The 136,875-nt window shown below is 44.4% G+C and overlaps 1 protein-coding gene across 1 annotated transcript; it reads right to left on the reverse strand.

Moving 5' to 3' along the window:
* Positions 1-9,589: 9,589 nt before the first annotated feature.
* On the reverse strand, positions 9,590-110,337 carry lad1 (ladinin). The gene is made up of 12 exons (XM_082962321.1): positions 110,045-110,337; positions 105,562-105,738; positions 105,145-105,439; positions 96,307-96,365; positions 95,942-96,074; positions 95,658-95,744; positions 56,781-56,824; positions 43,904-43,949; positions 28,193-28,236; positions 25,143-25,209; positions 10,860-11,084; positions 9,590-10,059 (listed from the first exon to the last, which is right to left on the reverse strand). The coding sequence occupies exons 1-12, from the start codon at positions 110,080-110,082 to the stop codon at positions 9,958-9,960; spliced, it is 1,317 nt and encodes a 438-aa protein (XP_082818447.1). The 5' UTR covers positions 110,083-110,337; the 3' UTR covers positions 9,590-9,957.
* Between the last annotated feature and the right edge of the window lie 26,538 nt (positions 110,338-136,875).

Below are 136,875 nucleotides of genomic sequence, written 5' to 3' on the forward strand. Positions count from 1 at the left end.
GCTGTGTGTAATGTTTTGTCAATTCAAAGACAGGCATCACCAAAAGCAGAAAACCAGCTAAAATTATGCACTAACCTTTGACAATCTCCATCAGATGACACTCCTAGGACATTATGTTAGACAACACATGCATTTTTTGTTCTATCAAGTTCATATTTATATCCAAAAACAACGTTTTACTATGGCGTTGATGTTGAGGAAATCGTTTCCCTCCAATAACCGCCAGTCAATCAGCACGACAAATTAAATAATTACTATTCGAAAACATTGGTAAAATATTATATTGTCATTCAAAGAATTATAGATTTACATCTCTTGAACGCAACCGGATTGCCAGATTTAAAAATAACCTTACTGGGAAATCACACTTTGCAATAATCTGAGCACTGCGCCCAGAAAAATACGCTTTGCGATACAGACTAACCGCCATGTTGGAGAGATCTAAAATCGAAAATACTATGTAAATAATCCATTACCTTTGATTCTCTTCATCAGATGTCACTTCCAGGAATCCCAGGTCCATAACAAATGTAGTTTTGTTCGAAAAAGCTCATAATTTATGTCCAAAAAGCTCCGTGTTGTTAGCACATGATCTATGCCCGCCGGACTTCTCGTCATGAAGAGGGGAAAAAAAATATTTACGTTCGTTCAAACATGTCAAACGTTGTATAGCATAAATCATTAGTGCCTTTTTTAACCAGAACATGAATAATATTCAAGGCGGACGATTGCATTCTATTTTAAAACGTATTGGAACGAGAGTACCCAACATGAACTCGCGCGCCAGAGTCTAATCGGCCACCACCGTTCCAAGGCTCTTGTTCGGTCAGATCTCACAGTATAAGACTCAAAACACTTTGTAAAGGCTGGTGACATCTAGTGGAAGCCATAGGAAGTGCTCAACAATTAATAAGCCCCTGTGTGTTTCAATGGCATAGGCGTAAAGGTAATTCAACACATCAGGTATCCACTTCCTGTCAGAATTTGTCTCAGGGTTTTGACTGCCATATGAGTTCTGTTATACTTACAGACACCATTCAAACAGTTTTAGAAAATTCAGAGTGTTTTCTATCCAAACCTGAACAATAATATGCATATTCTAGCTTCTGAGTTGGTGTAGGAGGCAGTTAAAAATGGGCACATATCTTTTTCAAAATTCTCAATACTGCCCCCTAGCCCCAACAGGTTTTAATTCGAACCAGCTAGGTTCCAGTCCTCCAGTAGAACCATCTTGGTTCCAGTTCTTCAGGACAACAATGTTGGTTCCAGTCATCCAAAAGAACCAGATAGGTTCCAGTCCTCCAAGAGAGCCAGCTAGGTTCCAGTCATCAAGGAGAACCAGCTAGGTTCTAGACATTCACTATAACCAGTTAGGTTCCAGTCCTCCAGGAGAATCAGCTAGCTTCCAGTCCTTAATTAGAACCAGCTAGGTTCCAGTCCTCCATTAGAACCAGCTGGGTTCTAGTTCTTCAGGAGAACCAGCTAGGCTACAGACATCCAAAATAACCAGCTAGGGCCCAGTCCTCCAGCTGAACCAGAAAGGTTCCAGTCCTCCAGTAGAAACTGCTAGGTTCCAGATCTTCAGGAGAACCAGCTAGGCTCCAGTCATCAAAAAGAACCATTTAGGTTCCAGTCCTCCAAGAGAACCAGCTAGGTTCCAGTAATCAAGGAGAAGCAGCGAGGTTCCAGGCCTTCAGGAGAACCAGCTAGGTTGCAGTCCATAATCTGAACCAGCTAGGTTCCATTCCTCCAGTGGAACCAGCTAGGTTCTAGTTCTTTAGGAAAACCAGCTAGGTTCCAGTCCTCCAGTAGAACCAGCTAGGTTCCAGTCCTCCAGGAGAACCAGCTAGGTTCCAGTCCTCCAGAAGAACCAGCTAGGTTCCAGTCCTCCAGTAGAACCAGCTACGTTCCAGTCCTTCAGCAGAACCATCTTGGCTCTTGTACTTCAGGAGAACCAGCTAGGCTCCAGTCCTCCAGGAGAACCAGCTAGGCTCCAGTCCTCCAGGAGAACCAGCTAGGTTCCAGTCCTTCAGTAGAACCAGCTAGGTTCCAGTACTTCTTTAGAACCAGCTAGGTTCCAGTCCTACAGCAGAACTATCTTGGCTCTTGTCCTTCAGTATAACCAGCTAGGCTCCAGTCCTCCAGGAGAACCAGCTAGGCTCCAGTCCTCCAGGAGAAGCATTTAGGTTCTAGTACTCCAGCAGAACCAGCTAGGTTCCAGTCCTTCAGCAGAACCATCTTCGTTCCAGTCCTTCAGCAGAACCAGCTAGGTTACAGTCCTTCATGAGAACCAGCTACGTTTCAGATGTTGGATAGAACACACTAGGTTCCTGGTGTTGGGTAAAACCAGATAGGTTCTAGGTGTTGGGTAGAAACAACTATTTTATTGCTGTTGTGTAGAGTCGGCTAGGTTTTAGGTGTTGGGTAGAACCAGCTAGGTTCCAGTCCTACAGTAGAACCAGATGGGTTCCATTCTTTCAGGAGAACCAGCTTGGTTCCAGACCTTCACGAGAACCAGTTAGGTTCCAGTACTTCTTTAGAACCAGCTAGGTTCCAGTCCTTCAGCAGAACCATCTTGGCTCCTGTCCATCAGTAGAACCATCTTTGTTCCAGTCCTTCAGTAGGACCAGCTAGGTTACAGTCCTTCAGTAGTACCTGCTAGGTTACAGTCCTTCAGGAGAACCAGCTAGGTTTCAGATGTTGGATAGAACACACTAGGTTCCTGGTGTTGGGTAGAACCAGAAATGTTCTAGGTGTTGGGTAGAAACAACTATTTTATTGCTGTTGTATAGACTCGGCTATGTTCTAGGTCTTGGTTAGAACCAGCTAGGTTCTAGGTTTTCGGTAGAACCAACTATTTTCTAGATGTTGCATAAAATCAGCTAGGTTCCAGGTGTTAGGTGGAACCAGCTAGGTTCCAGGTGTTGGGTGGAACCAGCTAGGTTCCAGGTGTTGGGTAGATCCAGCTAGGTTCCAGGTGTTGGGTAGAACCAGCTAGGTTCCAGGTGTTGGGTAGAACCAGCTAGGTTCCAGGTGTTGGGTAGATCCGGCTAGGTTTTAGGTGTTGGGTAGAACCAGCTAGGTTTCAGTCCTTCAGGAGAAACAGCTAGGTTCCAGGTCCTTCAGGAGAACCAGCTAGCTTCCAGTCCTTAATTTGAACCAGATAGATTCAAGTACTCGAGTAGAACCAGCTTGGTTCCAGTCATCCAAAAGAACCAGCTAGGTTCTAGACATTCACTATAACCAGCTAGGTTCCAGCCCTCTAGGATAACCAGCTAGCTTCCAGTCCTTAAATAGAACCAGCTAGGTTCCAGTCCTCCAGAAGAACCAGCTGGGTTCTAGTTCTTCAGAAGAACCAGCTAGGTTCCAGTCATCAAGGAGAAGCAGATAGGTTCCAGGCCTTCAGGAGATCCTGCTAGGTTCCAGTCCTTAATCTGAATCAGCTAGGTTCCATTCCTCCAGTGGAACCAGCTAGGTTCTAGTTCTTCAGGAGAACCAGTTAGATTCCAGTCATCTAAAAGAACAAGCTAGGTTCTAGTCCTCCAAAAGAACCAACTAGGTTCCAGTCATAGAGGAGAAGCAGATAGGTTCCAGTCCTTCAGTAGAACCAGCTAGGTTCCAGTCCTTCAGTAGAACCAGCTAGGTTCCAGTCCTCCAGAAGAACCAGCTAGGCTCAAGTCCTCCAGGAGAAAAAGCTAGTTTCCAGAAGTTGGGTAGAACCAGCTAGGTTCCAGTCCTTCAGTAGAACCAGCTAGGTTCCAAATGTTGGATAGAACCAGCTAGGTTCCAGGTGTTGGGTAGAACCAGCTAGGTTCCAGGTGTTGGGTAGAACCAGCTAGGTTCCAGGTGTTGGGTAGAATCAGCTAGTTTCTAGATGTTGGATAGAACCGGCTAGGTTCGAGATGTTGGATAGAACCAGCTGGTATCCAGGTGTTGGGTAAAAACAGATAGCATCCAGTCCTTCATTGGAACCAGCTAGGTTCCAGTCCTCCAGTAGAACCAGCTAGGTTCCAGTCCTTCTGGAGAACCAGCTAGGTTCCAGTGCTTCACGAGAACCAGCAAGGTTCCAGTCCTCCAGTAGAACCAGCTAGGTTCCAGTCCTCCAGTAGAATCAGCTAGGTTCCAGTCCTCCAGTAGAACCAGCTAGGTTCCAGTCCTTCAGTAGAACCAGCTAGGTTCCAGTCCTTCAGTATAACCATCTTGCTTCCAGTCCTTCGGCTGAACCAGCTACGTTCCAGTACTTCAAAAGAACCAGCTAGGTTCCAGTCCTTCAGTAGAACTAGCTAGGTTCCAGTCCTTCAGTAGAACCAGCTAGGTTACAGTGCTTCAGGAGAACCAGCTAGGTTTCAGATGTCGGATAGAACCAACTAGGTTCCAGGTGCTGGGTAGAAACAACTATTTTGGTGTTGTGTAGTGTCAGCTAGGTTCCAGCTGTTGGGTAGAACCGGCTAGGTTTTAGGTCTTGGGTAGAACCTCCTAGGTTCCAGATGTTGGGTAGAATCAGATAGGTTCCAGTCCTTCAGTAGAACCAGCTAGGTTCCAGTCCTTCAGTAGAACCAGCTAGATTACAATCCTTCAGGAGAAACAACTAGGTTCCACGTGTTGGGTAGAACCAGCTAGTTTCCAAATGTTGGATAGAACCAGTTAGGTTCCGTTCTTCCCCTGAACAAGGCTGTTAGCCTACTAGGGAACAGTGGGTTCTCATTGAAATAAGAATTTGTTCTTAACTGACCTGCCTAGTTAAATAAAGGTAAAATACAATTTTAAAAAATATGTTGGGTGGAACCAGCTAGGTTGTAGGTGTTTTGTAGAACCAGCTAGTTCCAGGTGTTAGGTAGAACCGTCTAGGTTTGAGATGTTGGGTAGAACCAGCTAGTATCCAGCAAGTATCCAGGTGTTGGGTAAAAACAGATAGCTTCCAGTCCTTCATTGGAACCAGCTGGTTTCCAGTCCTTCAGTACAACCTGCTAGGTTCCAGTCTTTGAGTAGAACCAGCTATGTTTCAATCGTTCAGTAGAACCAGCTAGGTTCCAATCCTTCAGTAGAACCAGCTAGGTTCAAGATGTTGGATAGAACCAGATAGTTTCCAGGTGTTGGGTAGAACCAGCTAGGTTTGTGATGTTGGGTAGAACCTGCTAGCTTCCAGGTGTTGGGTAGAACCAGCTAGTTTCCAGGTGTTGGGTAGAACCTGTTAGGTTCCAGGTGTTGGGTAGAACCTGCTAGCTTCCAGGTGTTGGGTAGAACCTGCTAGCTTCCAGGTGTTGGGTAGAACCAGCTAGTTTCCAGGTGTTGGGTAGAACCTGCTAGTTTCCAGGTGTTGGGTAGAACCAGCTAGGTTCCAGGTGTTAGGTAGAACCTGCTAGGTTCCAGGTGTTGGGTAGAACCAGCTAGGTTCCAGGTGTTGGGTAGAACCTGCTAGCTTCCAGGTGTTGGGTAGAACCTGCTAGTTTCCAGGTGTTGGGTAGAACCTGCTAGTTTCCAGGTGTTGGGTAGAACCAGCTAGGTTCCAGGTGTTGGGTAGAACCAGCTAGTTTCCAGGTGTTGGGTAGAACCAGCTAGGTTTGTGGTGTTGGGTAGAACCTGCTAGCTTCCAGGTGTTGGGTAGAACCTGCTAGTTTCCAGGTGTTGGCTAGGTTTTAGGGTTCTCTTATCAACCATGCATACCTTTCTAACTAAATTCTGGCTTGCATGGAGATTCTAGAATTTGCGGCGCAACTTTTTTGGGGGATTTTTTGAACTTTTGCATGCAACATATATGCATGTTTTCATTGATAAATCAGAGACATACTATATTTGAGTTTATAAAAGAAAGCACAATGGCAAATTTGATCGCATGTCTCTAGAGGTGTGGGCAGAATGTTTTACATTTTTCAGTGACTTTAAAAAAGAAAATGCATGCCGCCTATAGCAAGTTCTAAACACGGGCATTTTCCAATATTGATTGTCTATTGAACAATTTAAAAGTAAACGCTGCCTACAGCCCAAACTTCTATGCAAAATACAAATTGTTTTTTAAATATTTGCTTGCAATACAATTGATAAACCGCTAGATGGTGTGCATGCACATGGTTTGTCTTTTCACAGTCCCCAAATCCAGAACATATTCAAGAAAGCATACAGTATTATATAGAGCCATTATTGCAAGGAACTCCGTTCCATCTCATATTGCTCAAATGAAAAGCAAACCTGGTTTGGACCCAGATAGTTTGTGTGTATTGAAGTAGGCTATGTGTGCCGTTTCTATATGTTTGTAGTTCTGTCTTTGAGCTGTTCTTGTCTGTATTATGTCATGTTTCATGTTTTGTGTGGACCCCAGGAAGTGTAGCTGCTTTCGCAACAACTAATGGGGATCTAATGGGATATGTAATGTAAATCATCTCTGTAGTTATCTCTAGTCATAGAATTACATATGTAATGTATACCATCTCTATTGTTTTCAGTTCAGGGGTTTAGGTTTGCACTCTGTTGTATTTATTTAGGAGTTTCAGTTTGGTTTCTGTTGTGTTTAGTTAGTGGTTTAGATTTGGTTTCTGTTGGGTTTAGTTAGTGGTTTAGATTTGGTTCTGTTGAGTTTAGTTAGTGGTTTAGATTTGGTTTCTGTTGGGTTTAATTAGTGGTTTAGATTTGGTTTCTGTTGGGTTTAGTTAGGGGTTTAGATTTGGTTCTGTTGGGTTTAGTTAGTGGTTTAGATTTGGTTTCTGTTGGGTTTAGTTAGTGGTTTAGATTTGGTTTCTGTTGGGTTTAATTAGTGGTTTAGATTTGGTTTCTGTTGGGTTTAGTTAGTGGTTTAGATTTGGTTTCTGTTGGGTTTAGTTAGTGGTTTAGATTTGGTTTCTGTTGGGTTTAGTTAGGGGTTTAGATTTGGTATCTGTTGGGTTTAGTTAGTGGTTTAGGTTTGGTTCTGTTGGGTTTAGTTAGTGGTTTAGATTTGGTTTCTGTTGGGTTTAGTTAGTGGTTTAGATTTGGTTCTGTTGGGTTTAGTTAGTGGTTTAGATTTGGTTTCTGTTGGGTTTAATTATACGTATTGGTTTTGTTCAGTAAATGTCATGACTTCCGCCGAAGTCGGTTCCTCTCCTTGTTCGGGCGGAGCTCGGTGGTCGACGTCACCGGTCTTCTAGCCATCGCCGCTCCACCTTTCATTTTCCATTTGATTTGTCTTGTTTTCCCGCACACCTGGTTTACATTCCCTCATCATCTACGTGTATATTATCCTCTGTTCCCCCCCATGGCTGTGTGTGTAATTGTTCGTTACATGTATTGTATGACACGTCAGGCTGGGTTTTTCTGGGTATTGTTTCAACCCATGGTATTGTATTGTTGATCTGTATTTATTGTGATCAGTGCGCTATTTCACTTTTGCCTTTGGCTGGAGTATTGTGACGCTGTTGCGTCGGACTTTTGCTTCTGCCAATTAAAGTGTGCCTGTTCACTCATCTCTGCTCTCCTGCACCTGACTCTAGTTGCACGTTCTGACAGTAAAGTAGACTCTTAATGTTGATGATGTGGTTGTTACTGACAAGAAGCACATGGCTGAGCTCTTTAATCACCACTTCATTAAGTCAGGATTCCTATTTGACTCAGCCATGCCTTCTTGCCCGTCCAACATTTCTTCATCTCCCACCTCTTCTAATGCTACTAGCCCGAATGCTCCTCCCTCTTTTCCCCCTGCCCAGCTACAAAGTTTCTCCCTGCAGAAGGTCACTGAGTCCGAGGTGCTAAAGGAGCTCCTTAAACTTGACCCCAAAAAAACAACATCTCGGTCAGATGGTTTATACCCTTTCTTCTTTAAGGTTGCTGCCCCTATCATCGCCAAGCCTATCTCTGACCTGTTTAACCTGTCTCTCCTTTCTGGGGAGGTTCCCATTGCTTGGAAGGCAGCCACGTTAGTCCTTTATTTAAAGGGGGAGATCAAGCTGATCCTAACTGTTATAGGCCTATTTCTATTTTGCCCTGTTTATCAAATGTGTTGGAAAAACTTGTCAATAATCAACTGACTGGCTTTCTTGATGTCTATAGTATTCTCTCTGGTCTGCAATCTGGTTTCCGCTCAGGTTATGGATGTGTCACTGCAACCTTAAAAGGTCCTCAATGATGTCACCATCGCCCTTGATTCTAAGCAGTGTTGTGCTGCTATTGACTTGGCCAAAGCTTTTGATACGGTAGACCATTCCATTCTTCTGGGCTGGCTAAGGAGTATTGGTGTCTCTGAAGGGTCTTTGGCCTGGTTTGCGAACTACCTCTCTCAAAGAGTGCAATGAATAAAGTCAGAACATCTCCTGTTTCAGCCACTGCCTGTCACCAAGGGAGTACCCCAAGGCTCAATCCTAGGCCCCACACTCTTCTCAATTTACATCAACACAGCTTAGGCAGTAGGAAGCTCTCTCATCCATTTATATGCGGATGATAGTCTTATACTCAGCTAGCCCCTCTCCGGATTTTGTGTTAAGCACTCTACCACAAAGCTTTCTTAGTGTCCAACAAGCTTTCTCTGCCCTTAACCTTGTTCTGAACACCTCCGAAACAAAGGTCATGTGGTTTGGTAAGAAGAATGCCCCTCTCCCCACAGGTGTGATTACTACCTCTGAGGGTTTAGAGCTGGAGGTAGTCACCTCATACAAGTACTTGGGAGTACGGCTAGACGGTACACTGTCCTTCTCTCATCACATATCAAAGCTGCAGGCTAAAGTTAACTATAGACTTGGTTTCCTCTATCGTAATCGCTCCTCTTTCACCCCAGCTGCCAAACTAACCCTGATTCAGATGACCATCCTACCCATGCTAGATTACGGAGACATAATTTATAGATCGGCAGGTAAGGGTGCTCTCGAGCGGCTAGATGTTCTTTACCATTCGGCCATCAGATTTGCCACCAATGCTCCTTATAGGACACATCACTGCACTCTATACTCCTCTGTACACTGGTCATCTCTGTATACCCGTCGCAAGACCCACTGGTTGATGCTTATTTATAAAACCCTCTTAGGCCTCACTCCCCCCTATCTGAGAGATCTACTGCAGCCCTCCTCCACATACAACATCTGTTCTGCCAGTCACATTCTGTTAAAGGTCCCCAAAGCACACACATCCCTGGGTCGCTTCTCTTTTCAGTTTGCTGCAGCTAACGACTGGAACGAGCTGCAACAAACACTCAAACTGGACAGTTTAATCTCCATCTCTTCATTCAAAGACTCAATCATGGACACTCTTACTGACAGTTGTGGATGCTTTGCGTGATGCATTGTTGTCTCTACCTTCTTGCCCTTTGTGCTGTTGTCTGTGCACAATAATGTTTGGACCCTGTTTTGTGCTGCTACCATGTTGTTGTTATGTGGTGTTGCTACCATGCTGTGTTGTCATGTGTTGCTGCCATGCTACGTTGTCTTAGGTCTCTCTTTATGTAGTGTTGTGTTGTCTCTCTAATTGTGATGTGTGTTTTGTCCTATATTTTTATTAAATGTATTTTAATCCCCCGCCCACGCAGGAGGCCTTTAGCCTTTTTGGTAGGCCATCATTGTAAATACAAATGTTTTCTTTACTGACTTGCCTAGTTAAATAAAGGTTAAATAAATAAATATAAAGACCAGGAAGATAAAGTGTTGATATAAAATGTTTTATTTAGGGTTAAAGGTTAGACACATTCTTAGGAGTTATGTTTAGGGGTTAGGGGTCAGGGGTTATGGGATTTAATATGGTAGGATTAGGGTTAGGTTTGAGACAGATTAAGGTTAAGAGAGCATTGGCATAGCTAGTAGAGTCATTTTATGGCAGTACAGAAAGATTCACCCTATTACAATTACAATCCCAAAATTCCCTGAATCAGGTTGGGGTCAGTCACCTTTAAAAGTGTTGAAATAATCACCTCCCTTTCCTCTCTTCCTCCCCACATCTTTCTTTCTCCCTACCTCAGTCTTTATGCACTTTTGAACTGTAAAATTACAGTTTACATTGAGTCCTTCTTCACTTATCGACCTTGGTGTGGGGGTTTGGGTTAGGAGAGCTGTCCTCCCCTGCACTCTCAAACGCACTCCGCTTACTGGGGATATCAACATGATGCAGATCCTAGAGAGAGAGGAGAGAGGAGAGAGGAGAGAGGAGAGAGGAGAGAGAGAGAGGGAGAGAGAGAGAGAGAGAGAGAGAGAAGAGAACGATCAGCACACATTCATCATAGTGGATGGAGCTGTGTTGGGCCAAGTGCAGACACCATAGTGGATGGAGCTGTGTTGGGCCAAGTGCAGACACCATAGTGGATGGAGCTGTGTTGGGCCAAGTACAGACACCATAGTGGATGGAGCTGTGTTGGGCCAAGTGCAGACACCATAGTGGATGGAGCTGTGTTGGGCCAAGTGCAGACACCATAGAGGATGGAGCTGTGTTGAGCCAAGTGCAGACACCAGTTTATACGCTTAATGTGTCAGTCAGTCAGTCAGTCAGTGTGTGTGTCTGTCTGCGTGTGTGTGTCTGTCTGTACCCACTCCACAGTCAGAGCAGAGACAGGGCTCCCTAGTGCTGCACTGATGAAGCTGTGATCTAGCGGTTAGACCTGGTAATAACCTTTATCATTAAACCACTGTTGGCTTAGTGCCATCATCCATCACATCCATGAATGCAGATTATATTCTATGACAACTTTAATTAACTTCCTGAATTGACTGAATTGACCTACTTCCTGGAACGTGGTACGATGGTTGCCTGAGTGTTCTGCCACACTGTGGGGTTGTAAGAGGAGCTAGTGGTGTTATGGGAGGGGCCATTAGTGTTGTGGGTGGAGCCAGTTGGGTTGTAAGTAACACTAGTGAATAAGTGGGAGGGGCTATTTTGATTGTGGGTGGAGTTAGTTGTGGGAGGGGCTATGCACTCACCATGGGTTTGTGGGCAGAGCCGCCAGGTCTGTTGGTCTTGCTGACCCAGCGGTTGATGCGGTCGGAGATTCCAGACGCGAATCTGCGAGGTTCCTGTCTGAGGACCCCAGGGCTGCACGGAGCTGCTGCCTGATCCTTTTCAAACAGGCATCTCTTCTTCGAAACCTCATCCAGCAGGAACAGGGTCCTATGGGCAATGTCTGGAGAACGCAGAGACTCAGACTTCTACAGGATTAGAGACAGAGAGGGTTAGGTTAAGACAGAGAGGGTTAGGGTAAGACAGAGGGTTAGGGTTAGAGACAGAGAGGGTTAGGGTTAGAGACAGAGAGGGTTAGGGTAAGACAGAGGGTTAGGGTAAGACAGAGAGGGTTAGGGTTAGAGACAGAGAGGGTTAGGGTAAGACAGAGAGGGTTAGGGTAAGACAGAGGGTTAGGGTTAGAGACAGAGAGGGTTAGGGTTAGAGACAGAGAGGGTTAGGGTAAGACAGAGGGTTAGGGTAAGACAGAGAGGGTTAGGGTTAGAGACAGAGAGGGTTAGGGTAAGACAGAGAGGGTTAGAGACAGAGAGGGTTAGAGACAGAGAGGGTTAGAGACAGAGAGGGTTAGAGACAGAGAGGGTTAGGGTAAGACAGAGAGGGTTAGAGACAGAGAGGGTTAGGGTTAGAGACAGAGAGGGTTAGAGACAGAGAGGGTTAGGGTTAGAGACAGAGAGGGTTAGAGACAGAGAGGGTTAGGGTTAGAGACAGAGAGGGTTAGAGACAGAGAGGGTTAGAGACAGAGAGGGTTAGGGTAAGACAGAGAGGGTTAGGGTTAGGGTTAGAGACAGAGAGGGTAAGAGAGAGAGGGTTAGAGAGGGTTAGGGTTAGGGTTAGAGACAGAGAGGGTTAGGGTTAGAGACAGAGAGGGTTAGGGTTAGAGACAGAGAGGGTTAGGGTTAGAGACAGAGAGGGTTAGGGTTAGGGTTAGAGACAGAGAGGGTTAGGGTTAGGGTTAGAGACAGAGAGGGTTAGGGTTAGGGTTAGAGACAGAGAGGGTTCGGGTTAGGGTTAGAGACAGAGAGGGTTAGGGTTAGGGTTAGGGTTAGAGACAGAGAGGGTTAGGGTAAGACAGAGAGGGTTAGGGTAAGACAGAGGGTTAGGGTAAGACAGAGAGGGTTAGGGTTAGAGACAGAGAGGGTTAGGGTAAGACAGAGAGGGTTAGAGACAGAGAGGGTTAGGGTTAGAGACAGAGAGGGTTAGAGACAGAGAGGGTTAGAGACAGAGAGGGTTAGGGTAAGACAGAGAGGGTTAGAGACAGAGAGGGTTAGGGTTAGAGACAGAGAGGGTTAGGGTTAGAGACAGAGAGGGTTAGAGACAGAGAGGGTTAGGGTTAGGGTTAGAGACAGAGAGGGTTAGGGTAAGACAGAGAGGGTTAGGGTAAGACAGAGGGTTAGGGTAAGACAGAGAGGGTTAGGGTTAGAGACAGAGAGGGTTAGGGTAAGACAGAGAGGGTTAGAGACAGAGAGGGTTAGGGTTAGAGACAGAGAGGGTTAGAGACAGAGAGGGTTAGGGTTAGAGACAGAGAGGGTTAGGGTTAGAGACAGAGAGGGTTAGGGTTAGAGACAGAGAGGGTTAGAGACAGAGAGGGTTAGGGTTAGGGTTAGAGACAGAGAGGGTTAGGGTAAGACAGAGAGGGTTAGGGTAAGACAGAGGGTTAGGGTAAGACAGAGAGGGTTAGGGTTAGAGACAGAGAGGGTTAGGGTAAGACAGAGAGGGTTAGAGACAGAGAGGGTTAGGGTTAGAGACAGAGAGGGTTAGAGACAGAGAGGGTTAGAGACAGAGAGGGTTAGGGTTAGAGACAGAGAGGGTTAGGGTTAGAGACAGAGAGGGTTAGAGACAGAGAGGGTTAGGGTTAGGGTTAGGGACAGAGAGGGTTAGGGTTAGAGACAGAGAGGGTTAGGGTTAGAGACAGAGAGGGTTAGGGTTAGAGACAGAGATGGTTAGGGTTAGAGACAGAGAGGGTAAGAGACAGAGAGGGTTAGGGTAAGACAGAGAGGGTTAGGGTTAGGGTTAGAGACAGAGAGGGTAAGAGAGAGAGGGTTAGAGAGGGTTAGGGTTAGGGTTAGAGACAGAGAGGGTTAGGGTTAGAGACAGAGAGGGTTAGGGTTAGAGACAGAGAGGGTTAGGGTTAGGGTTAGAGACAGAGAGGGTTAGGGTTAGGGTTAGAGACGAGAGGAGGGTTAGGGTTAGGGTTAGAGACAGAGAGGGTTAGGGTTAGAGACAGAGGGTTAGAGACCGTTTTTATTTTAATTTACATTTTTATTCTTTATTTATCCAGGTTAGTGTTATTGAGATAAAATCTATTTTTCAAGAGAGACCTGGTCCAACCAAGACAGCATCAGGAGTAACAACATTTGAGACAAATATCAGACATAGGGCTCTATTTTCGGCTGGCATAGGGCTCTATTTTCAGCAATATACCGGTCTTATATCAGCTTGACTTGTGCTCAGATGGGCATGGTGGAAATATTTGAGACGTGTCCTTAAAAACATGATCCAAAGTGCTAATTTCAGCCAGCGCTGATTGGGATATTTAAGACCAACCAAAAGCTGGTTCTAGTGGCAACAGTTGGTCATGTCCCACATTTTGACAGCGGAAACGAATCCAGGCTGAATCACATCCGGCCGTGATTGGGAGTCCCACAGGGCGCACAATTGGCCCAGCATCGTCCCGGTTTGGCCGGGGTAGGCGGTCATTGTAAATGAGAATTTGTTCTTAACTGACTTGCCTAGTTAAATAAAGGTTAAATTAAAACAATTAGAAAATAAATTAAAACAGCCTATCCAGCTGTGATGCACACTGCCCATATGAACATGGAACAAGACTAGCCTAATGTGCTTTTGGTGCATATATACTTCGTATTTAGAAACATAAAAAAAAAAAATATCAATTTTTTTACCATTTTGATTAAAAACCAAGCATAGACTCCCGTCTTCTCAATGAAGGCCCAAAGCAATTGGGAAGTAGTCAAGACTGTTGATAAAGGGTTTGTCCCCTGAGACCGCTTAGAAATAAATATGAATCACCATTCAAATATAAAACAGTGAGTTGATATTCCTTTTATCTATGCATTGTAGGCAGGCCCACATTATTATTATAGCCATGCAGGTCCTGTTTTGGCCAAGGATAACCCCTCTCTATGTCCAGCTATGGGGACAAGTTTGGATGTGGCCCACATTATTATAGCCATGCAGGTCCTGTTTTGGCCAAGGATAAACCCTCTCTATGTCCAGCTATGGGGACAAGTTTGGATGTGGCCCACATTATTATAGCCATGCAGGTCCTGTTTTGGACAAGGATAAACCCTCTCTATGTCCAGCTATGGGGACAAGTTTGGATGTGGCCCACATTATTATAGCCATGCAGGTCCTGTTTTGGCCAAGGATAAACCCTCTCTATGTCCAGCTATGGGGACAAGTTTGGATGTGGCCCACATTATTATAGCCATGCAGGTCCTGTTTTGGACAAGGATAAACCCTCTCTATGTCCAGCTATGGGGACAAGTTTGGATGTGGCCCACATTATTATAGCCATGCAGGTCCTGTTTTGGACAAGGATAAAGTTTGGATGTGCGTAAAACCCTCCATAGAGTGCATTGTTTTAATATTATATTTATTTTATTTATTTTATTTCACCTTTATTTAACGAGGTAGGCAAGTTGAGAACAAGTCCTTTATTTAACGAGGTAGGCAAGTTGAGAACAAGTTCACATTTACAACTGCGACCTGACCAAGATAAAGCAAAGCAGTGCGACACAAACAACAGAGTTACACATGGAATAAACATACAGTCAATAATACAGTAGAAAAAGTCTATATACAGTGTGTGCAAATTAGTTAGGATACTGCCCCAATACAGTATGGTCTACAGTCTCTGCATCCAATACAGTCTACTGTCTCTGCACCAATACAGTATGGTCTACAGTCTCTGCCCCAATACAGTATGGTCTACAGTCTCTGCCCCAATACAGTATGGTCTACAGTCTCTGCACCAATACAGTCTACTGTCTCTGCACCAATACAGTATGGTCTACAGTCTCTGCACCAATACAGTATGGTCTACAGTCTCTGCCCCAATACAGTATGGTCTACAGTCTCTGCACCAATACAGTCTACTGTCTCTGCACCAATACAGTATGGTCTACAGTCTCTGCACCAATACAGTATGGTCTACAGTCTCTGCATCCAATACAGTATGGTCTACTGTCTCTGAATCCAATACAGTATGGTCTACAGTCTCTGCCCCAATACAGTATGGTCTACAGTCTCTGCCCCAATACAGTATGGTCTACAGTCTCTGCCCCAATACAGTATGGTCTACAGTCTCTGCCCCAATACAGTATGGTCTACAGTCTCTGCCCCAATACAGTATGGTCTACAGTCTCTGCCCCAATACAGTATGGTCTACAGTCTCTGCACCAATACAGTCTACTGTCTCTGCACCAATACAGTATGGTCTACAGTCTCTGCACCAATACAGTATGGTCTACAGTCTCTGCACCAATACAGTATGGTCTACAGTCTCTGCATCCAATACAGTATGGTCTACTGTCTCTGAATCCAATACAGTATGGTCTACAGTCTCTGCCCCAATACAGTATGGTCTACAGTCTCTGCCCCAATACAGTATGGTCTACAGTCTCTGCCCCAATACAGTATGGTCTACAGTCTCTGCCCCAATACAGTCTACTGTCTCTGCACCAATACAGTATGGTCTACAGTCTCTGCCCCAATACAGTATGGTCTACAGTCTCTGCCCCAATACAGTATGGTCTACAGTCTCTGCATCCAATACAGTATGGTCTACAGTGTCAAACACCTTTGACAAATCTATAAACACAGATACACAATGCAACTTCTTATCCAGAGCACAGTGAATATTATCCAGAACCTTCAATGTTGCTGTAACAGTGCTGTGGCTTGACCTGAAACCTGATTGGATACCACGTAAAATATTGTTGTTTTCCTGGAGGTGGGCTTTAAACTGCTTATTGAAAAGGGACTCCAACGCTTTTGCCAAACAGAATTTAGATATGAGCCGATAGTTATTCAGCAGCGTTGGATCAACTCCTGTCAAAAGAGAAAGGACAAATGCTGATTTCCACAACTTGGGGATTTCATTATATTTTAGGGTGAGGTTAAAAATACATGTTAAAGTGGGACCAATGATGTCTGCAGCTAATTGTAGTAGGCGGGGGTCTAGATTATCAGGGCCAGGGGATTTTTTTTTTAATATCAATTGCTTCCAAGGCTCTACACATCCTGAAGTGGACGGAGGTATCACGTAATTTCACAGGGGGGGGGGGGGGGGGGCAACATGTGGAAGGGTTATTCATATTATCAGCAGTAGATTAGAGGTAGTGGTCTGCATTCAGGTCATAGCCACACCTGATTCAAAAGGCAGTAGAGAGAGTGGTCTGATTTCAGGTCATAGCCACACCTGATTCAAAAGGTGTTTAAAAGCCATCCAGTCATCAGCTGAATCATACCTTCTTGCTTTAGTAATGATGATTTCAACTAGTTCATCTGAGAACCAAGGGTTGTGTCTTCCCTTTGTTCTGTATTGGTTGAAATTGTAATGGTTGTTGTATACATCCTGGAAAGCTTTGTGGAAGTAAGAAAATACTAATTCAACATCAGGGATGAATTCAACTGTTTTCCAGACAATGTTAAAAACCAAATGTAAAAAAAAAAATGAATATCAAACTGCTTTCAGTTTCTCTTCTTGATGATAAATGGAGGTAAATCAGGAATTTTACCATCCCTTACACAAGTAAAGAAGGTAACAGAAGACGGAATGGGTTGGGTTTGGTAACAGAAGTCGCAAGGTTGGGTTTGGTAAAATACGTCAGAATGGTCGCAGAGAACTTGTCTTTTATGTATATAGCAACACCACCACACTTAGATTTGTGATCTGTCCAAAAAAACATTGTAACCATCAATGATAAATGTCTTTGTCAGTAACAGATTTTTTTTAAGCCAGAAAGAATAGCATAAATAAAATCTGGGACAGCAGTTCTTATCCCAAACTTCACAAAATCAAGTTTCAGAAGAAGACTTCTTACATTTATGTGCAGAAACTTCTGACCATTGACTTTTTTCAATTCAGATGTGGTAAAAATGTCAGCAAAATAATGGCAAGTCTAGAATGGATTTGACAGCATTTGGATTCACAGACTGTACTAGAACCATAGTCCAAAGGAAGCAGCATCTTTAACACAACATATTTCAAAAAGGTGCCTATAGTCCAGAGACTGAGCGGTTTCTTTCATGGGAAAAATGCGCAGAGTTCTCCTGTGCAATAGTTGGGCAAGGGTATGGTTTCTCCCAGGATGCAACATTGGAAAAACAATCAAAGTTAGAGGCATCGGGCCCTAAATGCATCATAGTCAGTGTAAGATTCAAGGATAGACAATAGCAACAGCAACATGTTTGTTTGTAGCCGATCAATCAACGTGAGAAATAACCATAAAAAGTTTTTTAAGACTCCAATCTAAAATAATAGGCCTATCAGGTTGCACACTAATCTCAAATAAACCTTAGCTATGAGCTACAATAAAATAACAATAAAGGGCAAGTAATACAAATCGAAATTCCAGAGTAAAAGTCCACACAATTCCACAGGCTAAAGAGACAATTTGGATCAGAGACTGCCGTGTGTGTGTGTGTGCAAATGTGGGCTGGAGGTGAGTGACGCTCGGGGAAAGTGGCAATAGGTGCGGGCACCTGTACCAGACCTGGGTAGTCAATAGCAGAGTCAGCAGAATGAAAGGTGGGGGCCAAGCAGTACGCCACGGAATTAGCCTAGGTATTGTTGTGGAAAATTACTAAATTAGACATACTATGCTGTTTTTACTTAAAGAATTGTCCATTGTTGTAGTGTTATTTTTCCCTGATACAGACTTTTTTCAACTGTCCCCACTCCTGGACAGTTGAAGTCGGAAGTTTACATACACCTTCGCCAAATACATTTAAACTCAGTCTTTCACAATTCCTGACATTTAATCCTTGTAACAAATTCCTGTTTTAGGTCAGTTAGGATCACCACTTTATTTTAAGAATGTGAAATGTCAGAATAATGTGGTGGGTAATTTCCGCATTACCAAATGAGGATTTACAAACACACCAGTCCGAGTTAAAACTACATCTTTAATACTTAAGATACTTTTGCAAAAGTTCTTGACCCCACGAATGCATTCTCTCGAATGAATCATTTAATGAGGTGATTACACAATGGCTACAGGGATATTTTATAGCAACGATACAGCCCCTTCAACGTACATTGACAAACCACAGATACTTAGTAACAGTTCACAAAGGTTACGTTTTGTATGACAGATATCCATAAAACACATCAGACAGTAACTGCTATGTCAACCTGGTTCATTATATAGCCCAGTATCTGGTCCCCCTAGAACCGTCCCTCCCTGGTACGGTATTGAACAAAACTATTTCATCCAATGGCATATATCAATTGTCAACTCTAGATACTCCCATCTCAAGCAAACCCCCTCTTGACCCCACTCCTGGACAGGCTCACTGGAGGGAGTGAGCCTCTAGGCCATATATTATCACAGGATAAGTGTGAGATCTAAGAGACCATGGTCCCAGACACTGCCATAAACCTCCCCACAATAAGGAAAAGGAGGGTGTGACTTGCTCACAGACATTGTGGAGACAAGTCATTGGTTCCCCAGTAATCACGCCATCCCTTCACATGGTTTAAGCATAGGTAAAGACACATTCCCATGACGACAAGTCTGACCTCTCCTCTCTCTGGGCCCCAAGTGTCTGAGCCCCAGCTAAGGTAGACATGCAACTGAAAAGACACCAGAGTCCAATGGACACTTTCTAATGACAAGTACCTCAAATAAGCATATTATACTAATAAAACATCTTAATTATCTATGTTACCCAACTAATTCTGATTCGTCCACGACATTAATAGTAGAAAGAATTATTTAATTCAGCTTTTATTTCTTTCATCACATTCCCAGTGGGTCAGAAGTTTACATTCACTCAATTAGTATTTGGTAGCATTAACTTTAAATTGTTTAACTTGGGTCAAACATTTCGAGTAGCCTTCCACAAGCTTCCCACGATCAGTTGGGTGAATTTTGGCCCATTCCTCCTGACAGAGCTGGTGTAACCGAGTCAGGTTTGTAGGCCTCCTTCCACACACACACACACACACACACACACACACACTTTTTCAGTTCTGACCGCAAAATTTCTATAGAATTTAGGTCAGGGCTTTGTGATGGCCACTCCAATACCTTGACTTTGTTGTCCTGAAGCCATTTTGCCACAACTTTGGAAGTATGCTTCGGGTCATTGTCCATTTGGAAGACCCATTTGCGACCATGCTTTAACTTCCTGACTGACGTCTTGAGATGTTGCTTCAATATAGCCACATCATTTTCCTCCCTCATGATCCCATCTATTTTGTGAAGTGCAACAGTCCCTCCTGCAGCAAAGCACCCCCACAACATGATGCTGCCACCCCTGTGCGTCACGGTTGCGATGGTGTTCTTCGGCTTGCAAGCCTCCCCCTTTTTCATCCAAACATAACGATGGTCATTATGGCCAAACAGTTCTATTTTTGTTTCATCAGACCAGAGGACTTTTCTCCAAAATGTACGATCTTTGTCCCCATGTGCAGTTGCAAACCGTAGTCTGGCTTTTTTTAATGGTGGTTTTGGAGCAGTGGCTTCTTCCTTGCTGAGCGGCCTTTCAGGTTATGTCAATATAGGACTCCTTTTACTGTGGATATAGATACTTTTGTACCTGTTCCTCCAGCATCTTCACAAGGTCCTTTGCTGTTGTTCTGGGATTGATTTGCACTTTTCGCACCAAAGTATGTTCATCTCTAGCAGACAGAACGCGTCTCCTTCCTGAGCGGTATGACGGCTGCGTAGTCCCATTAGTGTTTATACTTGCGTACTATTGTTTGTACAGATAAACGTGGTACCTTCAGGTGTTTGTAAATTACTCCCAAGGATGAACCAGATTTGTGGAGGTCTACAATTATTTATCTGAGGTCTTGGCTGATTTCTTTTGATTTTCCCATGATGTCAAGCAAAGAGGCACTGAGTTTGAAGGTAGGCCTTGAAATACATCCACAGGTACACCTCCAATTGACTCAAATTATGTCAATTAGCCTATCAAAAGCTTCTAAAGCCATGACATCAATTTCTGGAATTTTCCAAGCTGTTTAACCTCTCTGGGGTATATGGGATGCTAGCGGGACACACTATTCAACAGCGAAATAGCAGGGCGGCAAATTCAAAACAACAAAAATCTCATAATTCAAATGTTTCAAACATACAACTATTATATCCCATTTTAAAGATACACTTCTCGTTAATCCAACCACATTGTCCAATTTCAAAAAGGCTTTACGGCGAAAGCATAACATTAGATGTTAGGACAGCGCCGAGACAAGAAAAACCACACAGCCATTTTCCAAGCAAGGAGAGGCATCACAGAAACCAGAAATACAGTTAAAATGAATCACTAACCTTTGATGATCGTCATCAGATGGCACTCATACGACTTCATGTTACACAATACATGTATGTTTTGCTCGATAAAGTTCATATTTATATTAAAGAAAAAACATTTTACATTGGCGTGTAATGTTCAGAAATGTGTTGCCTCCCAAAACTTCCTGTGAATGAGCACATCAATTTACAGAAATACTCATCATAAACGTTCATAAAATATTCAACAGTTATTCAAAGAATTATAGATACACTTCTCCTTAATGCAACCGCTGTGTCAGATTTCAAAAAAGCTTTACAGCGAAAGCAAATTTTGCAATAATCTGAGTACAGCGCTCAGATATCAAAACAAGCCATACAGATACCCGCCATTTTGGAGTCAACAGAAATGACAAAAATTACATTATAAATATTCACTTAGCTTTGATGATCTTCATCGGAATGCACTCCCAGGAATCCCAGTTCCACAATAAATGTTTGTTTTGTTCGATAAAGTCCATCATTTATGTCCAAATACCTCCTTTTTGTTCGCGCGTTTAGTCCACTACTCCAAATGCAGGAAGCACGCACAAAATGTCATGACAAAAAGTCAAAAAAAGTTATATTTACATTCGTAGAAATATGTCAAACGATGTATAGCATCAATCTTAGGATTTTTTTAATCATAAATCTTCAGTAATATTCCAACCGAACAATTCCAATGTCTTCAAAAATGAAAAAGAACACAGCTAACTTGCACGTGAGGGCGCGCCACTGAGCTCATGTCATTTTCTCACTCATCTACTTCCAGGAGCTCTTATTCTCGCTCCATTCACAGTAGAAGCATGAAACAACATTCTAAAGACTGTTGACATCTAGTGGAAGCCTTAGGAAGTGCAAAATGAACCCTAAGTCACTGTATAGGCAATCACTTGAAAAACTACAAATCTCAGATTTCCACACTTCCTGGTTGGATTTTTTCAGGTTTTTGCCTGCCATATGAGTTCTGTTATACTCACAGTTTTAGAAACTTCAGAGTGTTTTCTATCCAAATCTACTAATAATATGCATATCCTACCTTCTGAGCCTGAGTAGCAGGCAGTTTACTACGGGCACGCCTTTCATCCGGATGTCAAAATACTGCCCCCTACCCTAGAGAAGTTAAAGGCACAGTCAACTTAGTGTATGTAAACTTCTGACCAACTGGAATTGTGATACAGGCAATTATAAGTGAAATAATCTGTCTGTAAACAATTGTTGGAAAAATGACTTGTGTCATGCACAAAGTAGATGTCCTAACCGACTTGCCAAAACTATAGTTTGTTAACAAGAAATTTGTGGAGCGGTTGAAAAATGAGTGTATGTAAACTTCCGACTTCAACTGTAAGTCTGGGCGTACAGATAAGAGCCCGGTGCGATCGCAGTATGTGACATCCCATTTGTACTCTCTGTAAGAACTCTGTAGGAGACTTGCAGGAAGGAACAGACAATGGTGGCTATCTTAATCTACACAGACAAATTAAACGCCTTTTATACACAATGTTCCCAAATGTTCCCCTGTTTGCACACATCCACTAATTGCCACATAGACAAAGACGTTTGACTTTTCTATAAAAGCTGAGCGCCAACACTGTTCATTGATTTTTCAACTCTGACTATTCTTAGTGATGGTTGATTGCTTCATTTTTGCTAATCTTATAATAATTTATGTGACAATTTGGCGACGAGGAAGGATGCTAACTCTGCTTACTGATTGCTCCCGGGGAGCCCGAGGTTGCGTTAGACGTGGCAGGGAGCCCCACACTCCGAATAAGCGGAGCAGGAGGGACCCGCCTTGAACCTGCCAGGAGTGTTAGTGAGTGGATACGCCATTCCGAACAGACAAAATAAATTAAGATTGAGACTGACTTTCTTTTAAACATCATAGAAAATCCTGTTTCGGGACGGATTGTGCACATTATGTCTTTGTTGTAGCAAAGACACCCATAGTTAGAAACTTTGTTGTAACAGAGTTATTTCTGAATAGTGGAAGAAGTAATTCTAGGGGAAACACCATGTTGAAGGGTGACCTTGTTGGAACTGGGACATCTCCAATTGGGATATTTTTGTTGAAGCAGAAGTATCCTGGTTAGAGAATAAATAATAAAATAATAAATAACTAGTCCAATAATTGGACTAGTAAAACAGTTGGTTATGATTGGGAAAGGAGCTATGAATTTAAAATCTACATGGAAATTTGCATAGCAGAAACTACCATGTGGGTGCAAAATTTAGAGTAATGAAAAAATATTTTGATGGAGAAGAAATTACTCCTTTAAATTATAATTAAGGTAGACGTTCCTAACCAAATACTGTTGTTTTGTGTGTTTGTGTCTGACTGTGTGTGTGTAGTGGAGTTTCAAAATGGGAGTCAAAAGCAGTAAGGGAGAACCTTGCCTGCCCGATCTGTTGATTGGACAGATGGCAGATGAATGGGGCAGTGACCTTCTGGTACAGGTACCGCTCTGGTAGCAGTAGCAGATTTTTTTCCATTAAAAGGCACAGTGAGTGAAATTGTATTAGCAGAATGTAGAAATAAGTTGGAGAAGTTTGAGGAAACCAGGAAAGGCAAGAAATGTCGAATAGATTGGGGTAAGTTTAGAAAGTGGGAGGGAAGCCGAAAGACAGTCCAACAGGAAAGTTAAAGGACTAATGGTGAAAGAAAGTAGAAACAGATGAAGATAAGAAAAGAAGGAGAAACAGGGATGATGATCATAATGACTTTCCACCGCCCAATAATTTTCCACCCCCCTTCTACACAGACAACACCATTCTGTATACATCTGGCCCTTCTTTGGACACTGTGCTAACAAACCTCCAAACGAGCTTCAACGCCATACAACACTACTTCTGTGGCCTCCAACTGCTCTTAAACGCTAGTAAAACTAAATGCATGCTTTTCAACCGATCGCTGCCCGCCCGTCCAGCATCACTACTCTGGACGGTTCTGACCTAGAATATGTGGACAACTACAAATACCTAGGTGTTTGGCTAGACTGTAAACTCTCCTTCCAGACTCATAATAAACATCTCCAATCCAAAATTAAATCTAGAATCGGCTTCCTATTTCACAACAAAGCCTCCTTCACTCACGCTGCCAAACATACCCTCGTAAAACTGCCTATCCTACCGATCCTCAACTTCGGCTATGTCATTTCCAAAATAGCCTCCAACACTCTACTCAGCAAACTGGATGCAGTCTATCACAGTGCCATCCGTTTTGTCACCAAAGCCCCATATACTACCCACCACTGCGACCTGTATGCTCTCATTGGCTGGCCCTCGTTACATATTCGTCGCCAGACCCACTGGCTCCAGGTCATCTATAAGTCTATGCTAGGTAAAGCCCCGCCTTATTTCAGCTCACTGGTTACCATAACAACACCCACCCGTAGCACACGATCCAGCAGGTATATCTCACTGGTCACCACCAAAGCCAATTCCTCCTTTGGTCGCCTTTCCTTCCAGTTCTCTGCTGCCAATGACTGGAATGTATTGCAAAAATCACTGAAGCTGGAGACTCATATCTCCCTCACAAACTTTAAGCATCAGCTGTCAGAGCAGCTCACAGATCACTGCACCTGTACATAGCCCATCTTGTAAATAGCCCATCCAACTCCCTCATCCCCATACTGTTATTTTTATTTTGCTCCTTTGCACCCCAGTATCTCTACTTGCACATTCATCTTCTGCACATCTATCACTCCAGTGTTTAATTGCTAAATTGGAATTACTTCGCCACTACAGCCTATTTATTGCCTTACCTCCCTAATCTTACCTCATTTGCACACACTATATATAGATTTTTTCTACTATATTATTGACTGTACATTTGTTTACTCCATGTGTAACTCTGTGTTGTTGTTTGTGTCGAACTGCTTTGCTTTATCTTGGCCAGGTCGCAGTTGTAAATGAGAACTTGTTCTCAACTGGCCCACCTGGTTAAATAAAGGAGACATTTTAAAAAAAAAGGTCAGCTCGGATTAGCTCTTAAAGAGATGGGTGGGGCTAAAGCTTAAGAGGGTGTGAACAATGCTGAATGGGTGGAGACAAAGAAGAGCTCTCCAATAGTTGTACCAAAACATTGAAAGGCCATTTTCTCTAAAGTGAGTTTACAAGTTCATCAACTTTCAAAGGAAAATGACTTACCCATTGTTCCTCAACTGTAGTGTATGATATACCATTTTGTAGCTCTGAGTCTCTTCTTTTATCCAATGTAAAAAACACAATTTCAAATGTTTCTACATATGACCGAATTGAGCCGGTCGGTCACATATGTGATGTTATGTGATGTTGTGATGGTGTGTGATGTTGTGTGTAATGTTATGTGTGATGTTGTGTGTAATGTTATGTAATGTTGTGTGTAATGTTATGTAATGTTATGTGTAATGTTATGTGATGTTGTGTGTGATGTTGTGTGTGATGTTATGTGTGATGTTGTGTGTGATGTTGTGTGTGATGTTGTGTGTGATGTTGTGTGATGTTATGTGTGATGTTGTGTGTGATGTTATGTGTGATGTTATGTGTGATGTTGTGTGTGATGTTATGTGTAATGTTATGTGTGATGTTATGTGTGATGTTGTGTGTGATGTTATGTGTAATGTTATGTGTGATGTTATGTGTGATGTTGTGTGTGATGTTGTGTGTGATGTTATGTGTGATGTTGTGTGTGATGTTGTGTGTGATGTTGTGTGTGATGTTATGTGATGTTATGTAATGTTCTACCTGAGCTGCATGGGCCAGTCTCTCCATCTTCTCCTGGATGGAACGGGATGACACCCTCTGTTTGGAACTACATGGGGACAGGGTTATGGTTATGGGTTAGGGGTTAGAGATTAGGGTTACATTTAGGGTTAGGGGTTATGGTTATGGGTTAGGGGTTAGAGATTAGGGTTACATTTAGGGTTAGGGGTTAGGGTTAGGGGTTAGGGGTTAGAGATTAGGGTTACATTTAGGGTTAGGGGTTAGGGTTAGGGGTTAGGGGTTAGAGATTAGGGTTACATTTAGGGTTAGGGGTTATGGTTATGGGTTAGGGGTTAGAGATTAGGGTTACATTTAGGGTTAGGGGTTAGGGTTATGGGTTAGGGGTTAGAGATTAGGGTTACATTTAGGGTTAGGGGTTATGGTTATGGGTTAGGGGTTAGAGATTAGGGTTACATTTAGGGTTAGGGGTTAGGGTTAGGGGTTAGGGGTTAGAGATTAGGGTTACATTTAGGGTTAGGGGTTAGGGTTAGGGGTTAGGGGTTAGAGATTAGGGTTACATTTAGGGTTAGGGGTTATGGTTATGGGTTAGGGGTTAGAGATTAGGGTTACATTTAGGGTTAGGGGTTAGGGTTAGGGGTTAGGGGTTAGAGATTAGGGTTACATTTAGGGTTAGGGTTTAGGGTTATGGGTTAGGGGTTAGAGATTAGGGTTACATTTAGGGTTAGGGGTTAGGGTTAGGGGTTATGGTTAGGGGTTAGAGATTAGGGGTTAGAGTTATGGGTTAGAGATTAGGGGTTAGAGATAAAGGTTACATTTAGGGTTAGGGGTTAGGGTTAGAGATAAAGGTTACATTTAGGGTTAGGGTTAGGGGTTATGGGTTAGGGGTTAGAGATTAGGGGTTATGGGTTAGGGGTTATGGTTATGGGTTAGGGGTTAGAGATTAGGGGACAGGGTTATGGTTATGGGTTAGGGGACAGGGTTAGGGTTAGGGGACAGGGTTAGGGTTAGGGGTTAGAGATTAGGAGTTAGGAGTTAGGGGTTAGAGATTAGGGGTTAGGGGACAGGGTTATGGTTATGGGTTAGGGGTTAGAGATTAGGGGACAGGGGTTAGGGTTAGGGGTACATTTTAGGGTTATGGGTTAGGGGTTAGGGGACACGGTTAGGGTTAGGGGACAGGGTTAGGGTTAGGGGTTAGAGATTAGGAGTTAGGGGTTAGAGATTAGGGGTTAGGGTTAGGGGACAGGGTTATGGTTATGGGTTAGGGGTTAGAGATTAGGGGACAGGGGTTAGGGTTAGGGGTTAGGGGTACATTTTAGGGTTATGGGTTAGGGGTTAGGGGTTGGGGTTAGGGGTTAGGGGTTTCAGACAGGCATTATTATTATATTCTTATAGTGTCAGTAGAAATGTATGTTGTTCTGTTCTTGTCTAATGATGTTCTGTATTATGCTTCATGTTTTGTGTGGACCCCAGGAAGGGTATCTACTGCTTTTGCAACAGCTAATGGGGATCCTAATAAAATACCAACTAAAACAAGTTAGGGTTAGGGGTTAGGGGTTAGGGTTATAGATAAAGGTTACATTTAGGGTTAGGGGTTAGGGTTAGAGATAAAGGTTACATTTAGGGTTAGGGGTTAGGGGTTAGGGTTAGAGATAAAGGTTACATTTAGGGTTAGGGGTTAGGGTTAGAGATAAAGGTTACATTTAGGGTTAGGGGTTAGGGGTTAGGGTTAGGGTTAGAGATAAAGGTTACATTTAGGGTTAGGGGTTAGGGGTTAGGGTTAGAGATAAAGGTTACATTTAGGGTTAGGGGTTAGGGTTAGGGATAAAGGTTACATTTAGGGTTAGGGGTTAGGGGTTAGGGTTAGAGATAAAGGTTACATTTAGGGTTAGAGATAAAGGTTACATTTAGGGTTAGGGGGTAGGGTTAGGGGTTAGGGGTTAGGGTTAGGGTTAGAGATAAAGGTTACATTTAGGGTTAGGGGTTAGGGGTTAGGGTTAGAGATAAAGGTTACATTTAGGGTTAGGGGTTAGGGTTAGAGATAAAGGTTACATTTAGGGTTAGGGGTTAGGGTTAGGGGTTAGGGGTTAGAGATAAAGGTTACATTTAGGGTTAGGGGTTAGGGTTAGGGGTTAGGGGTTAGAGATAAAGGTTACATTTAGGGTTAGGTGTTAGGGTTAGAGATAAAGGTTACATTTAGGGTTAGGGGTTAGGGTTAGGGGTTAGAGATAAAGGTTACATTTAGGGTTAGGGGTTAGGGTTAGGGTTAGAGATAAAGGTTACATTTAGGGTTAGGGGTTAGGGTTAGGGGTTAGAGATAAAGGTTACATTTAGGGTTAGGGGTTGGGGTTAGGGTTAGAGATAAAGGTTACATTTAGGGTTAGGGGTAGGGGTTAGGGTTAGGGTTAGGGGTTAGGGGTTAAGGTTAGAGATAAAGGTTACATTTAGGGTTAGGGGTTAGGGGTTAAGGTTAGAGATAAAGGTTACATTTAGGGTTAGGGGTTAGGGGTTAAGGTTAGAGATAAAGGTTACATTTAGGGTTAGGGGTTAGGGGTTAAGGTTAGAGATAAAGGTTACATTTAGGGTTAGGGGTAGGGGTTAGGGTTAGGGTTAGGGGTTAGGGTTAGGGTTAGAGATAAAGGTTACATTTTAGGGTTAGGGGTTAGGGGTTAGGGTTATGGGTTAGGGGTTAGGGATAAAGGTTACATTTAGGGTTAGGGTTCGGGGTTAGGGTTAGGGGTTAGGGGTTAAGGTTAGAGATAAAGGTTACATTTAGGGTTAGGGGTTAGGGGTTAAGGTTAGAGATAAAGGTTACATTTAGGGTTAGGGGTAGGGGTTAGGGTTAGGGTTAGGGGTTAGGGTTAGGGTTAGAGATAAAGGTTACATTTTAGGGTTAGGGGTTAGGGGTTAGGGTTATGGGTTAGGGGTTAGGGATAAAGGTTACATTTAGGGTTAGGGTTAGGGGTTAGGGGTTAGGGTTAGAGATAAAGGTTACATTTTAGTGTAAGGGGTTATGGACAGGCATTATTCTTATAGTGTCAGTATAAAACATGTTAAATGTTCACCAGACTCACTTCCTTTGGAAAGGTGATGCTTTGTCCTGCTCCTCAGTTTGGTCCTGGAAAACACAGATCCGGATATATAACTAGAATGTACAGTTTGGGGATAAAGCATGTGATACATTATCACAAAACTCAAAACAGATCATCAAAAAGGCAATCGTTTCAAAACTCAAGCACATTTTCAATTGACTACGGACAACACAAATTCATAGTCACTTTTTCACTAAACTTCTTTCACTAAACTTAATCAGTGTTTCATCTAGAAATAAGTTTCACATTGCAATACATGTTTATATAAAGTAATTCCCTTTCACAATACAATGCTCACATTACTTTTGGTATGATTCTCTTCTCATTTGTTAAAATATATTTTACTATTACTTAACAAACGACATAATGAAAATGTCTGAAGAAGAAACATATAAAATATGATTTAAACTGTAATGTACTATTATGATTAGGTCCCATATGGCTCAGTTGGTAGAGCATGGTGTTTGCAACGCCAGGGTTGTGGGTTCGATTCCCACGGGGGACCAGTACCGAGAAAAAATGTTTGAAATGTATGCATTCACTACTGTAAGTCGCTCTGGATAAGAGCGTCTGCTAAATGACTAAAATGTTTAAAATGTTTAAATGCCTATTCAGATTTTCCTTCACAGTAAGTAAAACAAAAAGCTGATTGATCAGAGATGTACTGTACGTAACAAATGCATCCTCTATACAGTAAACATGTGTCCAAAACAAAGTTGTTGGGATCTTTTTGATGGTGTACATAAAGTTAAAAGGTATTCCATTTTGAGTTTACATCACAATATAACACTTTATGTACATCACAGATGACTGAAATATAACAAAACCGTTTGACATAGAAACACCGGCTTTTGTGAGTTAAATTTTTTTTTAAATCATCTTTATTAATTATGAAAAATATTAACATTCCACCCATGAGGCAAAGTAGAGCGCTTTGATCATTGACTGCAGGAAAGGGCTATTTAGCAGACATTTTCAAAGCAGAGGTTGAAGCCTAAATTATTTTCCAATCATTTTGTTCTGAACAGAATTTCTTTCATTCCGTTCCAATGTTCCGACCAGCAAAATAAAAGTTCTGAATCGGATTGATCCCCGATAAAGTACCGGTTTATATTGTTCCTTTCTGATCCTTTTTAATCCTCTGAATATTATGTTTTTTTTACATTTAGCTCGACATTAAATTCCTTCACCAATCAGTGTGGATAAAGCAGCTTGCTATGGAGCGGGCAAGTCATATCCTCATTTTTCACATGCGCGATGAACCGAGAAGTGAATGCGCGAACAAATACAATTTTATTTGTCACATGCGCCGAATAAAACAGGTGTAGACCTTACAGTGAAATGCTGAATACAACAGGTGTAGACCTCACAGTGAAATGCTGAATACAACAGGTGTAGACCTTACAGTGAAATGCTTACTTACAAGCCCTTAACCAACAATGCAGTTTTAAGAAAATAGAGTTAAGAAAATATTTACTAAATAAATTAAAGTAAAAAGAATTAACACACTAAAAGAACAATATCGAGGCTATATACAGGGGGTACGGTACCGAGTCAATGTACAGATTAGTCGAGGTAATTTGTACTTGTAGGTAGGGTTAAAGTGACTATGCATAGATAATAAACAGCGAGTAGCAGCAGTGTAAAAACAAAGGGGTGGAGGGGTAATGCAAATAGTCCGAGTGGCCATTTGTTCAGCAGTCTTAAGGCTTGGAGGTAGAAGCTGTTAAGGAGCCTTTTGGACCTAGACTTGGCACTGGGTACTGTAGAAAGAACAGTTTATGACTTGGGAGTCTTTGACAATTTTTGGGGCCTTCCTATAGAGGTAGAGTATAGAGTTCCTGGATGGCAGGAAGCTTGGCCCCATGATGTACTGGGCCGTACGCACTACCCTCTGTAGCAACTTACAATCGGATGCCGAGCAGTTGCAATGCCAGGCGGTGATGCAACAGGTCAGGATGCTCTTGATGGTGCAGCTGTAGAACCTTTTGAGGATCTGGGGACTCTTACAAAATCTTTTCAGTTTTCTGAGACTGATATTTTTTATTTGTTACTTTACCCCTACCTACATTTGTTACATGTAGGTAGGGGTAAAGTGACTATAGATAACTGTCTTGATATGTTTGCTCCATGATAGTTTGTTGGTGATGTGGACACCAAGGAACTTTGAACTTTCGATCTGCTCCACTACAGCCCCGTTGATGTTAATGGGGGCCTGTTCGACCCTCCTTTTCCTGTAGTCCATGGTCAGTTCCTTAGTCTTGCTCACATTGAGGGAGAGGTTGTTGTCTCTGACCTCCTCCCTATAGGCTGTCTCATTGTTGTTGGTGATCAAACCTACCACTGTTGTGTCGTCCGCAAACTTAATGAGAGTGTTGGAGTCGTGCTTGGCCACGCAGTCGTGGGTTAATGATGTAGTTGGATGGGCTATTTACAGATGGGCTATGTACAGTGATCTGCTCTGATAGCTGGTGCTTAAAGTTAGTGAGGGAGATATGAGTCTTCAGCTTCAGTGATTTTTGCAGTTCGTTCCAGTCATTGGCAGCAGAGAAGGAAGGGATGTGTAATGTTAGCTAGCTAGCTACATAGTTGTCTTTGCATCAAGGATAAAGGTGTAGCTAAAGGTGTAGGTGTAGCTTTGAGAAACTAACTTTGATAAACTAACAAGGTTAGCTGGCCAGCTGTATTCGTTCATTCATTCGCGCCGTTTTCCAAACGGCGTCAACACCACAACACCACAGCCACTGCTAGCTAGCCAACTTTACCAACTAGCAGTACTGTAGAAACTAAATACATTACAATGGAACATTTTGATTAGAGTAATGTTAGCTAGCTGTAATGTTAGCTAGCTACATAGCTACATAGTTGTCTGTGTATCAAAGATAAAAGATAAAGGTAAACGCAGCCACTGCTAGCTAGCCAACTCTACCAACTCTACCAGCTAGCAGTAATGTATCATTTTTAGTCAATAAGATTTTTGCAACGTAAGCTTAACTTTATGAACTTTCGAGTTGTGTAGTCCACTTGTGTAGCTAGCAGGACTGACTTTGTGTTAGCTAGCCAACGTTTAATTACTTCTGCGTTATGAAAGGTACTAGACACGGACACGAATGATCCATTGGTAGTTTGTTGTAACCAAGTATTGGTGCTAACCGTGTGTTATTGGATGCTAGCATGCTAGTTAGCTACGGCGTCATAGGACACGGTGCACTGGGTGGGTTTCACGGAAGAATACTGTACCAAGTTACCTAGCTGAATAAACTAAGTTTGAGCCTATTCATGGAAACATTGAACCACTGTAGTTTACATATTTATCATTTCTAAAGCGGAAGTTGGAAAAGTTATATTTGAGTGTTTCAGTGAATGGTTAGTGAGGGAGGCCCTGCTCTCTCGCTTGTTTAGTTAATTTTCATTCCAATCTCCTTTGCATTAGCGTAGCCTCTCCTGTAGCCTGTCAACTATGTGTCTGACTATCCCTGTTCTCTCCTCTCTGCACAGGCCACACAAACGCATCACACCGCATGGCCGCTGCCACTCTAACCTGGTGGTCCCAGCGCGCACGACCCACGTGGAATTCCAGGTCTCCGGCAGCCTCTGGAACTGCCGGTCTGCGGCCAACAAGGCAGAGTTCATCTCAGCCTATGCTACCCTCCAGTCCCTCGACTTCTTGGCGCTGACGGAAACATAGATTACCACAGAAAACACTGCTACTCCTACTGCTCTCTCCTCGTCTGACCACGTGTTTTTGCATACCCCGAGAGCATCTGGTCAGCGGGGTGGTGGCACTGGAATCCTCATCTCTCCCAAGTGGACATTCTCTCTTTCTTCCCTGACCCATCTGTCTATCTCCTCCTTTGAATTCCATGCTGTCACAGTCACTAGCCCATTCAAGCTTAACATCCTTATCATTTATCGCCCTCCAGGTTCCCTTGGAGAGTTCATCAATGAGCTTGACGCCTTGATAAGTTCCTTTCCTGAGGATGGCTCACCCCTCACAATTCTGGGTGACTTTAAACTCCCTACGTCTACCTTTGACTCATTTCTCTCTGCCTCCTTCTTTCCACTCCTCTCCTCTTTTGACCTCACCCTCTCACCGTCCCCCCCTACTCACAAGGAAGGCAATACGCTTGACCTCATCTTTACTAGATGCTGTTCTTCTACTAATCTCACTGCAACTCCCCTCCAAGTCTCCGACCACTACCTTGTATCCTTTCCCCTCTCGCTCTACTCCAACACTACTCACTCTGCTCCTACTCAGATGGTATTGCGCCGTCGCAACCTTCGCTCTCTCTCTCCTGCTACTCTCTCCTCTTCCATCCTATCATCTCTTCCCTCTGCTCCATCCTTCTCCAACCAATCTCCTGATTCTGCCTCCTCAACCCTCCTCTCCTCCCTTTCTGCATCCTTTGACTCTCTATGTCCCCTATCCTCCCGGCCGGCTCGGTCCTCCCCCCCTGCTCCGTGGCTTGACGACTCATTGCGAGCTCACAGAACAGGGCTCCGGGCAGCCGAGCGGAAATGGAAGAAAACTAGCCTCCCTGCGGACCTGGCATCTTTTCACTCCCTCCTCTCCACATTTTCTTCCTCTGTTTCTGCTGCTAAAGCCACTTTCTACCACTCTAAATTCCAAGCATCTGCCTCTAACCCTAGGAAGCTCTTTGCCACCTTCTCCTCCCTCCTGAATCCTCCTCCCCCCCTCCCTCTCTGCAGATGACTTCGTCAACCATTTTGAAAAGAAGGTTGACGACATCCGATCCTCGTTTGTTAAGTCAAATGACATCGCTGGTCCTGCTCACATTGCCCTACCCTATGCTTTGACCTCTTTCTCCCCTCTCTCTCCAGATGAAATCTTGCGACTTGTGACGGCCGGCCGCCCAACAACCTGCCCGTTTGACCCTATCCCCTCCTCTCTTCTCCAGACCATTTCCGGAGACCTTCTCCCTTACCTCACCTCACTCATCAACTCATCCTTGACCGCTGGCTACGTCCCTTCCGTCTTCAAGAGAGCGAGAGTTGCATCCCTTCTCAAAAAACCTACACTCGATCCCTCCGATGTCAACAACTACAGACCAGTATCCCTTCTTTCTTTTTCTCCAAAACTCTTGAGCGTGCCGTCCTTGGCCAGCTCTCTTGCTATCTCTCTCAGAATGACCTTCTTAATCCAAATCAGTCAGGTTTCAAGACTGGTCATTCAACTGAGACTGCTCTTCTCTGTGTCACGGAGGTTCTCCGCACTGCTAAAGCTAACTCTCTCTCCTCTGCACTCATCCTTCTAAACCCATCTGCTGCCTTTGATACTGTGAACCATCAGATCCTCCTCTCCACCCTCTCCGAGTTGGGCATCTCCGGCACGGCTCACTCTTGGATTGCGTCCTACCTGACAGGTCGCTCCTACCAGGAGGCGTGGCGAGAATCCGTCTCCGCACCACGTGCTCTCACCACTGGTGTCCCCCAGGGCTCAGTTCTAGGCCCTCTCCTATTCTCGCTATAGACCAAGTCACTTGGCTCTGTCATATCCTCACATGGTCTCTCCTATCACTGCTACGCAGACGACACACAATTCATCTTCTCCTTTCCCCCTTCTGATAACCAGGTGGCGAATCGCATCTCTGCATGTCTGGCAGACATATCAGTGTGGATGACGGATCACCACCTCAAGCTGAACCTCGGCAAGACGGAGCTGCTCTTCCTCCCGGGGAAGGACTGCTGGTTCCATGACCTCGCCATCACGGTTGACAACTCCATTGTATCCTCCTCCCAGAGTGCTAAGAGCCTTGGCGTGACCCTGGACAACACCCTGTCGTTCTCCACTAACATCAAGGCGGTGACCCGATCCTGTAGGTTCATGCTCTACAACATTCGCAGAGTACGACCCTGCCTCACACAGGAAGCTGCGCAGGTCCTAATCCAGGCACTTGTCATCTCCCGTCTGGATTACTGCAACTCGATGTTGGCGGGGCTCCCTGCCTGTGCCATTAAACCCCTACAACTCATCCAGAACGCCGCAGCCCGTCTGGTGTTCAACCTTCCCAAGTTCTCGCACGTCACCCCGCTCCTCCGCACACTCCACTGGCTTCCTGTTGAAGCTCGCATCTGCTACAAGACCATGGTGCTTGCCTACGGAGCAGTGAGGGGAACGGCACCTCCGTACCTTCAGGCTCTGATCCGTCCCTACACCCAAAGAAGGGCACTGCGTTCATCCACCTCTGGCCTGCTCGCCTCCCTACCTCTGCGGAAGCACAGTTCCCGCTCAGCCCAGTCAAAACTGTTGCTCTGGCACCCCAATGGTGGAACAAGCTCCCTCACGACGCAAGGACAGCGGAGTCAATCACCACCTTCCGGAGACACCTGAAACCCCACCTCTTTAAGGAATACCTGGGATAGGATTAAGTAATCCTTCTAACCCTCCCCCCAAAAAAGATATAGATGTACTATAGTAAAGTGGTTGTTCCACTGGATATCATAAAGTGAATGCACCAATTTGTAAGTCGCTCTGGATAAGAGCGTCTGCTAAATGACGTAAATGTAATGTAAATGTAAGGAAAGGTGGCCAAAGGGGGAATTGGCTGTGGGGGTGACCAGTGAAATATATCTGCTGGAGCACGTGCTACGGGTGGGTGCTGCTATGGTGACCAGTGAAATGAGACAAGGCGGGGCTTTACCTAGCAAAGACTTGTAGATGACCTGGAGCTAGTGGGTTTGGCGACGAGTATGAAGCAAGGGCCAGCCAATGAGAGCGTACAGGTCGCAGTGGTGGGAGGTATATGGGGCTTTGGTGACAAAACGGATGGCACTGTGATAGACTGCATCCAGTTTATTGAGTAGAGTGTTGGAGACTATTTTGTAAATGACATCGCCGAAATCGAGGATCAGTAGGATGGTCAGTTTTATGAGGGTATGTTTGGCAGCATGAGTGAAGGATGCTTCGTTGCAAAATAGGAAGCCGATTATAGATTTAATTTTGGATTGGGGATGCTTAATGTGAGTCTGGAAGGAGAGTTTACAGTCTAGCCAGACCCCTAGGTATTTGTAGTTGTCCACATATTCTAAGTCAGAACTGTCCAGAGTAGTGATTCTGGATGAGCGGGCAAGTTTGGGCAGTGATCGGTTTTACTTGCATTTAAGAGCAGTTGGAGGCCACGGAAGGAGTTGTATGGCATTGAAGTTCGTTTGGAGGTTAGTTAACACAGTGTCCAAAGAAGGGCCAGAAGTATACAGAATGATGTCGTCTGCGTAGAGGTGGATCAGAGAATCACCAGCAGCAAGAGTGACATCATTGATGTATACAGAGAAGACAGTCGGCCCGAGAATTGAACCCTGTGGCACCCCCATAGAGACTGCCAGAGGTACAGACAACAGGCCCTCTGATTTCATACACCGAACTCTATCAGAGAAGTAGTTAGTGAACCAGGCGAGGCAGTCAATTGAGAAACCAAGGCTGTTGAGTCTGCCGATAAGAATGTGGTGATTTACAGAGTCAAAAGCCTTGGCCAGGTCGATGAATACGGCTGCACAGTATTGTTTCTTATCGATGGCGGTTATGATATCGTTTAGGACCTTGAGCGTGGTTGAGGTGCACCCATGACCAGCTCTGAAACGAGATTGCATAGCGGAGAAGGTACGGTGGGATTCGAAATGGTCGGTAAGGTGTTTGTTAACTTGGCTTTCGAAGACCTTAGAAAGGCAGGTTAGGATAGATATAGGTCTGTAGCAGTTTGGGTCTAAAGTGTCTCCCCCTTTGAGGAGGGGGATGACCGCGGCAGCTTTCCAATCTTTGGGAATCTCAGATGATAAGAAAGAGAGGTTGAACAGGCAGGTAATAGGGGTTGCAACAATTTCGGGAGATAATTTTAGAAAGAGAGGGTCCAGATTGTCTAGCCCGGCTGATTTATAGGGGTCCAGATTTTGCAGCTCTTTCAGAACATCAGCTATCTGGATTTGGGTGAAGGAGAAATGGGGGAGGCTTGGGCGAGTTGCTGTGCGGGGTGCAGGGCTGTTGACCGGGGTTTGCGGTAGCCAGGTGGAAAGCATGGCCAGCCGTAGAAAAATGTTTATTGAAACATAGCTAGCCGTAGAAAAATGCTTATTGAAATTCTCAATTATTGTGGATTTATCGGTAGTGACAGTGTTTCCTAGCCTCAGTACAGTGGACAGCTGGGAGGAGGTGCTCTTATTCTCCATGGACTTTACAGTGTCCCAGAACTTTTTTTGAGTTTGTACTATAGGATGCAAATTTCTGTTTGAAAAAGCTAGCCTTAGCATTCCTAACTGCCTGTATATATTGGTTCCTAACTTCCCTGAAAAGTTGCATATCACGGGGGCTATTCGATGCTAATGCAGTACGCCACAGGATGTTTTTGTGCTGGTCAAGAGCAGTCAGGTCTGGAGTAAACCACAGGCTATATCTGTTCATGGTTCAATTTTTTTTGAATGGGGCATTCTTATTTAAGATGGTGAGGAAGGCACTTTTAAAGAATAACCAGGCATCCTCTACTGACGGGATGAGGTCAATATCCTTCCAGGATACCCAGGGCAGGTTGATTAGAAAGGCCTGCTCGCTGAAGTGTTTTAGGGAGCGTTTGACAGTGATGAGGGGTGTTTTTTTGACCGCAGACCCATTACGGATGCAGGCAATGAGGCAGTGATCGCTGAGATCTTGGTTGAAGACAGCAGAGGTGTATTTGGAGGGAAAGTTGATTAGGATGATATCTATGAGGGTGCCCGTGTTTACGGATTTGGGGTTGTACCTGGTAGATTCATTGATAATTTGTGTGAGACTGAGGGCATCAAGCTTAGATTGTAAGATGGCCGGGGTGTTAAGCCTGTCCCAGTTTAGGTCACCTAACAGCACAAGGTCTGAAGATAGATGGGGGGCAATCAATTCACATATGGTGTCCAGGGCACAGCTGGGGGCAGAGGGTGGTCTATAGCAGGCGGCAACGGTGAGAAAATTGTTTCTGGAAAGGTGGATTTTTAAAAGTAGAAGCTCGAATTGTTTGGGTACAGACCTGGATAGTAAGACAGAACTCTGCAGGCTATCTCTGCAGTAGATCGCAACTCCACCCCCTTTGGCAGTTCTATCTTGTCGGAAAATGTTATAGTTAGGGATGGAAATTTCAGGGTTTTTGGTAGTCTTCCTAAGCCAGGATTCAGACACGGCTAGGACATCCGGATTGACAGAGTGTGCTAAAGCAGTGAATAAAACAAACTTAGGGAGGAGGCTTCTAATGTTAACATGCATGAAACTAAGGCTATTACGGTTACAGAAGTCAACAAATGAGAGCACCTGTGAAATAGGAGTGGAGCTAGGCACTGCAGGGCCTCGGTTAACCTCTACATCACCAGAGGAACAGAGGAAGAGTAGGATAAGGGTACGGCTAAAGGCTATAAGAACTGGTCGTCTAGTACGTTCGGAAACAGAGAGTAAAAGGAGCAGATTTCTGGGCGTGATAGAATAGATTCAAGGTATAATGTACAGACAAAGGTATGGTAGGATGTGAGTACAGTGGAGGTAAACCTAGGCATTGAGTGATGATGAGAGCAATATTGTCTCTAGAAACATCATTTAAACCAGGTGATGTCACCGCATGTGTGGGAAGTGGAACTAAAGGGTTAGCTATGGCATATTGAGCAGGGCTAGAGGCTCTACAGTGAAATAAGACAATAATCACTAACCAGAACAGCAATGGACAAGGCATATTGACATTAGGGAGAGGCATGAGTAGCTGAATGATCATAGGGGTCGGGTCCAGTGAGTAGGCTGGCTAGAGACACAGTGATTCAGACAGCTAGCGGGCCGGGGCTAGCAAGCTAGCAGAAGGGCCTTAGAGGGACGTCACAACGGAAGAAGTCTGTTTTTGCCTCCTCGTGCGGAGCCTCCTCGTGCGGAGCCTCCTTGTGCAGTTATGTCGGCAGACCAGGTAGACCAGTCGTGATGGATTAGTAGTGTTCCATGTAGAAACGGGTCCAGTCCAATTGGCAAAATAGGTATAATGGCCCAAGAAATTGGCCGATGGATCTCTTCAGCTAACAGCCCAATATGCTCTAGACAGCTAGCGGGCTGCTGCTAGCAGGCGGGCATTCAGGGGACGTCGCGACGGAGGGGCCTGTTGAAAAAAAAAAACCCTCGGGCAGATTACGTCGGTAGTCCAGTCGTGGTGGATAAGCAGGGCTCTGTGTAGTAAAAGGGGTCCAAGCCAATTGGCAAAATAGGTATAGTGGCCCAAGAAATTGGCCGATGGACCTATTCAGCTACAGTTCGATATGCTCTAGACAGCTAGCGGGCCAGCTAGCAGGCTAGCAGATGGGCATTCAGGGGACGTCGCGACATTGTAGCCAGTTGAAGAACCCCCTCGGGCAGATTACATTGGAAGTCCAGTCATGAAGTATCGGTGGGGCTCCGAACCGGCAGTAAAAGGAGTCCAGGTCAATTGGCAAAATAGGTATTGTAGCCCAGGAGTGGCTGATGGACCTCTTCAGCTAACCGGGAGATGGGCCTAGCATGGGATAGCTCCAGGCTAATTGGTGCTTGCTTCGGGACAGAGACGGTAGCCAGGAGTAGCCATTCGGATTGCAGCTAGCTAGTTGCGATGATCTAGGTGAAAAGGTTCAGAGCTTGCGGTAGGAATCCGGGGATATGGACAGAAAATAAGTCCGCTATACTCTGGTTTGAATCGCGTTGTGCAAACTGGCAAGAGTTTTCCGAGCTAAAGGTTAGCTGATGACCGCTAGCAGTGGTTAGCTGACTACTAGCTAGTAGCTAGTTAGCTGGCTAGCTTCTGTTGGGGTTCCGGTTCAAAAGTAAAGAAAAATACTTTAGAAAAAAGCAGATCCACACCACATTGGGTGAGGCGGGTTGCAGGAGAGTATTCTGAAGTTGAGGTTTAGAAAAATATTAAAAAGATATGCGAAGAAAAAATATATAAAAAGATATATACATGGACAACATTGTATATTTGCATATTCCTCTTCTGCACATCTATCATTCCAGTGTTTAATTGCTATATTGTAATTACTTCGCCACCATGGTCTATTTATTGCCTTACCTCCCTTAACTTACCTCATTTGCACACACTGTATATAGACTTTTTTTTACTGTATTATTGACTGTATTTTTGTTTATTCCATGTGTAACTCTGTTTTGTTGTATGTGTCGAACTGCTTTGCTTTATCTTGGCCAGGTCGCAGTTGTAAATGAGAACTTGTTCTCAACTAGCCTACCTGGTTAAATAAAGGTGGAATAAATAAAATATATAAAAAAAAACAGGGAATACAGGAGGGGACTAAGCATTACCCCTGAGGGGCCCCAGTGTATTTAAAAAAAATGTAAACCTTTATTTAACTAGGCAAGTCAGTTAAGAACTAATTCTTATTTACAATGACGGCCTACCCCAGCTAAACCCTAACCCGGATGATGCTTGGCCAATTGTGCGCCGCCCTATGGGACTCCCAATCACGTCCGGTTGTGATACAGCCTGGAATTGAACCAGGGTCTGTAGACGCCTCTAGCACGGAGATGCAGTGCCTTAGACCGCTGTGCCACTCGGGAGGATCAGCGTGGCAGATATTGTTTTTCTACCCTTACTACCTGGGGGCGGCCCGTCAGGAAGTGCAGGATCCAGTTGCAGAGGGAGGTGTTTAGTTCCAGGGTCCTTAGCTTGGTGATGTGCTTTGAGGGCACAATGGTGTTGAACGCTGAGCTGTAGTCAATGAACAGCATTCTCACATAGGTGTTCCTTTTGTCCAGGTGGGAAAGGGCAGTGTGGAGTGCAATTGGGATTGCGTCATCTGTTGGGGCGGTATGCAAATTGGATGGGTCTAGGCTTTCCAGGATGATGGTATTGATGCGAGCCATGACCAGCCTTTCAAAACACTTCATGGCTACCGACATAAGTGCTAGTCATTTAAGAAGGTTACCTTCGCTTTCTTGGGCACATGGACTATTGTGGTCTGCTTGAAACATGTTGGTATTACAGACTCGGGTCAGGGAGAGGTTGAAATATCAGTGAAGACACTTGCCAGTTGGTCAAATCATGCTCTGAGTACACGTCCCGGTAATCCATCGGGCCCCGCTCAGTTTTCTCACGCAATTGCATAGCATATTTGCACATTCATTTTCTGCACATCTAACATTCCAGTGTTTAATTGCTATATTGTAATTACTTTGCCACCATGGCCTATTTATTGCCTTACCTCTCTTATCCTACCTCATTTGCACATGCTGTGTATAGACTTTTTGTACTGTATTATTGATTGTATGTTTGTTTATTCCATGTGTAACTCTGCGTTGTTTTATGTGTGGAACTGCTTTGCTTTATCTTGGCCAGGTCGCAGTTGCAAATGAGAACTTGTTCTCAACTTGCCTACCTGGTTAAATAAAGGTGAAATATATATATTTTTAAATATATAGAAATGTTGCGCATCATGAGCACATGAGCTCTCATTCATTGTTTGATTAGATTTTCCATGAAGTTTGCATTGATGTCAGAGTGATTAGAGGGACAACAGAGTGCTGAGTACCAGGCAGTTAACAAGTTTGGTAGGCTACTAATGATCATCAGCAGCACCAGAGCTGGGAGAAGACTAATTACAGTGACTAAACAGTCACATGGGATTTGACTGCCATCATGACTGGCAGTAATACGGTCACTGTAACAGCCCTAGTCCTCCCCATTGGGTATCTCACCGCACGGATTAAAAGTACATTTACCGTAATTTCCGGACTATAAGCCGCAACTTTTTCCCCACGCTTTGAACCTCGCGGCTTAAACAATAACGCGGCTAATATATGGATTTTTCCCGCTTTCACATTTTTTTTCTAAAAAAAAACACATTCTGTGACGTGCTCAGTTTTTTGGCGGCATGAAGCTTTCATTAGACCAATGAAATTGCCTAACGGGTTAAGGTCAAACAACTTTTTTTGTTTACTGTTTAGATTAAATTGAGCGCTCTCAAACTTCCCATCATTCTGATTACGGTAGTCATTTTGTCACTCTCATCATGGCAAAGACACGGAGAAATGCATATGATGCAGCTTTCAAGTTGAAGGCGATTGATCTGGCTGTTGGAAAAGGAAATAGAGCTGCTGCACGGGAGGTTGGTCTTAATGAGTCGATGATAAGACATTGGAAACAGCAGCGTGAGGAATTGACTCAGTGCAAAAAGACAACTAAAGCTTTCAGAGGGAAGAAAAGCAGATGGCCCGAACTAGAAAATGAGCTCGAAGACTGGGTCAACACACAGAGAGCAGACGGCCGAGGTGTTTCAACTGTGCAGATCCGACTGAAAGACAAAACAATCGCCACCGCATTGAAGTTTGAGGATTTTAGAGGTGGACCATCGTGGTGTCTCAGATTTCTGAGACATAAAGGCCTGTCCATCAGGGTACAGACGAGTCTGTGTCAGCAGCTCCCTCCCGACTACGAGGAAAAAGTTTCAAACTTCCGCAAATTCACTGATGCAAAGATAGCGGAGCATTCCATTTGCCCGCACGACATCATAAATATGGATGAGGTTCCTCTGACGTTTGACCTGCCTCTCACTCGGACTGTCAACAGGAAAGGCGAATCATCCGTCATGCTGAAAACAACTGGGCATGAAAAAATGCACTTCACCTGTGTTCTGAGCTGCACGGCATCGGGAGAAAAGCTTCCACCGATGGTGATTTTTAAATGCACGACGATGCCAAAAGAAAAATTCCCGAGAGGAATTGTTGTGAAAGTCAACAAGAAAGGATGGATGACGGAAAGCCTAATGCATGAATGGCAGACGGAGTGTTACGGCAAGCGACCGGGAGGATTCTTTCACAGGAACAAGGCATTGCTCGTTTTGGACAGCATGAGGGCCCACAACAAATTCGGTGAAAGAAACCATCAAGAGGACAAACTCAATTCCAGCTGTGATTCCTGGGGGCACAACAAAGTATTTGCAGCCACTCGACATCAGTGTAAATCGTGCATTTAAGGTGGCCCTCCGTGTTCAGCGGGAGGCTTGGATGACAAGTGGGGAGAAATCCTTCACTAAAATGGGCCGCATGCGAAGAGCAACTTATGGTCAAGTCTGCCAGTGGGTCCTGACAGCGTGGAGCATTGTCAAAAAATCCACTATCATTAGCGGGTTTCGAAAGGCTGGACTGCTGCGTGTTGAAGAGGGCTCAGCGGGGGATTTGCCTCCGGATGAAAGAGACGAGAGCGACAATGAAAACGATCCAATATCGGATGAAGCAATTCTGAGGCTATTCAACTCCGACACCGAAGGAGATGACTTCAGTGGTTTCAGTGCACAGGAGGAGGAAGATAGTGACCAATGACTTTCTTGGTAGGCTACTGTTTACTGCAAATCTTTTATTTTTTGTTACAAGCCGTGTTTCGTTAAAGCCTATTTATTTTTGTTACAAGCCGTGTTTCGTTAAAGCCTGTGTAAAGTTCATTTGTTTCAATGTACCGGTAGGCACCTGCGGCTTATAGACCTGTGCGGCTAATTTATGTTCAATAATAATATAATAATAATATATAATATATTTTTAAATTCAGTGGGTGCGGCTTATATTCAGGTGCGCTCAATAGTCCGGAAATTACGGTACATTGTAAAACTTCTGACAGAAAATGTCATACTTTTGGACTTTATAGCACTCCCAGAAGGCATGAACTATTGAGGCCTTTTTTACACTTAAGACATGACTCTTCTGTTGTGCTGTCGAATTTTGTCTCTTGTATAATTAGTTTATACTGGATTAAGCTTACAGTTTTGTTAACTGTAATTTCATTAGTTATTTTCCAAAACTCCATCTTGTGCCTATATCAGTTATTTTTAAGTCTTGCTTCCAGTACTTCATATTTTTTTCTAAGAGATTGTTGGTTGGATAGGCTTTCTGCAAGGTTTTGTATGTCTTACCAATCATATGAGTGTATTTTTCTTCGTCAAATAGGATTCTTTCAACATCGCTCTGACGTCCAAAAGCTTTCTGGATGAAAATGTATGATATAAAATATATAAGTTGCATATATTTGAAAATGTCTACATTGGCCAGTCCAAAATGTATTTTTAATTCTGTCATTGAAATAATTGTATTTCCTGTTATCAAGTCCTTTCCCGTTTCTATGCCTTTAATTTTCCATGTAGACCAATGGATTGTTCTATAGGGATGTGTTTTTAAGGAGTGATATTGGTTATTGTAGAATCCATTTCATGAAGTTAATGTTCTTAGCTCCATCCTTTGAAAACAAACACGTGAAAAGATTCTGGGGATGAGCATGCTTCAATATTTACCCATTCTTACTCTTTAGTGCATTTAGCATTATGTTGTAAGTAAAAGCCTGAGAGAGCCGTTTTATGTCTCTATTTAGGTTTGGTCAGGGTGTGATTTGGGTGGGCATTCTATGTCTGTGGTTCTATGTTTGGGATTGCTTTGTTTCAGCCGGGTATGGCTCCCAATCAGGAACAGCTGTACATCGTTGTTGCTGATTGGGAGTCATATATGTTTAAGGCCAAAACAAAACGGCCTACTTAAAAGGTTAAATATATATTTTTTTTAATTCAAACAAAATTAATGCACAATATGAAACGTTTCAGGTGTTACCAGGTAGGCGTTTTGTACGAATAGTTAAAACAAAATCACCACATACACCAAAGCGATAGAAAAATCTTATTTTTTATATCATAAACCCTTGACCTTTAACCGAAACTTTAACTCACCAAGCTACTGGGTTCAAATGTCTTGGAGGCCATCCGGACGCTGGCACTGAGAGAGACACAGAGAGAGATTGAGAGGAGAGAGAGAGAGAGAGATTGATAGGATAGAGAGGAGAGAGAGAGAGCAATTGAGAGGAGAGAGCGATTGAGAGGAGAGAGAGAGAGAGAGAGAGATTGATAGGATAGAGAGGAGAGAGAGAGAGCAATTGAGAGGAGAGAGCGATTGAGAGGAGAGAGAGAGAGATAGAGACAAAGTTGGAGAAAACAAAATATAATTTATCATCAAACATAACAGCCATGATGTAGCAAGGATCACAGTCAGAGGTGTGTATGTTAGAGCTCTGCTACCCGACCAGAACCCGACATTATACATCGGCTTAGGTCAGGGCCTGTTTTTTCATCAATATCTGGTTTGGTTTATTAATTCAACCATTTTAAAAACAAGCACACATAGAACTTGAAAAAGACATGCATGCACATGAGTACAATCATTGAGGATAACACACCAAGTCTGGGACTTATTTCCATTGTGGTCCTCTTGAGACAAATTGGCTAGGCAAGATCCAACACAGAGACATAATAAAACATAAAAACAATGAAGAACATCTATCTCATCATTGCAGTTGCATCGTAAGAAAGTACCTTTTCCAGCATTACTCCTGCACATATTATCAAGTCCTGATCTGGTCATCCCTAACATGGAACATGAGATAATATGGAACACTAATAGACAAGAACAGCTCAAGGACAGAACTACATCAATGTAAAAACGGCACACATAGCCTACATATCAATACACACAAACTACAGTATCTGGGTCAAATAGGGGAGATGCATTTTGCCGTGTGGTGTTGCTTAATCTGTTTTTTAAAACCAGGTTCTGTTCATTTGAGCAATATGAGATGGAAGAGAGTTTCATGCAATAATGGCTCTATATAATACTGTACGCTTTTTGGAATATGTTCTGGATTTGGGGACTGTGAAAAGACCCCTGGTGGCATGTCTGGTGGGTTAAGTGTGTATGTGTGTCAGAGCTGTGTGTAAGTTGACTATGCAAACAATTTGGGATTTTCAACACATGGATGTTTCTTATAAAAAGAAGTGACGCAGTCAGTCTTCCCTCAACTCTTTGCCAAGAGAGACTGGCATGCATAGTATTTATATTAGCCCTCTGATAACAACGAAGAGTAAGACGTGCTGCTCTGTTTTGGGCCAGCTGCAGTTTAACTAAATCAAATCAAATTTTATTTGTCACATGCGCCGAATACAACAGGTGAAGACCTTACAGTGAAATGCTTACTTAAAAGCCCTTAACACTTTCTCAAAACTTCTAAAAACTTTGTTGGTTAAGTAAACATTGAAAATAAAAGTTACAAATAATTAAACAGCAGCAGTAAAATAACAATAGCGAGGCTACAGTTGAAGTCGGAAGTTTACATGCACTTAGGTTGGAGTCATTAAAACTTGTTTTTCAACCACTCCACAAATTTCTTGTTAACAAACTATAGTTTTGGCAAGTCGGTTAGGACATCTACTTCGTGCATGACACAAGTCATTTTTCCAACAATTGTTTACAGAGAGATTATTTCACTTATAATTCACCGTATCACAATTCCAGTTGGTCAGAAGTTTACATACACTAAGTTGACTGTGCCTTTAAACAGCTTGGAAAATTCCAGAAAATGATGTCATGGCTTTAGAAGCTTCTGATAGGTTAATTGACATTATTTGAGTAAATTGGAGGTGTACCTGTGGATGTATTTCAAGGCCTACCTTCAAAATCAGTGCCTCTTTGCTTGACATCATGGGAAAATCAAAAGAAATCAGCCAAGACCTCAGAAAAACAATTGTAGACCTCCACAAGTCTGGTTCATCCTTGGAGCAATTTCCAAATGCCTGAAGGTACCACGTTCATCTGTACAAACAATAGTACGCAAGTATAAACACCATGGGTCCACGCAGCCGTCATACCGCTCAGGAAGGAGACGCGTTCTGTCTCCTAGAGATGAACGTACTTTGGTGTGAAAAGTGAAAATCAATCCCAGAACAACAGCAAAGGACCTTTTTCTTTTTCATTTTATTTCCCCTTTATTTAACCAGGTAGGCCAGTTGAGAACAAGTCCTTTATTTAACCAGGTGGGCTAGTTGAGAACAAGTCCTTTATTTAACCAGGTAGGCCAGTTGAGAACAAGTCCTTTATTTAACCAGATAGGCCAGTTGAGAACAAGTTCTCATTTACAACTGCGACCTGGCCAAGATAAAGCAAAGCAGTGCGACACAAACAACACAGAGTTACACATGTGATAAACAAACGTACAATCATTAACAAAATAGAAAAAGTCTATATACTGTACAGTGTGTGCAAATGGAGTAAGGAGGTAAGGCAATAAACAGGCCAAAGTAGCGAAGTAATTACAATTGAGCAAATGAACACTGGAGTGATAGATGTGCAGATGATGATGTGCAAGAAGAAATACTGGTGTGCAAAAGAGCAAAAAAGTAAATAAAAACAATATGGGGATGAAGTAGGTAGTTGGATGGGCTATTTACAGATGGGCTGTGTACAGGTGCAGCGAACAGGTGCAGCGATCGGTAAGCTGCTCAGATACCTGATGCTTAAAGTTAGCGAGGGAGATAAGTCTCCAACTTCAGCAATTTTTTTTTCAATTTGTTCCAGTCATTGGCAGCAGAGAACTGGAAGGAAAGGCAGCCAAAGAGGTATTGGCTTTGGGGATGACCAGTGAGATATACCTGCTGGAGCGTGTGCAACGGGTGGGTGTTGTTATGGTGACCAGTGAGCTGAGATAAGGCGGAGTTTTACCAAGCAAAGACTTATAGATGACCTGGAGCCAGTGGGTCTGGCGACGAATATGAAGCGAGGGCCAGCCAATGAGAGCATTCATGTCGCAGTGGTGGGTAGTATATGGGGCTTTCATGACAAAACGGATGGCACTGTGATAGACTGCATCCAGTTTGCTGAGTAGAGTGTTGGAGGATATTTTATAAAATGACATCGCCGAAGTCAAGGATTGGTAGGATAGTCAGTTTTACGAGGGTATGTTTGGCAGCATGAGTGAAGGATGCTTTGTTTTGCGAAATAGGAAGCCGACTCTAGATTTGATTTTGGATTGGAGATGCTTAGTGTGAGTCTGGAAGGAGAGTTTACAGTCTAACCAGACACCTAGGTATTTGTAGTTGTCCACATATTCTAAGTCAGAACCGTCCAGAGTAGTGATGCTGGACGGGCGGGCAGCGATCGGTTACCAGCTCGGAAACTGGATTGCATGGTGTTGAACGCTGAGCTGTAGTCAATGAATAGCATTCTCACATAGGTGTTCCTTTTGTCCTGGTGGGAAAGGGCTGTATTGAGTGCAATAGAGATTGCATCATTTGTGGATCTATTAGGGCGGTATACAAATAGAAGTGGGTCTAGCGTTTCTGGGATAATGGTATTGATGTGAACCATGACCAGCCTTTCAAAGCACTTCATGGCTACAGACGTGAGAGCTACGAGTCGGTAGTCATTTAGGCAGATTACCTTGGTGTTTTTGGGCACAGGGACTATAGTGGCCTGCTTGAACCATCTTGGTATTACAGACTCAGACAGGGAGAGGTTGAAAATATCAGTGAAGACACTTGCCAGTTGGTCAGCGCATGCTCGGAGTACACGTCCTGGTACTCCAACTGGCCCTGCAGCCTTGTGAATGTTGACCTATTTAAAGGTCTTACTCCCACTGGCTATGGAGAGCGTGATCACACAGTCGTCCGGAACAGCTGATGCTCTCATGCATGCTTCAGTGCTACTTGCCTCGATGCGAGCATAGAAGTAATTCAGCTCGTCTGGTAGGCTCGTGTCACTGGGCAGCTCACGGCTGTGCTTCCCTTTGTAGTCTGTAATAGTTTGCAAGCCCTGCCACATAAGACGAGCATAGGAACCGGTGTAGTACATTTCAATCTTAGTCCTGTATTGATGCTTTGTATTTTTGATGGTTCGTTGAAGGGCATAGCGAGATTTCTTGTAAGCTTCCGGGTTGAAAGCAGCAGCTCTACCCTTTAGCTCAGTGCAGATGTTGCCTGTAATCCATGGCTTCTGGTATGTACATGTGGTCACTGTGGGGACGATGTCATCGATGCACTTATTGATGAAGCCAGTGACTAATGTGTTGTACTCCTCAATGCCATCGGAAGAATCCTGGAACATATTCTAGTCTGTGCTAGCAAAACAGTTCTGTAGATTAGTATCTGCTTCATCTGACCACTTTCTGGTCGACCGAGTCACTGGTGCTTCCGGCTTTAGTTTTTGTTCGTAAGCAGGAATCAGAAGAAAAAAATTATGGTCAGATTTGTACGCATCTCTGTATGTGGAATAAAAGTGGTCTAGAGTTTTTTTCTCTCTGGTTGCACATTTAACATGCTGGTAGAAATGAGGTAAAACGGATGAGTTTCCCTACATTAAAGTCCCCGGCCACTACATTTACATTTACGTCATTTAGCAGATGCTCTTATCCAGAGCGACTTACAAATTGGTGCATTCACCTTATGATATCCAGTGGAACAACCACTTTACAATAGTACATGTCTCTTTTTTGGGGGGTGGGGTAGAAGGATTACTTTATCCTATCCCAGGTATTCCTTAAAGAGGTGGGGTTTCAGGTGTCTCCGGAAGGTGGTGATTGACTCCGCTGTCCTGGCGTCGTGAGGGAGCTTGTTCCACCATTGGGGTGCCACTTGGAGCACCGCCTCTGGGTGAGCGTTTTCCTGTTTGCTTATGGCCGTATACAGCTCATTGAGTGCAGTCTTAGTGCTAGCATCTGTTTGTGGTGGTATATAGACAGCTACGAAAAATACAGATGAAAACTCTTGGTAAATAGTGTGGTCTACAGATTATCATGAGATACTCAACCTCAGGCGAGCAAAACCTTGAGACTTCCTAAGATTTCGTGCTCCAGCTGTTGTTTACAAATATACATAGACTTGTCTTACCAGAGGCCACTGCTCTATTCTGCCGAAAAAGCTTAACACCCGCCAGCTGTATGTTATTCATGTCATCGTTCAGCCACGACTCGGTGAAACAGATATTACAGTTTTTAATGTCCTGTTGGTAGGATATACGTGATCGTAGTTTGTCTATTTTATTATCGACTGATTGTACGTTGGCTAATACGACCGATGGTAAAGGTAAATTATCAGCGTCGGATCCTTACAAGGCACCAGGACCTTCGTCCCCGTCTCTTTCTGCTGCGAATGATGGGGATGAAGGCCTTGTCGAGTGTCTGAAGTAAATCCTTCCCTTCCTTCTACGACTCGTTAAAGAAAAAGTATTCCTCCGGTACGGGGTGAGTAATCGCTGCCCTGATATTTAGAAGCTCTTTTCGGTCATAAGACATGGTGGCAGAAATATTATGTACAAAATAAGTTACAAATAACACGAAAAAACATACACAATAGCACAATTGGTTACAGGATCGTAAAACGGCAGCCTTCGGCGCCATTAGGTCTACTAGGTCTTTCTTTGCAGCACTTCACTGGACAATAATAAAGAAAAAATACCAGTCTCAATGTCAACAGTGAAGAGGCGACTCCAGAATGCTGGCCTTCTAGACAGCACAGAACAACGCAAACTGGCTCTGCAAAGAAAAGCCATATCTCAGACTGGCCAATAAAATAAAATATTAAGATGGGCAAAATAACACAGACACTGGACAGAGGAACTCTGCCTAGAATGCCAGCATCCCGGAGTCGCCTCTTCACTGTTGACGTTGAGACGGGTGTTTTGCGGGTTCTATTTCATGAAGCTGCCAGTTGAGGACTTGTGAGGTGTCTGTTTCTCAAACTAGACTGCCCTCTTGCTCAGTTGTGCACCGGGGCCTCCCACTTCTCTTTCTATTCTGGTTAGAGCCAGTTTGCGCTGTTCTGTGAAGGGAGTAGTACACAGCATTGTACGAGATCTTCAGTTTCTTGGCAATTTCTTGCATGGAATAGCCTTCATTTCTCAGAACAAGAATAGATTGATGAGTTTCAGAAGAAAGTGCTTTGTTTCTGGCCATTTTGAGCCTGTAATCAAACCCACAAATGCTGATGCTCCAGATACTCAACTAGTTTAACTTCTATGGGCTACGTGGGACACTAGCGTGACCACCTGCGGGACACAGCCAGTGAAATATCAGGGCGGCAAATTCAAAAACAACAAAATGTCATAATTCAACTTTCTCAAACATACACTTCACCTTGATGTAACCACATTGTCCGATTTCAAAAAGGCTTTACAGCGAAAACAAAACATTAGATTATGTTAGGAGAGTACATAGACAAAAATAATCACACAGCCATTTTCAAAGCAAGGACGTTGTCACAGGCTGGCTCATAGCCTGTGGCAAAAATGAGAGGACATCAACAACCGGTATAGGCCAATTCAAAAAGTTATTTATTATAAAACGAAACTATTAATTCTAAACAAAGAAAAAGGAATGAGGTGTGGAAATGTCATAATGTAGGGTGAATGTAGGGTGCGTGAATATGTGTGTAAACATGACTGAGTGGAAACTAAATAAACCAACAAAGGAACAAACAAAGGAACAAACAAAACAGGATCATACCTGGAGGAGCAGGGAGAGAGAGAGCAAGCCAAGCGAGAGAGAGGTTAATGAAGCAGTTTGTTAAATACCCTGAGCCCAGGTGGCTCCAATCACACCAGCTCCAATCACTAACGACCCTCCTCTGCCTGCAGGAGGAACCGCCCCTGCACTGCAGAGGAGGAGCCGTGACAACGTGTCAATAAAACCCAAAACACAGCTAAATGAAGCACTAACCTTTGACGGTCTTCATCAGATGACACTCCCAGGACATTATGTTACACAATACATGTATGTTTTGTTCGATAAAGTTCATATTTATATCCAAAAACAGCATTTTACATTGGCGCATGGTGTTCAGAAAATGTATTCCCACCAAAACTTCCAGTGAATGTGCACATCAATTTACAAAAATACTCATCATAACCCTAACCCTAACCCTAACCCAAAATATATAACAATTATTTCAAGAATTATAGATAGACTACTCCTGGATGCAACCGCTGTGTCAGATTTTAAAATAGCTTTACGGAGAAAGCACATTTTTCAATATTCTGAGTACATAGCTCAGCCATCACAGCAAGCTATACAGACACCCGCCAGGTTCGGAGCCACCTAAACTCAGAATTAGTATTAGAAATATTCTCTTACCTTTGCTGATCCTAGTCAGAATGCACTCCCAGGACTGCTACTTCCACAAGAAATGTTGTTTTAGTTCGAAATAATCCATATTTATGTCCAAATACCTCTGTTTTGTTCGTGCGTTCAGAGCACTATCCAAAGGCATAACGCGCGAGCGCGGGAACCAGAGACGAAAAGTCAAAATGTTCCATTACCGTACTTAGAAGCATGTCAAACGCCGTTTAACCTGTTATGGCTAGGGGGCAGTATTTTCACGGACGGATAAAAAACGTACCCGATTTAATCTGATTAGTACTCCTGCCCAGAAACTAGAATATGCATATAATTATTAGCTTTGGATAGAAAACACTCCAAAGTTTCTAAAACTGTTTGAATGGTGTCTGAGTATAACAGAACTCATTTGGCAGGCCAAAACCTGAGAAGATTCTGTACAGGAAGTACCCTGTCTGACCATTTCTTGGCCTTGTTGATTATCTCTATCAATTACAGGGGATCTCTGCTCTTACGTGACACTTTCTACGGCTCACATGGACTCTCAGAAGGCGGCAAAATGCTGAATCGTGGCTTTGCAGGCTCTGGCTGAAACAAAGTAGCGCGTTTGGGTAGTGGCTGGTTATAGTACTGTGAGACTCAGGCTCGTGCCCGCGTCGACCGAAAGCTTTGTTTTCTTTCCTCTGTTTAGCTAAATGGAGATTCCCGGTCGGAATATTATCGCTTTTTTACGAGAAAAATGGCATAAAAATTTATTTTAAACAGCGGTTGACATGCTTCGAAGTACGGTAATGGAATATTTAGAAATCTTTTGTCATGAATTGCGCCATGCTCGCGACCCTGATTTACCATTCGGATAGTGTCTGGAACGCACGAACAAAACGCCGCTATTTGGATATAACGATGGATTATTTTGGACCAAACCAACATTTCTTATTGAAGTAGCAGTCCTGGGAGTGCATTCTGACGAAGACAACAAAGGTAATCAAACTTTTGTAATAGTAAATCGGAGTTTGATCAGGGCTAAACTTGGTCGGTGTCTAAATGGCTAGCCGTGATGGCTGGGCTATCTACTGAGAATATTGCAAAATGTGCTTTCACCGAAAAGCTATTTTAAAATCGGACATATCGAGTGCATAGAGGAGTTCTGTATCTATAATTCTTAAAATAATTGTTGTGTTTTTTGTGAACGTTTATCGTGAGTAATTTAGTAAATTCACCGGATGTTTGCGGGGGGTATGCTAGTTCTGAACGTCACATGCTAATGTAAAAAAGCTGGTTTTTGATATAAATATGAACTTGATTGAACAAAAGATGCATGCATTGTATAACATAATGTCCTAGGGTTGTCATCTGATGAAGATCAGCAAAGGTTAGTGCTGCATTTAGCTGTGGTTTTGTTTTTTGTGACATTATATGCTAGCTTGAAAAATGGGTGTCTGATTATTTCTGGCTGGGTACTCTGCTGACATAATCTAATGTTTTGCTTTCGCTGTAAAGCCTTTTTGAAATCGGACAGTGTGGTTAGATTAACGAGAGTCTTGTCTTTAAAATGCTGTAAAATAGTCATATGTTTGAAAAATTGAAGTTTTCGGATTTTAGAGGAATTTGTATTTCGCGCCACGCCCATCATTGGATATTGGAGCAGGTGTTCCGCTAGCGGAACGTCTATATGTAAGAGGTTAAAATCAATCTTTATGGTATTTTTAACGTAAAATTGCGATAATATTCCAACCGGACAATAGCGTATTCATTCAAGGAGAAAAAGAAGGAACAGCACGCTCGCGGGATCGAGCATATCCAATCCCTTTGTTGCCAGGCAGTCCACTCGGTAACGGAGCTCCTATTATCTGCCCAGTGACAGGAGAATGCTGAAACAACTTTCTGAAGGCTTTTGACAGCCAATGGAAGCCTTAGGAAGTGCAACGTAACCCCACAGATACTGTAGTTTCGAAAGGAACTAGAAAGAAGAACTACAATTCTCAGATCCTCCACTTCCTGGTTGACTTTTTCTCAGGTTTTTGCCTGCCATATGAGTTCTGTTATACTCACAGACAGCATTCAAACAGTTTTAGAAACTTCAGAGTGTTTGCTATCCAAATCTACTAATAATATGCAAATTCTAGTTTCTGGGCCAGAGTAGTAACCTGTTTAAATTGGGTACGTTTTTCATCCGGCCGTGAAAATACTGCCCCCTAGCCCAGACAGGTTAAAGAAGTTTTTATTGCTTTATTGCCAGTTTTATTGCTTCTTTAATTAGCACAACTGTTTTCAGCTGTAAATTTGCCCACCTTGCCAATTAAGTAATAATTAAAATAATTGGCAAAATCAAATGGTTTTGTGATGAATAAACCATCTGATTCGATGAAGGATGTTGAATTTGTCTTTCTGCCTAGAATTGTATTTAATGTACCCCAAAGTGTGTATTTTTTTATAATTATTTTTGTCATTGATCTAGGCTTCATAATATAGTTTTGTCTTCTTTTTGTTAAGTTTAATCACATAATTTCTCAATTTACAGTAAGTCAGCCAGTCAGATGTGCAGCCAGAATTATTAGCCACTCCTTTTGCCTCATCTCTTTTTTCCATTCCTCATCAATCCATGGAGCCTTAACAGCTCTAACGGTCAGTTCCTCATCAATCCATGGAGCCTTAACTGTTCTAACGGTCAGTTCCTCATCAATCCGTGGAGCCTTAACAGTTCTAACAGTCAGTTCCTCATCAATCCATGGAGCCTTAACAGTTCTAACGGTCAGTTCCTCATCAATCCATGGAGCCTTAACAGCTCTAACGGTCAGTTCCTCATCAATCCGTGGAGCCTTAACAGTTCTAACGGTCAGTTCCTCATCAATCCATGGAGCCTTAACAGCTCTAACGGTCAGTTCCTCATCAATCCATGGAGCCTTAGCAGCTCTAACGGTCAGTTCCTCATCAATCCATGGAGCCTTAACAGCTCTAACGGTCAGTTCCTCATCAATCCATGGAGCCTTAACAGTTCTAACGGTCAGTTTCTTAACGTAGATGTTTAGCAATAATTAGAAGAAGCAATTTAATAAATTCATCAAGTGCAGCGTCTGGATGCTCCTCATTAATCACATCAGACCAACAAATATTTGTAACATCATCCACATAAGAGTCACAGCAAAATATGTTGTATGATCTTTATACACTATTTTAAACCTTTTGGAACATTGGCTTTCCTGGATATAGCCACTATATTGTGATCACTGCATCCAATGGTTACAGATACAGATTTAGAACAAAGTTCTACAGTATTAGTAAAATGTGATCAATACATGTGGATGATCTTGTTCCTGTAGTGTTTCTAAACACCCTGGTAGGTTGATTAATAACCTGAACCAGATTACAGGCACTGGTTACAGTGAGAAGCTTCCTGTTGAGCGGACAGATCATAAAAACCTGTCAATATTCAGGTCCCCAGAGAAAGTAGACCTCTCTGTTTACATCACATACACTATCAAGAATTTGACACATATTATTTTGATACTGACTGTCAGCACTTGGTGGACTATCGCAACACCCCAATAGAAAAGGCTTTAGATGAGGCATGTGAACCTGCAACCACAGAACTTCAATAACACTTGACATGAGACCTTCTCTAAGCATTACAGGGATATATATATATATATATATATATATATATATATATATATATATATATATATATGTGTGATATGTATGTAGTGGTATCCCAGGAGGTCTACCCCGGGGGATGGTAATAGAGGGGAGGTACGTGAGGCGACGTTGGCTCCCTCTGCTGGGAATATGGGAGCTGGGCACCCCGACACAGACAGCTCTAAGTGGAGGTGATTAGAGGAAAGTGCCAACCAGCCGTGGAGGCCACATAAAAGGAGCATGGTGGCACACCGCGGGAGGAAACGGGGAGAGAGACACCAAGCGAGAGGAGAGAAGAAGGTCCGAGCCAAACCTCAGTGATTTTCTTTGTTGTGTTTATTTTATGGCCTAGTAAAGTTGTGTTTGCAGACTAAAACCGCCCTGTCTCTGTGTTAATCTCTGCACGCTCAACCCAACACCCCATGGTTTACCACAATATATATATATAAATATAGCAACACCCATAAGCACTCCAGTCTATCCTATAGATGTTGTATCCTTGTATTGCTACTGCTGTATAGTCTCAGAAAGGGCTACTATATGAATGTTATCTGATGTAAGCTAATTATTGATTTCATGAACCTTATTTCTAAGGCTACATGTATTAATATGGACTATTTTCAGCCTCTTCCTGGGTAGCTTATCAGAAATAGACATAATATGGAAAAGAGCAAACAAAGCAAGATAAAAAAAAAATATACATTCAGCAGTCCATTAATCAGTTGGTGTGTGTGTGTGCTGTGGGGGTTGAAGCTAGGAACCTATAGGCTTGGCTTGCTCATCCCTTCCAGGCTTCTGGGAGGGTGGACAGACAATGAGCCTGTCATAGTGGATGTAAGCATTGTCCCCACACGCTCTGGCAGCTTTCATGGCTGGGATAAGTTCTTTCCTCTTCTGGTGAACAGTTTCAGGATAGTCCTCGTTGAGGAAGATTTATGTTCCTCTCAAGTTCTTGGCTCTTTCCAGAACAGCTACCTTATCCTTGAACCTCAGGAACTTGACCACTATTGGCCTGTGCCTGTCACCTGGGCCAGTGATGGGTTTTCCAGTCCTGTGGGTGTGTTCCACCTCAATCTTCCTGTGGTCCATCTTCAGTTTCTCAGAGATCATTTCCCTCACTCTGACCTCAGACTCCATCCAGGTCTCATGTGGAGATTCTGCAATTCTGCTGTTCCACCTTGATTGTCCCTTGAGATAATCTGATTTCTCCGTCATTCTTATCATATACTCACTGAACTGACGTCCTATATCACTGACTTACAGATTGCTGTCATCTTGCCGTTTTCCTGTTTAAACTCATTGAGTTGACCCTGGGAGAACTGCAAACAGTTCTTCAGGTCCTGGACCTCTCTGGTCAGGACGTCCATCATTTTATTAGTTGGACAAAACACTTGAAGCTATTTTCTTGTTGTTGTAACAACTTCTTGTTCAACTCTTTTTGTTCACCTGTGATAGAGAGAAACTCCTGTTCCCACTGGCGTTGGTATTTTTCATGGTAGCAACGTAGGCTATGCTGTTATTCCTTGCACTTCCAGACAGGGAAGGTCACAGGGAAAATGGAAACGGCAACAAACAGCAGGAATCCGATCAGCCACAAGCCCGGGCTGCATTCAAGCCCTCAAGGAAACCCCTCTAGCTTGATAAACAGCTAACAGTGGCAGCTAGGCTAGCTACTACGCCAAGCAGCTCCTCAAACCCAGCTTTGGTCGGCAGGACAGATAGTAGCGGTCCCAGCAACTGATGCCAATCGCGTTGCGGGATCCAAACTCAAAAGGTAGCTAGCTAGTAACCAAACTTTTTCAATAGAACACTTCTTTAGAACACACAGAGACTTTCAAAACAACAAAGCTCTCTCTCTCTCTCGTTCCGCGTTCAACAGGAAGTGATGACATGCACTTGATGGCCAGTCATTCAGAGTCTTTCAGAATATCTCAAACATGGCCTTACATTTGGCAGAAGCAATCGGCAATGGTGAATGTCATGGGCATGGGTAGGGCTTGGGCTAATCTAATGTGTGTGTGTGTGTGTGTGTCTGTTACCTCCTCTGTAAAGGCATGCTTTCCTCCTCTTTCTTCCTCAGCATCTGTGGACAGAGAGAGCATGTGTGTGTCAGTGAGGACAGAGGGGTGTGTGTGTGTGTGTGTGTGTGTGTGTGTGTGTGTGTGTGTGTGTGTGTGTGTGTGTGTGAGGACAGAGTGTGTGTGTGTGTGTGTGTGTGTGTGTGTGTGTGTGTGTGTGAGGACAGAGGTGTGTGTGTGGTGTGTGTGTGTGTGTGTGTGTCAGTGAGGACAGAGTGTGTGTGTGTGTGTCAGTAAGGACAGAGAGTGTATGTATGTATGTATGCATGTATGTATGTATGTATGTATGCATGTATGTGAGTAAGGAAAGAGAGTGTGTGTTTGTGATGGTAAAGATAGTAGTACTGTATGTAATGTATAACTTCCACTGATAAGAGTTGACATTAGAACAACACCATCTTTACCAATGATTAGGTTAACCACATCCAGTGCTAACTCTAACTCTAACCCCTAACCCCTAACCCTAACTCTAACCCTAACCCTAACCACATCCAGTGTTAACTCTAACCCTAACCCTAACCACATCCAGTGTTAACCCTAACCCCTAACCCCTACCATACAGGATGTATAACCTAGTGTTAACACTAACCCTAACCCTAACCCCTACCATACAGGATGTGTACCTAGTGTTAACACTAACCCCTACCATACAGGGTGTGTACCTAGTGTTAACTCTAACTCTAACCCTAACCCTAACCCTAACCACATCCAGTGTTAACTCTAACTCTAACCCTAACCCTAACCCTAACCACATCCAGTGCTAACTATAACTCTAACCCTAACCCTAACCCTAACCACATCCAGTGCTAACTATAACTCTAACCCTAACCCTAACCCTAACCACATCCAGTGTTAACTCTAACTCTAACCCTAACCCTAACCCTAACCCTAACCACATCCAGTGCTAACTATAACTCTAACCCTAACCCTAACCCTAACCACATCCAGTGCTAACTATAACTCTAACCCTAACCCTAACCCTAACCACATCCAGTGTTAACTCTAACTCTAACCCCTAACCCTAACTATAACCCTAACCCTAACCACATCCAGTGTTAACTATAACCCTAACCCTAACCCTAACCACATCCAGTGTTAACTCTAACCCCTAACCCCTACCATACAGGATGTGTACCTAGTGTTAACTCTAACCCTAACCCTAACCACATCCAGTGCTAACTATAACTCTAACCCCTAACCCTAACCATACAGGATGTGTACCTAGTGTTAACTATAACCCCTACCATACAGGATGTGTACCTAGTGTTAACTATAACCCCTACCATACAGGGTGTGTACCTAGTGTTTACTCTAACCCCTACCATACAGGATGTGTACCTAGTGTTAACTCTAACCCTAACCCCTACCATACAGGATGTGTACCTAGTGTTAACTCTAACCCTAACCCCTACCATACAGGATGTGTACCTAGTGTTAACTATAACCCCTACCATACAGGATGTGTACCTAGTGTTAACTATAACCCTAACCCTACCATACAGGATGTGTACCTAGTGTTAACTCTAACCCTAACCCCTACCATACAGGATGTGTACCTAGTGTTAACTCTAACCCCTACCATACAGGATGTGTACCTAGTGTTAACTCTAACCCTAACCCTACCATACAGGATGTGTACCTAGTGTTAACTCTAACCCTAACCCCTACCATACAGGATGTGTACCTAGTGTTAACTATAACCCCTACCATACAGGATGTGTACCTAGTGTTAACTATAACCCCTACCATACAGGATGTGTACCTAGTGTTAACTATAACCCCTACCATACAGGGTGTGTACCTAGTGTTAACTATAACCCCTACCATACAGGGTGTGTACCTAGTGTTAACTATAACCCCTACCATACAGGATGTGTACCTAGTGTTAACTCTAACCCTAACCCCTACCATACAGGATGTGTACCTAGTGTTAACCCTAACCCCTACCATACAGGATGTGTACCTAGTGTTAACTCTAACCCCTACCATACAGGATGTGTACCTAGTGTTAACTATAACCCCTACCATACAGGATGTGTACCTAGTGTTAACTCTAACCCTAACCCCTACCATACAGGATGTGTACCTAGTGTTAACTATAACCCCTACCATACAGGATGTGTACCTAGTGTTAACTATAACCCCTACCATACAGGGTGTGTACCTAGTGTTAACTCTAACCCCTACCATACAGGGTGTGTACCTAGTGTTAACTATAACCCTAACCCCTACCATACAGGATGTGTACCTAGTGTTAACTATAACCCCTACCATACAGGATGTGTACCTAGTGTTAACTATAACCCCTACCATACAGGATGTGTACCTAGTGTTAACTATAACCCTAACCCCTACCATACAGGGTGTGTACCTAGTGTTAACTCTAACCCCTACCATACAGGGTGTGTACCTAGTGTTAACTATAACCCCTACCATACAGGATGTGTACCTAGTGTTAACTATAACCCTAACCCCTACCATACAGGGTGTGTACCTAGTGTTAACTCTAACCCCTACCATACAGGGTGTGTACCTAGTGTTAACTATAACCCTAACCCCTACCATACAGGGTGTGTACCTAGTGTTAACCCTAACCCCTACCATACAGGGTGTGTACCTAGTGTTAACTCTAACCCCTACCATACAGGATGTGTACCTAGTGTTAACTCTAACCCCTACCATACAGGGTGTGTACCTAGTGTTAACCCTAACCCCTACCATACAGGGTGTGTACCTAGTGTTAACTATAACCCCTACCATACAGGGTGTGTACCTAGTGTTAACTCTAACCCTAACCCCCCCTACCATACAGGATGTGTACCTAGTGTTAACTCTAACCCTAACCCCTACCATACAGGGTGTGTACCTAGTGTTAACTATAACCCCTACCATACAGGATGTGTACCTAGTGTTAACTATAACCCCTACCATACAGGATGTGTACCTAGTGTTAACTATAACCCCTACCATACAGGGTGTGTACCTAGTGTTAACTCTAACCCCTACCATACAGGGTGTGTACCTAGTGTTAACTATAACCCTAACCCCTACCATACAGGATGTGTACCTAGTGTTAACTCTAACCCCTACCATACAGGGTGTGTACCTAGTGTTAACTATAACCCCTACCATACAGGGTGTGTACCTAGTGTTAACTCTAACCCTAACCCCTAACCCTAATCCCTACCATACAGGATGTGTACCTAGTGTTAACTATAACCCCTACCATACAGGATGTGTACCTAGTGTTAACTATAACCCCTACCATACAGGATGTGTACCTAGTGTTAACTATAACCCCTACCATACAGGGTGTGTACCTAGTGTTAACTCTAACCCCTACCATACAGGGTGTGTACCTAGTGTTAACTATAACCCTAACCCCTACCATACAGGATGTGTACCTAGTGTTAACTCTAACCCCTACCATACAGGGTGTGTACCTAGTGTTAACTATAACCCCTACCATACAGGGTGTGTACCTAGTGTTAACTATAACCCCTACCATACAGGGTGTGTACCTAGTGTTAACTCTAACCCCTACCATACAGGGTGTGTACCTAGTGTTAACTATAACCCTAACCCCTACCATACAGGATGTGTACCTAGTGTTAACTCTAACCCCTACCATACAGGGTGTGTACCTAGTGTTAACTATAACCCCTACCATACAGGGTGTGTACCTAGTGTTAACTCTAACCCTAACCCCTAACCCTAATCCCTACCATACAGGATGTGTACCTAGTGTTAACTATAACCCCTACCATACAGGATGTGTACCTAGTGTTAACTATAACCCCTACCATACAGGATGTGTACCTAGTGTTAACTATAACCCCTACCATACAGGGTGTGTACCTAGTGTTAACTCTAACCCCTACCATACAGGGTGTGTACCTAGTGTTAACTATAACCCTAACCCCTACCATACAGGATGTGTACCTAGTGTTAACCCTAACCCCTACCATACAGGGTGTGTACCTAGTGTTAACTCTAACCCTAACCCCTACCATACAGGATGTGTACCTAGTGTTAACTCTAACCCTAACCCCTACCATACAGGGTGTGTACCTAGTGTTAACTATAACCCCTACCATACAGGGTGTGTACCTAGTGTTAACTATAACCCCTACCATACAGGATGTGTACCTAGTGTTAACTCTAACCCCTACCATACAGGGTGTGTACCTAGTGTTAACCCTAACCCCTACCATACAGGATGTGTACCTAGTGTTAACTCTAACCCCTACCATACAGGATGTGTACCTAGTGTTAACCCTAACCCCTACCATACAGGGTGTGTACCTAGTGTTAACTCTAACCCCTACCATACAGGATGTGTACCTAGTGTTAACTCTAACCCCTACCATACAGGATGTGTACCTAGTGTTAACCCTACCCCCTACCATACAGGATGTGTACCTAGTGTTAACTCTAACCCCTACCATACAGGATGTGTACCTAGTGTTAACTATAACCCTAACCCTACCATACAGGGTGTGTACCTAGTGTTAACTCTAACCCTAACCCCTACCATACAGGATGTGTACCTAGTGTTAACCCTAACCCCTACCATACAGGGTGTATAACCTAGTGTTAACCCTACCCCCTACCATACAGGATGTGTACCTAGTGTTAACTCTAACCCCTACCATACAGGATGTGTACCTAGTGTTAACTATAACCCTAACCCTACCATACAGGGTGTGTACCTAGTGTTAACTCTAACCCTAACCCCTACCATACAGGATGTGTACCTAGTGTTAACCCTAACCCCTACCATACAGGATGTATAACCTAGTGTTAACCCTAACCCCTACCATACAGGGTGTGTACCTAGTGTTAACTCTAACCCTAACCCCTACCATACAGGGTGTGTACCTAGTGTTAACTATAACTCTAACCCCTAACCCCTAACCCTACCATACAGGGTGTGTACCTAGTGTTAACCCTAACCCCTACCATACAGGATGTGTACCTAGTGTTAACTATAACCCTAACCCCTACCATACAGGATGTGTACCTAGTGTTAACTATAACCCCTACCATACAGGATGTGTACCTAGTGTTAACTATAACCCTAACCCCTAACCCCTACCATACAGGATGTGTACCTAGTGTTAACTATAACCCCTACCATACAGGATGTGTACCTAGTGTTAACACTAACCCTAACCCCTACCATACAGGGTGTGTACCTAGTGTTAACTCTAACCCCTACCATACAGGGTGTGTACCTAGTGTTAACTATAACCCTAACCCCTACCATACAGGGTGTGTACCTAGTGTTAACCCTAACCCCTACCATACAGGGTGTGTACCTAGTGTTAACTCTAACCCCTACCATACAGGGTGTGTACCTAGTGTTAACTATAACCCTAACCCCTACCATACAGGGTGTGTACCTAGTGTTAACTCTAACCCCTACCATACAGGATGTGGACCCAGTGTTAACTATAACCCTAACCCCTACCATACAGGATGTGTACCTAGTGTTAACCCTAACCCCTACCATACAGGGTGTGTACCTAGTGTTAACCCTAACCCCTACCATACAGGGTGTGTACCTAGTGTTAACTCTAACCCCTACCATACAGGGTGTGTACCTAGTGTTAACTATAACCCCTACCATACAGGATGTGTACCTAGTGTTAACTCTAACCCCTACCATACAGGGTGTGTACCTAGTGTTAACTCTAACCCCTACCATACAGGGTGTGTACCTAGTGTTAACCCTAACCCCTACCATACAGGATGTGTACCTAGTGTTAACTCTAACCCCTACCATACAGGGTGTGTACCTAGTGTTAACTCTAACCCCTACCATACAGGATGTGTACCTAGTGTTAACTATAACCCTAACCCCTACCATACAGGATGTGTACCTAGTGTTAACCCTAACCCCTACCATACAGGGTGTGTACCTAGTGTTAACTCTACCCCTAACCCCTACCATACAGGATGTGTACCTAGTGTTAACTCTAACCCTAACCCCTACCATACAGGGTGTGTACCTAGTGTTAACTATAACCCCTACCATACAGGATGTGTACCTAGTGTTAACCCTAACCCCTACCATACAGGGTGTATAACCTAGTGTTAACCCTACCCCCTACCATACAGGATGTGTACCTAGTGTTAACTCTAACCCCTACCATACAGGATGTGTACCTAGTGTTAACTATAACCCTAACCCTACCATACAGGGTGTGTACCTAGTGTTAACTCTAACCCTAACCCCTACCATACAGGATGTGTACCTAGTGTTAACCCTAACCCCTACCATACAGGATGTATAACCTAGTGTTAACCCTAACCCCTACCATACAGGGTGTGTACCTAGTGTTAACTCTAACCCTAACCCCTACCATACAGGGTGTGTACCTAGTGTTAACTATAACTCTAACCCCTAACCCCTAACCCTACCATACAGGGTGTGTACCTAGTGTTAACCCTAACCCCTACCATACAGGATGTGTACCTAGTGTTAACTATAACCCTAACCCCTACCATACAGGATGTGTACCTAGTGTTAACTATAACCCCTACCATACAGGGTGTGTACCTAGTGTTAACTCTAACCCCTACCATACAGGATGTGTACCTAGTGTTAACTATAACCCTAACCCCTAACCCCTACCATACAGGATGTGTACCTAGTGTTAACTATAACCCCTACCATACAGGATGTGTACCTAGTGTTAACACTAACCCTAACCCCTACCATACAGGGTGTGTACCTAGTGTTAACTCTAACCCCTACCATACAGGGTGTGTACCTAGTGTTAACTCTAACCCCTACCATACAGGGTGTGTACCTAGTGTTAACTATAACCCTAACCCCTACCATACAGGGTGTGTACCTAGTGTTAACCCTAACCCCTACCATACAGGGTGTGTACCTAGTGTTAACTCTAACCCCTACCATACAGGGTGTGTACCTAGTGTTAACTATAACCCTAACCCCTACCATACAGGGTGTGTACCTAGTGTTAACTCTAACCCCTACCATACAGGATGTGGACCCAGTGTTAACTATAACCCTAACCCCTACCATACAGGATGTGTACCTAGTGTTAACCCTAACCCCTACCATACAGGGTGTGTACCTAGTGTTAACCCTAACCCCTACCATACAGGGTGTGTACCTAGTGTTAACTCTAACCCCTACCATACAGGGTGTGTACCTAGTGTTAACTATAACCCCTACCATACAGGATGTGTACCTAGTGTTAACTCTAACCCCTACCATACAGGGTGTGTACCTAGTGTTAACTCTAACCCCTACCATACAGGGTGTGTACCTAGTGTTAACCCTAACCCCTACCATACAGGATGTGTACCTAGTGTTAACTCTAACCCCTACCATACAGGGTGTGTACCTAGTGTTAACTCTAACCCCTACCATACAGGATGTGTACCTAGTGTTAACTATAACCCTAACCCCTACCATACAGGATGTGTACCTAGTGTTAACCCTAACCCCTACCATACAGGGTGTGTACCTAGTGTTAACTCTACCCCTAACCCCTACCATACAGGATGTGTACCTAGTGTTAACTCTAACCCTAACCCCTACCATACAGGGTGTGTACCTAGTGTTAACTATAACCCCTACCATACAGGATGTGTACCTAGTGTTAACTCTAACCCCTACCATACAGGATGTGTACCTAGTGTTAACTCTAACCCCTACCATACAGGGTGTGTACCTAGTGTTAACTATAACCCCTACCATACAGGATGTGTACCTAGTGTTAACTCTAACCCCTACCATACAGGGTGTGTACCTAGTGTTAACTATAACCCCTACCATACAGGGTGTGTACCTAGTGTTAACTATAACTCTAACCCCTACCATACAGGGTGTGTACCTAGTGTTAACTCTAACCCTAACCCCTACCATACAGGGTGTGTACCTAGTGTTAACTCTAACTCTAACCCCTACCATACAGGATGTGTACCTAGTGTTAACTCTAACCCCTACCATACAGGGTGTGTACCTAGTGTTAACTCTAACCCCTACCATACAGGATGTGTACCTAGTGTTAACTCTAACCCCTACCATACAGGATGTGTACCTAGTGTTAACCCTAACCCCTACCATACAGGGTGTGTACCTAGTGTTAACTCTAACCCCTACCATACAGGATGTGTACCTAGTGTTAACCTCCCTAACCCCTACCATACAGGGTGTGTACCTAGTGTTAACTCTAACCCTAACCCCTACCATACAGGGTGTGTACCTAGTGTTAACTCTAACCCTAACCCCTACCATACAGGGTGTGTACCTAGTGTTAACTCTAACCCTAACCCTACCATACAGGATGTGTACCTAGTGTTAACCCTAACCCCTACCATACAGGGTGTGTACCTAGTGTTAACCCTAACCCCTACCATACAGGATGTGTACCTAGTGTTAACTCTAACCCCTACCATACAGGGTGTGTACCTAGTGTTAACTCTAACCCCTACCATACAGGATGTGTACCTAGTGTTAACTCTAACCCCTAACCCCTACCATACAGGGTGTGTACCTAGTGTTAACTCTAACCCCTAACCCCTACCATACAGGGTGTGTACCTAGTGTTAACTCTAACCCCTACCATACAGGGTGTGTACCTAGTGTTAACTCTAACCCCTACCATACAGGGTGTGTACCTAGTGTTAACACTAACCCTAACCCCTACCATACAGGATGTGTACCTAGTGTTAACTCTAACCCCTAACCCCTACCATACAGGGTGTGTACCTAGTGTTAACTATAACCCTAACCCCTACCATACAGGGTGTGTAGCTAGTGTTAACTCTAACCCCTAACCCCTACCATACAGGATGTGTACCTAGTGTTAACTCTAACCCCTACCATACAGGATGTGTACCTAGTGTTAACTCTAACCCCTAACCCCTACCATACAGGATGTGTACCTAGTGTTAACTCTAACCCCTAACCCCTACCATACAGGATGTGTACCTAGTGTTAACTCTAACCCCTACCATACAGGATGTGTACCTAGTGTTAACTCTAACCCTACCCCCTACCATACAGGATGTGTACCTAGTGTTAACCCTAACCCCTACCATACAGGGTGTGTAGCTAGTGTTAACTCTAACCCCTACCATACAGGGTGTGTACCTAGTGTTAACTCTAACCCCTACCATACAGGATGTGTACCTAGTGTTAACCCTAACCCCTACCATACAGGATGTGTACCTAGTGTTAACCCTAACCCCTACCATACAGGGTGTGTACCTAGTGTTAACTCTAACCCCTACCATACAGGATGTGTACCTAGTGTTAACTATAACCCCTACCATACAGGATGTGTACCTAGTGTTAACTCTAACCCCTACCATACAGGGTGTGTACCTAGTGTTAACTATAACCCTAACCCCTACCATACAGGGTGTGTACCTAGTGTTAACCCTAACCCCTACCATACAGGATGTGTACCTAGTGTTAACTCTAACCCCTACCATACAGGGTGTGTACCTAGTGTTAACTCTAACCCCTACCATACAGGGTGTGTACCTAGTGTTAACCCTAACCCCTACCATACAGGATGTGTACCTAGTGTTAACTCTACCCCTAACCCCTACCATACAGGGTGTGTACCTAGTGTTAACCCTACCCCCTACCATACAGGGTGTGTACCTAGTGTTAACTCTAACCCTACCCCCTACCATACAGGATGTGTACCTAGTGTTAACCCTAACCCCTACCATACAGGGTGTGTACCTAGTGTTAACTATAACCCCTACCATACAGGGTGTGTACCTAGTGTTAACTATAACCCCTACCATACAGGATGTGTACCTAGTGTTAACTCTAACCCCTACCATACAGGGTGTGTACCTAGTGTTAACCCTAACCCCTACCATACAGGATGTGTACCTAGTGTTAACCCTAACCCCTACCATACAGGGTGTGTACCTAGTGTTAACTATAACCCCTACCATACAGGGTGTGTACCTAGTGTTAACTCTAACCCCTACCATACAAGGTGTGTACCTAGTGTTAACCCTAACCCCTACCATACAGGGTGTGTACCTAGTGTTAACCCTAACCCCTACCATACAGGGTGTGTACCTAGTGTTAACTATAACCCCTACCATACAGGATGTGTACCTAGTGTTAACTCTAACCCCTACCATACAGGGTGTGTACCTAGTGTTAACCCTAACCCCTACCATACAGGGTGTGTACCTAGTGGTAACTCTAACCCCAACCATACAGGGTGTGTACCTAGTGTTAACTCTAATCCTAACCCCTACCATACAGGGTGTGTACCTAGTGTTAACCCTAACCCCTACCATACAGGGTGTGTACCTAGTGTTAACTCTAACCCCTACCATACAGGGTGTGTACCTAGTGTTAACTATAACCCCTACCATACAGGGTGTGTACCTAGTGTTAACCCTAACCCCTACCATACAGGATGTGTACCTAGTGTTAACTCTAACCCCTACCATACAGGGTGTGTAGCTAGTGTTAACTCTAACCCCTACCATACAGGATGTGTACCTAGTGTTAACCCTAACCCCTACCATACAGGGTGTGTAGCTAGTGTTAACCCTAACCCCTACCATACAGGATGTGTACCTAGTGTTAACCCTAACCCCTACCATACAGGATGTGTACCTAGTGTTAACTCTAACCCCTACCATACAGGGTGTGGACCCAGTGTTAACCCTAACCCCTACCATACAGGGTGTGTACCTAGTGTTAACTCTAACCCCTACCATACAGGGTGTGTACCTAGTGTTAACCCTAACCCCTACCATACAGGGTGTGTACCTAGTGTTAACCCTAACCCCTACCATACAGGGTGTGTACCTAGTGTTAACTCTAACCCCTACCATACAGGGTGTGTACCTAGTGTTAACTATAACCCCTACCATACAGGGTGTGTACCTAGTGTTAACCCTAACCCCTACCATACAGGATGTGTACCTAGTGTTAACTCTAACCCCTACCATACAGGGTGTGTACCTAGTGTTAACTATAACCCTAACCCCTACCATACAGGATGTGTACCTAGTGTTAACTCTAACCCCTACCATACAGGATGTGTACCTAGTGTTAACTATAACCCCTACCATACAGGGTGTGTACCTAGTGTTAACTCTAACCCCTACCATACAGGGTGTGTACCTAGTGTTAACCCTAACCCCTACCATACAGGATGTGTACCTAGTGTTAACCCTAACCCCTACCATACAGGATGTGTACCTAGTGTTAACTCTAACCCCTACCATACAGGGTGTGTACCTAGTGTTAACCCTAACCCCTACCATACAGGGTGTGTACCTAGTGTTAACCCTAATCCCTACCATACAGGATGTGTACCTAGTGTTAACTCTAACCCCTACCATACAGGGTGTGTACCTAGTGTTAACTATAACCCCTACCATACAGGGTGTGTACCTAGTGTTAACTATAACCCCTACCATACAGGATGTGTACCTAGTGTTAACTCTAACCCTAACCCCTACCATACAGGATGTGTACCTAGTGTTAACTCTAACCCCTACCATACAGGGTGTGTACCTAGTGTTAACTCTAACCCCTACCATACAGGATGTGTACCTAGTGTTAACTATAACCCCTACCATACAGGATGTGTACCTAGTGTTAACTCTAACCCTAACCCCTACCATACAGGATGTGTACCTAGTGTTAACTCTAACCCCTACCATACAGGGTGTGTACCTAGTGTTAACTCTAACCCCTACCATACAGGATGTGTACCTAGTGTTAACCCTAACCCCTACCATACAGGGTGTGTACCTAGTGTTAACTATAACCCCTACCATACAGGATGTGTACCTAGTGTTAACTCTAACCCCTACCATACAGGGTGTGTACCTAGTGTTAACCCTAACCCCTACCATACAGGGTGTGTACCTAGTGTTAACCCTAACCCCTACCATACAGGATGTGTACCTAGTGTTAACACTAACCCCTACCATACAGGATGTGTACCTAGTGTTAACCCTAACCCCTACCATACAGGATGTGTACCTAGTGTTAACTCTAACCCCTACCATACAGGGTGTGGACCCAGTGTTAACCCTAACCCCTACCATACAGGGTGTGTACCTAGTGTTAACTCTAACCCCTACCATACAGGGTGTGTACCTAGTGTTAACCCTAACCCCTACCATACAGGGTGTGTACCTAGTGTTAACCCTAACCCCTACCATACAGGGTGTGTACCTAGTGTTAACTCTAACCCCTACCATACAGGGTGTGTACCTAGTGTTAACTATAACCCCTACCATACAGGGTGTGTACCTAGTGTTAACCCTAACCCCTACCATACAGGATGTGTACCTAGTGTTAACTCTAACCCCTACCATACAGGGTGTGTACCTAGTGTTTACTCTAACCCCTACCATACAGGATGTGTACCTAGTGTTAACTATAACCCTAACCCCTACCATACAGGATGTGTACCTAGTGTTAACTATAACCCCTACCATACAGGGTGTGTACCTAGTGTTAACTATAACCCTAACCCCTACCATACAGGGTGTGTACCTAGTGTTAACTATAACCCTAACCCCTACCATACAGGATGTGTACCTAGTGTTAACTCTAATCCCTACCATACAGGATGTGTACCTAGTGTTAACTATAACCCCTACCATACAGGGTGTGTACCTAGTGTTAACTCTAACCCCTACCATACAGGATGTGTACCTAGTGTTAACCCTACCCCCTACCATACAGGGTGTGTACCTAGTGTTAACTCTAACCCCTACCATACAGGGTGTGTACCTAGTGTTAACTCTAACCCCTACCATACAGGGTGTGTACCTAGTGTTAACTATAACCCCTACCATACAGGATGTGTACCTAGTGTTAACTCTAACCCCTACCATACAGGGTGTGTACCTAGTGTTAACTCTAACCCCTACCATACAGGATGTGTACCTAGTGTTAACTCTAACCCTAACCCCTACCATACAGGATGTGTACCTAGTGTTAACCCTAACCCCTACCATACAGGGTGTGTACCTAGTGTTAACCCTAACCCCTACCATACAGGGTGTGTACCTAGTGTTAACTCTAACCCTAACCCCTACCATACAGGGTGTGTACCTAGTGTTAACTATAACCCCTACCATACAGGATGTGTACCTAGTGTTAACTCTAACCCTAACCCCTACCATACAGGATGTGTACCTAGTGTTAACTCTAACCCCTACCATACAGGGTGTGTACCTAGTGTTAACTATAACCCCTACCATACAGGGTGTGTACCTAGTGTTAACCCTAACCCCTACCATACAGGGTGTGTACCTAGTGGTAACCCTAACCCCTACCATACAGGGTGTGTACCTAGTGTTAACCCTAACCCCTACCATACAGGGTGTGTACCTAGTGTTAACTCTAACCCTAACCCCTACCATACAGGATGTGTACCTAGTGTTAACTCTAACCCCTACCATACAGGGTGTGTACCTAGTGTTAACTCTAACCCTAACCCCTACCATACAGGATGTGTACCTAGTGTTAACCCTAACCCCTACCATACAGGATGTGTACCTAGTGTTAACTATAACCCTAACCCCTACCATACAGGGTGTGTACCTAGTGGTAACCCTAACCCCTACCATACAGGGTGTGTACCTAGTGTTAACCCTAACCCCTACCATACAGGGTGTGTACCTAGTGTTAACTCTAACCCCTACCATACAGGGTGTGTACCTAGTGTTAACTCTAACCCTAACCCCTACCATACAGGGTGTGTACCTAGTGTTAACTCTAACCCCTACCATACAGGATGTGTACCTAGTGTTAACTATAACCCCTACCATACAGGGTGTGTACCTAGTGTTAACTCTAACCCCTACCATACAGGATGTGTACCTAGTGTTAACTCTAACCCCTACCATACAGGATGTGTACCTAGTGTTAACCCTAACCCCTACCATACAGAGTGTGTACCTTGTGGTAACCCTAACCCCTACCATACAGGGTGTGTACCTAGTGTTAACTCTAACCCCTACCATACAGGGTGTGTACCTAGTGTTAACTCTAACCCTACCATACAGGGTGTGTACCTAGTGTTAACTCTAACCCTAACCCCTACCATACAGGATGTGTACCTAGTGTTAACCCTAACCCCTACCATACAGGGTGTGTACCTAGTGTTAACTCTAACCCCTACCATACAGGATGTGTACCTAGTGTTAACCCTAACCCCTACCATACAGGGTGTGTACCTAGTGTTAACCCTAACCCCTACCATACAGGGTGTGTACCTAGTGTTTACTATAACCCCTACCATACAGGGTGTGTACCTAGTGTTAACTCTAACTCTAACCCCTACCATACAGGATGTGTACCTAGTGTTAACCCTAACCCCTACCATACAGGGTGTGTACCTAGTGTTAACTCTAACCCCTACCATACAGGATGTGTACCTAGTGTTAACTCTAACCCCTACCATACAGGGTGTGTACCTAGTGTTAACTCTAACCCCTACCATACAGGGTGTGTACCTAGTGTTAACTCTAACCCTAACCCCTACCATACAGGGTGTGTACCTAGTGTTAACTCTAACCCCTACCATACAGGGTGTGTACCTAGTGTTAACCCTAACCCCTACCATACAGGATGTGTACCTAGTGTTAACCCTAACCCCTACCATACAGGATGTGTACCTAGTGTTAACTATAACCCTAACCCCTACCATACAGGGTGTGTACCTAGTGTTAACCCTAACCCCTACCATACAGGGTGTGTACCTAGTGTTAACTCTAACCCCTACCATACAGGGTGTGTACCTAGTGTTAACTCTAACCCTAACCCCTACCATACAGGGTGTGTACCTAGTGTTAACTATAACCCCTACCATACAGGGTGTGTACCTAGTGTTAACTCTAACCCCTACCATACAGGATGTGTACCTAGTGTTAACTCTAACCCCTACCATACAGGGTGTGTACCTAGTGTTAACTATAACCCCTACCATACAGGGTGTGTACCTAGTGTTAACCCTAACCCCTACCATACAGGGTGTGTACCTAGTGGTAACCCTAACCCCTACCATACAGGGTGTGTACCTAGTGTTAACCCTAACCCCTACCATACAGGGTGTGTACCTAGTGGTAACCCTAACCCCTACCATACAGGGTGTGTACCTAGTGGTAACCCTAACCCCTACCATACAGGGTGTGTACCTAGTGTTAACTCTAACCCCTACCATACAGGATGTGTACCTAGTGTTAACTATAACCCCTACCATACAGGGTGTGTACCTAGTGGTAACCCTAACCCCTACCATACAGGGTGTGTACCTAGTGTTAACCCTAACCCCTACCATACAGGGTGTGTACCTAGTGGTAACCCTAACCCTTACCATACAGGGTGTGTACCTAGTGTTAACTCTAACCCCTACCATACAGGGTGTGTACCTAGTGTTAACTATAACCCCTACCATACAGGGTGTGTACCTAGTGTTAACTCTAACCCCTACCATACAGGGTGTGTACCTAGTGTTAACTCTACCCCCTACCATACAGGATGTGTACCTAGTGTTAACTCTAACCCCTACCATACAGGATGTGTACCTAGTGTTAACCCTAACCCCTACCATACAGGGTGTGTACCTAGTGTTAACTATAACCCCTACCATACAGGATGTGTACCTAGTGTTAACTCTAACCCCTACCATACAGGATGTGTACCTAGTGTTAACTATAACCCCTACCATACAGGATGTGTACCTAGTGTTAACTCTAACCCTAACCCCTACCATACAGGGTGTGTACCTAGTGTTAACCCTAACCCCTACCATACAGGGTGTGTACCTAGTGTTAACTCTAACCCCTACCATACAGGATGTGTACCTAGTGTTAACCCTAACCCCTACCATACAGGGTGTGTACCTAGTGTTAACTCTAACCCCTACCATACAGGATGTGTACCTAGTGTTAACCCTAACCTCTACCATACAGGGTGTGTACCTAGTGTTAACTATAACCCCTACCATACAGGATGTGTACCTAGTGTTAACTCTAACCCCTACCATACAGGATGTGTACCTAGTGTTAACTATAACCCCTACCATACAGGGTCTGTAACTAGTGTTAACACTAACCCCTACCATACAGGATGTGTACCTAGTGTTAACAATAACCCCTACCATACAGGATGTGTACCTAGTGTTAACCCTAACCCCTACCATACAGGGTGTGTACCTAGTGTTAACTCTAACCCCTACCATACAGGGTGTGTACCTAGTGTTAACCCTAACCCCTACCATACAGGGTGTGTACCTAGTGTTAACTATAACCCCTACCATACAGGGTGTGTACCTAGTGTTAACTCTAACCCCTACCATACAGGGTGTGTACCTAGTGTTAACTCTAACCCTAACCACTACCATACAGGATGTGTACCTAGTGTTAACTCTAACCCCTACCATACAGGATGTGTACCTAGTGTTAACCCTAACCCCTACCATACAGGGTGTGTACCTAGTGTTAACTATAACCCCTACCATACAGGATGTGTACCTAGTGTTAACTCTAACCCCTACCATACAGGGTGTGTACCTAGTGGTAACCCTAACCCCTACCATACAGGATGTGTACCTAGTGTTAACTCTAACCCCTACCATACAGGATGTGTACCTAGTGTTAACCCTAACCCCTACCATACAGGGTGTGTACCTAGTGTTAACTCTAACCCCTACCATACAGGGTGTGTACCTAGTGTTAACTCTAACCCTAACCCCTACCATACAGGGTGTGTACCTAGTGTTAACTCTAACCCCTACCATACAGGGTGTGTACCTAGTGTTAACTCTAACCCCTACCATACAGGATGTGTACCTAGTGTTAACTCTAACCCTAACCCCTACCATACAGGGTGTGTACCTAGTGTTAACTCTACCCCTAACCCCTACCATACAGGGTGTGTACCTGGTGTTAACACTAACCCCTACCATACAGGATGTGTACCTAGTGTTAACTCTAACCCTAACCCCTACCATACAGGGTGTGTACCTAGTGTTAACTCTACCCCTAACCCCTACCATACAGGGTGTGTACCTAGTGTTAACACTAACCCCTACCATACAGGGTGTGTACCTAGTGTTAACTCTACCCCTAACCCCTACCATACAGGATGTGTACCTAGTGTTAACTCTAACCCTAACCCCTACCATACAGGATGTGTACCTAGTGTTAACTCTAACCCTAACCCCTACCATACAGGATGTGTACCTAGTGTTAACCCTAACCCCTACCATACAGGATGTGTACCTAGTGTTAACCCTAACCCCTACCATACAGGGTGTGTACCTAGTGTTAACTCTAACCCCTACCATACAGGATGTGTACCTAGTGTTAACTCTAACCCTAACCCCTACCATACAGGGTGTGTACCTAGTGTTAACTCTAACCCCTACCATACAGGATGTGTACCTAGTGTTAACTCTAACCCTACCCCCTACCATACAGGATGTGTACCTAGTGTTAACTCTAACCCCTACCATACAGGGTGTGTACCTAGTGTTAACTCTAACCCCTACCATACAGGATGTGTACCTAGTGTTAACCCTAACCCCTACCATACAGGGTGTGTACCTAGTGTTAACTCTAACCCTAACCCCTACCATACAGGGTGTGTACCTAGTGTTAACTCTAACCCCTACCATACAGGGTGTGTACCTAGTGTTAACTATAACCCCTACCATACAGGATGTGTACCTAGTGTTAACTCTAACCCTAACCCCTACCATACAGGATGTGTACCTAGTGTTAACACTAACCCCTACCATACAGGGTGTGTACCTAGTGTTAACTCTAACCCCTACCATACAGGGTGTGTACCTAGTGTTAACTCTAACCCCTACCATACAGGATGTGTACCTAGTGTTAACTCTAACCCCTACCATACAGGGTGTGTACCTAGTGTTAACCCTAACCCCTACCATACAGGGTGTGTACCTAGTGTTAACTCTAACCCCTACCATACAGGATGTGTACCTAGTGTTAACTCTACCCCTAACCCCTACCATACAGGGTGTGTACCTAGTGTTAACTCTACCCCTAACCCCTACCATACAGGGTGTGTACCTAGTGTTAACTCTACCCCTAACCCCTACCATACAGGGTGTGTACCTAGTGTTAACACTAACCCCTACCATACAGGGTGTGTACCTAGTGTTAACTCTACCCCTAACCCCTACCATACAGGATGTGTACCTAGTGTTAACTCTAACCCTAACCCCTACCATACAGGATGTGTACCTAGTGTTAACTCTAACCCCTACCATACAGGATGTGTACCTAGTGTTAACTATAACCCTAACCCCTACCATACAGGATGTGTACCTAGTGTTAACCCTAACCCCTACCATACAGGATGTGTACCTAGTGTTAACTCTAACCCTAACCCCTACCATACAGGATGTGTACCTAGTGTTTACTCTAACCCTAACCCCTACCATACAGGATGTGTACCTAGTGTTAACCCTAACCCCTACCATACAGGATGTGTACCTAGTGTTAACCCTAACCCCTACCATACAGGGTGTGTACCTAGTGTTAACTCTAACCCCTACCATACAGGATGTGTACCTAGTGTTAACTCTAACCCTAACCCCTACCATACAGGGTGTGTACCTAGTGTTAACACTAACCCTAACCCCTACCATACAGGGTGTGTACCAAGTGTTAACACTAACCCTAACCCCTACCATACAGGGTGTGTACCTAGTGTTAACCCTAACCCCTACCATACAGGATGTGTACCTAGTGTTAACTCTAACCCCTACCATACAGGATGTGTACCTAGTGTTTACTCTAACCCTAACCCCTACCATACAGGGTGTGTACCTAGTGTTAACTCTAACCCTAACCCCTACCATACAGGATGTGTACCTAGTGTTAACCCTAACCCCTACCATACAGGGTGTGTACCTAGTGTTAACCCTACCCCCTACCATACAGGGTGTGTACCTAGTGTTAACTCTAACCCCTACCATACAGGATGTGTACCTAGTGTTAACTCTAACCCCTACCATACAGGGTGTGTACCTAGTGTTAACTCTAACCCCTACCATACAGGATGTGTACCTAGTGTTAACCCTAACCCCTACCATACAGGGTGTGTACCTAGTGTTAACTCTAACCCCTACCATACAGGGTGTGTACCTAGTGTTAACTCTAACCCTAACCCCTACCATACAGGGTGTGTACCTAGTGTTAACTATAATCCCTACCATACAGGGTGTGTACCTAGTGTTAACTCTAACCCCTACCATACAGGATGTGTACCTAGTGTTAACTCTAACCCCTACCATACAGGGTGTGTACCTAGTGTTAACTATAACCCCTACCATACAGGGTGTGTACCTAGTGTTAACCCTAACCCCTACCATACAGGGTGTGTACCTAGTGGTAACCCTAACCCCTACCATACAGGGTGTGTACCTAGTGTTAACCCTAACCCCTACCATACAGGGTGTGTACCTAGTGGTAACCCTAACCCCTACCATACAGGGTGTGTACCTAGTGGTAACCCTAACCCCTACCATACAGGGTGTGTACCTAGTGTTAACTCTAACCCCTACCATACAGGATGTGTACCTAGTGTTAACTATAACCCCTACCATACAGGGTGTGTACCTAGTGGTAACCCTAACCCCTACCATACAGGGTGTGTACCTAGTGTTAACCCTAACCCCTACCATACAGGGTGTGTACCTAGTGGTAACCCTAACCCTTACCATACAGGGTGTGTACCTAGTGTTAACTCTAACCCCTACCATACAGGGTGTGTACCTAGTGTTAACTATAACCCCTACCATACAGGGTGTGTACCTAGTGTTAACTCTAACCCCTACCATACAGGGTGTGTACCTAGTGTTAACTCTAACCCTAACCCCTACCATACAGGGTGTGTACCTAGTGTTAACCCTAACCCTACCCCCTACCATACAGGATGTGTACCTAGTGTTAACCCTAACCCCTACCATACAGGGTGTGTACCTAGTGTTAACTCTAACCCCTACCATACAGGATGTGTACCTAGTGTTAACTCTAACCCCTACCATACAGGGTGTGTACCTAGTGTTAACTATAACCCCTACCATACAGGGTGTGTACCTAGTGTTAACTCTAACCCCTACCATACAGGGTGTGTACCTAGTGTTAACTCTACCCCCTACCATACAGGATGTGTACCTAGTGTTAACTATAACCCCTACCATACAGGGTGTGTACCTAGTGTTAACTCTAACCCCTACCATACAGGGTGTGTACCTAGTGTTAACTCTAACCCTAACCCCTACCATACAGGGTGTGTACCTAGTGTTAACCCTAACCCCTACCATACAGGGTGTGTACCTAGTGTTAACTCTAACCCCTACCATACAGGATGTGTACCTAGTGTTAACCCTAACCCCTACCATACAGGGTGTGTACCTAGTGTTAACTATAACCCCTACCATACAGGATGTGTACCTAGTGTTAACTCTAACCCCTACCATACAGGATGTGTACCTAGTGTTAACTATAACCCCTACCATACAGGATGTGTACCTAGTGTTAACTCTAACCCTAACCCCTACCATACAGGGTGTGTACCTAGTGTTAACTCTAACCCCTACCATACAGGATGTGTACCTAGTGTTAACCCTAACCCCTACCATACAGGGTGTGTACCTAGTGTTAACTCTAACCCTAACCCCTACCATACAGGGTGTGTACCTAGTGTTAACTCTAACCCCTACCATACAGGGTGTGTACCTAGTGTTAACTATAACCCCTACCATACAGGATGTGTACCTAGTGTTAACTCTAACCCTAACCCCTACCATACAGGATGTGTACCTAGTGTTAACACTAACCCCTACCATACAGGGTGTGTACCTAGTGTTAACTCTAACCCCTACCATACAGGGTGTGTACCTAGTGTTAACTCTAACCCCTACCATACAGGATGTGTACCTAGTGTTAACTCTAACCCCTACCATACAGGGTGTGTACCTAGTGTTAACCCTAACCCCTACCATACAGGGTGTGTACCTAGTGTTAACTCTAACCCCTACCATACAGGATGTGTACCTAGTGTTAACCCTAACCCCTACCATACAGGGTGTGTACCTAGTGTTAACTCTACCCCTAACCCCTACCATACAGGGTGTGTACCTAGTGTTAACTCTACCCCTAACCCCTACCATACAGGGTGTGTACCTAGTGTTAACTCTACCCCTAACCCCTACCATACAGGGTGTGTACCTAGTGTTAACACTAACCCCTACCATACAGGGTGTGTACCTAGTGTTAACTCTACCCCTAACCCCTACCATACAGGATGTGTACCTAGTGTTAACTCTAACCCTAACCCCTACCATACAGGATGTGTACCTAGTGTTAACTCTAACCCCTACCATACAGGATGTGTACCTAGTGTTAACTATAACCCTAACCCCTACCATACAGGATGTGTACCTAGTGTTAACCCTAACCCCTACCATACAGGATGTGTACCTAGTGTTAACTCTAACCCTAACCCCTACCATACAGGATGTGTACCTAGTGTTTACTCTAACCCTAACCCCTACCATACAGGATGTGTACCTAGTGTTAACCCTAACCCCTACCATACAGGATGTGTACCTAGTGTTAACCCTAACCCCTACCATACAGGGTGTGTACCTAGTGTTAACTCTAACCCCTACCATACAGGATGTGTACCTAGTGTTAACTCTAACCCTAACCCCTACCATACAGGGTGTGTACCTAGTGTTAACACTAACCCTAACCCCTACCATACAGGGTGTGTACCAAGTGTTAACACTAACCCTAACCCCTACCATACAGGGTGTGTACCTAGTGTTAACTCTAACCCCTACCATACAGGGTGTGTACCTAGTGGTAACCCTAACCCTTACCATACAGGGTGTGTACCTAGTGTTAACTCTAACCCCTACCATACAGGGTGTGTACCTAGTGTTAACTATAACCCCTACCATACAGGGTGTGTACCTAGTGTTAACTCTAACCCCTACCATACAGGGTGTGTACCTAGTGTTAACTCTAACCCTAACCCCTACCATACAGGGTGTGTACCTAGTGTTAACCCTAACCCTACCCCCTACCATACAGGATGTGTACCTAGTGTTAACCCTAACCCCTACCATACAGGGTGTGTACCTAGTGTTAACTCTAACCCCTACCATACAGGATGTGTACCTAGTGTTAACTCTAACCCCTACCATACAGGGTGTGTACCTAGTGTTAACTATAACCCCTACCATACAGGGTGTGTACCTAGTGTTAACTCTAACCCCTACCATACAGGGTGTGTACCTAGTGTTAACTCTACCCCCTACCATACAGGATGTGTACCTAGTGTTAACTATAACCCCTACCATACAGGGTGTGTACCTAGTGTTAACTCTAACCCCTACCATACAGGGTGTGTACCTAGTGTTAACTCTAACCCTAACCCCTACCATACAGGGTGTGTACCTAGTGTTAACCCTAACCCCTACCATACAGGGTGTGTACCTAGTGTTAACTCTAACCCCTACCATACAGGATGTGTACCTAGTGTTAACCCTAACCCCTACCATACAGGGTGTGTACCTAGTGTTAACTATAACCCCTACCATACAGGATGTGTACCTAGTGTTAACTCTAACCCCTACCATACAGGATGTGTACCTAGTGTTAACTATAACCCCTACCATACAGGATGTGTACCTAGTGTTAACTCTAACCCTAACCCCTACCATACAGGGTGTGTACCTAGTGTTAACTCTAACCCCTACCATACAGGATGTGTACCTAGTGTTAACCCTAACCCCTACCATACAGGGTGTGTACCTAGTGTTAACTCTAACCCTAACCCCTACCATACAGGGTGTGTACCTAGTGTTAACTCTAACCCCTACCATACAGGGTGTGTACCTAGTGTTAACTATAACCCCTACCATACAGGATGTGTACCTAGTGTTAACTCTAACCCTAACCCCTACCATACAGGATGTGTACCTAGTGTTAACACTAACCCCTACCATACAGGGTGTGTACCTAGTGTTAACTCTAACCCCTACCATACAGGGTGTGTACCTAGTGTTAACTCTAACCCCTACCATACAGGATGTGTACCTAGTGTTAACTCTAACCCCTACCATACAGGGTGTGTACCTAGTGTTAACCCTAACCCCTACCATACAGGGTGTGTACCTAGTGTTAACTCTAACCCCTACCATACAGGGTGTGTACCTAGTGTTAACCCTAACCCCTACCATACAGGGTGTGTACCTAGTGTTAACTCTACCCCTAACCCCTACCATACAGGGTGTGTACCTAGTGTTAACTCTACCCCTAACCCCTACCATACAGGGTGTGTACCTAGTGTTAACTCTACCCCTAACCCCTACCATACAGGGTGTGTACCTAGTGTTAACACTAACCCCTACCATACAGGGTGTGTACCTAGTGTTAACTCTACCCCTAACCCCTACCATACAGGATGTGTACCTAGTGTTAACTCTAACCCTAACCCCTACCATACAGGATGTGTACCTAGTGTTAACTCTAACCCCTACCATACAGGATGTGTACCTAGTGTTAACTATAACCCTAACCCCTACCATACAGGATGTGTACCTAGTGTTAACCCTAACCCCTACCATACAGGATGTGTACCTAGTGTTAACTCTAACCCTAACCCCTACCATACAGGGTGTGTACCTAGTGTTTACTCTAACCCTAACCCCTACCATACAGGATGTGTACCTAGTGTTAACCCTAACCCCTACCATACAGGATGTGTACCTAGTGTTAACCCTAACCCCTACCATACAGGGTGTGTACCTAGTGTTAACTCTAACCCCTACCATACAGGATGTGTACCTAGTGTTAACTCTAACCCTAACCCCTACCATACAGGGTGTGTACCTAGTGTTAACACTAACCCTAACCCCTACCATACAGGGTGTGTACCAAGTGTTAACACTAACCCTAACCCCTACCATACAGGGTGTGTACCTAGTGTTAACTCTAACCCCTACCATACAGGATGTGTACCTAGTGTTAACTCTAACCCCTACCATACAGGGTGTGTACCTAGTGTTAACTCTAACCCCTACCATACAGGATGTGTACCTAGTGTTAACCCTAACCCCTACCATACAGGGTGTGTACCTAGTGTTAACTCTAACCCCTACCATACAGGGTGTGTACCTAGTGTTAACTCTAACCCTAACCCCTACCATACAGGGTGTGTACCTAGTGTTAACTATAACCCCTACCATACAGGGTGTGTACCTAGTGTTAACTCTAACCCCTACCATACAGGATGTGTACCTAGTGTTAACTCTAACCCCTACCATACAGGGTGTGTACCTAGTGTTAACTATAACCCCTACCATACAGGGTGTGTACCTAGTGTTAACCCTAACCCCTACCATACAGGGTGTGTACCTAGTGGTAACCCTAACCCCTACCATACAGGGTGTGTACCTAGTGTTAACCCTAACCCCTACCATACAGGGTGTGTACCTAGTGGTAACCCTAACCCCTACCATACAGGGTGTGTACCTAGTGGTAACCCTAACCCCTACCATACAGGGTGTGTACCTAGTGTTAACTCTAACCCCTACCATACAGGATGTGTACCTAGTGTTAACTATAACCCCTACCATACAGGGTGTGTACCTAGTGGTAACCCTAACCCCTACCATACAGGGTGTGTACCTAGTGTTAACCCTAACCCCTACCATACAGGGTGTGTACCTAGTGGTAACCCTAACCCTTACCATACAGGGTGTGTACCTAGTGTTAACTCTAACCCCTACCATACAGGGTGTGTACCTAGTGTTAACTATAACCCCTACCATACAGGGTGTGTACCTAGTGTTAACTCTAACCCCTACCATACAGGGTGTGTACCTAGTGTTAACTCTAACCCTAACCCCTACCATACAGGGTGTGTACCTAGTGTTAACCCTAACCCTACCCCCTACCATACAGGATGTGTACCTAGTGTTAACCCTAACCCCTACCATACAGGGTGTGTACCTAGTGTTAACTCTAACCCCTACCATACAGGATGTGTACCTAGTGTTAACTCTAACCCCTACCATACAGGGTGTGTACCTAGTGTTAACTATAACCCCTACCATACAGGGTGTGTACCTAGTGTTAACTCTAACCCCTACCATACAGGGTGTGTACCTAGTGTTAACTCTAACCCCCTACCATACAGGATGTGTACCTAGTGTTAACTATAACCCCTACCATACAGGGTGTGTACCTAGTGTTAACTCTAACCCCTACCATACAGGGTGTGTACCTAGTGTTAACTCTAACCCTAACCCCTACCATACAGGGTGTGTACCTAGTGTTAACCCTAACCCCTACCATACAGGGTGTGTACCTAGTGTTAACTCTAACCCCTACCATACAGGATGTGTACCTAGTGTTAACCCTAACCCCTACCATACAGGGTGTGTACCTAGTGTTAACTATAACCCCTACCATACAGGATGTGTACCTAGTGTTAACTCTAACCCCTACCATACAGGATGTGTACCTAGTGTTAACTATAACCCCTACCATACAGGATGTGTACCTAGTGTTAACTCTAACCCTAACCCCTACCATACAGGGTGTGTACCTAGTGTTAACCCTAACCCCTACCATACAGGGTGTGTACCTAGTGTTAACTCTAACCCCTACCATACAGGATGTGTACCTAGTGTTAACCCTAACCCCTACCATACAGGGTGTGTACCTAGTGTTAACTCTAACCCCTACCATACAGGATGTGTACCTAGTGTTAACCCTAACCCCTACCATACAGGGTGTGTACCTAGTGTTAACTCTAACCCCTACCATACAGGATGTGTACCTAGTGTTAACTCTAACCCCTACCATACAGGATGTGTACCTAGTGTTAACTCTAACCCCTACCATACAGGGTCTGTAACTAGTGTTAACACTAACCCCTACCATACAGGATGTGTACCTAGTGTTAACCCTAACCCCTACCATACAGGATGTGTACCTAGTGTTAACCCTAACCCCTACCATACAGGGTGTGTACCTAGTGTTAACTCTAACCCCTACCATACAGGGTGTGTACCTAGTGTTAACCCTAACCCCTACCATACAGGGTGTGTACCTAGTGTTAACTATAACCCCTACCATACAGGGTGTGTACCTAGTGTTAACTCTAACCCCTACCATACAGGGTGTGTACCTAGTGTTAACTCTAACCCTAACCCCTACCATACAGGATGTGTACCTAGTGTTAACTCTAACCCCTACCATACAGGATGTGTACCTAGTGTTAACCCTAACCCCTACCATACAGGGTGTGTACCTAGTGTTAACTATAACCCCTACCATACAGGATGTGTACCTAGTGTTAACTCTAACCCCTACCATACAGGGTGTGTACCTAGTGGTAACCCTAACCCCTACCATACAGGATGTGTACCTAGTGTTAACTCTAACCCCTACCATACAGGATGTGTACCTAGTGTTAACCCTAACCCCTACCATACAGGGTGTGTACCTAGTGTTAACTCTAACCCCTACCATACAGGATGTGTACCTAGTGTTACCCCTAACCCCTACCATACAGGGTGTGTACCTAGTGTTAACTCTAACCCCTACCATACAGGTGTGTACCTAGTGTTAACCTCTAACCCCTACCATACAGGGTGTGTACCTAGTGTACTCTACCCCTAACCCCTACCATACAGGGTGTGTACCTGGTGTTAACACTAACCCCTACCATACAGGATGTGTACCTAGTGTTAACTCTAACCCTAACCCCTACCATACAGGGTGTGTACCTAGTGTTAACTCTACCCCTAACCCCTACCATACAGGGTGTGTACCTAGTGTTAACACTAACCCCTACCATACAGGGTGTGTACCTAGTGTTAACTCTACCCCTAACCCCTACCATACAGGATGTGTACCTAGTGTTAACTCTACCCCTAACCCCTACCATACAGGATGTGTACCTAGTGTTAACTCTAACCCTAACCCCTACCATACAGGATGTGTACCTAGTGTTAACTCTAACCCTAACCCCTACCATACAGGATGTGTACCTAGTGTTAACCCTAACCCCTACCATACAGGATGTGTACCTAGTGTTAACCCTAACCCCTACCATACAGGGTGTGTACCTAGTGTTAACTCTAACCCCTACCATACAGGATGTGTACCTAGTGTTAACTCTAACCCTAACCCCTACCATACAGGGTGTGTACCTAGTGTTAACTCTAACCCCTACCATACAGGATGTGTACCTAGTGTTAACTCTAACCCTACCCCCTACCATACAGGATGTGTACCTAGTGTTAACTCTAACCCCTACCATACAGGGTGTGTACCTAGTGTTAACTCTAACCCCTACCATACAGGATGTGTACCTAGTGTTAACCCTAACCCCTACCATACAGGGTGTGTACCTAGTGTTAACTCTAACCCTAACCCCTACCATACAGGGTGTGTACCTAGTGTTAACTCTAACCCCTACCATACAGGGTGTGTACCTAGTGTTAACTATAACCCCTACCATACAGGATGTGTACCTAGTGTTAACTCTAACCCTAACCCCTACCATACAGGATGTGTACCTAGTGTTAACACTAACCCCTACCATACAGGGTGTGTACCTAGTGTTAACTCTAACCCCTACCATACAGGGTGTGTACCTAGTGTTAACTCTAACCCCTACCATACAGGATGTGTACCTAGTGTTAACTCTAACCCCTACCATACAGGGTGTGTACCTAGTGTTAACCCTAACCCCTACCATACAGGGTGTGTACCTAGTGTTAACTCTAACCCCTACCATACAGGATGTGTACCTAGTGTTAACTCTACCCCTAACCCCTACCATACAGGGTGTGTACCTAGTGTTAACTCTACCCCTAACCCCTACCATACAGGGTGTGTACCTAGTGTTAACTCTACCCCTAACCCCTACCATACAGGGTGTGTACCTAGTGTTAACACTAACCCCTACCATACAGGGTGTGTACCTAGTGTTAACTCTACCCCTAACCCCTACCATACAGGATGTGTACCTAGTGTTAACTCTAACCCTAACCCCTACCATACAGGATGTGTACCTAGTGTTAACTCTAACCCCTACCATACAGGATGTGTACCTAGTGTTAACTATAACCCTAACCCCTACCATACAGGATGTGTACCTAGTGTTAACCCTAACCCCTACCATACAGGATGTGTACCTAGTGTTAACTCTAACCCTAACCCCTACCATACAGGATGTGTACCTAGTGTTTACTCTAACCCTAACCCCTACCATACAGGATGTGTACCTAGTGTTAACCCTAACCCCTACCATACAGGATGTGTACCTAGTGTTAACCCTAACCCCTACCATACAGGGTGTGTACCTAGTGTTAACTCTAACCCCTACCATACAGGATGTGTACCTAGTGTTAACTCTAACCCTAACCCCTACCATACAGGGTGTGTACCTAGTGTTAACACTAACCCTAACCCCTACCATACAGGGTGTGTACCAAGTGTTAACACTAACCCTAACCCCTACCATACAGGGTGTGTACCTAGTGTTAACCCTAACCCCTACCATACAGGATGTGTACCTAGTGTTAACCCTAACCCCTACCATACAGGATGTGTACCTAGTGTTTACTCTAACCCTAACCCCTACCATACAGGGTGTGTACCTAGTGTTAACTCTAACCCTAACCCCTACCATACAGGATGTGTACCTAGTGTTAACCCTAACCCCTACCATACAGGGTGTGTACCTAGTGTTAACCCTACCCCCTACCATACAGGGTGTGTACCTAGTGTTAACTCTAACCCCTACCATACAGGATGTGTACCTAGTGTTAACTCTAACCCTAACCCCTACCATACAGGGTGTGTACCTAGTGTTAACTCTAACCCCTACCATACAGGATGTGTACCTAGTGTTAACTCTAACCCTAACCCCTACCATACAGGGTGTGTACCTAGTGTTAACTCTAACCCCTACCATACAGGATGTGTACCTAGTGTTAACCCTAACCCCTACCATACAGGGTGTGTACCTAGTGTTAACTCTAACCCTAACCCCTACCATACAGGATGTGTACCTAGTGTTAACCCTAACCCCTACCATACAGGGTGTGTACCTAGTGTTAACCCTAACCCCTACCATACAGGGTGTGTACCTAGTGTTAACTCTAACCCTAACCCCTACCATACAGGATGTGTACCTAGTGTTAACCCTAACCCCTACCATACAGGGTGTGTACCTAGTGTTAACCCTAACCCCTACCATACAGGATGTGTACCTAGTGTTAACTCTAACCCCTACCATACAGGGTGTGTACCTAGTGTTAACCCTAACCCCTACCATACAGGGTGTGTACCTAGTGTTAACTCTAACCCTAACCCCTACCATACAGGGTGTGTACCTAGTGTTAACTCTAACCCTAACCCCTACCATACAGGGTGTGTACCTAGTGTTAACTCTAACCCCTACCATACAGGATGTGTACATAGTGTTAACTCTAACCCCTACCATACAGGATGTGTACCTAGTGTTAACCCTAACCCCTACCATACAGGGTGTGTACCTAGTGTTAACCCTAACCCCTACCATACAGGGTGTGTACCTAGTGTTAACTCTAACCCCTACCATACAGGATGTGTACATAGTGTTAACTCTAACCCTAACCCCTACCATACAGGATGTGTACCTAGTGTTAACTCTAACCCTAACCCCTACCATACAGGATGTGTACCTAGTGTTAACTCTAACCCCTACCATACAGGATGTGTACCTAGTGTTAACTCTAACCCCTACCATACAGGATGTGTACCTAGTGTTAACTCTAACCCCTACCATACAGGGTGTGTACCTAGTGTTAACTCTAACCCTAACCCCTACCATACAGGATGTGTACCTAGTGTTAACCCTAACCCTAACCCCTACCATACAGGATGTGTACCTAGTGTTAACCCTAACCCCTACCATACAGGGTGTGTACCTAGTGTTAACTCTAACCCCTACCATACAGGGTGTGTACCTAGTGTTAACTCTAACCCCTACCATACAGGATGTGTACCTAGTGTTAACTATAACCCCTACCATACAGGGTGTGTACCTAGTGTTAACTCTAACCCTAACCCCTACCATACAGGATGTGTACCTAGTGTTAACCCTAACCCCTACCATACAGGGTGTGTACCTAGTGTTAACTCTAACCCCTACCATACAGGGTGTGTACCTAGTGTTAACTCTAACCCTAACCCCTACCATACAGGATGTGTACCTAGTGTTAACTCTAACCCCTACCATACAGGGTGTGTACCTAGTGTTAACTCTAACCCCTACCATACAGGATGTGTACCTAGTGTTAACTCTAACCCCTACCATACAGGGTGTGTACCTAGTGTTAACTCTAACCCCTACCATACAGGGTGTGTACCTAGTGTTAACCCTAACCCCTACCATACAGGGTGTGTACCTAGTGTTAACTCTAACCCTAACCCCTACCATACAGGATGTGTACCTAGTGTTAACTCTAACCCTAACCCCTACCATACAGGATGTGTACCTAGTGTTAACTCTAACCCCTACCATACAGGATGTGTACCTAGTGTTAACTCTAACCCCTACCATACAGGGTGTGTACCTAGTGTTAACTCTAACCCCTACCATACAGGGTGTGTACCTAGTGTTAACTCTAACCCCTACCATACAGGATGTGTACCTAGTGTTAACCCTAACCCCTACCATACAGGGTGTGTACCTAGTGTTAACTCTAACCCTAACCCCTACCATACAGGATGTGTACCTAGTGTTAACTCTAACCCCTACCATACAGGGTGTGTACCTAGTGTTAACTCTAACCCTAACCCCTACCATACAGGATGTGTACCTAGTGTTAACTCTAACCCCTACCATACAGGATGTGTACCTAGTGTTAACCCTAACCCTAACCCCTACCATACAGGGTGTGTACCTAGTGTTAACTCCTAACCCCTACCATACAGGGTGTGTACCTAGTGTTAACTCTAACCCCTACCATACAGGGTGTGTACCTAGTGTTAACTCTAACCCCTACCATACAGGATGTGTACCTAGTGTTAACTCTAACCCCTACCATACAGGGTGTGTACCTAGTGTTAACCCTAACCCCTACCATACAGGGTGTGTACCTAGTGTTAACCCTAACCCTAACCCCTACCATACAGGATGTGTACCTAGTGTTAACTCTAACCCCTACCATACAGGATGTGTACCTAGTGTTAACCCTAACCCCTACCATACAGGGTGTGTACCTAGTGTTAACTCCTAACCCCTACCATACAGGGTGTGTACCTAGTGTTAACCCTAACCCCTACCATACAGGGTGTGTACCTAGTGTTAACTCTAACCCTAACCCCTACCATACAGGGTGTGTACCTAGTGTTAACTCTAACCCTAACCCCTACCATACAGGGTGTGTACCTAGTGTTAACTCTAACCCCTACCATACAGGGTGTGTACCTAGTGTTAACCCTAACCCCTACCATACAGGGTGTGTACCTAGTGTTAACCCTAACCCCTACCATACAGGGTGTGTACCTAGTGTTAACCTCTAACCCCTACCATACAGGATGTGTACCTAGTGTTAACTCTAACCCCTACCATACAGGGTGTGTACCTAGTGTTAACCCTAACCCCTACCATACAGGGTGTGTACCTAGTGTTAACCTAACCCTAACCCCTACCATACAGGGTGTGTACCTAGTGTTAACTCTAACCCCTACCATACAGGATGTGTACCTAGTGTTAACCTCTAACCCCTACCATACAGGGTGTGTACCTAGTGTTAACTCTAACCCCTACCATACAGGGTGTGTACCTAGTGTTAACTCCTAACCCCTACCATACAGGGTGTGTACCTAGTGTTAACCCTAACCCCTACCATACAGGGTGTGTACCTAGTGTTAACTATAACCCCTACCATACAGGATGTGTACCTAGTGTTAACTCTAACCCCTACCATACAGGATGTGTACCTAGTGTTAACTCCTAACCCCTACCATACAGGGTGTGTACCTAGTGTTAACTCCTAACCCCTACCATACAGGGTGTGTACCTAGTGTTAACTCCTAACCCCTACCATACAGGGTGTGTACCTAGTGTTAACTCTAACCCCTACCATACAGGGTGTGTACCTAGTGTTAACCCTAACCCCTACCATACAGGGTGTGTACCTAGTGTTAACTCTAACCCCTACCATACAGGGTGTGTACCTAGTGTTAACCCTATACCCCTACCATACAGGGTGTGTACCTAGTGTTTCTAACCCTAACCCCTACCATACAGGGTGTTGTGTATCCTAGTGTTAACCTCTAACCCCTACCATACAGGGTGTGTACCTAGTGTTAACTCTAACCCTAACCCCTACCATACAGGGTGTGTACCTAGTGGTAACCCTAACCCCTACCATACAGGGTGTGTACCTAGTGTTAACTCTAACCCCTACCATACAGGGTGTGTACCTAGTGTTAACCCTAACCCCTACCATACAGGATGTGTACCTAGTGTTAACTCTAACTCTAACCCCTACCATACAGGGTGTGTACCTAGTGTTAACCCTAACCCCTACCATACAGGGTGTGTACCTAGTGTTAACCCTAACCCTAACCCCTACCATACAGGGTGTGTACCTAGTGTTAACCCTAACCCCTACCATACAGGATGTGTACCTAGTGTTAACTCTAACCCCTACCATACAGGGTGTGTACCTAGTGTTAACCCTAACCCCTACCATACAGGAGTGTGTACCTAGTGTTAACTCTAACCCTAACCCCTACCATACAGGGTGTGTACCTAGGTGTTAACTCTAACCCTAACCCCTACCATACAGGGTGTGTACCTAGTGTTAACTATAACCCTAACCCCTACCATACAGGGTGTGTACCTAGTGTTAACTCTAACCCCTACCATACAGGGTGTGTACCTAGTGTTAACCCTAACCCCTACCAATACAGGGTGTGTACCTAGTGTTAACCCTAACCCCTACCATACAGGGTGTGTACCTAGTGTTAACCTCTAACCCCTACCATACAGGGTGTGTACCTAGTGTTAACTCTAACCCCTACCATACAGGATGTGTACCTAGTGTTAACCCTAACCCCTACCATACAGGGTGTGTACCTAGTGTTAACTCTAACCCTAACCCCTACCATACAGGATGTGTACCTAGTGTTAACCCTATACCCCTACCATACAGGGTGTGTACCTAGTGTTAACTCTAACCCTAACCCCTACCATACAGGGTGATGTGTATCCTAGTGTTAACCTCTAACCCCTACCATACAGGATGTGTACCTAGTGTTAACCCTAACCCTAACCCCTACCATACAGGGTGTGTACCTAGTGGTAACCCTAACCCCTACCATACAGGGTGTGTACCTAGTGTTAACTCTAACCCCTACCATACAGGGTGTGTACCTAGTGTTAACTCTAACCCTAACCCCTACCATACAGGATGTGTACCTAGTGTTAACTCTAACCCCTACCATACAGGGTGTGTACCTAGTGTTAACCCTAACCCCCACCATACAGGATGTGTACCTAGTGTTAACCCTAACCCTAACCCCTACCATACAGGGTGTGTACCTAGTGGTAACCCTAACCCCTACCATACAGGGTGTGTACCTAGTGTTAACTCTAACCCCTACCATACAGGGTGTGTACCTAGTGTTAACTCTAACCCCTACCATACAGGATGTGTACCTAGTGTTAACTCTAACCCCTACCATACAGGGTGTGTACCTAGTGTTAACCCTAACCCCTACCATACAGGGTGTGTACCTAGTGTTAACCCTAACCCTAACCCCTACCATACAGGGTGTGTACCTAGTGTTAACTCTAACCCCTACCATACAGGATGTGTACCTAGTGTTAACCCTAACCCCTACCATACAGGGTGTGTACCTAGTGTTAACCCTAACCCCTACCATACAGGGTGTGTACCTAGTGTTAACCCTAACCCCTACCATACAGGGTGTGTACCTAGTGTTAACTCTAACCCCTACCATACAGGGTGTGTACCTAGTGTTAACTATAACCCCTACCATACAGGGTGTGTACCTAGTGTTAACTCTAACCCCTACCATACAGGGTGTGTACCTAGTGTTAACCCTAACCCCTACCATACAGGGTGTGTACCTAGTGTTAACCCTAACCCCTACCATACAGGGTGTGTACCTAGTGTTAACCCTAACCCCTACCATACAGGATGTGTACCTAGTGTTAACTCTAACCCTAACCCCTACCATACAGGGTGTGTACCTAGTGTTAACCTACTAACCCCTACCATACAGGATGTGTACCTAGTGTTAACTATAACCCCTAAAATACAGGATGTGTACCTAGTGTTAACTATAACCCCTACCATACAGGATGTGTACCTAGTGTTAACTCTAACCCTAACCCCTACCATACAGGGTGTGTACCTAGTGTTAACTCTAACCCTAACCCCTACCATACAGGGTGTGTACCTAGTGTTAACTATAACCCTAACCCCTACCATACAGGATGTGTACCTAGTGTTAACTCTAACCCCTACCATACAGGGTGTGTACCTAGTGTTAACCCTAACCCCTACCATACAGGATGTGTACCTAGTGTTAACTCTAACCCCTACCATACAGGATGTGTACCTAGTGTTAACCCTAACCCTAACCCCTACCATACAGGGTGTGTACCTAGTGTTAACTCATAACCCCTACCATACAGGATGTGTACCTAGTGTTAACCCTAACCCCTACCATACAGGATGTGTACCTAGTGTTAACTCTAACCCCTACCATACAGGGTGTGTACCTAGTGTTAACTATAACCCCTACCATACAGGGTGTGTACCTAGTGTTAACCTATAACCCCTACCATACAGGATGTGTACCTAGTGTTAACTCTAACCCCTAGTATTGACACGGCTGGATAAAAAACATACCCGATTTAATCTGGTTACCACTCCTACCCAGTAACTAGAATATGCATATACTTATTACATATGGATAGAAAACACCCTAAATTTTCTAAAACTGTTTGAATGGTGTCTGTGAGTATAACAGAACTCAAATGGCAGGTCAAAACCTGAGAGATTCCTTTACAGGAAGTGGCCTGTCTGACCATTTCTTGAACTTCTTTTCCATCTCTATCATTTACTAAGGATCTCTGCTCTAACGTGACACTTCCCACGTCGTCCATAGGCGCTCAGAGCCCGGGAAAAAACAGAATGTCGTCATTCCAGCCCCAGGCTGAAACACATTATCGCCTTTCTCAAGTGGCCGATCAAGGGACACTGGCTTATGCGCGTGACCCCGACCGCCCCCGCCTTTGGGATTTTTTCCTCCGTTTGCCGAAAAGGAGATTCCCTGTTGGAATATTATTGCTTTTCTACGAGAAAAATGTCGTAAAAATTGATTTTAAACAGCGGTTGACATGCTTCGAAGTACGGTAATGGAATACTTAGAATTTTATTGTCACGAATTGCGCCATGCGCGCGACACTTCTTTACTATTTCGGATAGTGTCTGGAACGCACGAACAAAACGCCGCTATTCGGATATAACGATGGATTATTTTGGACCAAACCAACATTTGTTATTGAAGTAGCAGTCCTGGGTGTGTATTCTGACGAAGACAACAAAAGGTAATCAAACTTTTATAATAGTAAATATGATTATGGTGAGTGCTAAACTTGCCGGGTGTCTAAATAGCGAGCCCGTGATGCCTGGGCTATGTACTTAGAATATTGCAAAATGTGCTTTCACCAAAAAGCTATTTTAAAATCTGACATATCGAGTGCATAGAGGAGGTCTGTATCTATAATTCGTAAAATAATTGTTATGCTTTTTGTGAACGTTTATCGTGAGTAATTTAGTAAAATGTTAGCGAATTCCCCGGAAGTTTGCGGGGGGTATGCTAGTTCTGAACGTCACATGCTAATGTAAAAAGCTGGTTTTTGATATAAATATGAACTTGATTGAACAAAACATGCATGTATTGTATAACATAATGTCCTAGGGTTGTCATCTGATGAAGATCATCAAAGGTGAGTGCTGCATTTAGCTGTCTTCTGGGTTTTGGTGACATTATATGCTGGCTTGAAAAATGGGTGTCTGATTATTTCTGGCTTGGTACTCTGCTGACATAATCTAATGTTTTGCTTTCGTTGTAAAGCCTTTTTGAAATCGGACAGTGTGGTTAGATTAACGAGAGTCTTGTCTTTAAATGGCTGTAAAATAGTCATATGTTTGAGAAATTGAAGTAATAGGATTTTTAAGGTTTTGAAAATCGCGCCACAGGATAGCAGTGGCTGTTACGTAGGTGGGACGAATTCGTCCCGCCTAGCCTAGAGAGGTTAACAAGAAATTTGTGGAGTGGCGGAAAAACAAGTTTTAATGACTCCAACCTAAGTACATGTAAACTTCCGACTTCAACTGTATATACTAGGCGGTGTCAGAGGAAAGACCAAAAAATTGTCAAAGACTCCAGTCACCCAAGTCATAGACTGTTCTCTCTGCTACCGCATGACAAGCGGTACCAGAGCGCCTAGTCCATGACCAAAAGGCTCCTTAACAGCTTCTACCTCCAAGCCATAAGACTACCTAACAATGAATCAAATGGCTACCCGGACTATTTATGAACTGCATTGTTGGTTAAGGGCTTGTAAGTCAACATTTCACGGTAAGGTCTACACCTGTTGTATTCGGCACATTTATTTATTTTAAACTCCCTCTACCTCGACAGTTCTAAACTCCCTCTACCTCGACAGTTCTAAACTCCCTCTACCTCGACAGTTCTAAACTCCCTCTACCTCGACAGTTCTAAACTCCCTCTACCTCGACAGTTCTAAACTCCCTGGACAGTTCTAAACTCCCTCGACAGTTCTAAACTCCCTCGACAGTTCTAAACTCCCTGGACAGTTCTAAACTCCCTCGACAGTTCTAAACTCCCTCGACAGTTCTAAACTCCCTCGACAGTTCTAAACTCCCTCTACCTCGACAGTTCTAAACTCCCTCTACCTCGACAGTTCTAAACTCCCTCTACCTCGACAGTTCTAAACTCCCTCGACAGTTCTAAACTCCCTCGACAGTTCTAAACTCCCTCGACAGTTCTAAACTCCCTCGACAGTTCTAAACTCCCTCGACAGTTCTAAACTCCCTCGACAGTTCTAAACTCCCTCTACCTCGACAGTTCTAAACTCCCTCTACCTCGACAGTTCTAAACTCCCTCTACCTCGACAGTTCTAAACTCCCTCTACCTCGACAGTTCTAAACTCCCTCTACCTCGACAGTTCTAAACTCCCTCGACAGTTCTAAACTCCCTGTACAGTTCTAAACTCCCTGTACAGTTCTAAACTCCCTGTACAGTTCTAAACTCCCTCTACAGTTCTAAACTCCCTCTACAGTTCTAAACTCCCTCTACAGTTCTAAACTCCCTCTACAGTTCTAAACTCCCTCTACAGTTCTAAACTCCCTGGACAGTTCTAAACTCCCTGTACAGTTCTAAACTCCCTCTACAGTTCTAAACTCCCTCTACAGTTCTAAACTCCCTCTACAGTTCTAAACTCCCTCTACAGTTCTAAACTCCCTGGACAGTTCTAAACTCCCTCGACAGTTCTAAACTCCCTGGACAGTTCTAAACTCCCTGTACAGTTCTAAACTCCCTCTACAGTTCTAAACTCCCTCTACAGTTCTAAACTCCCTCTACAGTTCTAAACTCCCTGTACAGTTCTAAACTCCCTGGACAGTTCTAAACTCCCTCTACAGTTCTAAACTCCCTCTACAGTTCTAAACTCCCTCTACAGTTCTAAACTCCCTCTACAGTTCTAAACTCCCTCTACAGTTCTAAACTCCCTCTAACTCTACTCGTGTTACATCTGCCCCTGCCACACCCTACTTCACATCCTGTGTCTCCCTAACCTGCCGCCACTCCCCCGGTGCTCTCTCCCTCTCTGTGTGGGTGCTTTTGATTGTGTGAGTGTAGATAGGTGTGCTGAGGCAGAGCAGATCCCCACCAGCTGCAACCTGTTCCATAATCAAGAACTCTACAAATACTCAGCCCTGCCACTTCCACGCTGCCAGATCGTAATCTCTGCTCAGTCAGTCTACGTTTCAAGCTGTTTGTTCCTGCATAGAACTTGTTATCCTGTTGTGCCTGTTTTCACTAGCCTGACGCTGCTTTTCCCTCCCCTACAGTTCCGCCCGCTCTGCCTCTGGTCCCTGTCCCCAGTCTCATCAGTCCTGCTTCCGTGCCCTGGACCCCCGCTCTACGGCTTCCTTGGAATCCGCTCCAGACCTGCTTACCCTGCCCTCGCTCCCCTTGCCTCAGCCTCAGTCCCTGGTTCCCTGCTACCTGCCCGAGCCTCCCCTGCACCCCATCTTCCCACCGTTGTTCAATAAATACCTTAGTCACCTTATCCCTGCCTCCTCGTCTGAGTCTGCACTTGGGTTCACCTGCTCCGCCCCGTATAACAACTCTACAGTTCTAAACCCCCACTAACTCTACAGTCCTTAATTCCCTCCAACTCTACAGTTCTTAATTCACTCCAACTCTACAGTTCTTAATTCACTCCAACTCTACAGTTCTTAATTCACTCCAACTCTACAGTTCTTAATTCACTCCAACTCTACAGTTCTTAATTCACTCCAACTCTACAGTTCTTAATTCACTCCAACTCTACAGTTTAAAGTCAAATTCTGACCAACAGAACAACATACCAGTGTTTAAAACCCTATTTTCGAGCCACAGGTGTTTAGAGCATGTGTTAGTTACCCTGAAGGAGACGGTCCTAGAGCTCTGTCTGGCGAAGGCTGGTCTGGCCGTCTGCTCCAAACTAACTGAGGATCCATCCACACTGCCCTAAACACAGACACACACAGACAATGGACAGACAATGGACAGACAATGGACAGGTTATACCATCAACACAGTGTATAAAGCTGTCTTTTAGAGTACAGTCTAAAGTCTTATTGGTTTTAACACTAGAGGGTGCTCTTGCACAGTTACAGAGACTGTATGTCTGTGAGTAGTGGCAAAAGTCCAACTGTGTGTATTACCTCTGTGTGTCCGTAGTGGGTGGGGCTCTGAGCTCCTCTAGCGGGGGACAGCGGCGTTGTGGGAGAAAGGGGGCTCATGGGACTTGTATGCCCGCTGGGGGAGGGACTCTTATCAAAGGAGATGGACAGAGAACTAAAGAAAGGGATAACAGGAAGTTAGAGAACTAGAGGAAGTTAGAGAACTACTGGAAGAGATAACAGGAAGTTTGAGAACTACAGGAAGAGAGAGAAGGAAGTTTGAGAACTACAGGAAGCGATAACAGGATGTTATAGAACCACAGGAAGAGATAACAGGATGTTATAGAACCACAGGAAGAGATAACAGGAAGTTAGAGAACTAATTTATCTAGGGGCCGTTTTCTTACCTGACAAACTTGAAGGGAAGTTTGGAGTCTGGGCCTGGGTCCTGAGAACCATTCTGCTGCTGTTACAACACATAATATATAGACAGTTACCATGGGAACTAATCTGCTGCTGTTACAACACACAACATATAGCCATTTACCATAGGAACCATTCTGTTGCTATTACAAGACATACCATGTAGACAGTTACCATGGGAACCATTCTGCTGCTATTACAAGACATACCATGTAGACAGTTACCATGGGAACCATTCTGATGCTGTTACAACACAACATATAGACAGTTAACATAGGAACAATAGCAACCCCTAATACTAGCCTATTCAACCTCTCATGTTGTCTGAGATCCCCAAAGATTGGAAAACTGCCGCGGTCATCCCCCTCTTCAAAGGGGGAGACACTTTAGACCCAAACTGTTATAGACCTATATCCATCCTGCCCTGCCTTTCTGAAAGCCAAGCTAACAAACAGATCACCGGCCATTTCAAATCTCACTGTACCTTCTCCACTATGCAATCTGGTTTCTGAGCTGGTCATGGGTGCACCTCAGCCACGCTCAAGGTCCTAAACGATATCATAACCACCATCGATAAAAGACAGTACTGTGCAGCCGTCTTCATCGACCTGGCCTAGGCTTTCGACTCTGTCAATCACCGCATTCTTATCGGCAGACTCAATAGCCTTGGCTTCTCAAATGATTGCCTCGCCTGGTTCACCAACTACTTCTCTGATAGAGTTCAGTGTGTCAAATCGGAGGGCCTATTGTCTGGACCTCTGGCAGTGTCTATGGGGGTGCCACAGGGTTCAATTCTCAGGCCAACTCTTTTCTCTGTATATATCAATGATGTTGCTCTTGCTGCTGGTGATTCTCTGATCAACTTCTACGCAGACGACACCATTCTGTATACTTCTGGCCCTTCTTTGGACACTGTGTTAACTAACCTCCAAACAAGCTTCAATGCCATACAACACTCCTTCCGTGGCCTCCAATTGCTCTTAAATGCGTATAAAACTAAGTGCATGCTCTTCAACCGATCGCTACCTGCACCTGCCCGCCCGACTAGCATCACTACTCTGGACGGTTCTGATGTAGAATATGTGGACAACTACAAATACCTAGGTATCTGTTTAGACTGTAAACTCTCCTTCCAGACTCACAGCATCTCCAATCCAAAATTACAAAATAGCCTCCAACACTCTACTCAGCAAACTGGATGTAGTCTTTCACAGTGCCATCTGTTTTGTCACCAAAGCCCCATATACTACCCACCACTGCGACTTGCATGCTCTCGTCGCCAAACCCACTGGCTCCAGGTCATCTATAAGTCTATGGTAGGTAAAGCCCCGCCTTATCTCAGCTCACTGGTCACCATAGCAACACCCACCCATAGCACGTGCTCCAGCAGGTATGTATCATTGGTCACCTCCAAAGCCAACACTTCCTTTGGCCGCCTTTCCTTACATTTCTCTGCTGCCAATGACTGGAACAAATTGCAAAAATCTCTGAAGCTGGAGTCTTATATCTCCCTCTCTAACTTTAAGCATCAGCTGTCTGTCACGGCTGTTTAAAGGATCGGACCAAAGTGTAGAATGGTTGTAGTTCCACATATTTATTACTTCCGTGAAACGTTGCAATACACCAAATACTTGAAACAACAAAACTTCAAACCGTGACGCAGAGAGAAATAAACACTACTCAAAAATGAACAACCCACAAACACAAGTGGAAAAACCCCCTACTTAAATATGATATCCAATTAGAGACAATGAGAACCGGCTGCCTCTAATTGGAGATCATCTCAACAACCCCAACATAGAAATAGAAACCTAGAAAAACCACAGAAACAGATAACAAGAAAACCACCCAAAAACACCCCCCCGTCACGCCCTGACCTACTCTACTATAGAAAATGTCATCTTACAAGGGTCAGGATGTGACACCGTCAGAGTAGCTTACCGATCACTGTACCTGTACACAGCCAATCTGTAAATAGCCCACCCAACTACCTCATCCCCATATTGTTACTTATTCTCTTGCTCTTTTGCACCCCAGTATCTCTACTTGCACACCATCATCTGCACATCTATCACTCCAGTGTTAATGCTAAATTGTAATTATTTCACCTCTAGGGCCTATTTATTGCCTTACCTCCCTAATCTTCTACATTTGCACACACTGTACACAGATTTTTCTATTGTGTTATTGACTGTACGTTTGTTTATGTGTAACTCTGTTGTTTTTGTCGCACTGCTTTGCTTTATGTTGGCCAGGTCGCAGTTGTAAATGAGAACTTGTTCTCAACTGGCCTACCTGGTTAAATAAAGGTGAAATAAAAAATAAAGTCAATCGAGTTTGTTCAAGTAAAAGATCCAGAGAAAGATGGTGAATCAAACCTTGAACGAGCGAGAGCACTATCAGTGACGGAGGAGACGAGTGAGGGGCAAACTGTTCCTGATGGCGACGCCTTAGCTAGCAGCGAAGCTAATCCCAGCAGTTCAGCATCACCACCGGCACCTCCACTAGCTAGTAGGCCTACTCGTCGTTTTGAGGATTTCAAAGTGTTGGAAAATGACATGCTGTTGGTTTCCTCTCCTTTCACCTTCAATGTGGATAACGCTCCCACTGACCTGCAACTTGAGCTTATCGATCTTCAATCTGATGCAGCGATTAGAGAACTATTCAAAACAATGTCACTGACGAGGTTCTATGCATCTCTCGATGAAGAAAACTTTCCAAAGATTAGGAATCATGCTCAGAAGATGTTTGTACTGTTTGGGTCAACCTATGTATGTGAACAGACATTTTCAGTGATGAAATATAACAAGTCAAGGCACAGATCATCCCTTACTGACTCTCACCTCTCAGCAATCCTGCGCATAGCGACGTTAGAAACTATACCTGACTTCACTGCTCTATTCAATGCCCATCAGAGACTTCACTCCTCACACTGATTGAGTAGTTTAAATGTAATGTTGAGCTCTCTTTTTCTTGTGTTTTTGTGCAGAACCCGTTAACAAGAGTTCTGTCCGTGGTGCTGAATGCACAGTGTACTTTTCCCTAGATCTTCATAATGAAAATACCTACCAAAAGGAGAACATGGATGTGGTTTATTTCTCTACATGTTAAAACAGTAAAATAAGTAGCATATCTGGCCGTGATTTACAGTAGATATATCTGTCAACACAGTCATACACATGATGTATAATCCTGTAATATGATTCTGGCCCACGATGGAAAAAATATAATCTAATATGGCCCTCCATGGAAAATAATTGCCCAGGCCTGTTTTAGTTAGTAACTTACATTAACTGATCCACTTAGTCTCTTACAGTGACTGTATTCCTACAGAACAGCCGTTATGAAGGCATTATCAAGCAAAACAATACAAACAAAGTAAAAGCTCTTTGAGGATAAGTTCATTTTGCTGAACAGAGGGTACGGGTGAGGTTAAAGAAGAGAGCCTCTGAGTTCTCAACCAACAGGATCAAATCAAACCACACCCAGTTAGTCTGGAACAATGAGACCTCGCAGTGTTCTACACTGTCTAACCTCTCAGGACTCATGCTGTGTGAGTGTGTGTGTGTGGACATGGGTTAGTCTGTACGCGTGTGCGAGGCTGAAAGTGTTCCCCAGGGGGTAAGGGGAAAGGTCCCGTCTGTTAATGTAGTAGCTTATTAACAAATGGTAGGGGTAAGAGTTAACACTAGTTACAGACCCTGTATGGTAGGGGTTAGGGTTAGAGTTAACACTAGGTACACACCCTGTATGGTAGGGGTTAGGGTTAACACTAGGTACACATCCTGTATGGTAGGGGTTAGGGTTAGAGTTAACACTAGGTACACACCCTGTATGGTAGGGGTTATAGTTAACACTAGGTACACACCCTGTATGGTAGGGGTTAGGGTTAACACTAGGTACACACCCTGTATGGTAGGGGTTAGAGTTAACACTAGGTACACATCCTGTATGGTAGGGGTTATAGTTAACACTAGGTACACATCCTGTATGGTAGGGGTTAAATTTAACACTAGGTACACACCCTGTATGGTAGGGGTTAGGGTTAGAGTTAACACTAGGTACACACCCTGTATGGTAGGGGTTAGGGTTAGAGTTAACACTAGGTACACACCCTGTATGGTAGGGGTTAGGGTTAGAGTTAACACTAGGTACACACCCTGTATGGTAGGGGTTAGGGTTAACACTAGGTACACATCCTGTATGGTAGGGGTTAGGGTTAGAGTTAACACTAGGTACACACCCTGTATGGTAGGGGTTAGGGTTAACACTAGGTACACATCCTGTATGGTAGGGGTTAGAGTTAACACTAGGTACACATCCTGTATGGTAGGGGTTAGAGTAAACACTAGGTACACACCCTGTATGGTAGGGGTTAGAGTTAACACTAGGTACACACCCTGTATGGTAGGGGTTAGGGTTAACACTAGGTACACATCCTGTATGGTAGGGGTTAGAGTTAACACTAGGTACACATCCTGTATGGTAGGGGTTAGAGTTAACACTAGGTACACACCCTGTATGGTAGGGGTTAGGGTTAACACTAGGTACACATCCTGTATGGTAGGGGTTAGGGTTAGAGTTAACACTAGGTACACATCCTGTATGGTAGGGGATAGGGTTAACACTAGGTACACACCCTGTATGGTAGGGGTTAGAGTTAACACTAGGTACACATCCTGTATGGTAGGGGTTAGGGTTAACACTAGGTACACATCCTGTATGGTAGGGGTTATAGTTAACACTAGGTACACATCCTGTATGGTAGGGGTTAGAGTTAACACTAGGTACACATCCTGTATGGTAGGGGTTAGGGTTAACACTAGGTACACATCCTGTATGGTAGGGGTTAGAGTTAACACTAGGTACACACCCTGTATGGTAGGGGTTAGGGTTAGAGTTAACACTAGGTACACACCCTGTATGGTAGGGGTTAGGGTTAACACTAGGTACACATCCTGTATGGTAGGGGTTATAGTTAACACTAGGTACACACCCTGTATGGTAGGGGTTAGAGTTAACACTAGGTACACACCCTGTATGGTAGGGGTTAGGGTTAACACTAGGTACACACCCTGTATGGTAGGGGTTAGAGTTAACACTAGGTACACACCCTGTATGGTAGGGGTTAGAGTTAACACTAGGTACACACCCTGTATGGTAGGGGTTAGAGTTAACACTAGGTACACACCCTGTATGGTAGGGGTTAGGGTTAACACTAGGTACACACCCTGTATGGTAGGGGTTAGAGTTAACACTAGGTACACATCCTGTATGGTAGGGGTTAGGGTTAGAGTTAACACTAGGTACACATCCTGTATGGTAGGGGTTAGGGTTAACACTAGGTACACACCCTGTATGGTAGGGGTTAGGGTTAACACTAGGTACACATCCTGTATGGTAGGGATTAGGGTTAGGGTTAACACTAGGTACACACCCTGTATTGTAGGGGTTATAGTTAACACTAGGTACACATCCTGTATGGTAGGGGTTACAGTTAACACTAGGTACACACCCTGTATGGTAGGGGTTAGGGTTAGAGTTAACACTAGGTACACACCCTGTATGGTAGGGGTTAGGGTTAGAGTTAACACTAGGTACACACCCTGTATGGTAGGGGTTAGGGTTAACACTAGGTACACATCCTGTATGGTAGGGGTTAGGGTTATAGTTAACACTAGGTACACACCCTGTATGGTAGGGGTTAGGGTTAACACTAGGTACACATCCTGTATGGTAGGGGTTAGGGTTAACACTAGGTACACACCCTGTATGGTAGGGGTTAGAGTTAACACTAGGTACACACCCTGTATGGTAGGGGTTAGGGTTAACACTAGGTACACATCCTGTATGGTAGGGGTTAGAGTTAACACTAGGTACACACCCTGTATGGTAGGGGTTATAGTTAACACTAGGTACACATCCTGTATGGTAGGGGTTACAGTTAACACTAGGTACACACCCTGTATGGTAGGGGTTAGGGTTAGAGTTAACACTAGGTACACACCCTGTATGGTAGGGGTTAGGGTTAGAGTTAACACTAGGTACACACCCTGTATGGTAGGGGTTAGAGTTAACACTAGGTACACACCCTGTATGGTAGGGGTTAGGGTTAACACTAGGTACACACCCTGTATGGTAGGGGTTAGAGTTAACACTAGGTACACATCTTAACACTAGGTACACACCCTGTATGGTAGGGGTTAGGGTTAGAGTTAACACTAGGTACACATCCTGTATGGTAGGGGTTATAGTTAACACTAGGTACACACCCTGTATGGTAGGGGTTATAGTTAACACTAGGTACACATCCTGTATGGTAGGGGTTAGAGTTACCACTAGGTACACATCCTGTATGGTAGGGGTTAGAGTTAACACTAGGTACACATCCTGTATGGTAGGGGTTAGGGTTAACACTAGGTACACACCCTGTATGGTAGGGGTTAGGGTTAGAGTTAACACTAGGTACACATCCTGTATGGTAGGGGTTATAGTTAACAATAGGTACACACCCTGTATGGTAGGGGTTAGAGTTAACACTAGGTACACACCCTGTATGGTAGGGGTTAGGGTTACCACAAGGTACACACTCTGTATGGTAGGGGTTAGGGTTAACACTAGGTACACATCCTGTATGGTAGGGGTTATAGTTAACACTAGGTACACACCCTGTATGGTAGGGGTTAGAGTTAACACTAGGTACACACCCTGTATGGTAGGGGTTAGGGTTAACACTAGGTACACACCCTGTATGGTAGGGGTTAGAGTTAACACTAGGTACACATCTTAACACTAGGTACACACCCTGTATGGTAGGGGTTAGGGTTAGAGTTAACACTAGGTACACACCCTGTATGGTAGGGGTTAGAGTTAACACTAGGTACACATCCTGTATGGTAGGGGTTATAGTTAACACTAGGTACACATCCTGTATGGTAGGGTTATAGTTAACACTAGGTACACATCCTGTATGGTAGGGGTTAGAGTTAACACTAGGTACACATCCTGTATGGTAGGGGTTAGAGTTAACACTAGGTACACACCCTGTATGGTAGGGGTTAGAGTTAACACTAGGTACACATCCTGTATGGTAGGGGTTATAGTTAACACTAGGTACACACCCTGTATGGTAGGGGTTATAGTTAACACTAGGTACACATCCTGTATGGTAGGGGTTATAGTTAACACTAGGTACACATCCTGTATGGTAGGGGTTAGGGTTAACACTAGGTACACATCCTGTATGGTAGGGGTTAGAGTTAACACTAGGTACACATCCTGTATGGTAGGGGTTAGGGTTAGGGTTACCACTAGGTACACACCCTGTATGGTAGGGGTTAGAGTTAACACTAGGTACACATCCTGTATGGTAGGGGTTAGAGTTAACACTAGGTACACACCCTGTATGGTAGGGGTTATAGTTAACACTAGGTACACATCCTGTATGGTAGGGGTTAGGGTTAGAGTTAACACTAGGTACACACCCTGTATGGTAGGGGTTAGGGTTAGAGTAAACACTAGGTACACATCCTGTATGGTAGGGGTTAGGGTTAACACTAGGTACACACCCTGTATGGTAGGGGTTAGGGTTAGAGTTAACACTAGGTACACATCCTGTATGGTAGGGGTTAGGGTTAGAGTTAACACTAGGTACACATCCTGTATGGTAGGGGTTAGGGTTAGAGTTAACACTAGTTACAGACCCTGTATGGTAGGGGTTAGGGTTAGAGTTAACACTAGGTACACACCCTGTATGGTAGGGGTTAGGGTTAACACTAGGTACACACCCTGTATGGTAGGGGTTAGAGTTAACACTAGGTACACATCCTGTATGGTAGGGGTTAGGGTTAACACTAGGTACACACCCTGTATGGTAGGGGTTAGGGTTAACACTAGGTACACACCCTGTATGGTAGGGGTTAGGGTTAACACTAGGTACACATCCTGTATGGTAGGGGTTAGGGTTAACACTAGGTACACATCCTGTATGGTAGGGGTTATAGTTAACACTAGGTACACACCCTGTATGGTAGGGGTTAGAGTTAACACTAGGTACACATCCTGTATGGTAGGGGTTAGAGTTAACACTAGGTACACATCCTGTATGGTAGGGGTTAGAGTTAGAGTTAACACTAGGTACACACCCTGTATGGTAGGGGTTAGAGTTAACACTAGGTACACACCCTGTATGGTAGGGGTTAGGGTTAACACTAGGTACACACCCTGTATGGTAGGGGTTAGGGTTAACACTAGGTACACATCCTGTATGGTAGGGGTTAGGGTTAACACTAGGTACACATCCTGTATGGTAGGGGTTATAGTTAACACTAGGTACACACCCTGTATGGTAGGGGTTAGAGTTAACACTAGGTACACATCCTGTATGGTAGGGGTTAGAGTTAACACTAGGTACACATCCTGTATGGTAGGGGTTAGGGTTAGAGTTAACACTAGGTACACACCCTGTATGGTAGGGGTTAGAGTTAACACTAGGTACACACCCTGTATGGTAGGGGTTAGGGTTAACACTAGGTACACATCCTGTATGGTAGGGGTTAGGGTTATAGTTAACACTAGGTTATACATTACATACAGTACTACTACCACTGTCTTTACCATCACACACACACACACTCTGTCCTTACTGACACACTCAATCACACACATACACACTAACACACTCTGTCCTTACTGAGACACACTCACACGCTCACACAAACTCTATCCTTACTGACACTCACACACACACACACACACACACACACACACACACACACACACACACACACACACATCAATATAGAGCCCTCCTTCCCTCTCACCTGTCTGTCTAAGGGGTTGGTAGGGGTTGACGGTATGGGTGAAGATATGGATGAGGGTGGGGTTGAGGGTGAAGGTTGGATGGGGGTGTCTATTGGAGGTGTCTGTCTCCCCCCTTCCTCCACATCCCCCAATAGCTCCACTCTCCCCTCCTCCCCTCCATCTCTCCCCTCCTCCCCTCCATCTCTCCCCTCCTCCTCTCCTTTCTGTCGTCTGAGAGTCTCTATGTGTCTGTTCCTCCTCCTCTCGTCTCGAACACTGAGCATCTCCTCAAAGTCCAGCTGGAGCAGCTCCGCACTGGAACACACACACATAATGAACTGCTGTTCTCCCTGGCATCTCTACAGAGAAAAACGCACTTTGAAGTGTGTGTGTGTTTGTGTGTGTGAGCGTGTGATAACAGGTGGTTGACCTCTGACCTGGTGATGCTTGGAGCGTTGTCATTGGTGGGTTGGTTTCCGGGGGTGTGTCGGGGAGAAAGGTCGTTTTCAGGTGAAAGGTCATTGTCGGGGTCAGTGCTGCTATAGCTCCTCTCCTTCCTCCTCCTCTCCCTTTCCACTTCCTCTTCATCCTCCACTGTCCACTGGCGGGCCAGACTACACAGACCCACACAGGTTAACACTAGTGACCTAGGCTACAACAGGGACTTTTCAGGTTCTCATTAGATTTCAAAAAGGCTTTATAAAGAAGACATAAAGTCTTCATAACCACACCATGCTTCACAAATCATTTGTATGAAGATGCAGTAGTATGAACAGCTGATGACAGGGTTAGGGGTTAGGGTCAGGGTTGGGGTTAGGGTCAGGGGTTAGGGTCAGGGGTTAGGGATAACAAATCTCTTTGTAGGGTGCTCTCTGTGTGACATGCTGTTTCAGATGGTACTCTCTGTGTGAGACATGCTGTCTCAGATGGTACTCTCTGTGTGACATGCTGTCTCAGATGGTGCTCTCTGTGTGACATGCTGTCTCAGATGGTACTCTCTGTGTGACATGCTGTTTCAGATGGTACTCTCTGTGTGAGACATGCTGTCTCAGATGGTACTCTCTGTGTGACATGCTGTTTCAGATGGTACTCTCTGTGTGACATGCTGTCTCAGATGGTACTGAAGACATGCTGTCTCAGATGGTACTCTCTGTGTGACATGCTGTCTCAGATGGTGCTCTCTGTGTGACATGCTGTTTCAGATGGTACTCTCTGTGTGACATGCTGTTTCAGATGGTACTCTCTGTGTGACATGCTGTCTCAGATGGTACTCTCTGTGTGACATGCTGTCTCAGATGGTACTCTCTGTGTGACATGCTGTCTCAGATGGTACTCTCTGTGTGACATGCTGTCTCAGATGGTACTCTCTGTGTGACATGCTGTCTCAGATGGTCCTCTCTGTGTGACATGCTGTCTCAGATGGTACTCTCTGTGTGACATGCTGTCTCAGATGGTCCTCTCTGTGTGACATGCTGTCTCAGATGGTACTCTCTGTGTGAGACATGCTGTCTCAGATGGTACTCTCTGTGTGAGACATGCTGTCTCAGATGGTACTCTCTGTGTGACATGCTGTCTCAGATGGTACTCTCTGTGTGACATGCTGTCTCAGATGGTACTCTCTGTGTGACATGCTGTCTCAGATGGTACTCTCTGTGTGACATGCTGTCTCAGATGGTACTCTCTGTGTGACATGCTGTCTCAGATGGTACTCTCTGTGTGACATGCTGTCTCAGATGGTACTCTCTGTGTGACATGCTGTCTCAGATGGTACTGAAGACATGCTGTCTCACATGGTACTCTCTGTGTGACATGCTGTCTCAGATGGTACTCTCTGTGTGACATGCTGTCTCAGATGGTACTCTCTGTGTGACATGCTGTCTCAGATGGTACTCTCTGTGTGACATGCTGTCTCAGATGGTACTCTCTGTGTGACATGCTGTCTCAGATGGTACTCTCTGTGTGACATGCTGTCTCAGATGGTACTCTCTGTGTGAGACATGCTGTCTCAGATGGTACTCTCTGTGTGACATGCTGTTTCAGATGGTACTCTCTGTGTGACATGCTGTCTCAGATGGTACTCTCTGTGTGACATGCTGTCTCAGATGGTACTCTCTGTGTGACATGCTGTTTCAGATGGTACTCTCTGTGTGACATGCTGTCTCAGATGGTACTCTCTGTGTGACATGCTGTCTCAGATGGTACTCTCTGTGTGACATGCTGTTTCAGATGGTACTCTCTGTGTGACATGCTGTCTCAGATGGTCTCAGACCTAGAGACCCAGTTCTAATTCCTATCAACCTGATAAAGGCACACCAGCTTCATTTAACATTTTCCCACATTTTTTACATTTTAGTCACTTAGCAGACACTCTTATCCAGAGCGACTTACAGTAGTGAATGCATACATTTCATTTTGTGCATTTTTTAAATGTATTTATTTATTTTTTGTACTGCCCACCCGTGGGAATCGAACCCACAACCCTGGCGTTGCAAACACCATGCTCTACCAACTGAGCCACAGGGAAGACCACTAATGTCTCTGACTAGACTGAACTAACCCAATGTTCTAATGGACAGCGACCACAGACAGAACAGGGACAGAAACGGGATAGGACCAAACGATAAGAGATTTCTTCCAACTCCCGTCAACATCATATCAAACTCAGACTCGGGCATCTCCTGACTCAAACTCAGACTCGGGGCATCTCCTGACTCAACCTCAGACTCGGGGCATCTCCTGACTCAACCTCAGACTCTGACTCTTGGTAGTTGTGTTGGTGTAACAGTGTAGGTTCCGTCCCTCTCTTCGCCCCAACCCGGGCTCGAACCTCTGCACACATCAACAACTGACACCCCACGAAGCGTCGTTACCCATCGCGCCACAAAAGCCGCGGCCCTTGCAACGCAAGGGGAACAACCACTTCAGGTCTCAGAGCGAGTGACGTCACCGATTGAAACGCTATTAGCGCGCACCACCGCTAACTAACTAGCCATTTCACATCGGTTACACCACCGCTAACTAACTAGCCATTTCACATCGGTTACACCACCGCTAACTAACTAGCCATTTCACATCGGTTACACCATCGCTAACTAGCTAGCCATTTCACATCGGTTACACCACCGCTAACTAACTAGCCATTTCACATCGGTTACACCACCGCTAACTAACTAGCCATTTCACATCGGTTACACCACCGCTAACTAACTAGCCATTTCACATCGGTTACACCACCGCTAACTAACTAGCCATTTCACATCGGTTACACCACCGCTAACTAACTAGCCATTTCACATCGGTTACACCACCGCTAACTAACTAGCCATTTCACATCGGTTACACCACCGCTAACTAACTAGCCATTTCACATCGGTTACACCACCGCTAACTAACTAGCCATTTCACATCGGTTACACCACCGCTAACTAACTAGCCATTTCACATCGGTTACACCACCGCTAACTAACTAACCATTTCACATCGGTTACACCACCGCTAACTAACTAACCATTTCACATCGGTTACATTGGCGTGGACGTGTGCTGTGCTTCCATGCTGAAAATCACGTTCATCCATAAGAGTCTAAGCGGGGGGATTCTAACCAAACTATATGGAATTGTTTTAAGAAGGTCATACCAAGAATCATTTTGCTATTTGATTTACAATTTTAAGACCCCTTGAAGTATCAAAGAAAAACAATTTGATGATTTGGACTTACTGCTATTAGCCCATACAAAACGCATTGAATAACAGATTCACTACATGGAACATTAGATAGCAAAAACATGTAAAGGAAGTTTGTTCTGAAGTGTGTGTCCTATATCTGAGAGATATAACACATATCAAGAATATAATTGTTTTTACATGTCGAGTCACCATATATACAGTACTTCCATTCATTTTTCAAACTGGTACTGACGGACCTTCAGACGAGTCTTGTGAGGCCTGTGGGCGTCTTAGAGCAAACAACCAACATGTACTGTGTTCGTGAGAATCTCACCTTTCCACAGAGGGTTGAGGGTTATTAGTGTGTAGCCCAAACTGTTGGGACGCTACAGACAGAAGTTGGGAGATCGGCTGTACTGACTTCAGACGAGTCCCAAGAAGCCTACGAGGGTCATTGTAATTTGAAGGCAAAACCGTTCAGAAGACCAATTTTCAGGTTGTCTCATGGTCTGACAGACACTGCTCTAGATCTGTCACCTTTCATCGCAGATGCAGAAGCACGACATAGGTGGATGCAGTGGATTGAGACGGATCTCATCCAGATATCTTTAGCTTCAACTGACTTTAGGGGGTTAACAACATCAACATTACAGGACCACATCATCCACCTCAATCCGATCCGTCATCTGATCAGCTTTCACTTTCCTTATCAATATCATGATCAACGACAGCAGTCACAAACCTCGGAAGACCATTCACTATTTACAAAAACTAAACAACATTCTGTTGTAACCATCTAAATCATCATTGATTTATGTTCACAGCGAAAACAGGTGTCTATTAGTGCGCAGCGCAGCTCTACTATAAATGAACTGAAGGCTATCCGTTATCGTTACAATCCTGACAGAAAGTCACCACAAACTAAAGCCTCATGTCCACCAGACACATCAAACTCTTTGCGTTCTGGTGGAAGTCATTCATTGTCGATAGAGCAGTCCAAAACGCTACATTGGGGGTGCCGCACTAGGCTGCGGTGCGTTCTGCGTACTGCCTGCGTTCAATATTTTCAAGTTGTGCATTTCTTTACCATGCGATGGTACAAATGGAAGGACACACATTGACTCCAACTAGCTATCTTTCAGCTAGTTAAAAAGTGAAGCACATATGTTTCAAGTACGGAAAATGTGGGCTAGACAACCGGCAAAACAACACGCATATACATCTGGTGAACATCAGGCGTAAACCAGCTCTTACCGGGACAGAGCCGACCAGTTCTTCCGGCTGATGGACATGGCAGCTGGGGTCCCAGTGGAGTTGAGGCCGGCTGGGAGGAAGTTAAGTCAGGTAAAGCGTCTGAGGCACCTCGCTGAGTGGCTGTCAGAGTGGAATCAGTCAGCGGGACAGAATTACAGTCCACCTTTACCCTGCTAGATCACATGACCAAACTCACTACCTGGGAGAGAGCGAGACAGAGGGAGAGAGAGGGAGGTAATGTTTGGGATCTTGTCCATGTATAGTTATGAATGCAGTTCACTTCTAATTGCTGTAGTTTGATAAACGAGGTCAGGTGAATATAGACAGGAACACCCAACAGAGATATATAAGGGCATTCAGTTTGTCTAATATAGTTCATCTTTCTACTTCTCCAGTTGTGCCCTGCATGCAGCCTGTCCTACTGTTAGGGATAGGGTTACCTATACTATTGTTAGTGAGCTGAAAAAGGCAAAGACCAGGTACAGTCAGGATATATCTGTTGAACATCTTTGATGTATCTAATAATACTGAACAGTACAGAGTCTTTCAGTGTGACTGAGTCACTGTTTGTTCTAAAGGCCTCTGTGTGTGTGTGTGTGTGTGTGTGTGTGTGTGTGTGTTACAGATCTGTGTAAGACCACACCTTCACCTAAAGACAGACAAGTGTACTGGACTTTACCCATAGCAATCTTACTTACAACCTTGTGTGTGTGTGTGTGTCTGTGTGTGTGTGTGTGTGTGTGTGTGTGTGTGTGTGTGTGTGTGTGTGTGTGTGTGTGTGTGTGTGTGTGTGTGTGTGTGTGTGTGTGTGTTACAGATCTGTGTAAGACCACACCTTCACCTAAAGACAGACAAGTGTACTGGACTTTACCCATAGCAATCTTACTTACAACCTTGTGTGTGTGTGTTCAACAGATCTGTATAAAACCACACCTTCACCTAAAGACTGACAAGTGTACTGGACTTTACCCATAGCAATCTTACTTACAACCTTGTGTGTGTGTGTGTGTGTGTGTGTGTGTGTGTGTGTGTGTGTGTGTGTGTGTGTGTGTGTGTGTGATTATGTAACTCGTCAGCACTCTTCCTCCTTTTTCTAACAAAGGACCACACAGACACAAACACACACCTTAAGCCTACAGAGAGCGACACACACACACACACACACACACACACACACACACACACACACACACACACACACACACACACACACACCAAAGGCTATTTGCATCCGAAAAGATGAGAGAGTGGGAAAGCAACATGAAGTGAGTCAGAGTCCTTTAACTTATAAGAGTCTAAGCTCTGTCTCAGATGGGGGTCCTACTAAGCTCTGTCTCAGATGGGGGGTCCTACTAAGCTCTGTCTCAGATGGGGGGTCCTACTAAGCTCTGTCTAAGATGGGGGGTCCTACTAAGCTCTGTCTAAGATGGGGGTCCTACTAAGCTCTGTCTAAGATGGGGGTCCTACTAAGCTCTGTCTAAGATGGGGGTCCTACTAAGCTCTGTCTAAGATGGGGGGTCCTACTAAGCTCTGTCTAAGATGGGGGGTCCTACTAAGCTCTGTCTAAGATGGGGGTCCTACTAAGCTCTGTCTCAGATGGGGGTCCTACTAAGCTCTGTCTAAGATGGGGGGTCCTACTAAGCTCTGTCTAAGATAGGGGGTCCTACTAAGCTCTGTCTAAGATGGGGGGTCCTACTAAGCTCTGTCTAAGATGGGGGTCCTACTAAGCTCTGTCTCAGATGGGGGGTCCTACTAAGCTCTGTCTCAGATGGGGGGGGGGTCCTACTAAGCTCTGTCTCAGATGGGGGTCCTACTAAGCTCTGTCTAAGATGGGGGTCCTACTAAGCTCTGTCTAAGATGGGGGTCCTACTAAGCTCTGTCTCAGATGGGGGTCCTACTAAGCTCTGTCTAAGATGGGGGGTCCTACTAAGCTCTGTCTAAGATGGGGGGTCCTACTAAGCTCTGTCTAAGATGGGGGTCCTACTAAGCTCTGTCTCAGATGGGGGTCCTACTAAGCTCTGTCTAAGATGGGGGGTCCTACTAAGCTCTGTCTAAGATGGGGGGTCCTACTAAGCTCTGTCTAAGATGGGGGGTCCTACTAAGCTCTGTCTAAGATGGGGGTCCTACTAAGCTCTGTCTCAGATGGGGGGTCCTACTAAGCTCTGTCTCAGATGGGGGGGGGGGGTCCTACTAAGCTCTGTCTCAGATGGGGGTCCTACTAAGCTCTGTCTAAGATGGGGGTCCTACTAAGCTCTGTCTAAGATGGGGGTCCTACTAAGCTCTGTCTCAGATGGGGGTCCTACTAAGCTCTGTCTAAGATGGGGGGTCCTACTAAGCTCTGTCTAAGATGGGGGGTCTACTAAGCTCTGTCTAAGATGGGGGTCCTACTAAGCTCTGTCTCAGATGGGGGTCCTACTAAGCTCTGTCTAAGATGGGGGGTCCTACTAAGCTCTGTCTAAGATGGGGGGTCCTACTAAGCTCTGTCTCAGATGGGGGGGGGGTCCTACTAAGCTCTGTCTAAGATGGGGGGTCCTACTAAGCTCTGTCTAAGATGGGGGGTCCTACTAAGCTCTGTCTCAGATGGGGGGGGGGTCCTACTAAGCTCTGTCTCAGATGGGGGTCCTACTAAGCTCTGTCTAAGATGGGGGGTCCTACTAAGCTCTGTCTAAGATGGGGGGTCCTACTAAGCTCTGTCTCAGATGGGGGGGGGGTCCTACTAAGCTCTGTCTCAGATGGGGGTCCTACTAAGCTCTGTCTAAGATGGGGGGTCCTACTAAGCTCTGTCTAAGATGGGGGGTCCTACTAAGCTCTGTCTCAGATGGGGGGGGGGTCCTACTAAGCTCTGTCTCAGATGGGGGGTCCTACTAAGCTCTGTCTCAGATGGGGGGGGGGGTCCTACTAAGCTCTGTCTCAGATGGGGGTCCTACTAAGCTCTGTCTCAGATGGGGGGTCCTACTAAGCTCTGTCTCAGATGGGGGGGGGGGGTCCTACTAAGCTCTGCCTCAGATGGGGGGTCCTACTAAGCTCTGCCTCAGATGGGGGTCCTACTAAGCTCTGTCTCAGATGGGGGGGGGGGTCCTACTAAGCTCTGTCTCAGATGGGGGGTCCTACTAAGCTCTGTCTCAGATGGGGGGGGGGGGGGTCCTACTAAGCTCTGTCTAAGATGGGGGTCCTACTAAGCTCTGTCTCAGATGGGGGGGGGTCCTACTAAGCTCTGTCTCAGATGGGGGGTCCTACTAAGCTCTGTCTCAGATGGGGGGGGGGGGGTCCTACTAAGCTCTGTCTAAGATGGGGGTCCTACTAAGCTCTGTCTCAGATGGGGGGGGGGGGGTCCTACTAAGCTCTGTCTCAGATGGGGGGTCCTACTAAGCTCTGTCTCAGATGGGGGGGGGTCCTACTAAGCTCTGTCTCAGATGGGGGGGGTCCTACTAAGCTCTGTCTCAGATGGGGGGGGGGTCCTACTAAGCTCTGTCTCAGATGGGGGGGGGGTCCTACTAAGCTCTGTCTCAGATGGGGGGTCCTACTAAGCTCTGTCTCAGATGGGGGGGGGTCCTACTAAGCTCTGTCTCAGATGGGGGGTCCAACTAAGCTCTGTCTCAGATGGGGGTCCTACTAAGCTCTGTCTCAGATGGGGGGGGGGTCCTACTAAGCTCTGTCTCAGATGGGGGGGGGGGTCCTACTAAGCTCTGTCTCAGATGGGGGGTCCTACTAAGCTCTGTCTCAGATGGGGGGGGTCCTACTAAGCTCTGTCTCAGATGGGGGGTCCTACTAAGCTCTGTCTCAGATGGGGGGTCCTACTAAGCTCTGTCTCAGATGGGGGGGGGGTCCTACTAAGCTCTGCCTCAGATGGGCGGGGGGTACTACTAAGCTCTGTCTCAGATGGGGGGGGGGGTCCTACTAAGCTCTGTCTCAGATGGGGGGTCCTACTAAGCTCTGCCTCAGATGGGGGTCCTACTAAGCTCTGTCTCAGATGGGGGGTCCTACTAAGCTCTGTCTCAGATGGGGGGGGTCCTACTAAGCTCTGTCTCAGATGGGGGGGGTCCTACTAAGCTCTGTCTCAGATGGGGGGGGGGGGGGTACTACTAAGCTCTGTCTCAGATGGGGGGTCCTACTAAGCTCTGTCTAAGATGGGGGGTCCTACTAAGCTCTGCCTCAGATGGGGGGTCCTACTAAGCTCTGTCTAAGATGGGGGGTCCTACTAAGCTCTGTCTCAGATGGGGGGTCCTACTAAGCTCTGTCTCAGATGGGGGGTCCTACTAAGCTCTGTCTCAGATGGGGGGTCCTACTAAGCTCTGTCTCAGATGGGGGGTCCTACTAAGCTCTGTCTCAGATGGGGGTCCTACTAAGCTCTGTCTAAGATGGGGGTCCTACTAAGCTCTGTCTCAGATGGGGGGTCCTACTAAGCTCTGTCTCAGATGGGGGGGGGGGGGTCCTACTAAGCTCTGTCTCAGATGGGGGGGGGTCCTACTAAGCTCTGTCTCAGATGGGGGGGGTCCTACTAAGCTCTGTCTCAGATGGGGGGGGTCCTACTAAGCTCTGTCTCAGATGGGGGGGGGGGGGGGGGTACTACTAAGCTCTGTCTCAGATGGGGGTCCTACTAAGCTATATGGAATTGTTTTAAGAAGGTCATACCCAGGATAATTTAGCTATTTGAGTTTACATTTATTGACCCCTTGAAGTATCAATAAATATATAGAAAAAACGATTTTAATAAAGATTTTTGGCCTTACTGCTGTTAGCCAGCCAGCCAGCCCTGGATTTCCTCGGGGTTAGTGTTCTAATGTTTTAGTGTTCTCTAGAGAAGTGCTTTATAGTCATGTAAAACACACAGAGATCATGACAGGCATTTAACTGCCTTACAGCATACAACTTGACTATCAATAGACAGATATGAACTGTGTGCATGACGTCATTGTTTGATTGTCATTTGACTATTTACTTGGATTAGATTTGATAGAAGACCTGCTTGCACACATACATACAGACATGCACACACATACACAGAGAGAGAGAGAGAGATCTCTAGCTTAAACTGACATTTTTATGGGGATGTTTTTAATTATGCTAATTCGATTTCATAGGGGAAACATACAGAGAGAGAAAAAAGAGAGGTGCTATGATTTTTTAGGAGTTTCTATGAGTTTCTATGGGTTTCTATGGGTGTGTTGCTATGAGTTTCTATGGGTTGCTATGAGTTTCTATGGGTTGTTATGAGTTTCTATGGGTTGTTATGAGTTTCTATGAGTTTCTATGGGTTGTTATGAGTTTCTATGAGTTTCTATGGGTTTCTATGGGTTGCTATTAGTTTCTATGGGTTGCTATGAGGTTCTATGGGTTGCTATGAGTTTGTATGGGTTTCTATTAGTTTCTATGGGTTGCTATTAGTTTCTATGGGTTGCTATGAGGTTCTATGGGGTAGCTATGAGGTTCTATGGGTTGCTCTGGGTTACGATGGGTTGCTATTAGTTTATATGGGTTGCTATGAGGTTCTATGGGTAGCTATGAGGTTCTATGAGGTTCTATGGGTTGCTATGAGTTTCTATGGGTTGCTATGGCATTTCTATGAGTTTCTATGGGTTGCTATGAGTTTCTATGGGTTGATATTAGTTTATATGGGTTGCTATGGGTTGCTATGAGTTGCTATGAGTTTCTATGGGTTGCTATGGGTTGCTATGGGTTGCTATGAGTTTCTATGGGTTGCTATGGGTTGCAATGGGTTGATATTAGTTTCTATGAGTTTCCATGGGTTGGTATTAGTTTCTATGAGTTTCCATGGGTTGGTATTAGTTGGGGAGGACGGCAGGCAGGCTCAGGTCAGGCAGAGGTCAGTAATCCAGAGGTGGAGCAAAGGTACAGGACAGCAGGCAGGCTCAGGCAGAGTGGTCAGGTGGGCGGGTACAGGGTCAGGACAGGCAAGGGTCAAAAACCAGGAGGATAAAAAAAAGAGAAACTGGAAAGCAGGAACTGAGACACAAAATGCTGGTAGGCTTGAACAAACAAGACGAACTGGCAACAGACAGACAGAAAAACACAGGTAATTATTATTTTTTTGTACATGTGTTTTCAAGCCCTTATTTTGGCACAAAACAGTCTCTCAGACGAGTCTTGTGAGGACCTGTTCGTAAGTAGATATCTCTAGCTTAAACTGCTGGATATTTATGGGTTAGTGTTCTAATGTTTTAGTGTTCTCTAGAGAAGTGCTTTATAGTCATGTAAAACACACAGAGATCATGACAGGCATTTAACTGCCTTACAGCATACAACTTGACTATCAATAGACAGATATGAACTGTGTGCATGACGTCATTGTTTGATTGTCATTTGACTATTTACTTGGATTAGATTTGATAGAAGACCTGCTTGCACACATACATACAGACATGCACACACATACACACACAGAGAGAGAGAGAGATCTCTAGCTTAAACTGACATTTTTTTGGCCGATGTTTTTAATTATGCTAATTCGATTTCATAGGGGAAACATACAGAGAGAGAAAAAAGAGAGGTGCTATGATTTTTTAGGAGTTTCTATGAGTTTCTATGGGTTTCTATGGGTGTGTTTGCTATGAGTTTCTATGGGTTGCTATGAGTTTCTATGGGTTGCTATGAGTTTCTATGGGTTGTTATGAGTTTCTATGGGTTTATATGGGTTGCTATGAGTTTCTATGTCACGTCCTGGCCAGTATAAGGGTTAATTGTTATTGTAGTTTGGTCAGGACGTGGCAGAGGGTATTTGTTTTATGTGGTTCAGGGTGGTGTGTTAGTTAGGAGGGTGTTTGATTTATTATTTCCGGGTTTTGAGTTATGGTCTATGTTTATGTATTTCTATGTGTAGTCTAGTGAGTGTGTTTCTATGTAGAGTTAATTGGGAGTGGACTTCCAATTGAAGGCAGCTGTTTGGTGTTGCCTTTGATTGGAAGTCCTATATTAGTTGGGTGTGTTTGTCTTGTATTTGTGGGAGATTGTTTTTTGCACGGCGTGTTTTGTTAGCCTGCAAAACTGTCATTGGTCGTGCTTATTGTTTTCTTGTTTTTTTTGTGTTCAACGTTCGTTAATAAATTAAGAAAAAATGAACGCCAACTCTGCTGCATATTGGTCCACCTTTTCAGAGGACGATTTCGCTATATCGTCCTCCGACGAAGAAAGCCGTGACATTCTATGGGTTGATATTAGTTTCTATGGGTTGATATTAGTTTCTATGGGTTGCTATGTGTTGCTATGAGTTTCTATGGGTTGCTATGGGTTTCTATGGGTTGATATTAGTTTCTATGGGTTGATATTAGTTTCTATGGGTTGATATTAGTTTCTATGGGTTGATATTAGTTTATATGGGTTGCTATGGGTTGCTATGAGTTTCTATGGGTTGCTATGAGTTTCTATGGGTTGCTATGGGTTGCTATGGGTTGCTATGAGTTTCTATGGGTTTCTATGGGTTGCTATGGGTTGCAATGGGTTGATATTAGTTTCTATGAGTTTTCCATGGGTTGGTATTAGTTGGGGAGGACGGCAGGCAGGCTCAGGTCAGGCAGAGGTCAGTAATCCATAGGTGGAGCAAAGGTACAGGACAGCAGGCAGGGCAGGCTCAGGCAGAGTGGTCAGGTGGGCGGGTACAGGGTCAGGACAGGCAAGGGTCAAAAACCAGGAGGATAAAAAAAAGAGAAACTGGAAAGCAGGAACTGAGACACAAAATGCTGGTAGGCTTGAACAAACAAGACGAACTGGCAACAGACAGACAGAAAACACAGGTAATTATTATTTTTTTGTACATGTTTTCAAGCCCTTATTTTGGCACAAAACAGTCTCTCAGACGAGTCTTGTGAGACCTGTTCGTAAGTAGATATCTCTAGCTTAAACTGCTGGATATTTATGGGTTAGTGTTCTAATGTTTTAGTGTTCTCTAGAGAAGTGCTTTATAGTCATGTAAAACACACAGAGATCATGACAGGCATTTAACTGCCTTACAGCATACAACTTGACTATCAATAGACAGATATGAACTGTGTGCATGACGTCATTGTTTGATTGTCATTTGACTATTTACTTGGATTAGATTTGATAGAAGACCTGCTTGCACACATACATATACATACAGACATGCACACACATACACACACAGAGAGAGAGAGAGATCTCTAGCTTAAACTGACATTTTTTTGGCGATGTTTTTAATTATGCTAATTCGATTTCATAGGGGAAACATACAGAGAGAGAAAAAAGAGAGGTGCTATGATTTTTTAGGAGTTTCTATGAGTTTCTATGGGTGTGTTGCTATGAGTTTCTATGGGTTGTTATGAGTTTCTATGGGTTGCTATGAGTTTCTATGGGTTGTTATGAGTTTCTATGGGTTTATATGGGTTGCTATGAGTTTCTATGTCACGTCCTGGCCAGTATAAGGGTTCATTGTTATTGTAGTTTGGTCAGGACGTGGCAGAGGGTATTTGTTTTATGTGGTTCAGGGTGGTGTGTTAGTTAGGAGGGCGTTTGATTAATTATTTCCGGGTTTTGAGTTATGGTCTATGTTTATGTATTTCTATGTGTAGTCTAGTGAGTGTGTTTCTATGTTGAGTTAATTGGGGTGGACTTCCAATGAAATTGAAGGCAGCTGTTTGGTGTTGCCTTTGATTGGAAGTCCTATATTAGTTGGGTGTTGTTTGTCTTGTATTTGTGGGAGATTGTTTTTGCACGGCGTGTTTTGTTAGCCTGCAAAACTGTCATTGGTCGTGCTTATTGTTTTCTTGTTTTTTTTGTGTTCAACGTTCGTTAATAAATTAAGAGAAATGAACGCCAACTCTGCTGCATATTGGTCCACCTTTTCAGAGGACGATGTCGCTATATCGTCCTCCGACGAAGGAAAGCCGTGACATTCTATGGGTTGATATTAGTTTCTATGGGTTGATATTAGTTTCTATGGGTTGATATTAGTTTTCTATAGGTTGATATTAGTTTATATGGGTTGCTATGGGTTGCTAAGAGTTTCTATGGGTTGCTATGAGTTTCTATGGGGTTGCTATGGGTTGCTATGGGTTGCTATGAGTTTCTATGGGTTGCTATGGGTTGCAATGGGTTGATATTAGTTTCTATGAGTTTCCATGGGTTGGTATTAGTTGGGGAGGATGGCAGGCAGGCTCAGGTCAGGCAGAGGTCAGTAATCCAGAGGTGGAGCAAAGGTACAGGACAGCAGGCAGGCTCAGGCAGAGTGGTCAGGTGGGCGGGTACAGGGTCAGGACAGGCAAGGGTCAAAAACCAGGAGGATAAAAAAAAGAGAAACTGGAAAGCAGGAACTGAGACACAAAATGCTGGTAGGCTTGAACAAACAAGACGAACTGGCAACAGACAGACAGAAAACACAGGTATAAATACCCAGGGGATAATGGGGAAGATGGGCGACACCTGGAGGGCGGTGGAGACAATCACAAAGACAGGTGAAACAGATCAGGGCATGACAGTACCCCCTCCCCCCCCCCTTTTAGGGATGTCACCTGGCGTTCCACCTGGGCGGATACCTGGTTGACTGGGGTGCCGGCGGTGAAAGTCGGCGATGAGGGCTGTGTCCAGGATTTCTTTAGCGAGAACCCAGCTCCTCTCCTCCGGGTTAGGGTTGGGGTTAGGAGTTGGGGGTTGGGGTTTAGGGGTTAGGGGTTTAGGGGTTGGGGGTTGGGGTTAGGTTTTTGTTTGTTAAGGAATCCACAAGGTTGATCTGATCCTTCAAGCTAATGCAGAGACCGGGAGGGAGGGTTGCACTCCTCTTGACGAATGGGGGAGTCGAGGGGTCCGGGCACAGATCCGCCCAGGTTGTAGAACCCTATAGTTGCCCACTTTAGTAGAGTTGGTTTTGGGGTGCGTTGGTTTTAGGTGTCTTCATCCTTGGGCTTTTGTCCGTTTTAAGTCCAGGTAGGGATAGGGTTAGGGGTAAGGGTTAGGTTTAAGAAAACGGTTAGGGGTTAGGGTTGGGTTTTAGGTTTGGGACTTAGGGTTGGGTTTAGGGTTAGGGTTTAGGGTTGGGTTTAGGGGGGTTAGGGTTAAGTTTAAGAAAACGGTTAGGGTTAGGGGTTAGAGTTAGGGTTGGGTTTAGGGTTGGGTTTAGGGTTAGTTTATAGTTTTGAGTCGGTTGATCCACTTCCATCTCTGACACGTGGAAGCCGAAAGGGGGGAAAGGGAATGGGTGCACTCCACAGCATTGACGCGCTGGCCAGAGGGGTCCGGGCGCACCCGGCCAAAGTTGTAGACCCCATTGTTGCCCACTTGTAGAAGTGCCCTAGGGTGCATTGGTTGGGCTTAAAACCGTCCGTCCGTAGGGTTAAGGGATGGTTAGCGTTAGGTTAGGGTTGTGTTAGGGGTTAGGGGTTAGGGTTAGGGTAGGGTTAGGGTTAGGGGAGTTAGGGTTAGGTTTAAGAGAAAATTGCCCTTCAGGAGGACCAAATACACGGGCACATGTTCTCTAATTCTATTTCTCCTATCGATACATCATTATTCTACAGGAAATTAGGAGATATACCCCAAAGGAAGGGGTTATGGTTTATACCAGAAAAAGGACAGATAAAAGTAACATTTTCCTCTAAGAGGATAAACACCCAGACAGTACACCAACACATAAACATTTCCCAAGATGGCGTAGCAGTGCAGACGTGTTTTGTTCGTCCTCTCGTGTACTTTTGTATTTTTCGTCCTTTTTTGTATATATATATATTTCGATTTTTATTTTCAATCTCTTTCCATTTTAACTCAATTATACCTTCTGGTAAGCTGCCTCACCCAATGTGATACAGAACCGCTATTATTTTAAATTTTTAGACCTTATAGCAAGAGCCACCTAGCCATCAGAAGCTAACCAGCTAATTTAGCTACAAGCTATTTAGTCATTGTTAGCCACTGTTAGCGGCCTTTACCTTCTGCACAGATACCAGCCCTTTTTTTTTTTTAGCTTGGATAATACTCGCCAGCCTACCAGTATCGGACTGTCTCTCCACTACAACGCCGGATTCCTGCCATAATCCCTGGACCATTACTCCTGATCTTCACAGCTAGCTAGCACCCACCGAGTTACCCAGTACCGAAGCTATCCCTGAGGCCCACCTCCCGGCCTACTCAGTTGTTCACCCCAACCCCACCCAAACATGGCTAGAACCCAATACTCCACCGGATCCTTGCCGTAAGCTCTGGACCTTGGGTTAGGGTTAGCATGTTGTCCGGACCTCTGGCAGTCTCTATGGGGGTACCACAGGGTTCAATTCTCGGGCCGACTCTTTTCTCTGTATATATCAATGATGTCACTCTTGCTGTGGGCGATTCCCTGATCCACCTCTACGCAGACGACACCATTCTGTATACTTCTGGCCCTTCCTTGGACACTGTGTTAACTAACCTCCAAACAAGCTTCAATGCCATACAACACTCCTTCCGTGGCCTCCAACTGCTCTTAAACACTAGTAAAACCAAATGCATGCTTTTCAACCGTTCACTGCCCACACCCGCCCGCCCGCCCGACTAGCATCACTACTCTGGATGGTTCTGACCTAGAATATGTGGACAACGACAAATACCTTGGTGTCTGGTTAGACTGTAAACTCTCCTTCCAGACTCATATTAAACATCTCCAATCTAAAGTTAAATCTAGAATCGCCTTTCTATTTTGCAACAAAGCCTCCTTCACTCACGCCGCCAAACTTACCCTAGTAAAACTGACTATCCTACCGATCCTCGACTTCGGCGATGTCATCTACAAAATAGCTTCCAATACTCTACTCAGCAAACTGGATGCAGTCTATCACAGTGCCATCCGTTTTGTTACCAAATCACCTTATCCTCTTGGCGTTCCCCTAGGATAGGGGGTCGCTAAAGCGATTTTTGAATAAAATGGGCACAAAATTTTAACGGCCTCCTACTCAAACTCAGAAGCTAGGATATGCATATAATTAATATTGTGGATAGAAAACACCCTAAAGGTTCTAAAACTGTTTGAATGGTGTCTGTGAGTATAACAGAACTCATATGGCAGTCAAAACCCCGAGACAGATCGAAACAGGAAGTGGAATTCTGAATTGCGAACTCAACTTCATCACTTTGCCTATTAATCACACCGTGAGCTATGGTTCATTGAGCACTTCCTATTGCTTCCACTAGATGTCCCCAGTCTTTACAAAGTGGTTTGAGTCTCCTACTGTTAAAACTGAATGAATGAGACGCTGTGGAACGTGGTCACACGGAGAGGGCCATCACCATTATGACGCCGACGCCCCTAGTTACCCTCCCCTTTCGAAACGTTTTGAAACACAATGCAATCGTCCCCCTCGAATCTTATTGGCTATCTTGTTGAAAAACGCCCTGAAGATTTATGTTATACAACGTTTGACATGTTTGAACGAACCTAAATGGGAAAAAAATTCATTTTCTCGAAATGGCTGTCCCGTGGCCGACGGAAGTTTTGGAGCAGCCTTCAGACGCGCTAACAAGAACAAGCTCTTGGAACATAAAGGAGTATTTTTTTCGAACAAAAATACATTTGTTGTGGACCTGGGATTCCTGGAAGTGCTTTCTGATGAAGACAACCAAAGGTAAGGAATTATTGACAATAGTATACAAGACTAGATGTGATATGCGATTGTTCCAAGATGGCGCTGACCTGTAACGTTAGCCTATTTTTCAGAGTATCGCATCCCCTTTCATCGCAAAGTATGATTACCCAGTAAAGTTAATTTTAAATCTGGCATTACAGGTGCTTTCAAGAGATATTCATCTATAAATCTTAGAATGACAATATTACATTTTAAAAATGTTTTCGAATAGTAGCTCTGTTTCATCGGATGCATTTGAGGGAAAATAGTCAACGTTACGCACCGATGTAAAATGCTGTTTTTATATATAAATATGAACTTTATCAAACAAAAGAATGCATGTATTGTGTAACATGATGTCCTAGGTGTGTCATCTGATGAAGATTGTCAAAGGTTAGTGCTGCATTTAGCTGTTTTTTGGTTATTTGTGATGCATGTGGTTGGTCGGAAAATGGCTAAGTGGCTACTTTTACGATATACTCCTCTAACATAATCTAATGTTTTGCTTTTGCTGTAAAGCCTTTTTGAAATCGGACAACGTGGTTTGATTCAGGAGAGTTGTATCTATAAAACGATATAATTTGATTTGTGTGTTTTTTTTTAATTATTAAATTTTGTTATGCTAATGGCGATATGATTTTTCGCTGGATGTCGAGCCGCACAGGGGTTAAACCATCCACCACTGCGACCTGTATGCTCTAGTCGGCTGGCCCTCGCTACATATTCGTTGCCAGACCCACTGGCTCCAGGTCATCTATAAGACTATGCTCCACCTTATCTCAGTTCACTGGTCACAATAACAACACCCACCCGTAGCACGCGCTCCAGCAGGTATATCTCACTGGTCATCCCCGAAGCCAACACCTCATTTTGCCGCCTTTCCTTCCAGTTCTCTGCTGCCAGTGACTGGAACGAATTGCAAAAATCGCTGAAGTTGGAGACTTTTATTTCCCTCACCAACTTTAAACATCAGCTATCTGAGCAGCTAACCGATCGCTGCAGCTGTACATAGCCCATCTGTACATTGCCCACCCTATCTACCTACCTCATCCCCTTACTGTTTTTATTTTATTTACTTTTCTGCTCTTTTTGCACACCAGTATCTCAACATGCACATCTTCATATGCTCATTTATCACTCCAGTGTTAATCTGCTAAATTGTAATTATTTGCTCCTATGGCCTATTTATTGCCTACCTCCTCGTGCCTTTTGCACACACTGTATATAGACTTTCTTTTTTCTACTGTATCATTTACTTGTTTATTATGTTATTGGCTTGTTTATTTACTCCATGTGTAACCCTGTGTTGTTGTCTGTGTCACACTGCTTTGCTTTATCTTGGCCAGGTCGCAGTTGTAAATGAGAAGTTGTTCTCAACTTGCCTACCTGGTTAAATAAAGGTGAAATAAATAAAAAATAATACTTTCTAAATACCAGGCTCCTCAGGATACATCTTTATGGAGCCAGGGTTATAATTTAAAGGTGCCGATTAGGGTTAGGATGGTTAGTGTCAAGGTTAGAATTAGGCTCTCATACTTTTCATTCAGGCCTGTGGGATTCCTGATATCCACTTTTTGAGTCCCAGGGGGTTAGGCTTGGGGTTAAGGTTAGGTTTGAGGCTTGAGTTCAAATTAGAGTTGGAATCGGGGTCAAGGTTCAGGGTTAGGGATTGAAGTGGGGTTAAGGTTAGGATTGTGGTTGGGGTTAGGACTGAGGTTATGATCAGGGTTGAAGTTAGGTTTAGGATTGGGGTTAAGGTTAAAGCTAGGGTTGGGATTGCTCCAGTTTAAGGTGAGGTTAAGGTTAGGGTTCAGGTTAGGATTAAGGTTAGGTTTGGGGTTAAGGTTAGAGCTAGGGTTGGGATTGCTCCAGTTAAATGTGAGGTTAAGGTTAGAGTTCAGGTTAAGGTCAGGGTTCGGGTTAGGATTAAGGTTACAATCAAGGTTAAGGTTCGGTTTAAGATTAGGGTTAGATTTGAGGCTGAGGTTAGGGTTAAGGTTATGATCAAGGTTAAGGTTAGGTTTAGGGTTAAGGTTAGAGCTAGGATTGGGATTGCTCCGGTTAAGGTTGAGGTTCAGGTTAAGGTCAGGGTTAGGATTAAGGTTATAGTCAAGGTTTTAGATTAGGGTTGAGGTTATAGTTAGAGTAAACTGGGGTTAGGATAGTTCAGGTTAGTGTTCAGATCAGGGTTAGAAAAGTTTAGGTCTCTAATACTTTTCATTGAGGCCTGTAGGATTACAAGTACCCAATTTGTTTATCCAACACCGCTCCTTGATCTGTGTGTGTTTTAGCGACCACCCCTGGTTAGATTCCAACCCTACTATTCTTTACTGAGCTACTGGATGAGATCTAAAGTGGATGTATAGTGTGGTTTTAACTGACTCCTTACTTATATGATAGAGATGTTGTTTGAGTCTGGCTTCCAAGGAGTTCCTAGTTTCTCCAATATACAATTTTCCACATTGTAGACATTCAATTCCATATACAATGTTGGTGGTCTTCAGTTGAAATACCTCCCATACTGGGGCCCCTAGACCCGACCATTTATTCTGAATGTATTTTACTTGTCTAAAATGTGATCCACTCCGCCCCGGCTTCTCCCTGAAACCAGAGTGTCTCCAACTTGCCTATCACTCCTGCAATATGTCTGAAGGTTGCTCCCGGAAAACTATCTATCTGTGTATTAGTGTCAGTAAAACTAGAAATGCGTGCAAGGTTGGAATCCCCAATAAAAACCACGGGCTTTTTAATCTCAATCCTCCAATCATTTATTTTCCTTTCAGTTCTGGAATGACATGTGGGATAAAATAGTTTTTCCCTTTTTACAGGTTCCAGTATTGGTTCTGTTCCAGAACCCGTTTCTTTTACATTATCCATTGCTACCTTACCCTGATGGTCATCTTGCTGTGAACCTGTAGTAGAATTGGATAAAACCATGTCATCAATCAAAACAGCCACATTATTCAATGGTAGTTTTAGACCATTTCCGTTATTCACAGTAATCTCCAACGCCTCTGCTGTTAAGAGTAAATTCGGGGCCCCTCTACCTGGGAGGGTCAAGGCTGGGACTTTAGGCTGGGCCAAATTGTTTCTTGGTCGCTGAGTTTGGGGATTCGGTATCCCCGTGCTCTTCCTGGTTGTTGGGGTAAGTCTGAAGCTAGTCCCGCCATTCTTTGCAGGGCCTAATTCCCGAGGGGTGAGACAGGTTTCCCACAAGAGGGGAGATAGTTGGTTAGTAGGTGAGCTCGTCGAAGGAACCACTCTGCAAGGAGAAGTAGACCCAACATGAACTTCTACCTGCACCTCCCTTCTCTGTGTACCCACAGCAAACCCTGTGGTATTGCTGTTGGTAGTCTGGATATGGTTTATCCGTTTATCTACAGGATTACTGAAGGCCTGTTTATTAACCATATTGTCCCTTACCGAAGTGTCACTCTGGCCCCCTGGGATATTCCTGCCTATTCCAGAGTCCCTGTGGGCCTGGGCTCCCATTGAGACCCTACCAGTCGGTGACTTGCTGGTCACCGCAGCCGCATAACTGGAACGGGCCTGATGAGAAGTTATCAGTTTAGTAGAGGCCGGTGGGTCAATTGGTTTTTGCAGCATGTTTTTTAAGGTACTTACCGTAATTTCCGGACTATTAAGCACACCTGAATATAAGCTGCACCCACTGAATTAAAAAAAATATATTTTGAAAATAAATAAACAGCACATGTCTATAAGCCGCGTGTGCCTACCGGTACATTGAAACAAATGAACTTTACACAGGCTTTAACGAAACACGGCTTGTATCAAAAATAAACAGGCTTTAACGAAGCATGGTGTCACAAATAATGTCGTTGTGTTGAAGGGAGGACCAATACGCAGCGGGAATGTGGATACTCATCTTTTTTTAATAAAACACGAGCAAAGCATCCACAGGAAAAAACAATAAACAATACTCACGACACGAACAGTGTGGCAGGCTAAACAAAAGCAGTGCTCACAAACAACTACCCACAACCACAAAGAAAAACACACACCTGTTTATAGGACTCCCAATCAGAGGAAACACCTGCCTCCAATTCAGAGTCCAGCACCCAACCTACACATAGAAAACCTTCCTAGAACCTACACACAACACAAACCCTCTGCCACGTCCTGACCAAAACGAATACAATTACTCCCTCTGCTGGTCAGGACGTGACACATGGCTTGTAACAAAAATAAATAGGCTTTAACGAAGCATGGCTTGTAACAAAAATAAAACATTTGCAGTAAACAGTAGCCTACCAAGAAAGTCATTGGTCACCATCTTCCTTCTCCTGTGCACTGAAACCACTGAAGTCATCTTCGGTGTCGTAGTTGAATAGCCTCAGAATTGCTTCATCCGATATTGGATCGTTTTCATTGTCGCTCTCGTCACTTTCATCCGGAGGCAAATCCCCCGCTGAGCCCTCTTCAACATGCAGCAGTCCAGCCTTTCGAAACCCGTTGATGATAGTGGATTTTTTGACAATGCTCCACGCTGTCAGGACCCACTGGCAGACTTGACCATAAGTTGCTCTTCGCATGCGGCCTGTTTTAGTGAAGGATTTCTCCCCACTTGTCATCCAAGCCTCCCGCTGAACACGGAGCGCCACCTTAATTGCACGATTTACACTGATGTCGAGTGGCTGCAAATACTTTGTTGTGCCCCCAGGATTCAGGGTGACAAAATGACTACCGTAATCAGAATGATGGGAAGTTTGAGAGCGCTCGATTTAATCTAAACAGTAAACAAAAAAGATGTTTGACCTTAACCCGTTCGGCAATTTCATTGGTGTAATGAAAGCTTCATGCCGCCAAAAAACTGAGCACGTCACAGAATGTGTTTAAAAAAATAAATAAATTGAAAGCGGGAAAAATCCATATATTAGCCGCGTCATTGTTTAAGCCGCGATGTTCAAAGCCTGGGGAAAAAGTTGAGGCTTATAGTCCGGAAATTACGGTACTGAAGAAGATGTAAATTTGTGTTTGTATCTTGCCTTTGCCCACATCACCGCCTTATCTAGAGCTTCTTGATTGTAAGTTGAGGTATTCTGAATGCATAAGGCAATTACCCCATCATAATGCTCCCTCAAGATATGCATATTATTCTCCATCCACCTACTGGTATTAAGTTTTACCTTTGCCAGGGTCTGTTGGTTAGGCGAGGAGGGTTTAATATAAGGCCGACAATTTGTTCACCTGTCTTACCATCCCTGCTGGAAAAGAATGATTAACTGCAGAGTTATCTAACATTTCTGAGTGATGAATTGCTTGTAGAGCCTTGAAATATCCCTTTGTGCAGGTTATATCTTGCAAAGAAGGAACCTTCCTAATTTCTCCAGTAGACTCACCCTGATCATTTAAAATAACTAGAGCCTGGAAACGGTTATGTAGTGGCACTGCCATGGCAAAGGTTCAAAACCAGGAACCCTTGCTGGAAATCCCAACTAAAAGAAGGGATCATATAAAGGTTAAAATCCCCCCCACAATATATAATTGGAACCAATCAACCCCAAAAAATATATATACACACACCAAAGACAAAAAGAAATCATTGTCTGTTGCCATCTGGTGGTTACCCCAGAAATGGCAATTACATTTACATTTTAGTCATTTAGCAGACACTCTTATCCAGAGCAACTTACAGTAGTGAATGCATACATTTCATTTCATGCATTTTTTGTACTGCCCCCCCGTGGGAATCGAACACACAACCCTGGCGTTGCACACACCATGCTGGCGTTGCAAACACCATGTTCTACCAACTGAGCCACAGGGAAGACCATTTAAGCCTCATACTGACCTCAGCCCCTCAAAAAAAAGGAGGAGAGGGAGGAAGGAGAATGTATACAAAAAAGCAATCCGTAGGAAATTCCCACTGTAGGTTAGGTTGTTACTCCATAAAAACACACAAAGGTGAGAAAAAAACTCCCCACTCAAGTAGGAGAAAAACACTCCATTCAAAAGTGATCACTCCTTTATGGTTCAATTCTGATAGTGGTTCAGCTTCAAGTCACTCCAAATCTTCATGTGTACACAGTGATTTTGGGAGTACTCACCAACCCAGAAAAAATTGATATCTCATACGGAAAAGAGCTCTTCCATACCATCCCCACCAAGTCTCCAAAGGTCCATGTGCTTGTCTTTGTTTGCAGGAAAAATGGTGTCCTTTTGGAATAGTGAGATAGAGTAATCCTCTTCTGATTCACATAGTCCAAACCTTTTTGTTCGAGGGTAAAAAGATAAAAGGAGTATTGTTTAAAATTTAGGAAGAAAAAATTCCTGACGTTTCGCACAATTCGTGCTTCTTCAGAGGAAAATAGACAGAAAATGAGAAGAGGCCAGCCCATATAGTATGAGAACGAGTGAGGGGAGGGGTTAAGCTACTAAGCCTGACCTTCCATTGGTGGACTATTATGTCCATCCTATATCCTCCAACACACCTGTCCTTAATTGTACAAATTTCCCATCGTTTTTTCACATTCCTTGTATAAACCAATCTACAGGAAGGGAAAATGTGGTTTTGTTATAACATCATGCCACACTACACTACACACTACCTCTAAAGAAATTCCAAATAAATAAATCAAAAGAAAACAGGGCCTAAACACACAAAACAAAAAAGAAAAAATATAAGAAAACAACTTTAATAAAACAAAAATCATTTACATATTTACAAGGTTCCAATTATAGTATAGAAGTGCTCCTGATATATGAGATTCAAGTTTCTCTGGGTAAAAGTATCTAATTAGGAGCAGGAGAACAGGGCTCTGGCGGGTTAGGTTTAAGAGAAAATTTCCCTTCAGGAGGACCAAATACACAGGCACATGTTCTCTAATTCTATTTCTCCTATCGATACATCATTATTCTACAGGAAATTAGGAGATATACCCCAAAGGAAGGGGTTATGGTTTATACCTGAAAAAGGACAGATAAAAGTAACATTTTCCTCTAAGAGGATAAACACCCTGACAGTACACCAACACATACTTTCTAATTACCAGGCTCCTCAGGATACATCTTTATGGAGCCAGGGTTATAATTTAAGCTGCCGATTAGGGTTAGGATGGTTAGTGTCAAGGTTAGAATTAGGCTCTCATACTTTTCATTCAGGCCTGTGGGATTCCTGATATCCACTTTTTGAGTCCCAGGGGGTTAGGCTTGGGGTTAAGGTTAGGTTTGAGTTCAAATTAGGGTTAGGGGTTATGGTTAGGGTTGTTAGGGGGGTTAGGGTTAGGTTAGGGCTAGGAGTTAGGGTTAGGGGTTAGGGTAGGGTCTCTGGCCCCCTCCCAGTTAGGGGGAGTGATGAGCTCTACAGCAGTCTCACAAGTCAATCGCTGGTTGAAAACTGTGTTCTGCCCCTCCCAAAAGATAGAATTTGTAGATAATTGGCCCTCTTTCTGGGACTCACCCACAAACAGGACCAAGCCTGGCCTGTTGAGGAGTGACGGACTCCATCCTAGCTGGAGGGGTGCTCTCATCTTATCTATGAACATAGACAGGGCTCTAACTCCACAATGAAATAGGGTGCAGGCCAGGCAGCAGGCTGTTAGCCAGCCTGCCAGCTTAGTGGAGTCTGCCACTAGCACAGTCAGCGTAGTCAGCTCAGCTTTCCCCATTGAGACCGTGTCTGTGCCTCGATCTAGGTTGGGCAAAATTAAAAATGGCGGTGTTTGCTTTAGCAATCTCACTAGTATAAAGACCTCCTCCATTCCTGCCATTATTGAAAGAGATTGTGATACCTCACGTCTCAAAATTGGGTTACTTAATGTTAGATCCCTCACTTCCAAGGCAGTTATAGTCAATGAACTAATCACTGATCATAATCTTGATGTGATTGGCCTGACTGAAACATGGCGCAAACCTGTTAGGGCTAGGGGGCAGTATTGACACAGCCAGATAAAAAACGTACCCGATTTAATCTGGTTACTACTCCTGCCCAGTAACTAGAATATGCATATAATTATTTGCTTTGGATAGAAAACACCCTAAAGTTTCTAAAACTGTTTGAATGGTGTCTGAGTATAACAGAACTCATATGGCAGGCCAAAACCTGAGAAGATTCCATGCAGGAAGTGGCCTGTCTGACAAATTGTGTTTCATCTTGGCTCTTTTTATTGAAGACTGAGGATCTTTGCAATAACGTGACACTTCCTACGGCTCCCATAGGCTCTCAGAGCCCGGGAAAAAGCTGAACGATATCGAGGCAGGCTCTGGCTGAAACAATTTATCGCTTTTGGCAAGTGGCCGATCAGAGTACTATGGGCTTAGGCGCGTGCCCGAGTCGACCGAATGCTTTATTTTCTTTCGTCTGTTTACCTAAACGCAGATTCCCGGTCGGAATATTATCGCTTTTTTATGAGAAAAATGGCATAAAAATAGATTTTAAACAGCGGTTGACATGCTTCGAAGTACGTTTTTTTTGTCACGAATTGCGCCATGCTCGTCACCCTTATTTACCCTTTCGGATAGTGTCTTGAACGCACGAACAAAACGCCGCTGTTTGGATATAACTATGGATTATTTTGAACCAAACCAACATTTGTTATTGAAGTAGAAGTCCTGGGAGTGCATTCTGACGAAGACAGCAAAGGTAATAACATTTTTCTTATAGTAAATCTGACTTTGATGAGTGCTAAACTTGCTGGGTGTCTAAATAGCTAGCCCTGTGATGCCGGGCTATCTACTGAGAATATTGCAAAATGTGCTTTCACCGAAAAGCTATTTTAAAATCGGACATATCGAGTGCATAGAGGAGTTCTGTATCTATAATTCTTTAAATAATTGTTATGCTTTTTGTGAACGTTTATCGTGAGTAATTTAGTAAATTCACCGGCAGTGTTCGGCAGTGTTCGGTGGGAATGCTAGTCACATGCTAGTCACATGCTAATGTAAAAAGCTGGTTTTTGATATAAATATGCGAGCGTCCCACCTAGCCCATAGAGGTTAAGCCTGATGAATTTACTGTGTTAAATGAGGCCTCACCCCCTGGTTACACTAGTGACCATACCCCCCGTGCATCCGGCAAAGGCGGAGGTGTTGCTAACATTTACGATAGCAAATTTCAATTTACAAAAAAACAAAACAATGACGTTTTCGTCTTTTGAGCTTCTAGTCATGAAATCTATGCAGCCTACTCACTCACTTTTTATAGCTACTGTTTACAGGCCTCCTGGGCCATATGCAGTGTTCCTCACTGAGTTCCCTGAATTCCTATCGGATCTTGTAGTCATAGCAGATAATATTCTAATTTTTGGTGACTTTAACATTCACATGGAAAAGTCCACAGACCCACTCCAAAAGGCTTTTGGAGCCATCATCGACTCAGTGGGTTTTGTCCAACATGTCTCTGGACCTACTCACTGCCACAGTCATACTCTGGACCTAGTTTTGTCCCATGGAATAAATGTTGTGGATCTTAATGTTTTTCCTCATAATCCTGGATTATCGGACCACCATTTTATTGCGTTTGCAATTGCGACAAATAATCTGCTCAGACCCCAACCAAGGAGCATTAGAAGTCATGCTATAAATTCTCAGACAACCCAAAGAATCCTTGATGCCCTTCCAGACTCCCTCTGCGTACCCAAGGACGTCAGAGGACAAAAATCAGTTAACCACCTAACCGAGGAACTCAATTTAACCTTGTGCAATACCCTAGATGCAGTTGCACCCCTAAAAATTAAAAACATCTGTCATCAGAAACTAGCTCCCTGGTATACAGAAAATACACGAGCTCTGAAGCAAGCTTCCAGAAAATTGGAACGGAAATGGCGCCACACCAAACTGGAAGTCTTCCGACTAGCTTGGAAAGACAGTACCGTGCAGTATCGAGGAGCCCTCACTGCTGCTCGATCATCCTATTTTTCCAACTTAATTGAGGAAAATAAGAACAATCCGAAATTTCTTTTTGATACTGTCGCAAAGCTAACTAAAAAGCAGCATTCGCAAATGGAGGATGGCTTTCACTTCAGCTGTAATAAATGTATGAACTTCTTTGAGGAAAAGATCATGATCATTAGAAAGCAAATTACGGACTCCTCTTTAAATCTGGGTATTCCTCCAAAGCTCCATTGTCCTGAGTCTACACAACTCTGCCAGGACCTAGGATCAAGGGAGATACTAAAGTGTTTTAGTACTATATCTCTTGACGCAATTATGAAAATAATCATGGCCTCCAAACCCTCAAGCTGCATACTGGACCCTATTCCAACTAAACTACTGAAAGAGCTGCTTCCTGTGCTTGGCCCTCCTATGTTGAACATAATAAACGGCTCTCTATCCACCGGATGTGTACCAAGCTCACTAAAAGTGGCAGTAATAAAGCCTCTCTTGAAAAAGCCGAATCTTGACCCAGAAATTATAAAAAACTATCGGCCTATATCGAATCTTCCATTCCTCTCAAAATTTTTTGAAAAAGCTGTTGCACAGCAACTCACCGCCTTCCTGAAGACAAACAATGTATACGAAACGCTTCAGTCTGGTTTTAGACCCCATCATAGCACTGAGACTGCACTTGTGAAGGTGGTAAATGACCTTTTAATGACGTCAGACCGAGGCTCTGCATCTGTCCTCGTGCTCCTAGATCTTAGTGCCGCTTTTGATACCATCGATCACCACATTCTTTTGGAGAGATTGGAAACCCAAATTGGTCTACATGGACAAGTTCTGGCCTGGTTTAGATCTTATCTGTCGGAAAGATATCAGTTTGGCTCAGTTTGTCCTCTGACAAATCAATTGTAAATTTCGGTGTTCTTCAAGGTTCCGTTTTAGGACCACTATTGTTTTCACTATATATTTTACCTCTTGGGGATGTCATTCGAAAACATAATGTTAAATTTCACTGCTATGCGGACGACACACAGCTGTACATTTCAATGAAACATGGTGAAGCCCCAAAATTGCCCTCGCTAGAAGCCTGTGTTTCAGACATAAAGAAGTGGATGGCTGCAAACTTTCTACTTTTAAACTCGGACAAAACAGAGATGCTTGTTCTAGGTCCCAAGAAACAAAGAGATCTTCTGTTGAATCTGACAATTAATCTGGATGGTTGAACAGTCGTCTCAATTAAAACTGTGAAAGACCTCGGCGTTACTCTGGACCCTGATCTCTCTTTTGAAGAACATATCAAGACTGTTTCAAGGACAGCTTTTTCCCATCTACGTAACATTGCAAAAATCTGAAACTTTCTGTTAAAAAATGACGCAGAAAAATGTATCCATGCTTTTGTTACTTCTAGGCTGGACTACTGCAATGCTCTACTTTCCGGCTACCCGGATAAAGCACTAAATAAACTTCAGTTAGTGCTAAATACGGCTGCTAGAATCCTGACTAGAACCAAAAAATTTGATCATATTACTCCAGTGTTAGCCTCCCTACACTGGCTTCCTGTTAAGGCAAGGGCTGATTTCAAGGTTTTACTGCTAACCTACAAAGCATTACATGGGCTTGCTCCTACCTATCTTTCCGATTTGGTCCTGCCGTACATACCTACACGTACGCTACGGTCACAAGACGCAGGCCTCCTAATTGTCCCTAGAATTTCTAAGCAAACGGCTGGAGGTAGGGCTTTCTCCTATAGAGCTCCATTTTTATGGAATGGTCTGCCTACCCATGTGAGAGACGCAGACTCAGTCTCAACCTTTAAGTCTTTACTGAAGACTTATCTCTTCAGTAGGTCCTATGATTAAGTATAGTCTGGCCCAGGAGTGTGAAGGTGAACGGAAAGGCTGGAGCAACGAACCGCCCTTGCTGCCTCTGCCTTGCCGGTTCCCCTCTCTCCACTGGGATTCTCTGCCTCTAACCCTATTACAGGGGCTGAGTCACTGGCGTGCTGGTGTTCTTCCATGCCGTCCATGGGAGGGGTGCGTCACTTGAGTGGGCTGAGTCACTGACGTGGTCTTCCTGTCTGGGTTGGCGCCCCCCCTTGGGTTGTGCCGTGGCGGAGATCTTTGTGGGCTATACTCGGCCTTGTCTAAGGATGGTAAGTTGGTGGTTGGAGACATCCCTCTAGTGGTGTGGGGCTGTGCTTTGGCAAAGTGGGTGGGGTTATATCCTGCCTGTTTGGCCCTGTCCGGGAGTTTCATCGGATGGGGCCACAGTGTCTCCTGACCCCTCCTGTCTCAGCCTCCAGTATTTATGCTGCAGTAGTTTATGTGTCGGGGGGCTAGGGTCAGTCTGTTACATCTGGAGTATTTCTCTTGTCTTATCCGGTGTCCTGTGTGAATTTAAATATGCTCTCTCTAATTCTCTCTTTCTTTCTTTCTCTCGGAGGACCTGAGCCCTAGGACCATGCCTCAGGACTACCTGGCATGATGACTCCTTGCTGTCCCCAGTCCACCTGGCCGTGCTGCTGCTCCAGTTTCAACTGTTCTGCCTGCGGCTATGGAACCCTGACCTGTTCACCGGACATGCTTGTTGCACCCTCGACAACTACTATGATTATTATTATTTGACCATGCTGGTCATTTATGAACATTTTAACATCTTGACCATGTTCTGTTATAACATCCACCCGGCACAGCCAGAAGAGGACTGGCCACCCCTCATAGCCTGGTTCCTCTCTAGGTTTCTTCCTAGGTTTTTGGCCTTTCTAGGGAGTTTTTCCTAGGGAGTTTTTCCTAGCCACCGTGCTTCTTTCACATGCATTGCTTGCTGTTTGGGGTTTTAGGCTGGGTTTCTGTACAGCACTTTGAGATATCAGCTGATGTACGAAAGGCTATATAAATACATTTGATTTGGGTTAGGGGTTAAGGTTAGGGTTTGGGGTTAGGGGTCAGGGGTTAGGGGTTAGGTTTAGGTTAGGGTTAGGGGTCAGGGTTAGGGGTTAGGGTTAGGGTTTGAATATAATTGTGTTTCATATCAGCTAGCTTGTTTTACGGTGCACAGGCCTATCTCCTGTTCATTCCTCTCCTTCTGATGATGTTATATTTAGGTGTAGTACTTAAAAAGGCCTGTAGGTGTCCTCTTAAGATCATAAAATAAACTGAAATAAGTTCTAAAATGCCTATTTTTCTGGGTGACAGTGCAGAAGCCGATGTGGTGAGAGATTCATTCAGCCATAGTGTTGTTAAATATGAACATAAAAGCAATATTGTGCATTTAGTTGGTTTTATAGTTTTATTCTATTAAAAGAAAGGAAAAACCTAAAAAAAGGAAGATGCCAAACTAAAACTGAACAAAACATAAATATATAGAGTATAAATAAAACCATGTTCTTCTCCATCCATTTTCCTGTCTGTTAAAACCTATTTTCTAAAACCTCTCGTTCAGGCCATTTGGCGTTATTGTCTGTAGGTGCTGGATCCACTTCCGTTCTGCCCTCTTTCGCTGCCCACAGGTCCAGCCTATATATGACTGTAACCCTGATATGGTGAGGTGAGTGATGGGGTGCTCCTGGAAGTGGGTTATGAGTGCCGTTTGTAAGTGTGCCCTTTTGATGTTATACAGGTGTTTTTTGAGTCTGGTTTCTATGGTATGTTTGGTTTCTCCAATGTATTGTTTATTGCAGAGTGTGCATGTAATGATATAAATAGCGTTATGTGTGTTCAGTGAATAAGATTCTTGTACTGGTGCTGATGTATGACTGTGTATGTTTGTAATGAACTTTATCTGTCGAAAATGGGAATTGTGAGATTTGGGGTCTTGTGGTGGCTTACTACTGAATCTAGCTGTGGTGAGGAGGTCCTTTAAATTTTTGTTCTTTCTGAATGCTGAAATTATTCTGTATGGTTTGAGTGGTATGTAAGTGTGCTGAACTGTAGAGAAGTTGTGTTTGATTGATGTAGGGATCTGATTCTATGTGAAAATGTGGTTACTAGGGGGATGATAATTGTCTGTTGATTGGATATTGACGACAAAGGAGAAGAGACAGAGGAAGTGTTGCGGTTGAAGTGATTGGTGCAGATCACTCCCCAGAGGGAGTGTCAGGATTAGGGTGAGGGAGGGAGATAGGGGTTAAGTTAGGATGAGAACCCTGGTTAGGGGTAATGGTGAACATTAAGGTTAGGCGTGGGGTTTGGGGAGAGGTTAAGGTTAGGGTTAGGGTCAGGGTTAGGGTTAGGGGGGGTTAGGTTTCTAGTTTTGAGTCGGTTGACCCACTTCCATCTCTGACACGTGGAAGCCGAAGGGGGAAAGGGAATGGGTGCACTCCACAGCATAGACGCGCTGGCTAGAGGGGTCCGGGCGCACCCGGTCCAAGAGTTGTAGACCCCGTGGTTGCCCACTAGTAGAAGTGCCCTATGTTGCGTTAGTTGGAGCTTATATCCG

The sequence above is a fragment of the Salmo salar genome, chromosome 15, assembly GCF_965601325.2.
Source record: "Salmo salar chromosome 15, fSalSal1, whole genome shotgun sequence".
NCBI lineage: Eukaryota > Metazoa > Chordata > Actinopteri > Salmoniformes > Salmonidae > Salmo > Salmo salar.

Coding starts and splice junctions, on each gene's coding strand:
- lad1 (XM_082962321.1), bottom strand. CDS start 110,082: ATGTCCATCAGCCGGAAGAACTGGTCGGCTCTGTCCCG. Junction 105,739..110,044: donor AACTGGTCGGCTCTGTCCCG/GTAAGAGCTGGT, acceptor GGGTCTGTGTAG/TCTGGCCCGCCAGTGGACAG. Junction 56,825..95,657: donor CTAGGACCGTCTCCTTCAGG/GTAACTAACACA, acceptor CTCTGTCCACAG/ATGCTGAGGAAGAAAGAGGA.